Here is a 138,069-nt window from a genome sequence, read left to right on the forward strand (position 1 = left end):
GTACATGACTGCCCCCTGCTGCCTGGCAGCACCCGATCTCTTACAGGGGGCCGTGATCAGCACAATTAAGCCCTCAGGTGCCTGCACCTGAAGGGGTTAATTGTGCGTATCATAGCCCCCTGTAAGAGATCCGGGGCTGCCAGGCAGCAGGGGGCAGATTCCCCCCCCTCCCCAGTTTGAATATCATTGGTGGCCAGTGCGGCCCCCTCCCTCCCTCTATTGTATTAATAACATTGGTGGCAGTGTGCGGCCTCCCCCGGCCCCACCGCCCTATTGTAATAAGAACATTGGTGGCAGTGTGCGGCCTCCCCCGGCCCCCCTCCCTCCCTCCCTCTATTGTAATTAGAACATTGGTGGCAGTGTGCGGCCCCCCCTCGGCCCCCCCCTCTATTGTAATAAGAACATTGGTGGCAGTGTGCGGCTTCCCCCGGACCCCCCTCCCTCCCTCTATTGCAATAATTCCGATCGGAGTCCCAGTTTAATCGCTGGGGCTCCGATCGGTAACCATGGCAACCAGGACGCCACTGCAGTCCTGGTTGCCATGGTTACTTAGCAATAGTAGAAGCATCATACTTACCTGCTGGCTGCTGCGATGTCTGTGTCCGGCCGGGAGCTCCTTCTACTGGTAAGTGACAGGTCTGTGCGGCACATTGCTAAATGAACTGTCACTTACCAGTAGGCCGGACACAGACATCGCAGCAGCCAGCAGGTAAGTATGATGCTTCTACTATTGCTAAGTAACCATGGCAACCAGGACTGCAGTATCGTCCTGGTTGCCATGGTTACCGATCGGAGCCCCAGCGATTAAACTGGGACTCCGATCGGAACTCCGCTGCCACCAATGATCGGGGGGGGGCCGGGGGAGGCCGCACACTGCCACCAATGTTCTAATTACAATAGAGGGAGGAGGGGGGGCCGGGGGAGGCCGCACACTGCCACCAATGTTCTTATTACAATAGAGGGAGGGAGGGGGCCGGGGAGGCCGCACACTGCCACCAATGTTCTAATTACAATAGGGGGAGGGAGGGGGGCCGGGGGAGGCCGCACACTGCCACCAATGTCTTATTACAATAGAGAAAGGGAGGGGGGGCGCACACTGTTGCTCCAATGTTAATATTACAATAGAGGGAGGGAGGGGGGGCCGCACTGGCCACCAATGAAATTTAAACTGGGGAGGGAGGGGGGTCTTCCCCCTGCTACCTGGCAGCCCCCGATCTCTTACAGGGGGCTATGATACGCACAATTAACCCCTTCAGGTGCGGCACCTGAGGGGTTAATTGTACGGATCACAGCCCCCTGTAAGAGATCGGGTGCTGCCAGGCAGCAGGGGGCGTCATGTACACAGTTCATTGTATATTCTAACTAGAAGCATCCCCATCACTATGGGAACGCCTCTATGTTAGAATATACTGTCGGATCTGAGTTTTCACAAAGTGAAAACCCAGCTCTGAAAAATCTTTTATGCAGACGGATCTTCGGATCCGTCTGTATGAAAGTAACCTACGGCCACGGATCACGGACACGGGTGCCAAACTTGTGTGCATCTGTGTTCTTTCACTGACCCATTGACTTGAATGGGTCCGTGAACCGTTGTCCGTCAAAAAAATAGGACAGGTCATATCTTTTTGACAGACAGGATACACTGATCACGGAGGCGGATGACAAACGGTGCATTTTCCGAGTTTTTAACGGACCCATTGAAAGTCAATGGGTCCGCAGAAAATCACGGAAAACGGAACAACGGCCACAGGTGCACACAACGGTCGTGTGCATGAGGCCTAAGGGTCGGTTCGCACTAGAGTTTTGGTATTCCGTTATAGGTTCTGTTTATAACGGAATTCACAGACCGAATGCAAAACGGAAGCCTTTAAGAAGCATTCTATTTGGATCAGTCCTAATAAAAGTCTATGGGCAAGCATAACGGATCTCTGTCTGGTTTCCGTTATATAGGATGACAGGACTTTGTTTCCATCCTGTATAACAGAAACCAGACGGATGCGTTAATCTTGGCCCTACACTTCTATTAGGGCAGATCAAAACAGAATGCCTCTTAAAGGCTTCCGTTTTGCATTCTGTCTGTGCATTCCATTGTATTCCGTTATAAACGGAACCTATAATGGAATGTCATAACGCTAGTGCGAACCCACCCTAACTGATGCAACAGGATCCGTTTTTTACAGGATCTTAATTATTTTTCTCTTCTTCTGAAAGCTAAACAGTGATGTGAACCTGGCCTTACTGTGAGGGGACACCCTGGCACAGTATTAGCACAATTATTTTGGGGGGACATTATGTTTACACTACTAGTGTCAGGGACACTATTTGTTTGGCACAGTTTTTTATTTATTTTTTTATTTTATTTTTACGGCACTGTGATCCAATATATATTGAAGGATGCACTGTGTGATCTGTGTGGTACTAGTATTTTCATGGGGACTGTTTCTGCAGTATAGTATTGGAGAGCACAGTGTGTACAGTATTAGGGGTGGCAGGAAGGGGTGTTGAGAAAATTTGAGGATGGAAAAGTATGAAACTAAGATGTCTGTTCGTCAAACTCTGCAGGGATGAGAGATGGCTGAAAGATATCATCATGGTGGTCTGGTCTGAAAGGAGAAGATGAGGAAAGAGAATATCTACATCTGAGGAGATGTCACTGGATGTATATGCACTGTATTAACCTGTATGTTTGTAGCGCTGTATGCAATGTTTTCCAAGTATGTTTTTAAGGCCTCTTGCACACGGACGATACGGATTAGGTCCGGATGCGTTCAGGGTGTGTTCAGGAAAACTCACACCATTTCGCAAGCAAGTTTAGTCAGTTTTGTCCGCGATTGCGTTCAGTGGTTCAGTTTTTTTGCGCAGGTGAAATGCTCATTGATGCATTTTTCAAGCACGTGATAAACTGAAGGTTTACAAACATCTATTAGCAACCATCAGTGAAAAACGCATCGCATCCGCACTTGCTTGCGGATGTGATGCGCTTTTCAAGCAGCCATATTCACTTCTATGGGGCCAGGGCTGAGTGAAAAGCCCAGAATATAGAACATGCTGCGATTTTCACGCAGTGCACAAATGACGCGTGAAAAACAACATGTACACAGACCCATTGAAATAAATGGGTCCGGATTCATTGCGGGTGCAATGCATTCGCATCACGCATTGCATCCGCGCGGAAAATTCGCTCGTGTGAAGGGGCCTAACAGTAAGGCTGGAGGGAAGGGGGTTAGGTTGAGAATTTGGCATTGGCGGGGCTTGCCATTTCCAGTTTTACCTCAGGCAGCACAAAGGCTAGGAGCACCCCTGCCCCTTGCCACAAAGCATTGAGGGAAGGGGGTCCCAAGCTGAACTCTTGCACCAGGGCCCATGAGCCTTTAGCTATGCCCCTGACTCCACGGCTTCACAGCAAACTGATTAACACTAATTGTCAGATTGCACCTGTACAGCACTTGACCTGGTTTCTATGTTAGCGTGTCATCCTTGCGCAGGGGCCATGCTAATCTTCTCTGTATCTTTCCAATTTTAGTATATGTGCTGCCGAATCGAGCACCTGGTTTCCATGTTAGTACTGGTCCAGCACGACAATATTCAGTTGTGCACTGTATAGTATATTTTTTTTTTATATGCTTTCACTGCCATCTGTTGGTCGAGAGAGATATTTCAGATAAATATAGCAGATAATAAAACTACAAAGTTGCATAAAGAGATCATCTTAAGGGTGTTTTAAGCTGCTTAAAGGGGCTGTGGCACTAGTCCTAGAGCTGTGTTCTCTTCAATGTTTAGCTGTACGTTGTCTATATTGTAAAGGTGATGCAGGTAGACATTATAGACGGCATTCAAGTAAACATTGAAGAGGATGCTTCTCTCGCCCTAGCGCCGCAGCCACTAAAAGCAGCTGATCGGCTAGGATGGTGGGAGTTCGATCTCCACCAATAACTAATTACCTATTTTGAGGATAGGTTATATGAAACTGGAATACCTTTTTAACCGCCTCCCGACCATGTAACGCATGGATGCGTCAATTCATTCCTCCTGGACGCATCCGTGCGTCATCTCGCGAGACGCGAGATTTCGGACTGAGCCGGCCCGCGCATGCACATCGCGGACCGGCAAATGAACTAGCACAATTTCGTCAACAGCCTGCCAGCCAATGATCGTGGCTGGCAGGCTGGCAATTTTTAAAATGACAAATCACAAGCCATCTAACACATCATATTAGTAAATATGATGTGTTAAATGGCTTCCCTGCTCCTCACCTGGTCCTTTTGGTTCCAGCAGAGGATCAGGCTTCACAGTGAGTACCACCAAACACCACACATAGCCCCAGATCACCCCCCTGCACCCCAATTAACCCCTTGATCACCCCTTCTTGCCCCTGTCAATCACTAGTGAAAGGGGGAAAAAAGTGATCAGTGTAAACTGTCACTTTTTTTTTTTTTTCACTGGTATTGGCTTTAGGTTTTAGGATAGTTTAGGCCCCTTGGTTAGGTAGTTTAGCGATCGTTTAGCGCCCAGCCCACCGCACCGCAGTCACTTATTCGCTGATTAGCATATCGCTAATCAGCATTTGTACTTTTATAGTATCTGTAAGTGATCAAAACTGATCAGTCAGATCTATAATGGTATTAGTGTCACCTTAGTTCGCCCTCCACCCAAAACGCAGTGTTTGCCCGATCAGGCCTGATCAGTCGCCCACACGTGCGTTCACCCACGCCCGCCCCGCCGCAGTGACATAAATTATTATTTTTTTGATCACTGCACATTCACTTCACAAGCGCTGCGGCGATAAAAAAAATCCGTTTTGATATTTTTTATCAACCGCAGCGGCCTCCGGTACTTCGCTAGCCTCCCCTTTGTAAGACAGGCTTGCTTTTTTTCTTGGGTAGTCTCAGGGAATACCCCTAAATTTAGTTCCCCAAATGTCAAACAGGGGGTATTCTTCTGAAGAGGCCTACAGGCTTCTGACCCAGTTGGATGAGGAATGGGAACCCTCATCTGATGAATCTAGCGGGTCAGAATATGAACCTGTAGAAAGCAGTGGCAGTCTGACTCTGATGAGGAGGTTGAGGTCCCTGATAGCACCAGGCGTACCCGGTCCCATGTTGCTAGACCACAGGTTGCGCAGGATCCGCTTCAAGGGCAGCAGAGTGGGGCTGGCGCTGTCGGATTATGTGGTGAGGCATACACCAGCAGCGCAGCCCATCCTGGACCTAGTACCAGCACTGCCATACAACATGGTAATGTGGTGAGCACCAGAAGGGCAGTTGAAGCTGGTACGGTGGCACGTGCAGTAGTTACCACGTCGCAGCCACGGCAAAGACGGGCCCGTAGAGCCCCTAGAATCCCTGAGGTGCTGGCAAACCCTGATTGGCAGTCCCCAACTTCAGCTGCACCTGTAGTTCCCTCTTTCACCGCCCAGTCTGGAGTTCGGGTTGAGACAGCTCAGATGGGTTCGGCCCTGGGATTTTTTGAGCTGTTCTTGACTGTGGAGCTCTTGGACTTAGTTGTGGCAAAAACAAATCGGTATGCCACACAATTTATAACCGCCAACCCGGGAAGCTTTTATGCCCAGCCTTTCCGGTGGAAACCAGTCCAAGTTTCCGAAATAAAATTTTTCTGGGCCTTCTCCTTAACATGGGTCTAACTAAAAATCATGAATTGCGGTCATATTGGTCCACGAACCCAATTCATCACATGCCCATGTTCTCTGCTGCTATGTCCAGGACACGATTTGAGACCATCCTGCGTTTCCTGCACTTTAGCGACAACACCACCTCCCGTCCCAGAGGCCACCCAGCTTTTGACCGGCTCCACAAAATTCGGCCCCTCATAGACCACTTCAACCAGAAATTTGCAGATTTGTATACCCCTGAGCAAAACATCTGCGTAGACGAGTCCCTAATACATTTTACCGGGCGCCTTGGCTTCAAACAATACATCCCAAGCAAGCGCGCCCGGTATGGGGTCAAATTGTATAAGCTCTGTGAAAGGGCCACAGGCTATACCCACAAATTTCGTATCTGAGGGAAAAGATCAGACCCTGGAGCCGGTCAGGTTGCCCTGACTACCTGGGGAGCAGTGGGAAGACAGTCTGGGACTTGGTGTCACCCTTATTTGGCAAGGGGTACCATCTTTATGTGGATAATTTCTACACAAGTGTGGCCCTCTTCAGGCATTTGTTTCTAGAACAGATTGGCTGCTGTGGCACCGCGCAAACTAGTCGCGCGGGCTTCACCCAATGGCTCGTTACCACCCGTCTTGCAAGGGGGGAGAGGGCTGCCTTGTGTAACGAAGAACTGCTCGCGGTGAAATGGAGAGACAAGCGTGACGTTTACATGCTCTCCTCTATTCACGCAGACACGACAATCCAAATTGAGCGAGCAACCTGTGTCATTGAAAAGCCCCTCTCAGTCCACGACTATAACCTTCACGTGGGAGAGGTGGACTTCAATGACCAGATGTTGTCTCCGTATTTAGTTTCCCGACGCACCAGACGCTGGTATAAGAAGGTGTCTGTAAATTTAATTCAATTGGCTCTGTATAAGGCCCCTTTCACACGGGCGAGTTTTCCGTGCGGGTGCGGTGAACGCACTGCACCCGCACTGAATCCTGACCCATTCATTTCTATGGGGCTGTGCACATGAGCGTTGATTTTCACGCATCACTTGTACGTTGAGTGAAAATAGCAGCATGTTCTATATTGTGCGATTTTTCACGCGACGCAGGCCCCATAGAAGTGAATGGGATGCGTGAAAATCGCATAGCATCCGCAAGCAAGTGCGGATGCGGTGCGATTTTCACGCATGGTTGCTAGGTGACAGTCTATTCACTGTATTATTTTCCCTTATAACATGGTTATAAGGGAAAATAATAGCATTCTGAATACAGAATGCAGAGTATAATAGCGCTGGAGGGGTTAAAAAATAAAAATAAAATTTAACTCACCTTAGTCCACTTGATCGCGAAGCCCGGCATCTCCTTCTGTATCCTTTGTTGAGCAGGACCTGTGGTGAGCATTAAATACAGGTAAAGGACCTTTGATGACGTCAGATCAAATGCTCCATCACCACGATGATGGACCATGTGATTGGAGCATGTGATCTGACATCACCACAGGTCATTTAGCCCACAGCTCATTCAAGAAGTAAAGAGACCGGGAACTACGTGATCAAGAGGAGAAGGTGAGTTAACTTTTTTTTTTTTCTTTTTTTTTTTTTTTTTTTTTTTATCCCCTCCAGCACTATTATACTATGCATTCTGTATTCAGAATGCTATTATTTTCCCTTATAACCATGTTATAAGGGAAAATAATACAATCTTCAGAACATCAATCCCAAGCCCGAACTTCTGTGAAGAAGTTCGGGTTTGGGTACCAAACATGCGCGATTTTTCTCACGCGAGTGCAAAACGCATTACAATGTTTTGCACTCGCGCAGAAAAATCGCGCATTTTCCCGCAACGCACACGCCTCTTATCCGGGCCAAAAATATGACGCCCATGTGAAAGAGGCTTAATAGTTTTGTTCTCTACAGTAAGGCTGGGAGAACACGATCCTTCCTCAAATTTCAGGAAGAGATCATCGAGAACCTCCTGTATCCAGGAGGTTCCGTGGCCCCATTCACCAGTGTAGTTAGCCGTCTACACGAGCGACATTTCCCCAATGTCGTTGCTGGTACCTCAACCCAACCGTCACAGCGAAAAAGATGTCGTGTCTGTAGCAGGAGTGGAATAAGGCGTGACACACGCTATTTCTGTCCTGACTGCCCTGACCACCCTGCCCTATGCTTAGGGGAGTGTTTCCGGAAGTACCACACACAGGTACACCTAGCATAGGGATCACATCTCACCAGGACAGGCACACAGGGCTATTAGGGCCCATTCACACACAGAGCTGCTGCAAACCTCTCCTTTCACCTGGGACAAAGTGCATAATGCACTTCGCCACATCTTTGGGCGATTTGCGCTTTGCACATTGTCCCATGGGGAAGGAGAGGTTTGTCCTATAAAGGTAAAAAAAACAAGCAAAAAAAAAAAAAAAACACCAGTAAGCAAAAAAGTTAACGTTCAGTTCCAAAACTTAAATAAAGTTTATATGTTCTGTTCAAAGGTTATTAGAAAGTTAATAAAATTATTGCGTTGCGGCCTGGTTTTTTCTTTTGTTTTTTTTACCTTCCAGGTGGACCAACCGATCGACTAGCTGCAGCACTGATGTGCATTCTGACAGAAGCATTGCGCTGCTGTCAGATTACACACAAGTTGGTGTATGCGGCGCTGCAAGACTAGATTTCTCCTCTGCAGTAAAAGATACGTTTGCCGAGGCATATGAGGTGAGGAGGTGGCGGTGTTCATATGCTTTGGCAAATACTTTGTATAAAAAAAATCAAAAAAAAAATCCCGGCAATGATTTATTCATCCACATCGATTGATGTGAATGGAAAATCTGGTTTGCCAGGGCATACGAGCGAAGTGGGTATGGATGTTGGGCGGAGCTCCTATGTCCTGGCAGACGCCTTTCCCCTCCTTTTTTTTTTTTTTGGGCAGAGATTTTTTCATCCACATTGATCGATGCAAATGAAGAAATCTGTGCCGTTCATTTTTTTTCTTTCAGCCCAGAGGCTGAACGGAAAAAAAAATCTCATTACCTGTATGCTCAATATAAGGAGAATAGCAGAAACTCCTAATGCTGGCCATACATGTAATGATTGCAGAGACACTCAAATGCCAGGGCAGTACAAACACCTCACAAATGACCCCATTTTGGAAAGAAGACACCCCAAGGTATTCGCTGAGGGGTATATTGAGTTCATGAAAGATTGAAATTTTTGTCCCAAGTTAGCGGAAAGTGAGACTTTGTGAGAAAAAAAAAAAAAAAAATTCCGCTAACTTATGCCAAAAAAAAATAATATTCTATGAACTCGCCAGGGCTCTCATTGAATACCTTGGGGTGTCTTCTTTCCAAATGGGGGTCACATATGGGGTATTTATACTGCCCTGGCTTTTTAGGGGCCCTAAAGCGTGAGACGAAGTCTGGGATCCAAATGTCTAAAAATGCCCTCCTAAAAGGAATTTTGGCACCTTTGCGCATCTAGGCTGCAAAAAAGTGTCACACATGTGGTATCGCCGTACTCAGGAGAAGTTGGGGAATGTGTTTTGGGGTGTCATTTTACATATACCCATGCCGGGTGAGAGAAATATCTTGGTCAAGTGCCAACTTTGTATAAAAAAAATGGGAAAAGTTGCCTTTTGCCGAGATATTTCTCTCACCCAGCATGGGTATATGTAAAATGACACCCCAAAACACATTCCCCAATTTCTCCTGAGTAAGGCGATACAACATGTGTGACACTTTTTTGCCGCCTAGGTGGGCAAATGGGCTCACATTCCAAAGAGCACCTTTCGGATTTCACAGGCCATTTTTTACAGATTTTGACTTCAAACTACTTCTCACGCATATGGGCCCCTAAATGCCAGGGCAGTATAACTACCCCACAAGTGACCCCATTTTGGAAAGAAGACACCCCAAGGTAATCCGTGAGGGGCATGGCGAGTTCCTAGAATTTTTTTTTTTTATTATTTCCTTTATTACAAAGTCTCATATTCCACTAACTTGCGACAAAAATTTTTAGGAACTCGCCATGCCCCTCACGGAATACCTTGGGGTGTCTTCTTTCCAAAATGGGGTCACTTGTGGGGTAGTTATACTGCCCTGGCATTTTAGGGGCCCAAATGCGTGAGAAGTAGTTTGCAATCAAAATGTGTAAAAAATGGCCGGTAAAATCCGAAAGGTGCTCTTTGGAATGTGGGCCCCTTTGCCCACCTAGGCTTCAAAAAATTGTCACACATGTGGTATCGCCGTACTCAGGAGAAGTTGGGGAATGTGTTTTGGGGTGTCTTTTTACATATACTCATGCTGGGCAAAAGACAACTTTCCCATTTTTTTTAATACAAAGTTGGCACTTGACCAAGATATTTCTCTCACCCAACATGGGTATATGTAAAATATAGGTGGGCAAATGGGCTCAAATTCCAAAGAGCACCTTTTGGATTTCACAGGCCATTTTTTACAGATTTTGATTTCAAACTACTTCCCACACATTTGGGCCCCTAAAATGCCAGGGCAGTATAACTACCCCACAAGTGACCCCATTTTGGAAAGAAGACACCCCACGGTATTTCATGATGGGCATAGTGAGTTCATGGAAGTTTTTATTTTTTGGCACAAGTTAGTGGAATATGAGACTTTGTAAGGAAAAAAATAAAAAATAAAAAAATCATAATTTTCCTCTAACTTGTGACAAAAAATAAAAAGTTCTATGAACTCACTATGCCCATCAGCGAATACCTTAGGGTGTCTACTTTCCGAAAAGGGGTCATTTGTGTTTTGTTTTTTTACTGTCTGGGCATTGTAGAACCTCAGGAAACATGACAGGTGCTCAGAAAGTCAGAGCTGCTTCAAAAAGTGGAAATTCACATTTTTGTACCATAGTTTGTAAACGCTATAACTTTTACCCAAACCATTTTTTTTTTTTTTTACCTAAACATTTATTTTCCCCTCCCCCACGACAGCACCACTGAGAGATGGCTCCGCCTCCATGGACAGGAAACCTGTAGCATAAAAAGGTGGAGCCACTCTCCCACCTCAGTGAGGTTTCCTGTCCCTGGAGCAGGAGACTTGTAGTGTTTTCTTTGCAGGGACCTATGGCTTGGAAATCCTAGGAAAGCCTAGAGAGCAATGGGTCACGCCAGCCCTTACCGGTGTTCCACTGAGGGACGGGAGTTGGTCCGGGCCAGCTGCTGCTCCTGGGGCTGAGGACACCGGTCCCTCAAAGGAGAGGCCCGAGTGTTGCCGCGATGCAGGCGGCGAGGGGGAACATGCCAAAGGGCAGACATCCCTGGCGCGCACCCAGCGGGGACTGCGGGCGGATGCCGGGCAGTGGAGCGTGTCGGAGCACCAAACCGGAAGTCGCAGGAATGACGTCAGCTAAGACGTGCGTTCCACTGACGACTTCCGGTTCCAGGCCGGATATTTAAGTTACCCATGCGTTCCAGCAGACCGGAACACAGCAGAGACGGATCGGAGGATAGCTGTGCTCTCACTCTGATTGAAGAGCCAGAACTTCTGCCAGACTCTTTTTTTTCCCTGCAGTATAGTGAGAAGGTTGGCGGCATCTTGAAGGCGCTCCCAGGGAACATGCGGAACTCTCAGAGGAGAGGTGCTGTTCAATGCAGCATATTGATTCTTGCATTCTCTATACCTCCAGGATTATTATGGAGGAGGAAAAGAGACCAGAGGAGACGGAATCAGAGAAACAGCCGGTGGCAGCTAAGAAAGCCGCATCTAAGAAAAAGAACAAAGAATGCACTTTATGTAGATGTCCCACTCCCTTGTCCACGTCCTATAGTAAGAAGTTATGCCAGGACTGCATTGAGAAAACCTTGGCGGAGGAATCCCCCAATCTTATGCGGGACATTAGAAGTCTCATTAAGGCGGAAGTTAAGGAGTCCCTTAAAACAGCGAAAAAATCGAAGAAGCCGGTAGATAGAACGGACTCAGAGCCGGAGTCTATTAGCGAAAATGATGGGGATGACAGGTCAGAAGATTCATCATTCGCAGAGGAGGAACAGGAGAAGAAATTCCTGTTTCCAGTATCTGATACAGAAAAATTGTTAAAAACAACTAGAGCTACATTAGAGCTGGAGGACGTCAGGGAAGATAGGTCCGTTGCAGATGTAGTCTTTGAGGGATTACGAGAAAAAAAGAGAAGATGTTTTCCCTTACATAAGAGCGTATCAGGCCTGATAGAAAGGGAGTGGAAGAAGCCTGATAAGAAGGCCTTCATTAGTAAAAATTTTAAAAGAAAATACCCCTTCGAGGAAGAGGCTTCTACTTCATGGGATAAAGCGCCAAAGTTGGACGTGGCCATTTCTAAAGTGTCTAGAAAATCTTCATTGCCATTTGACGATATGGGATTTTTGAAGGACCCGCTGGATAAGAAAATAGACTCTTGCCTGAGGAATACTTGGGAAGCATCCACTGCCTCCTTTAGGCCCAACATTGCAGCAACCGTTACTGCTAGGTCCTTAAGGGATAAATGCCCTAGAGACCAGATCTTAAATTCTCTTCCGACCCTACAGAAAGCCGTGGATTTCCTATCAGACGCCTCGGTGGAGGCAGTTCGTCTAGCAGCCAGGTCGGCTTCCACCTCTAATTCCGCCCATGGGGCCCTTTGGCTTAAGAACTGGAGAGGGGGCGACATAGCCTCTAAACAACGTTTATGTAGCATTCCCTGTCAGGGACAGTTTTTATTCAGACCTGAGTTAGATTCCCTTTTAGAGAAGGCAGCTGATAGAAAAAAGAGAATGCCTCAGGAGTCTTCCTTTTCACAGTTCAGACCTTATAGACGTCCCTTTCAGAATGTCCCCAGATCTCAGGGAAGAAGACAGCCGGGAGATAGAGATCAGTTTCCCAGGCCCAGGGGCTCAGGGGGTAGAGGTTTTATGTTTGGAGGTTCCTCTTCCTCTCAGAAGGACAAATCTTCAAAAAAAAATGACGCCAGACTACAGGTAGGGGGAAGACTAAGGTTCTTTCCCTCCGCCTGGAGAGAGGTCGCAGGAAGGTGGGTGTACAACATTATTACGGAGGGCTTAAGGTTGCAGTTTCGGGGTCATTGTCCGCAGAGGTTTGTAGTAACAAGAGTCCAAAAAATTATCGAAGGAGGTAGATCAACTAATAGAAAAAAGTGTGTTAGTCCCAGTACCAAGGGCAGAGCAGGGAGTGGGTTTCTACTCTACGCTGTTCTTGGTAAAAAAAAACTGACGGATCCTACCGAACAATTATAAATTTGAAACATTTGAACAAATACCTAAGGATAAAAAAGTTCAAGATGGAGACCATAAAATCTGCGATTCATTTAGTTTTCCAGGGTTGTTTTATGGCGGTAGTGGATCTAAAGGATGCATATCTACATATCCCGATGCATCCCCTTTTTCAGAAGTTCCTAAGAGTGGCGGTTACAGAGGGTATCAGTGTCAGACACCTTCAGTTCCAGGCCATGCCCTTCGGCCTATCTACGGCCCTGAGAACCTTTACCAAGGTGATGGCGGAGGTAGCGTCCTTCATTCGAAAGGAGAATATCTTATTCCTTCCTTATCTGGACGACCTCTTGATTATTGCAGGATCACGGGAAACATGTCAGAAATCAGTCCAGACAGTGATTCGGATCCTGGAACAGCTGGGATGGATGATCAATTCCAAAAAATCCAGGTTGGAACCCAGCACAAGTCAGATATTTCTGGGACTTCGGTTGGATTCTCTACAGCAAAGGACTTTTCTTCCAGCAGAGAAGATAGGGAAGATCCAGAACGAAGCCCGGAGGGCTCGGCAGAAACCAGAAATGTCAGTCCGGAAAGCAATGTCTTTGTTAGGGTTAATGACGGCCTGTATTCCAGCAGTCCGTTGGGCTCAGTTTCATTCAAGGATATTACAATGGGAAATTTTGAATTGGACAAAACAAAAGGAGATAACGTTAGACTCTCAGATATGTCTCAGCCAGAGGACTCTGATCTCCCTCAATTGGTGGTTGGAGGTAGAAAATTTAGACCAGGGCATTCCATGGAATTACCCCAATCCAGTGGTAATCACTACGGATGCCAGCCCTTGGGGATGGGGTGCACATTTCCAGGGTCAGTTGAGGCAGGGAATCTGGTCTCCGTTACAGAGACAGTTCTTGTCCAACAGGAAGGAATTAAGGGCAGTGTTGTTGGCTTTACGAACAGCCCTTCCAGAACTCCAGCACCAACATGTCAGAGTCATGTCAGACAACAGAACAGTAGTTTCGTATCTGAGCCGCCAGGGAGGTACCAGATTCCTAATTTTAATGAGGGAGGCAGAGATAATATTCTCAGAGTTCCAGGAAGAACTAACCCACATATCCGCCCTACATATAAGGGGGATAGAAAATGTCCAGGCCGACTTCCTGAGCCGTCATCGTTTAAAGCAGGGGGAGTGGTCCCTGAATCCGTACATATTTGCAAAGATTGTGGATCTATGGGGGGTACCAGGGATAGATCTATTGGCCACCAGGGAGAACAGACAGGTAGAAAGGTTTTGCTCCCTCAGTCCCTGCGAATCCCCTTATGGGGTAGATGCCTTTCTCCTGGAATGGAGATTCCGTCTGGGATTTGCTTCCCCCCCCCCTACAGCTCCTACCCATAGTTCTCAGGAAGATAAGGGAAGAGAGGTCAGACATGATAGTCATCGCCCCCTTTTGGCCAAGAAGAGCCTGGTTCTCTCTACTCAGATCCATGTCGATAGCGGAGCCATGGGTTCTTCCCGACATTCCGGAACTCCTGAGGCAGGGCCCAGTAATACATCCAGAGATAGGATCCTTACACCTTACGGCATGGAGATTGAGAGGGTGCACCTGATTAAGAAAGGCTTCTCTGAAGCCTTGACCTCCACCATTCTTAGTAGTAGGAAGAGGGTAACTAATACCATTTATGCAAGAATATGGAAGAGATTCCTTTCCTTTTCAGGTCTGGATACCGATGTTTGGCCTGAGAAAATTTTCACTAGGCAAGTCTTAGAATTTCTACAAAGGGGTCTGTCATTAGGTTTGGCCAAGAGCACTCTGAAGGTGCAGGTTTCGGCCCTCTCGGGCTTATGTGGTAGAAGTCTGGCTATGGATCCCTGGATAGTCAGGTTCTTTAAGGCAGTTGATAGGGTTGCACCTGTCAGGGGCCCCAGGTTTCCCCCCTGGGATTTACTGGGAACTTAGTCTTAAAATCTTTGACCAGTTCCCCCTTTGAGCCTATGGTGGAAAGTTCTATTAAAAATCTTACATTAAAATTAGTCATGCTAATAGCATTAACTTCAGCCCGTAGAGTTAGCGAGCTTCAGGCACTGTCCATCAACTCCCCGTTTATGTCCATACGTGAGGATAGAGTGATCCTTAGACCGGATCCAAAGTTCATCCCCAAGGTACCTTCTAAGACTAACAGGTTTCAGGAAATTGTCTTGCCAGTCTTTTTTCCAGACCCTAAAACTGAGGAAGAAGATAGATGGCACTTATTGGATGTAAGAAGATGCCTGATCCATTATCTGGAGAAATCAAAAGATTGGAGGAAAACCTCTTCCTTGTTTGTGTTATACGCTGGGGCTCGAAAAGGTAATACGGCCTCCAAGAGTACTATTGCTAGGTGGATACGAGAACTTATTTCCCTAGCCTACTCGTGTTCTGGTCTTTCTCCTCCACTGTCACTGAAAGCTCACTCTACCAGGGCAATGTCTACCTCCTGGGCAGAAAGGTCTAATGTCTCTATTGACCAGATCTGCAGGGCAGCCACATGGGCTTCTCCTTCTACCTTCTATAATCACTATAGGCTTCAACTCGACTCTGTCTCTGACCTCCTTTTTGGTACTAAGGTGTTAGAAGTAGTCACCCTCCTTTGAATTCTACGTAATCTCTCTCAGTGGTGCTGTCGTGGGGGAGGGGAAAAATGATGATTACGCTTACCGGTAATCGGATTTTCCTGACCCCACGACAGCACCCGTCTAATTCCCTCCCTAAGGTGGTGGTTGGTGAAGAAATTCACGTGGTGATGCAAAAAAAAAAATGTATATATATTGTATTAATCAAAAGGGGAGTCCCTCTCATGCTCTGTAAACCCACTGAGGTGGGAGAGTGGCTCCACCTTTTTATGCTACAGGTTTCCTGTCCATGGAGGCGGAGCCATCTCTCAGTGGTGCTGTCGTGGGGTCAGGAAAATCCGATTACCGGTAAGTGTAATCATCATTTTTTTTATCAAAGACATGTAGAACAATAAACTGAATAACTGAAAGTGAAAAATGACTTTTTTTTTGCAAAAAAATCATTAAATTTCGATTAATAACAAAAAAGTAAAAATGTCAGCAGCAATGAAATACCACCAAATAAAAGCTCTATTAGTGAGAAGAAAAGGAGGTAAAATTCATTTGGGTGTTAACCACTTCAACCCCGCTAGCTAAAACCCCCTTCATGAGCAGGCCACTTTTTACACTTCGGCACTACACTACTTTCACCGTTTATCGCTCGGTCATGCAACTTACCACCCAAATGAATTTTACCTCCTTTTCTTCTCACTAATAGAGCTTTCATTTGGTGGTATTTCATTGCTGCTGACATTTTTACTTTTTTTGTTATTAATCGAAATTTAACGATTTTTTTTGCAAAAAAATGACATTTTTCACTTTCAGCTGTAAAATTTTGCAAAAAAACCAACATCCATATATAAATTTTTCGCTAAATTTATTGTTCTACATGTCTTTAATAAAAAAATAATGTTTGGGCAAAAAAAAAATGGTTTGGGTAAAAGTTATAGCCTTTACAAAATGGTACAAAAATTTGAATTTCCGCTTTTTGAAGCAGCTCTGACTTTCTGAGCACCTGTCATGTTTCCTGAGGTTCTAAAATGCCCAGACAGTAGAAAACCCCCACAAATGACCCCATTTTTGAAAGTAGACACCCTAAGGTATTCGCTGATGGGCATAGTGAGTTCATAGAACTTTTTATTTTTTGTCACAAGTTAGCGGAAAATGATGATTTTTATTTTAATTTTTTTTTTCTTACAAAGTCTCATATTCCACTAACTTGCGACAAAAAATAAAAAATTCTAGGAACTCGCCATGCCCCTCACGGAATACCTTGGGGTGTCTTCTTTCCAAAACGGGGTCACTTGTGGGGTAGTTATACTGCCCTGGCAATTTAGGGGCCCAAATCTGTGAGAAGTACTTTGCAATCAAAATGTGTAAAAAATGGCCTGCGAAATCCGAAAGGTGCACTTTGGAATATGTGCCCCTTTGCCCACCTTGGCTGCAAAAAAGTGTCACACATCTGGTATCGCCGTACTCAGGAGAAGTTGGGGAATGTGTTTTGGGGTGTCATTTTACATATACCCATGCTGGGTGAGAGAAATATCTTGGCAAAAGACAACTTTTCCAATTTTTTTATACAAAGTTGGCATTTGACCAAGATATTTTTCTCACCCAGCATGGGTATATGTAAAATGACACCCCAAAACACATTCCCCAACTTATCCTGAGTACGGCGATACCAGATGCGTGACACTTTTTTGCAGCCTAAATGCGCAAAGGTGCCCAAATTCCTTTTAGGAGGGCATTTTTAGACATTTATATTCCAGACTTCTTCTCACACTTTCGGGCCCCTAAAAAGCCAGGGCAGTATAAATACCCCACATGTGACCCCACTTTGGAAAGAAGACACCCCAAGGTATTCCGTGAGGGGCATGGCGAGTTCCCTGAATTTTTTTTTTTGCATAAGTTAGCGCAAATTGATTTTTTTTTGTTTTTTTCTCACAAAGTCTCACTTTCCGCTAACTTATGACAAAAATTTCAATCTTTCATGGACTCAATATGCCCCTCAGCAAATACCTTGGGGTGTCTTCTTTCCGAAATGGGGTCACATGTGGGGTATTTATACTGCCCTGGCTTTTTAGGGGCCCTAAAGCGTGAGAAGAAGCCTGGAATATAAATGTCATTTGGATTCCGTGAGGGGTATGGTGAGTTCATGTGAGATTTTATTTTTTGACACAAGTTAGTGGAATATGAGACTTAGTAAGAAAAAACAAACAAAAAATATATATATTTCCGCTAACTTGGGCCAAATAAATGTCTGAATGGAGCTTTACAGGGGGGTGATCAATGACAGGGGGGTGATCACCCATATAGACTCCCTGATCACCCCCCTGTCATTGATCACCCCCTGTCATTGATCACCCCCCTGGTAAGGCTCCATTCAGACATCCGTATGATTTTTACGGATCCACTGATACATGGATCGGATCCGCAAAACACATGCGGACGTCTGAATGGAGCCTTACAGGGGGGTGATCAATGACAGGGGGTGATCAGGGAGTGTATATGGGTGATCAACCCCCTGTCATTGATCACCCCCCTGTAAGGCTCCATTCAGACGTCCGTATGATTTTTACGGATCCATGGATACATGGATCGGATCCGCAAAACACATGCGGACGTCTGAATGGAGCCTTACAGGGGGGTGATCAATGACAGGGGGTGATCAGGGAGTGTATATGGGTGATCACCCTCCTGTCATTGATCACCCCCTGTAAGGCTCCATTCAGACGTCCGCATGTGTTTTGCGGATCCGATCCATGTATCCATGGATCCGTAAAAATCATACGGACGTCTGAATGGAGCCTTACAGGGGGGTGATCAATGACAGGGGGGTGATCAATGACAGGGGGTGATCAGGGAATCCATATGGGTGATCACCCGCCTGTCATTGATCACCCCCCTGTAAGGCTCCATTCAGACGTCCGTATGTGTTTTGCGGATCCGATCCATGTATCCGTGGATCCGTAAAAATCATACGGATGTCTGAACGGAGCCTGACAGGGGGGTGATCAATGACAGGGGGGTGATCAATGACAGGGGGGTGATCAGGGAGTTTATATGGGGTGATCATGGGTGATCATGGGTGATCATGGGTTCATAAGGGGTTAATAGGTGACGGGGGGGGGGTGTAGTGTAGTGTGGTGTTTGGTGCGATTTTACTGAGCTACCTGTGTCCTCTGGTGGTCGATCCAAACAAAAGGGACTACCAGAGGACCAGGTAGCAGGTATATTAGACGCTGTTATCAAAACAGCGTCTAATATACCTTTAGGGGTTAAAAAAAATCACATCTCCAGCCTGCCAGCGAGCGATCGCCGCTGGCAGGCTGGAGATCCACTCGCTTACCTTCCGTTCCTTTGAGCGCGCGCGCCTGCGTGCGCGCGTTCACAGGAAATCTCGGGTATCGCGAGATGGCGCGCCGATGCGTCCAGGAGGAGTAAATCAACCACCTCCCGGACGCATCGGTGCGTTAGGCGGTCGGGAGGTGGTTAAGTTGCATGACCGAGCAATAAACTGTGAAAGTAGTGTAGTGCAGAAGTGTAAAAAGTGGCCTGGTCATGGGGGGGGGGGGGCGGAGCTTGCGCCGGTCTGAGATGGCCGCTTGAATCCGGGCTCCGTCATACTGATGGTCTTTAGCACCAGCAATCTTTTGCCCTTCACCCGAAAATGGTGAAAATAGGTAACCCCAAGGCAGGGGAACACCCCAGCTCTAACAAGAGTCATGTCCAAGGAGGTGACATGGACAGATTTGTCAACAAAGCAGCTGCAGCTTTCGTCGCTCGTGACTCCAAGATGGCGCCGACTCACCATCAGAAAGCTGGCCTGCAGGATAGATCGGATGAAGAAAGCGAAACGGAGGAGCTACAAGGCAGGGGGGCCCTTCCGATTACTAGGAATTATCTAAAGAACACTTTGAATAAAGCCCTGGAGCCCCTGCTCAGCGAATTTGCCGCACTGCGCCAAGACATGAGGCAGGTGGGTGAGCGAGTCGAGACGCTCGAGAATAACCAGGCCCTGATGCTGGACCACCAGAGGGCTACTACCAGCTCATTCCGTAGATGCGGTACTTACCTGAACGAGATGCAAAACGCTTTGGAGGACCAGGAGAATAGGGGACGCCGGAACAACCTGCGGATAAGAGGTATCCCTGAATCCGTTCTCCCTGGTGATATTCCTGCTGCTATCACCTCCCTCTGTGCCTCCCTCCTAGGCCCTGACTTCGCTCCAGAGATCATAATTGAGAGGGCTCACAGGGCCTTACGGCCTAAACCTAAAATAGATGAACCCCCAAGAGATATCATCTGCAAGTTTTTGAACTTTCAGGTCAAGTCTGCAGTACAGGAGGCTGCCAGAAATAGGTCCGAAATAGTGTTTGAAGGCGCACTAGTTTCGATATGCCAGGACTTGGCCCCTTCCACCTTAAAGAAGCGCAAGCATCTTAAGCCTCTGACGGAGTGGTTGCGAGCTAATAGAATCCTGTACAAGTGGAACTTTCCGTTTGGCCTTTCCTTTTCTCAAGGGGGCCGCCGCTTCAACATCACCTCGCATGCTGACCTGGATGCCGTCTACGATCACCTTCAAATCCCACCCATGCAGATAGAAAACTGGGATCAGTTTCAAGACCTTTTTGCCTTACCTGCAGTTCCAGAAGTGGCAGCCTTTTCCTTGCATCATGCTCCTAGGGCTCATAAATCGGGGAAGAGAGGCCGACAGCTGACGCCTAAGAGACTGGCTCAAGAATGATACTTCTGACCCTCCAGCTATAACCATGGACAGTGGTGAATTTCGTCAACAGGGCTGTAGTGGATCTATCCAGAGAAGTAGCTCCCTTTTGTCTAGTTCAGTTCATTCCTGCTAGTAGATCCACTATGTAGCCTCTTGTTAGTCATGTTTAAGATAGCTACGGTCAGATAATGTTTTCACATTACATGTCTATTGGCCATTTACCTCTGTTCATCTCTAGCAACCAGTGGGCCTTCCTCAATTCATATACCCCTTGGCTTATCTATTGAGGCTTCTCTAGGCCCCTATTCCTCTCCCCATTAGGGTTCCTGCCAGTTGCTTGTTCAATTTCTAACCCGTTTTCAGGTTGCTTCCAAACGTGCTAAACGTCATGTAAACTGGTCTTTGACCGATTTTCCCCCATGCTTTATACTAGTGGTTCTCATTCCACTCCATGTTATATTCTGTACTTTTCTTTTGTTCTCATTGTTTCCCTTGTCCCGTTGTTTTATTTTAGGTACCCGACACAGACTTCATTGACTCATCAGCAGTACACGCAGGTTGGCGAGATTCCAGCTTCTCCTCCGGGCGGGGTAGGACCTCTTCAGACCGTAAGTGTTCTTTCTTGGGGGACCAGCACACACTATGCTCCTATGTTCACAATAAAAATTAACCATGGCTGACATCCATATAGCTTCCTATAATGTGAAAGGTTTCAACTCGCCCTCTAAGAGAAGCCAGATTTTCTCCATATTGCGCAAGGAGGGAGCGGATGTGCTGCTCCTCCAAGAGACTCACTTTAGATTTAACCATTTTTCCAACATGGAATTTTCTCACTACCCCACTTGGTTCCATAGTGGAGGGGCCACTGCCTCGTCGGGAGGAGTAAGCATTGGTTTTAAGAGGAGAATACCTTTCAAACCTACCAGTCACCTACAAGACCCAGAGGGCAGATTTATTATGGTGCAAGGGCTACATAGGTTCCCAAATGTACTCCTTCGTCAACCTGTACGTTCCAAACAACAATCAGGCTAAATGGCTCTCTTCCATAGCCCAAACAATCTCCTCTTTTAAGGAAGGTATAGTCTTAGTGGGAGGAGATCTCAACACTGCAGTCGACCCGCAGATGGACTCTTCCTCACACAAAACTCCCCATTCTAGGCGTTCCCTAAAACTCATTAGGAATTTTTTCTGGGACCTCTATTTGGTGGATGTGTGGCGCACCTTACATCCTAGTACCCTGGACTATACATTCTATTCACATGCCCACGGCTCATATCACCGTATAGATTACATCTTCGTATCTAAAGAACATCTACAACTATGCCAAAAGGCTAACATTGGGTCTATACACCTATCAGACCATGCTCCTATTTATCTAATAATAGCCTCCCCAACACAACAATCTAAGAGTTTTAATTGGAGACTGAATGAGTCCATCCTAGGTAATTCTGAATCTGTAGAAAAAATAGCCACGTTACTGGATGAATACTTTAACCTTAACTCCCTTCCGGAATTATCTCCCCAAGTCACTTGGGACGCTCATAAACCCTTTATTAGAGGTGAATTTATTAGCATTAGCTCCCATTTAAAGAAGCAGCGGGAAGGTAAAATTAACAGCCTCCTTTCCATAATAAGAAAGTTGGAAGCGGGCCATAAAAAATCCATGACTGAGACCCAACTCCAGGAACTATCCAAATCCAGAGCAGAACTGAAAACCCTATTACAGAGTAGATCGGCAAAGTATTACCTCAACTCCCAATATAAGTTCTATGCACATGGTGACAAAGCCACCAAATTTCTAATTAGCAGAATCAAGGCCAGGAGGGCAGACAATTATATACACCAACTCACCTCTCCGAAAGGCGAGCCAATTTTCGCTTCACCAAAAATTGCTGCTCAATTTAGGGACTTTTATGAAGCCCTTTATAATATCCCTCCCTCTTTTTCCCCTTCTGCTCACTCCTCATTAATTGACACCTTTCTACAACCCTTGTCCTGCCCGACTCTATCAGTTGACCAGAAACATTCCCTGGAGGCTCCATTTACCATCGAGGAGCTATCCCTAGCTTTGGCCCAAATGCCCCAGGGTAAAAGTCCAGGTCCAGATGGCCTTCCCGCTTCCTACTACAAAACTTTCAAGAAACAGCTCCTGCCTCACCTACTCACTGTGTGCAATCAGTCCCTACAAAATATCTCCCTTTCTAGGGACATGACGATTGCGCATATTGCTCTGATTCCTAAGGAAGGGAAGGACTCCAAAGTGTGTGCTAATTATAGACCTATATCCTTACTCAACATCGATCTTAAGCTTTTAGCGAAACTTTTAGCTAACCGCTTGGCAGTCCTTCTCCCTCTTTTAGTACATATGGACCAGGTGGGTTTTGTTCGCGGTAGGGAAGGTAGAGACAATACGGCTAGAGTTATCAACGTATTTTGCCATGCTAAATGCACTTCTTCTCCACTATTACTTCTCAGTACTGACGCTGAAAAAGCGTTTGATCGCATAAATTGGAACTACTTAAGCCGCGTGTTAGAACTGTTCGGCCTGCCTGGTCCATATATCAAAGCAATATTCGCAATGTATGAGCAAGCCACAGCTCGGGTTATGGTCAATGGTGACCTTTCCATCCCCTTTCAAATACATAACGGTACGCTTCAGGGATGCCCTCTATCCCCTCTCCTTTTCATCTTAGCTATGGAACCCCTCTTAATAAAACTTCGAGCGGACACAAGGATTAAGGGTATGTTTTTGGGAGGTAGGAGCCATAAACTAGCCGCCTTTGCAGACGACGTCATGATAATGACCTCTAACCCTAGAGCTTCCCTCCCCTTAATTCAGGAGCATTTAAGAAACTATAGTGATGTCTCTGATTTTAGGATTAATGAAAGTAAATCCGTCATTGTCAGCACGGGCCTATCTCCTCAACTCAAACGCTCCTTAATGGAAAACTCACCATTTAACTGGTCGTCCCCAACCGTAACTTACTTAGGAGTAAAGATTGGCCCAAACATTTCTGATCTCTTCTCACTTAATTTTACCCCCTTGAAATCCTCCTTATTTGAAGCTGTAGATAAACTCAACAAGTCAGCCCCGACCCTCTCGTGGTTTGGCAGGAAAAACCTCCTCTCTTCACTTGTCATCCCCCGTCTCACTTACCTTCAACAGGTCCTACCAATCCCTATCCCTAAATCCTATTACGCAGCCCTCAGACAAAAATTTAGTGCATTCATATGGAATGGCCGTAGAGCTAGACTCTCTTATTCGTTTCTGTCCCGATCTAGAGCTACAGGTGGAATTGGCTTGCCAGATCCTGAACTTTATGGGAGGGCCATATCGATGACTAGAGTCATTGACTGGCTGAGAAACTCAAAAAACAAGTCTTGGGTTGCCCTAGAACAAGACATTATAGGCACGCCATCTCGTGCTGTTTGCTTAGGCTTTGACTCCCCCCCCCCCCCCTCCATTAGTCTACAGTCGTACCCTATAATCAAAGCCACCATCGAAACTTGGAAATGGTGGAACCAATCTCACTGCTCAATCCCTTTTCCTTCCCCCCTGACCACAATCGGTGACATTCTAGGTTTGGCCTCTTCTGGACCTCGCGATACCTTCTCGAATTCAGTTAGATCCTCAACAGTCCCTATACTACATCTTCTAGAGTCGCTGGGTTCACTACCCATGTCTGATACTATTGAATCGTTGCTTAAACCCCAACCCCGTGACCTTACACTTGTCCCACTTATTAAGACATTCATTCGGAGAAATAATGCAAATGGTGAGCTCCTACGGCCTCTTACCTGGTTTGAAGCCTTAATAATAAATCCAAACCCTCCAAAAAAAACAATCTCACTTATATACAACAAACTGAGGTCCCCTCCCCTAATTTCCAAACCGGCTTTCATTCGTTATTGGGAGAAGGATACGGGCTTGGATCTCCCTTTTCAATCCCTTCCTTTATTATTTGAAGCTCCTCACAAAATATCCAGGTGCGTTAGAGCCCAGGAAAATGGTTACAAGATATTGTCACAATGGTACATCACACCTGTTAAGTCTGCACGTTTCACCAGACCCTCCTCTAATATATGCTGGAGATGTCAGGAGGATGTAGGCACCTTCCTCCACATATGGTGGTTGTGTCCTCCCATTAAATGGTGGAAAGAGATCTTTCAGGAATGCAACCAAATTTGTTCCTCCGACGTGTCCATTTCACCATATGGAGCGTTGCTCACTTTTTTTGATAATGAGGCTTCTTCGGCTCCTTCATACCTCTTTAAGCAGCTCCTGCTTGCGGCCCGCTTATTGATTCCCAAACTATGGCTGCAAACAAATGTTCCCACAATGGAACAGTGGAGGCTCAAGGTTGATCAAATCCACCGATTTGAAGAGTTAGCCTCTTGGGAATCACGATCGCACTTGATATTTATGAAAAGATGGGCCCTATGGACAAAATATAGGTTCCCTTCCTCCTCCTTAAACCCAGCTTAAGTGAGAGGACCTAAACCCATTAGGCTACGTGAAAGACCCATCTACCCACCGGTCCTGTTTTATGGAGAGTCAGGGCCTAGAACCTAAATTATGTTTCGCCCCTTCATAGAGTTCCAGAGTGCTCACCCACCTATTTGGAAGCCTGAACTTCTCCTTTCTGCTAAGTATTGCTTGAGATATATTGAATAACTAGGCTGTGCTTTTTGCATCTTGTATTGTAACTGTCCTTTGTCCAATCCCTGCGCAGTCTGTATTATTAATGCTCTGTATGTGCTCGGTACCGTGTTACACCATTGTTGGTGTTGTTCACATTGTATTTTCTTAATTTAAAAATAAAGCATTTAAAAATAAATAAAAAAAAGTGGCTTGGTCATGAAGTGGTTAAAGGGATTCTGTCACCAAATGTAACCCTATAAGGCTAGCTGACATTAGTGATGTGCTAATGTCAGCTAAACCTAACTAGCCTATTTCTACTTTTATCTATGCCCCCGTTACGCCAGAAATCAAACTTTTATAATATGCTAATTAGCCTCTAGGAGCAGGGGGCGTTGTTCCTGCCCCTTGAGGCTCCGTTCTCCTACCTTTGTCGCTTTCCTTCAAGCGCTCGCATCTGTCTCCCAGCCCTATGCTCTGGTGAAATCTCGCGCCATTCAGCATTCGGCACAGGCGAGGTGAGGGAAAGACGCTCGCAGGGTGCCAGCTTCCTCACTGCGCCTGCGCCACCTGCACGAGATTTCACCAGAACACAGGGCTGGCAGACAGATGCGAGCAGTCCCTGGCCCTGTCAATCAGGACTTGGAGGGAGGCGACAAAGGTGGGAGAACGGAGCCTCTAGAAGCAGGAACAACGGCCCCCCCTCTCCTAGCGGCTAATTAGCATATTATAAAAGTTCGATTTCTGGCGTACTGGGGGAACAGATAAACGTAGGAATAGGTTAGTTAGATTTAGCTGACATTAGCACATCACTAATGTCAGCTAGCTTAATAGGGTTAAATCTGGTGACAGAATCTGTTTAAGGTCCTTTCAGGCCCGATCATTAAGAGGTTTGCTACACCCCTCACCCCGTTTTTACATCAAAATTCAAGAAAATACTGTAGCTTTATAAAATCTCTTATTGTATGTTCACTTGGAGCAGATTTGTTGCTGAAATGTACATGTGAACATACTCATACAGCTAATCTTCGTACAAACAAATTGACCTGGTTCACCTTTTGGACCTGGAAGACCATCTCTCCCATCTTTAGCATTACAATCTTGTACTCCTTGGATAACTAAACATACAGCTGTTTTATCTGAAACTTCACATGTTGACAGAAGGAATGATGTCACTATCACAATGGTAACATTGATACCAAAACACATACTTATATCAACATTTATTAAAGTATGGTTATAAAAAAAAATCATACGTACATGCATATAGTAAAATGTACAGATGTAGCAGAATGGAGTTTGTGATTTAGAACAGCCCTTTTAAAAACACTGTATTATTATCTGAGGCTTTTGCTGTGTGTAAACCTATTATACAGATACAGTAAATAGGAAGTAAGGTTGAAAAAGCTAATCTATCTTATTCAACCAATGTGTCTCCATGGTGACAGACAACAAACAACCCCTGTGTATTCAGATCTTGCAGTCATACTCCATTTGTGCTCTTCTTCATCCTAACACCTATTTGTTAGAACCAGATTAGAGATGAGCAAATCGAAGCTGATGAAGTGCAATTCGATTTAAATTTAAGGAAAAATTTAAATTTACAATGAATGAAATTTTCCTTGCGAATCATGGTAACGTATCGCAATTTTCCTAAAATGGCGGTTACACGTGTGAGGACTGAGGACATAGGGCAAAGAACTCTGGGAAGGTGGGATCACCCAGATTGATATGCCTGCATGCAGCCAATCAGCAGCCAGCCAACCCTGTGATGTCACAGCCCTATAAAAACATCAGCCATTTTAGATGCTGCCATTTTCCAGCGTTCAGAGTGCAGGGACAGATGTGTGAAGGCGCTAGGGATAGCAATTGGAAAAACCTCTATGTTTAAAAAAAAAAAAAGGGATTTAAAAGTGCATGGAAAGGATAGGGAGTAGGGTTGAGCGTTCGTACCGAACTTTAGGATTTTTGGACCCCATTTCAGTGAAAGTTCGGGTTCGGTGTTCGGCTATTTTATGGCGCTTTTTTAAAGCCTGCAGAGCAGCCAATCAACAAGCGTTTAACTCTGTGCCCTTAGAAGCCATCACAGCCATGCCTACTAATGGCATAGCTGTGATTGGCCAGTGTAGCATGTGACCCAGCCTCTATATAAGCTGGAGTCACGTAGCGCTGCACGTCACTCTGCTGTGCTTAGTGTAGGGAGAAGATGCTGCTGCTGTGAGGGAGAGAATAGGAAATAATCTTTAATCAGAAGTGCTTGTTAACTCAGCGATCTACCTAGATTTTGTTTTGTGGGTGCAGTGCACAATCTATTTACACTGCCCTGAGCCCAGTCACAGAGAGAAAAAAACTTTTATCCGTCTGTTAGTAAGGTAGGCGGTGGCAGTCGTTTTATGCAAGCTGAGTGCACCAGCACTGCATATGTGCTATTGTGACATTGAAATCCAAGCTTGAAATACTGCAATAATAATCTGGGTTTTAAAAAAACACAAATTTTTGGCAATATCCTACATCTGGTGCCTTTGCAGCATTTGTCAGTGTGCAATTGAAGCCAGAAATATAGCTATATTTTTCTGGGTTTTAAAAAACACCCTTTTTGGGCAAAATACTCAATTTTACAGCCCTTGCTGCATCTGTCAGTGTGAAATTCAAGCGTTATATACTGCTGTCATATTCTGTTATTAACCACCTCCCGACCGCCTAACGCACGGATGCGTCCGGAAGGTGGTAGATCTATTCCTCCTGGACGCATCCGTGCGTCATCTCGCGAGACGCGAGATTTCCTGTGAACGCACGCACACAGGCGCGTGCGCTCACAGGAACGGAAGGTAAGCGAGTGGATCTCCAGCCTGCCAGCGGCGATCGCTCGCTGGCAGGCTGGAGATGTGATTTTTTTTAACCCCTAACAGGTATATTAGACGCTGTTTTGATAACAGCGTCTAATATACCTGCTACCTGGTCCTCTGGTGGTCCCTTTTGTTTGGATAGACCACCAGAGGACACAGGCAGCTCTGTAAAGTACCACAAAACACTACACTACACCCCCCCGTCACTTATTAATCCTTTATGAACCACTGATCACCCCTGATCACCCCATATAGACTCCCTGATCACCCCCTGTCATTGATCACCCCCCCCTGTCATTGATCACCCCCCTGTAAGGCTCCATTCAGGGGGGTTATCATATAACCATGCTGGGTGAGAGAAATATCTTGGCAAAAGACAACTTTTCCATTTTTTTTTATACAAAGTTGGCATTTGACCAAGATATTTTTCTCACCCAGCATGGGTATATGTAAAATGACACCCCAAAACACATTCACATTCCCCAACTTCTCCTGAGTACGGCGATACCAGATGTGTGACACTTTTTTGCAGCCAAGGTGGGCAAAGAGGCACATATTCCAAAGTGCACCTTTCGGATTTTGCAGGCCATTTTTTACACATTTTGATTGCAAAGTACTTCTCACACATTTGGGCCCCTAAATTGCCAGGGCAGTATAACTACGCCACAAGTGACCCCAAAGTCAGAGCTGCTTCAAAAAGTGGAAATTCACATTTTTGTACCATAGTGTGTAAACGCTATAACTTTTACCCAAACCATTTTTTTTTATCCCAAACATTTTTTTTTTAATCAAAGACATGTAGAACAATAAATTTGGCGAAAAATGTATATATGGATGTCGTTTTTTTTGCGAAATTTTACAGCTGAAAGTGAAAAATGTCATTTTTTTGCAAAAAAATCGTTACATTTTGTAAGAAAAAAAAATTTAAATAAAAATCATCATTTTCCGCTAACTTGTGACAAAAAATAAAAAGTTCTATGAACTCACTATGCCCATCAGCGAATACCTTAGGGTGTCTACTTTCCAAAATGGGGTCATTTGTGGGGTTTTTCTACTGTCTGGGCATTTTAGAACCTCAGGAAACATGACAGGTGCTCAGAAAGTCAGAGCTGCTTCAAAAAGCGGAAATTCACATTTTTGTACCATTTTGTAAACGCTATAACTTTTACCCAAACCATTTTTTTTTTTTTTGCCCAAACATTTTTTTTTATCAAAGACATGTAGAACAATAAATTTTGCGAAAAATTTATATATGGATGTCGGTTTTTTTGCAAAATTTTACAGCTGAAAGTGAAAAATGTCATTTTTTTGCAAAAAAATCGTTAAATTTCGATTAATAACAAAAAAAGTTAAAATGTCAGCAGCAATGAAATACCACCAAATGAAAGCTCTATTAGTGAGAAGAAAAGGAGGTAAAATTCATTTGGGTGGTAAGTTGCATGACCGAGCGATAAACGGTGAAAGTAGTGTAGTGCTGAAGTGTAAAAAGTGGCCTGATCATGAAGGGGGTTTCAGCTAGCGGGGTTGAAGTGGTTAAAAAACACCCTTTTTGGGCAAAGTACTTAATTTTGCAGCCTTTGCTGCATCTGTTATTGTTAAAACAAGCTTGAAATACTTCAATCATTTTCTGGGTTTTAAAAAACACCCATTTTTGGCAATACCCTCCATCTTGGACCTCTGCCGCATTAGTCAGTGTGCAATTTAAGCTACAAATACAGCAATAGTTTTCTGGATTTTTCTAAAAAAAACACCCTTTTTGTGCAAAATACTCAATTTTACAGCCCTTGCTGCATCTGTACATGTGAAATTCAAGCGTTATATACTGCTGTCATATTCTGTTATTCAAAAAACTTTGTGCAAAATACTTAATTTGCGGACTTGTCTGCATCTGTCAGTGTGAGATACACATTTTAGATAGTGCTGTGCTATTCTAGTATTAAAAAAACACCCATTTTGGGCAAAATGTTTTATTTGCAGCCTTGTCTGCATCTGTACGTGTGAGATACACGGTTTAGATACTGCTGTGCTATTCTGGCATAAAAAAAACTGCCATTTTAGGCAAAATACTTAATTTCCGGCCTTGTCTGCATCTGTACGTGTGAGATACACCCTTTAGATATTGCTGTGCTATTCTGGTATTAAGAAAACAGCCATTTTGTGAAAAAATCTTAATTTGCGACCTTGTCTGCATCTGTACGTGTGAGATACACACTTTAGATACTGTTGTTCTATTCTGCTATTAAAAAACACCCAATTAGGGCAAAATCTTAATTTTGCAGTCTTTGATGCATCTGTACGTGTGAGATACACGCTTTAGATACTGCTGTGGTATTCTGGTATTTAAAAAAACACAGATTTTAGGCAAAAATCATAATTTTGTAGCCTTTGCTGCATCTGTCATTGTGAGATACACCCTTTAGATACTGTTGTTCTATTCTGCTATTAAAAAAACACCCATTTAGGGCAGAAATCTAATGTTTCAGCCTTTGCTGCATCTGTCATTGTGTGATACACCCTTTACATACTGCTGTGCTATTTTGGTATTAAATAATCACCTATTTTGGGCAAAAATATTAATTTGCGGCCTTGTCTGCATCTGTACGTGTGAGATGCATGCTTAAGATACTGCTGTGCTATTCTGGTATTAAAAAAACATCCATTTTGGGCAAAAATCTTAATTTGCGTCCTGTCTGCATCTGTACGTGTTAGATACATGCTTTAGACACTGCTCTGCTATTCTGGTATTTAAAAAAAAAACACATTTTTGGCAAAAATCTTAATTTGCGGCCTTGTCTGCATCTATACATGTGAGATGCACCCTTTAGATAGAGTTGTTCTATTCTGCTATTAAAAAAAACACCCATTTAGGGCAAACATTTTAATTTTGCAGCCTTGGCTGCATGTGTCATTGTGAGATACACCGTTTAGATACAATTGTTCTATTGCGCTATTTAAAATACACCTATTTAGGTCAAAGAACTTAATTTTGCAGTCTATGCTGCATCTGTCATTATAACATACACCCTTTAGATACTGCTGTGCTATTCTGCTATTAAATAAACACACATTTAGGGCAAAAATCTTAATTTGCCACCCTGTCTGCATCTGTAGGTATGAGATACACGCTTTATAAACTGCTGTGCTATTCTGGATTTTAAAAAACACCCATTTTGGGCAAAAATCTTAATTTTGCAGCCTTTGCTGCATTTGTCATTGTGAGATACAACCTTTACATACTGTTGTGCTATTCTGTGAGATACATGCTTTAGATACTGCTGTGTGTAACGATCGGCAGGGTGGTTCCATCTGCAGCACAGCGACTCCTCCCACTGGGCGGAGCTACCCCATATAAGCCCCGTGGCAGCTATGCACAGTGTTCCACTAATTTGGAGTGTGCACCGTGCATACTGCTACAGAAGCCTCCCCCATAGGCATTGGATCTGGACCCCGGAACCCCTGGGAACCTTATTCCTCACTCCGCTAACCTCCCTGGCAATCCGGGACGCTACTGAGGACTCTACCAAACCGCAAGTATAATGAATTCAGTGGCTGAATATAACCTGGACTATCAGTACCTTCCAACTAAGCAATAATATTCAAGGCACTCTGTTCTCTGTATAACTTATGCAAGTGAGGTGTGTGTTATGGAAAACAAGATTCATGGACTATAACTGTTGCCTACATCAAAATGAATTACTACATCCACCTGTAGGGCGTACGGCATCTCGCCGCTAATAATACATTCAGAGCAGGGAACAGGTGTATGATGTCAGGATCCCTAACTCTCCGCTCAGTTGTTTGAGAGAGCCGCCTGGGAATCCACTACTGAACCTGATCTATAACCTCACTTTCCTTCTGGGTCTTGGGCACTGGTTAATGCAACACGATTCTGCAGTTGAGATCCTCGCAAAACAGCTCGGTGCATTACACTGTGCTATTCTGATATAAAAAAAAAACACCCATTTTGGGCAAAAATCTTAATTTGCGGCCTTGTCTGCATCTGTACGTGTGAGATGCACCCTTTAAATGCTGTTGTTCTATTCTGCTAATTAAAAAAAAAAACTTTAGGGCAAAGAACGTAAATTGGAAGCCTTTGCTGCATCTGTCATTGTGAGATACACCCTTTTGAAAATCTTGTTCTATACTGTTATAAAAAAACACCCATTTTAGGCAAGATCCTAAATTTAAGAAATATGAGGAGAGCGTCAAATAAGGGACGTGGCCCTGCTCGTCATGCTGCTGGTAAAGCTACTGTAGCAGGGAGAGGACGTGGTCGATCTGTGACAGCTACACGCACAGGTGAAACACCTTCCTCAAGTGCGAGTAGGCGACAGAACCTTCAGCGGTATTTTCGGGCCTAATGCGGCTCTGCGAATGGTCAGGCTAGAACAAGTACAGGCGATAGTAGATTGGGTTGCTGACAGTGCCTCCAGTTCCTTTACATTGTCTCCCACCCAGTCTCATGCTGAAAGATCAGAGTTGGCACCTGCAGCCAATGTCCATCAGTCTTTCACCTCACCCGCTTGCAAAACAGCCAAGCAGTCTGAGCCTCGAGTCATGCAGCAGTCTCTTTTGCTTTTTTATGACTCTGCTAGCAGGGTTTCTCAGGGCCATGCACCTAGCCCTCCCCCAGAAGTGGAAGAGATTGAGTGCACCTATCCCCAATCACCTATGTTTCAAGATGAGTACATTGGAGGACCACTGCAGCACGTCTCGGATGATGATGAAACACAGGTGCCAACTGCTGTGACTTTTGAAAGTGTGCAGACCGACAAGGAGGGCAGGGTTGGAGACTGGGTGGAAGATGATGTGGAGGACGATGAGGTCCTCGACCCCACATGGAATCAAGGTCATGCGAGTGACCTGTGTAGTTCGGAGGAAGAGGTGGCGGTTGCATAGAGCCACCAGCACATCAGAAGAGGGAGCAGGGTGCAAAAGCGGAGCGGTCATCCCCTAGACAGTACGCCTGCTACTGCCCAGCACTGAGCAAACCAAAGCCAGCTCCAAGGAGTTCCCTAGCTTGGCAGTTCTTCAGACAATGTGCTGACGACAAGACACAAGTGATTTGCTAGTTGTGCAATCAGAGTCTGAAGCGAGGCATAAACGTTCTTAACCTGAGCACAACCTGCATGACCAGGCATTTAAGTGCAAAGCACGAGCTGCAGTGAAGTAGACACCTCAAAAACCAAAAAAGGTCTCTGGCTCCTCCTGCTTTCTCTTCTGCTGCAGTCTCGGCCTCTTCATAAACCTCTGGAGTGACAGTGCCACCTGCCACCCCGCAAACAGTGGATCTGCCAGCAACACCAACACCTGGGTCACCAAGCATCTCCACAATGTCCCACGGAAGCATTCAGCTCTCCATCTCCCAAACACTGGAGCGGAAGAGGAAGTACCCCCCTACCCACCTGCGATCCCTGGCCCTGAATGCCAGCATTTAAAATTTACTGTGCTTTGAATTGCTGTCATTCTGTCGGGTGTATACCTAACAGACAAGAACACACATACATATATATTAATAATACATTTTTATTGAATATCATCATAAAAGACAACAAAATGGACAATAGTTAATGTAATATAAATAGCAGTAATGCAGTACTGCTGCGAATCAGCGGCACACCAAGGATACACTGGATAAATGTATCCCCTTATACACCCCTCCTAATGGCTTGAGAATACTGTTAGTAATCTCATCAGAAAGCTAGAGGAGAGCGTGTATTATGATAATACAGGTGATATCTTACAAAGCGAGTTACAACAGTTGTTAAAAAAAATAATAATATGTCAATATAAATATACACTCACCTAAAGAATTATTAGGAACACCATACTAATACGGTGTTGGACCCCCTTTTGCCTCCAGAACTGCCTTAATTCTATGTGGCATTGATTCAACAAGGTGCTGATAGCATTCTTTAGAAATGTTTTATGTATGTTTATTAATATGGGCACATCCAGGGCACGAAGCTCCCGTTCCACCACATCCCAAAGATGCTCTATTGGGTTGAGATCTGGTGACTGTGGGGGCCATTTTAGTACAGTGAACTCATTGTCATGTTCAAGAAACCAATTTGAAATGATTCGAGCTTTGTGACATGGTGCATTATCCTGCTGGAAGTAGCCATCAGAGGATGGGTACATGGTGGTCATGAAGGGATGTACATGGTCAGAAACAATGCTTAGGTAGCCCGTGGCATTTAAACGATGCCCAATTGGCACTAAGGGGCCTAAAGTGTGCCCAGAAAACATCCCCCACACCATTACACCACCACCACCAGCCTGCACAGTGGTAACAAGGCATGATGGATACATGTTCTCATTCGGACTCTACCATTTCAATGTCTCAACAGAAATCGAGACTCATCAGACCAGGCAACATTTTTCCAGTCTTCAACAGTCCAATTTTGGTGGGCTTGTGCAAATTGTAGCCTCTTTTTCCTATTTGTAGTGGAGATGAGTGGTACCCGGTGGGATCTTCTGCTGTTGTAGCCCACCTTTCTTTCCCATTCTGACATTCAGTTTGGAGTTCAGGAGATTGTCTTGACCAGGACCCCCACCCTACATGCATTGAAGCAACTGCCATGTGATTGGTTGACTAGATAATCGCATTAATGAGAAATAGAACAGGTGTTCCTAATAATTCTTTAGGTGAGTGTATATAAAACACCTACATGCGCTAATCCATCTGGAGCCCATGTAACAACAACCCGCATGTAACCACCAGTTAAACATGCAATGGGGGACAAACCTTAGAGTCCTAGTGAGCGCCCCATGACACGTGTTTCGCTCGGCTTCTTCAAGGGGCGTGTCTGGTAGAGACGGAGAGTTTTTAAAGCCTTATGGCGGTGGCTGTCCCACAGTACATCGTACCCAGCCGCCTCTACTTTTCCAGGAGTGCCATCCCTTCCCTGCACAACCAAGTGGGGGACAAAATCAGTGCACTGCGCAAGGCCATCTGTGGCAAGGTCTACCTAACTACCTAACTACTGATACGTGGACCAGTAAGCACAGTCAGGGAAGTTATATCTCCATAACAGCACACTGTGTAAATGCAATGGCGGCTGTCCCTGAGGCGGATAGAAGTTTGGCACATGTCCTTCCACCACCGAGGATTGCAGGGAGCTTCAGTTTGCCTCCTGTTGTTCAGCGTAACACCTTCACCACCAACTTCAGCACAGCCAGGGGTAAACGACAGCAGGCAGTTTTAAAACGTATCTGTTTTGGGGACAAAACCCACACAGCGCAGGAGCTGTGGACGGGCCTTGAACAACAGACAGATGAGTGGTTGATGCCAGTGAGCCTCAAGCCCGGACTGGTGGTGTGTGATAATGGGCTAAATCTCGTAGCAGTTCTGGGACTAGCCGGTTTGACGCACATCCCTTGCCTGGCGCATGTGCTGAATTAGGTGGTGCAGAGGTTCCTTAAAAATTACCCTGATATGTCAGAGCTGCTGCATAAAGTGCTGCCCGTCTGTGAGTGCTTTCAGCTTTCTCACCCTGATGCTGCTCGCCTGTCAGTGCTGCAGCGTAACTTCGGCCTTCCCGCTCATCGCCTCATATGCGACGTGCCCACAAGTTGGAACTCCAACTTGCACATTCTGGCCAGACTATGCGAGCAGCAGCAGGCGATAGTGGAGTTTCAGCTGCAACACGCACGGGTAAGTCGCTCTGCGAGCAGCACCACTTCACCACCAATGACTGGGTCCTCCATGCGAGACCTGTGTTCCTTGTTGCGCTGTTTCAAGTACTCCACCAAATTGGCCAGTGCCGATAACGCTGTTCTCAGCGTTACTATCCCACTTCTATGCCTCCTTGAAAAAACGCTGCTGGCGAAGATGGAAGAGGATGTGGCACAGGAGGAGGAGGAGGAAGAGGGATAATTTCATAGGGTTTCTGGCCAGTCATTCACAAGTGGCTCCGAGGGTGGGTTCCTGCAACCACAAATGCCAGGTACACAATTGTCCAGCCAGGGCACAGTTCTGGACGATGAGGAGGAATTGTGTTCACAGCAGGGTGGCATCCAAATCAGCTAATGGCCATCACTGGTGCGTTGCTGGGGGGATACAGAGGACACTGATGATACACCTCCCACAGAGGACAGCTTTTCGTTGGCTCTGGGCAGCCTGCCACAAATGAGCCATTACATGCTGCAGTGTCTCCGCAATGACCGCCGAGTTGCCCACATTCCAACTTGTGCTGATTACTGGGTGGCCACGTAAGATGCGCGAGTACAAGCGCATGCTGGTAGACGCGCTGCTGGTGGCATTCCCACCTGACAGCGGGGGCACAGTGGAAGCATAAGGCGAAGGCAGAGGAGGAGGAAGAGGTTGCCGACGCAGCTGTGGCACCACCAGCACCTCAGATGGCAGGGTTAGCATGGCCAAAATGTGGAAAAGCTTTGTCAGCATGCCACAACAACCAGCACCACCAGCTGATATGGAACATCTTAGCAGGAGGCAGCATTTCACCAACATGGTGGAGCAGTATGTGTGCACACTCCTACACGTACTGAATGATGGGTCTGCTACCTTTAACTTCTGGCTCTCCAAATTGGGCACATGGCCTGAGCTTGCCCTTTACGCCTTGGAATTGCTGGCCTGCCCTGCAGCCAGTGCATTATCGGAACGTGTGTTTAGCACGGCAGGGGGTGTCATCACAGACAAGCGCAGCTGCCTATTTACAGCCAATGTGGACAAGCTCACGTTCATAAAAATGAACCATGCATGGATCCTACAGGACTTGCTTGTACCTTGTGCAGAATAGACATGTATACCGACCTTAACCAGCCATTGTTATATTACAGCACAATTGTTCATTGTTGTATTTTGGAATTTTACACTCTTTTAGAGTGTACCCTAATTTAAAAAATATAATTAAAACCAAAAACCAGTGTTGGCTACCTCGTCTTCCTCCACCTTCGCTTCCACCTACACCGCTACGCCCTCTGCCTACTCAAACTCCTACTCCATATGGACCTCCACCTCATAAATCAAGTTTTCTTTTTTTTATTTGTACGTTTTTTATTTTATGTCATTTCACTAATTTGTCTGTTACATTTTTGGGTCAAAATCACCAATTTTGGGGTGTGATATACCCCAGCTCTAACTAGTAGACAGGTAACAATTAACTAATTTGTCTGTTACATATTCGGGTGAAATTCACCAACTTTTGGGTGTGATATACCACTGCTATACCTAGTAGACAGATAAACAAATTTCATTAATTTGTCTGTTACATTCTTGGGTGACATTTGACCATTTTTGCCGTGATTAAAAACCCCTGCTCTGCATAGGTGATAGGGACCTAAATTTTAAAAAATCGTTTGTTACATTGTCAGGTGACATTTTAATCAATTTTGCCATATACAAATCCCTGCTCTGCATAGGTGACAGGCAATAAAATTTTAAAAATTCTTCTTTAATTGATGCACACCACCTCCTTTCATGCTTAAACTTTAACAATTTGTCCCACATTTGCGCTTTAATAATTTGTCCCACTTTTCAGCTCAATCATATTTAATTTAAAAAAATTAACCTCCCTTGGATGTGGTCTCTCTTTCTCACGCTCCCTCTCCTGCGTAGAACCCTGATTCACCCATAACCATGATCAACATGGTAGGTTTAGAAAAGAACATCGAAAGTTGATAGAGAAGATATCCAAATGGATCATGATGTTCGATTAGGCAGAAGTTATCTAGAGTCAACAAAGCGGCAGCAGGGCCTCTCCTGTCTAACGTTTCCAAATCCTAAATACCCCAGTGACATTCCCTATAATTTTTTATTAATCATTCCAATAACAGGGCATCTTAAGAGTCCTGTATTGTTATTTCTCGTCACTACCTCCCCAAGTCGGAAGTGAGTATTTGCCGCGCGCCCCATCTATTCCTTAGATTCTTCCTTTTTTAATAACTTCTCCCACATTTCAGCTCAATCACAATAAAATTTCATCCATTGATCTTCTTTGGATGTGCTATCCCTTTCTCACGCTCCCTCTCCGGCATGGAACCCTGATTCGCCGCTAAGCGTGATCAACATGGTAGGCGCAGAAAGGAACATCGAAAGTTGATAGAGCAGATATCAAATTGGATCGTGAACATCATGGGGACGTGCGACATGGTGGGGCAGTATATGTGCACACACCTATACAAACTGACTGATGGACCTGCCCCCTGCAACTTCTGGGTATCTAAATTGGGCACATGGCCTGAGCTTGCCCTTTACGCCTTGAAGGTGCTGTGATGGAACACACCTGCCGCTGGGCTGTCTAAAGGCGCCGCCCACTCACGCTCTGGCCAATAAATAGGAGTCAGGGGCTGTACAGGGTGTTCCACTAATGGAGTGCGCACCCTGTCAGCTCCATTTGCACAAGAGGACAGAATCGTTGATGCGGGTCTGGAACCCTGCAGCTCAGGGAGGACTCACCACCATCTGCTACGGACTTCCACACTGCTGCCTTCCTCTTGGAGGATTCACCACCATCTGCTACGAACTTCCACACTGCTGCCTTCCTCTTGGAGGACTCGTAAATCGCAAGTACATGCCTGCTAACAGGCTCCGCTGGTTATGTGGAAGTTACATACTAATCTGAAGAATTGCTGCCACACAGTGGTGAGAGTTGATATTGCAGTTACAAACTAATCTGAAGAATTGCTGCCACACAGTGGTGAGAGTTGATATTGCAGTTACATACTAATCTGAAGAATTGCTGCCACACAGTGGTGAGAGTTGATATTGCAGTTATATATATTCCTGAGGAATTGCTATAAAAATACCTCCTGACCTTTGCAACTAAGAGGAGATCTTCCTCCCCATTAATTAATCTGTTTATATGTATTGCGGTACATGATTTTGGTAACCCCAACCTCTCCGCCTAAGACTGAGAGAGCCGCCTGGGGTTCAAATTGAGCAGCCGCAAAACACACAGCCAGCACTTAGGCAGTGTGGTAAATAGTTGATGTCCATTGACTCTGCAGTTGAGATCCTAACTAATCAACTTGGTGCGTTACATATTAGTGGAACCATAATGGATCCAGCAGAGCTCGCTGGACACCTGGTCGCCCTCACAGAGAGAGTGGGGACCCTCAATGAGACCGTACAAACCCTCCAGTTGGAAAATCAGACCCTACGGGAACTCGTCACTCACGGCACGGGTCACCCCCGAGATGGACCAGAACCCAAGGTCAGCCCACCTGAAATATTCTCGGGAGACCGGAAGCAGTTCCGTGATTTCCTAAATGCGTGCAAACTAATGTTTGAATTACGGCCCCGGACCTATCCAACAGACAGAACAAAAGTACTTACAATGATCTCGTACCTCAGGGGGGAGCCCAGAGCATGGGCCAATACATATTTAGAAAAAGAAGACCCAGTCCTGGATTCCTTTCCCCTGTTCCTTGAAACAATGGCCCTCCTCTACGAGGACCATAGCAAACAGCTGACCGCAGAGACCGCCATCCGCAGTCTAAAGCAAGGAAGACGACCCGTAGAAGACTTCATTGCGGAATACACTCGTTGGGCCCGAGAGACTGAATGGAATGATCTCACTCTTAGGAATCAGTTTCGTCTCGGTCTCTCTGAGGTCCTGAAGGACGAATTAGCCCGAGGAGAGTTACCACATACTCTTGACGCCTTGATGCGTAAGGCTACCACCATTGACAGACGTTTGAGGGAACGCAGGGCCGAGAGACTCTCAGGGTTCATACCCACCCCGAGACAGTCCAGTCTGGGTCCTGCAGCAGAGATGATGGAGATCGGGGCGATTCGGGGTCCTCTGACTGAGAGGGAGAAAGCCAGGAGACGTAACCTCAACCTCTGTTTATACTGTGCGTCTGCCGACCATACAGTTGATGGATGTCCAAAGAGATTGAGGTATACGTTTCCACCTGCGAGACCTGTGCCTCATGCAAAAGTGACAGGAATCGACCATATGGTCTACTAATGAGTCTTCCCATCGCCAACAGACCCTGGGAATGGGTTTCGATGGACTTCATCGTAGAACTCCCCCTTTCCAGAGGAAACAACACCATCATGGTGGTAGTAGATATGCTGACTAAGATGGCACACTTCGTGGCCCTCAAAAAGTTACCCTCCTCCAGGGAAACAGCCGAGGCCTTCCTGTCCAATATCATAAAGTTACATGGAGTTCCTTGCCAGGTCATATCAGACAGGGGTTCGCAATTTATATCCAAATTCTGGAGAGCGCTCTGTTCCAGACTCCAAATTGACCACAGGATGTCTAGCGCCTATCTCCCCCAAACGAACGGGCAGACAGAAAGGGTGAATCAGTGCCTGGAACAGTTCCTCAGATGTCACTGCTCATTTCTCCAAGATGACTGGGAAGGCCTACTTCCCCTCGCCGAATTCGCCTATAACAATTCCATGAATTCCTCCACTTTACATAGTCCATTTTTTGCTAATTATGGATTCCACCCCAGGTCTTTTCCTCAAACCAGTCTTCCCACAAATGTTCCAGCCACAGACTATTATCTAACTACTCTGCAAACTACCCTCAAGACGCTGAAAGACAACCTCCAACAGGCAAAGGAAAGACAAAAGACCTACTACGACCGCCGCAGAAGAGGAAATCCTTCCTACCAGGTCGGGGACTCGGTATGGCTGTCGACGAGAAACCTTCGGTTGGGGATACCTTCCAAGAAATTGGGAAAACAATTCTTGGGTCCCTTTCCGATTGAAAGGGTTATCAACCCCAACACGGTGAGACTCACCCTTCCCCCTCGACTACAGGTACATCCCACATTTCATGTGTCACTGTTGAAGCCATTTAGACCTAGCCCGTTCCCATCACGGGATCCTCGACCCTCGCCCCCGATAGACGTCCAAGGTGAAGAGGAATTTGAAGTCGAACAGCTCCTCGATTCCAGGAGAAGACGGGGGAGGATCCAGTACCTCGTTAGATGGAAGGGGTATGGCTTCCAGGATGACTCTTGGGAAGATGTGCAAGACGTTCATGCTCCCAGGCTCCAAAAGTTGTTCCACCGGAGGTTCCCCGACCGACCCTCCCCTATTGGGGTACCCCGGAGGGGTCCCCTTAGGGGGGGGGTACTGTGATGGAACACACCTGCCGCTGGGCTGTCTAAAGGCGCCGCCCACTCACGCTCTGGCCAATAAATAGGAGTCAGGGGCTGTACAGGGTGTTCCACTAATGGAGTGCGCACCCTGTCAGCTCCATTTGCACAAGAGGACAGAATCGTTGATGCGGGTCTGGAACCCTGCAGCTCAGGGAGGACTCACCACCATCTGCTACGGACTTCCACACTGCTGCCTTCCTCTTGGAGGATTCACCACCATCTGCTACGAACTTCCACACTGCTGCCTTCCTCTTGGAGGACTCGTAAATCGCAAGTACATGCCTGCTAACAGGCTCCGCTGGTTATGTGGAAGTTACATACTAATCTGAAGAATTGCTGCCACACAGTGGTGAGAGTTGATATTGCAGTTACAAACTAATCTGAAGAATTGCTGCCACACAGTGGTGAGAGTTGATATTGCAGTTACAAACTAATCTGAAGAATTGCTGCCACACAGTGGTGAGAGTTGATATTGCAGTTACATACTAATCTGAAGAATTGCTGCCACACAGTGGTGAGAGTTGATATTGCAGTTACAAACTAATCTGAAGAATTGCTGCCACACAGTGGTGAGAGTTGATATTGCAGTTACATACTAATCTGAAGAATTGCTGCCACACAGTGGTGAGAGTTGATATTGCAGTTACAAACTAATCTGAAGAATTGCTGCCACACAGTGGTGAGAGTTGATATTGCAGTTACATACTAATCTGAAGAATTGCTGCCACACAGTGGTGAGAGTTGATATTGCAGTTATATATATTCCTGAGGAATTGCTATAAAAATACCTCCTGACCTTTGCAACTAAGAGGAGATCTTCCTCCCCATTAATTAATCTGTTTATGTGTATTGCGGTACATGATTTTGGTAACCCCAACCTCTCCGCCTAAGACTGAGAGAGCCGCCTGGGGTTCAAATTGAGCAGCCGCAAAACACACAGCCAGCACTTAGGCAGTGTGGTAAATAGTTGATGTCCATTGACTCTGCAGTTGAGATCCTAACTAATCAACTTGGTGCGTTACAGGTGCTGCCCTGCCCTGCAGCCAGTGTATTGTCTGAACGTTTGTTTAGCACGGCTGGAGTTTTTTTTTACAAGTTATATTTCCCAATATTTTGGGGTGTACCCTAATAAAAAAAATAAAAAATAAAATGTAAAACCAAAAAACAGTTTAGGCTACCTCCTCCTCCTCCACTGCCACTACCACCTACACCGCACCATCCCCTGCCTCCTCAATCTCCTACTCCATATGGACCTTGTCCTCCTAGATCAAGATTATTATTTTTTATTTTTACATATTTTATGTTATTTTAAGTTATTTCCCTATCCATATTTGTTTGCAGAGCACTTGCCATGCTATTAACCAGATTTTGCTGGCATTTGCAGTCCTCTAACCATTTCCATGACATTTTTAGAGTCATTTTAGTGCTCAAAAGTTCGAGTCCCCGTTGACTTCAATAGGGTTCGGGGTAAAGTTTGCGTGAAGTTCCGGTCCCGAACTTGAACTTTTTTGTAAAATTCAGCCGAACCCGTCAAACCCGAACATCCAAGTGTCCGCTCAACTCTAGTTATATTTTTTTTTTTTGGGGTGTAGAACTATGAAAAAAAAAGAGAAAATATATGTCATAATTGGCATTTAGCAGTGAAGTTACATTGTACTACAGCTATTTTCGTGGTGCAGAAAAAGAAAATATACGTTCCTCCCATCAACAGTTCTGCATGGGAATTGTGATTTTTATCTTTTTTTTGTGGTATAGAAATTTGGGGAAAAAAAGAGAAAATGTATGTCATAATTGCCATTCAGCGGTGAAGTTACATTCGTAGTGTCCCACTAGGTAAATGTGGGCACTACACAAGGATCAATTGGGCCACATTGTTCTCCTACTCCTGAGGAACAGTGGCATTGCATTTTACAGTCCATTTTAATGTATATTGCTATGCTTTTATGTGTATTTTTCCCTGTTGTGTATCAGGCCTATTAGGGTGTAGTAGACAGTAGGGGGAGCTAGTGAACCCCTAGTATAAATAGTCAGGTCCTGTTCAGGGAAAGGAGTTCTGTGTAGAGTCAGGAGACTGTGTAGAGCCAGACGAGAGTGTGTACTTTAGCCAGGGGGAGCTGAAGGGGAAGCTGAAGGCCACATCCTGACATGCAGCTAGACAGCCCAGGCTTCTAGTTGCCACCAGGAGAAGAAGTTGCCTCCTGAGAGAAACCTGAAGTTCCCATAACCAGAGCAGAGCCAAAGTGTTTCCAGCCAACCTGTGGGCTGAAGGGCAGAAGGATTTTACTTAAAGCAAGGAGATATATACCTGCGGAAGTTTCCCCTAACCAAGTATAAAGCTAGAAATAGGGCATGCAGGCCTTGGGATAAAGACAGACAGGATACTGAGGAAAAGTGCAGCCTGATCTGTAAGTGTGTAACCCTTTGAGTATCTTGCACGAACATTGTGCCTGCCATTTGTATAAGCCTGCTTGTGACTGCTACTGACCTATGGAACTTTGCCAAAAGAATGTAAATCGTTAACTGTTTCCAGTAAAAGGAAGTTTGGTTCACCACAACAACGTGTTCCTCAATTATTCCTATCATAAATCGGTGTGCCACCGTTAGTGGCACTGGCGTCACAAATGTAACCACTTCAGCCCCCCTAACTTAAACCCCCATAATGACCAGACCACTTTTTACAATTCTGCACTGCACTACTTTCACGGTTTATTGCTCGGTCATACAACTTGGCAAGTTCATAGAAGTTTCTTTTTTTGACACAAGTTAGCGGAAATTGATTTTTATTTTTATTTTTTCTCACAAAGTCTCCCTTTCCGCTAACTTGTGACATAAAAGTTCATTCTTTCATGGACTCAATATGCCCCTCAGCGAATACCTTGGCGTGCCTACTTTTCGAAATGGGGTCATTTGTGGGGTGTGTTTACTGTTCTTGCATTTTGGGCGGGGCTAAATTGTGAGCAACCCTGTAAAGCCTAAAGGTACTCATTGGACTTTCGGGTGTTGAAATAGGAAAAAAAATACATCTTACTCGCTGTTCTGCAGTTATTTGTGATTATTTTTTTTGGGCTGGGGGAGTTTATTAATCAGAAAAAAATATATATATATCTTAATTGCTGTTCAGCGGTGAAGTAACATTGTACTACAGATATTTACGTGTTGTAGAAAAAGAAAATATACGGACGTTCCATCATCCGTTCTGCGGTGTCTTGTGATCGTTATATTTCTTTATTTGGGCGGTAGAAATAGGAAAAAGAATACGTCTTAATTGTCATTCTGGGGTGAATTGTAATTTTTTTTTGGGGGGGTGGAAGTTTATTAATCATAAAAAAATATATTAAAAAAAGAATAAAATATATATATATATATATATATATATATATATATATATATATATATATATATATTGTGTGTGTGTCTTAATTGCCGTTCAGCTGTGATGTAACATTGTACTACAGCCTTTTTTGGGGGGTATTATCTTAATTTTTTTTATTTATTATGCAGTATGTCAGACAGACAGGTGACTGGCCCTTCAAAGGAAACGGGCAGTGGCCAATATGTTTCTATCGCAGGCAGCAGAAGGGGGGTGGCAGCAGGAGTCGCAGCGAGAGGCTTGAGCTCCCGATGTCAATCGGTCGCATCTTGACCAGCAACCCAGCATTGCTTGAATGGTTGACTCGGTCTTCGACTTCATTGCAAGTGACATCAGACACCCTCTAGACAAGAGTCTGTGGGTTCCTCTGACACAGCACTTAGTTGGCATGGCCAGGGAGCATGCCCTGTGCCCCCACCTGTCATTTTCAGTTCCCTCAGCGCGAGAAGTATTATATGCCATAGGTTCGGCTCCACTTATCAGCACAGACGAGGTACTAGAGGACAGTCAGCAGCTACTGCCCAGCCAAGATCTGGAAGAGACATCCGCTACTTTCTCCGGTAGGCGGGCAAGTATTAATGAGGAGAGTCGCGTGGGAGCAGGTGTTGCGAGCGGTCAGGCTCCTGTCCCTGAGACCATTGAGGAGGACATCAGTGATGTGCAGACAGTAGCGGATGATGATGTAGCCGATTGCACTTGGAAGCTGGGTGAATTAGGGGCTTCATCATCCTCATCAGGAGTAGAAGGTAACAGCTTGCGCGTGAGGCAGCGGCTGAGCCAGCAGGGTGGAAAATGGTTGGGAGTCAGCAGGGTGGCAGCAGTGGGAGGTCGGGAGCCAAACATGCCCAGGGTAGACCACCCACTTCGCTGGAGCCTACCGGTCTGCAAAGTAGTGGTGCAAGGGTTCACAGAGGCAGCGGTAGCAGGCAGTCAGCGCAGAGTGTTGGGGGGAAAATGGCATACTTGTCGGTACGTCAATTTTTTGTTAGGCCGCCGGAGGAGGTGAACATGGCCATTTGCTGAATTTGTGTTCAGAAGGTAAAGCGTGGCCAGGGTGCCAATGTTGGTATCACGGCCCTGCGTCAACAAATGCAGTGTCACCATAAAGTGGCCTGGGAAAACTATGACTCCGATGTGCTGGTCCTGCCTGTCGCAGCAACCGTTGCATCACCCAGTGACACGCACCCAATTTCATGCAGTCAAGGCTCCACCACCTCAGCCGAAGGGAGCTGTCTGTCCTTCCCATCATCTGCTGGTCCTGATGCTCCTGCTCCTCCTCCTCCTACTCCTCGTCAGTCATTCCATCAGCAATTGATGACCAAAGTGATTGCCAAGGGACAACAGTATGCCTGCACTCATCCAACGGCGCAGAAGCTGAACGTGCTCCTGGCCAAGTTGCTGGTGCTGCAGTCCCTCCCTTTCCAAGTGGTGAACTCTGAACCTTTCAGATAACTGATTGCTTGTGCCGAGCCAAGGTGGAGAATCCCAAGTTGTAATTTCTTTGCAAAAAATGCAGTACCAGCCCTTCACACATACATATGTAGAACAGAAGGTGGGCCAGTCCTTGAGCCTGTCGGTGGCTGCTAAAGTGCATGGCAGTGCCGACGTGTAGTGCTGTAAGTACAGGCAAAGACAATATATGGCCTTTACGGCCGACTGGGTAAATGTAGTTCCTGCCCAGCCACACCAGCAAGTTGGTCAGTTGACGCTACTTCCGCCTCCACGGTCTCACACTGTTGGTCCTGAGACAATTTCCGCCTCTGCCTTCTCATCCTCCACCGTGTCCTCAGCCTTCACTGCAGGGACGATTCCCAGTGCCCCTCCAACATACCACATGTACAGGGAATGGCGGTGTCACACTGTTCTGCACTTGGTTTGCCTGGGCGAACGGAGTCACACACTGCTCCGCGTCCTTCATCAAGAAATCGAATCCTGGCTTTCTATTCGACAACTGAAAATCTGAACTAGGGTGACCGACAACGGGAAGAAAATTGTGTCGGCACAGCATCAGGGAGGGCTAAGCCATGCGCCCTGCATGGCGCACGTGTTCAATCTGGTTATAAAGCCGTTCCTAAAGTCTTCCGCCCATCTGCAAGACATCCTGGAAATGGCCAGGAAACTTTGCATACACTTCAGTCACTCGTACACCGCAAAGCACACCCTCCTTGAGCTCTAGAGGCAGAACCGCTTTCCCCTGTTGGAATTCCACCCTCCATATGTTGGACCGACTGTACGGACAGAGAAAGGCAATAAACAATTTCTTCATGATCGCAGCAGACAGTAGTTTTGCCCTGTGTAACTTTGATGTTAGCCAGTGGCAGCTCATGCGTGACACCTGCCGTTTGCTCGGACCCTTTGAGGAGGCCACTTTATTTGTCAGTCACCAGTACTACGGGATGAACAACGTCACTCCACTAATTCATGTCCTGGACCAGATGCTGCTAATTCTGGCTGGCCAGGGAAAAGAAAATGTGGCAACTACATCTCATGGCCACATGAGCCCTGTGGGTGCTGAACTACAGGAGGAGGACATTCGAGCACAAGCAATGTGTAGAGAAAACGGTGGTTTTTCTAAACAGGTGACAGGAGAGGAGTTGCAGGAGGAGCAGTTGCAGCCAGAGGAGCTAAAGGGAATAAGAAGACAAGGCAGAGGACCCAGATACAAGGTGGCAGTATGTCATGAAGGCAGGGATTCCCTCTAAGTCACTTGTGCAAATGGCCCGACACATGCTCACTTGCTTGCGTAGTGACAGCTGAATTGTCACCATTCGGCAGAGGCATGACTACTGGCTCTTCACCATGTTAGACCATCGCTATCAGTCCAAAATGCGGGTCTTTTTTACACCCGCTGAGAGGCAGGACAAATGGAACTACTATCGAGACATCCTATGTAGTCAGTTGGCCGCTGCCTATGTGCACCATCGCCCATCCTTACGCAGGACTGCCTGGGGGTGCCCTCTGTGCTCACCTCCCACTGCCATGGCTGCTGGGGGGGATGGGGGGCAAGAGCAGTACCAGCTCCATCAGCAGCAACTTAAGTCTGGAATCACTTATGAGTAGTTTTCATCACCGGCCTACTGAAGAAACTACTCCCCAGCAGCAGCAGCTAGACATTGAGCAGAACCTGAACCAGCAGGTTGTGGCATACTTGGAGAGCACCCTGCTGGTACTGGTATTTCTCCCAACCTATCCATTATGTCACTGGGCCACTCCGTGGCCTCCTCATGCTGCTGCTGGAACCTCAACAGTATGTCAATGGGATACTCTGTGGTCTCCTCATGCTGCTTCCACTTCACCACTCTGTGGTCTCCTCCTGCTTCTTCCATTTCACCACTCTGTGGTCTCTTCATGCTGCTGCCACCTCAACACTATGTCACTGGGCCACTCTGTGGTCTCCTTATGCTGGTGCGACCTCACCACTCTGTGGTCTCATCATGCTGCTGCACAATCACTATTCTGTGGTCTCCTCATGCTGCTGCCACCTCCCAACTCTGTCACTGGGCTACTCTGTGGTCTCCTCATGCTGCTGCTGCTACCTCCACACTATATCACTGGGCCACTCTGTAGTCTCCTCATGCTGCTGCCACATCATTAATCTGTGGTCTCCTCATGCTGCTGCTACTTCAACACTCTGTGGTCTCCTCCTGCTTCTGCCATTTCACCACTCTGTGGTCTCTTCATGCTGCTGCCAGCTCAACACTATGTCAATGAGCCACTCTGTGGTCTCCTGATGCTGCTGCTGCTGCTACCTCAACACTATGTCACTGGGCCACTTTGTGGTCTCCTTATTCTGGTGCGACCTCACCACCCTGTGGTCTCCTCATGCTGCTGCACAATCACTACTCTGTGGTCTCCTCATGCTGCTGCCACCTCCCCACTCTTGTCACTGGGCTACTGTGTGGTCTCCTCATGCTGCTGCTGCTACCTCCACACTATGTCACTGGGCCACTCTGTAGTCTCCTCATGCTCCTTCCACATCATTAATCTGTGGTCTCCTCATGCTGCTGCTACTTCTATACCCTGTGGTCTCCTCCTGCTTCTGCAATTTCACCACTCTGTGGTCTCTTCATGCTGCTGCCACCTCAACACTATGTCAATGGGCCACTCTGTAGTCTCCTCATGCTGCTGCCACATTACCACTCTGTGGTCTCCTCATGCTGCTGCCACCTCCACACTATGTCACGAGGCCACTCTGTGGTCTCCTCATGCTGCCGCCACCTCAACACTATGTCACTTGGACACTCTGTGGTATCCTCATGCTGCTGCCACCTAAATACTATGTCAATGGGCCGCTCTGTTGTCTTCTCATGCTGCTGCCACTTCACCACTCTGTGGTCTCTTCATGCTGCTGCTGCTACCTCAACACTATGTCAATGGGCCACTCTGTAGTCTCCTCACGCTGCTGCCACATCACTACTCTGTGGTCTCCTCATGCTGCTGCTACATCACTACTCTGTGGTCTGCTCATGCCGCTGCCACATTACTACTCTGTGGTCTCCTCATGCTGCTGCCACCTCCACACTATGTCACGAGGCCAATCTGTGGTCTCCTCATGCTGCTGCCACATCACTACTCTGGTCTCCTCCTCCTGCTGCCACATAACCACTCTGTGGTCTCCTCATACTGCTGCCACCTCAACACTTTGTCACTGGGACACTGTGTGGTATCCTCATGCTGCTGCCACCTAAATACTATGTCAATGGGCCGCTCTGTTGTCTCCTCATGCTGCTGCCACATCACTACTCTGGTCTCCTTCTGCTGCTGCCACATAACCACTCCGTGGTCTCCTCATACTGCTGCCACTTCCTCACTCTGTGGTCTCTTCATACTACTGCCACCTCAACACTATGTCATTATGCCACTCTGTGTTCTCCTGATGCTGCTGTCACCTCATCACTATGTCACTGGGCCACTCTGTGGTATCCTCATGCTGCTTCAACCTCACCCCTATGTCATAGGGCAACTCTGTGGACTTCACATTCTGTTTCCACCCTCCCCACTCCATGACTGGGCCACTATTTTGCCTTTCTGGCATCATTTATTTGACCTTTTTTTTTATCTGTCAGAAGGAAGCACAACAGATCTTGTCTGTATATGTATGTCTATTCTTTGCATCAAAATTGGTTTATGATTTGTTAGCCAAAAGCAGGAGTGGGTACAAAACACAGAAGACATGCAAATATTCCATTCACGTGTCATCTCTGTTTTGGATCCACTCCTGTTTTTTTGGCTTTAGCAATACTGATGGATTACTGACCAAATGCTAACCGAGTGAAGGCAGATGCTCAACAGACAGGATCTGTTTTTGGGGGGTTATTGTTCTGATTGATCAGAGGAAAGGCAAAATAATCAGTGACATCAACACAAACTTACTGCTGACACCCTCTCCACACTGTCGGGGGGCTCTAATTGTATAAGTGTTTAATAGAACAGGTGTAGACATCTATGTGGAATCAGCTGACGATGGTGTAAAAGGAGTGCACTTCTTCTTGATGCTAACATCGACCTGTAAGGCTCAGTTCACACTTGAATTATTTGGTCAGTTCTGGCCCCATTACTGTGCAAATAAGTGAAGTGTGAATTGATTCTAAGAGCGACTCCTGTCATCTGCATGTCATACTGACTCACGGTATTGTTTCACTTCCACAGCAGACTCCCTAAGCGTGTTACTGCAAAGCACAGTGTTATACACCACTATACAGGCTCTCTGCAGCCAGGAAACAGCTGTTTTATAACGCTATTCACCACAAGTAAACTATGGATCAAAACTTTTTGGAAAGTTTGGTGAACTGGCCGAATGTAATTTTTGAGAAATTCCCTGATCTCTAGCCATTATCTGTACGTTCTAGATGCATAAGAGTTTGAAGTGATGTAACAAACATATTTATCTGCTGCTGTCAATTTCTCAGAGGTCACCTTATTCCCACATCCTTGACCCTTTGCTGTAGTACAAAAGTTTACCATGTATGCAGCAGTGCGACCCTTAGTAAAAATTAAGATATAACACCTTCCATTTCTGCAGTTTTATACTCCCATCAGTATTGCTACCAAATGGGTCACATGTCTGAGTTGAGTCCCCTCCCCTGGTCACCTGGGCTACCAAACTCATTACTGCAATCCCTATTATCCCCATTCTTAGATCCAGTCCCATTGCTCGAGGAGTGGGGAATGGAGTCTTCACCAGGTTTGAGAAAGACCTTTTATAGTAAAATATCTCCCTTTGTATCTGGGCTTCAGAGTAATGGGTCCGGATCCTATTCTGTCCCTAGCTGCCTGACCAATTTGCAATGAGTGAGGTGTACCCACAATGTTCTTTCAGCTATTTTAACTGCAGTAGGGGTCATGAGGAGAACTTGATAAGGTCCCTCCCACGTGGGATTTTATTTTCATAATTTTTATCCCTATAGGGATTGTGATGATCGACCCTTGGATCTGCTTTGTCAGTTGCTTCTTTTTCTGAGGCCTCTATTACCAATGAGGTGTCTCATCTGGGTGGATTACTGCTCTAGATGGCCCTGAGTCACACAAAAAAATTATATTCCCATCTTTTCTTAAACTTCATTTTTTTACTAAAATTATTCTTTACCCTTCTCATAACGTACTTGTCCATCCTAACTAGTCATGCTGTCACGTCTTCCTCATTTTAAGGTTCTGACCTGTTAAGCTATCTCTATCTTTTTACACACATAACAACTTTCATTATTCCTTTGTACTCAGACTCTACCTCGTCGGTTATTTTTACTTACATAATAAACCACATCTAGATTTACCACATAAATACAGTAGCTGAACTTTCATCAACAATGAAAGTCTGTTATTTTTTATTTTAGCATTTTTGGCATAGTCTCAAGTAAGGGGTGAAGTGTGATGATCAATCATGTGTTTTAGTTCTGAAGCTGCTTATTTTTGTAAACAGACTTTTAAGAAGGAAGAGGCTCCAGGTGTCCCCTTTCCACAATATCTTGCTATTCCTGAACATTGCCTCATTCACCATGGATTTCTAGGGAGAGAGGTTTTGCTGAATGGATGTCAAACCTGGAAATATACACTGTCTTAGAAAAGTGACCATGGACTACGCTAGGACTTCAGCTTATCTCTGGACACTTTGCTGCTCTTCACAAATAGAAATGATAAAAGACTAACAAATTCTTCAACTCTGCTGTTCAGAGTTACATACTGATGGAACATCAACATATTAGAGCAGATCATACATTATCTAATAAACCACAAGTCGTCTGTTCAGTGTCCTCCCTGCTACTGGAAATGAGGCATGTCTTACAGAGAAGTACATTTAGCTGGGCTCTAATGGCCTTTTCCTGGGTGTGGCCTAGGAAGTTTGCACTAGGGCTTATTCTAACATGGGCAGGTCAAGCAGACCTCCTGACAAACTACTTTACTGGTCACCCACAATGTATCAGGCACCAATGTTAATATAGCTTCTAACACAGGGTGTGGCGTGGTCTGAGGGTTCGCCATTGTAAGCTGTTATGTGTAAAGTCCCGTCCTCTTCAGTTAAGTGGCCTCACCCATTCTTCTAACTCCGTTTAGGAGTTCCTTAAGTCTCTCTCTACCAGGTCACAGACCATGGAGTTATTCTCCAGCTGCACCTTCTCACAATATGTTATATACTAAAGGGTTTTCTTTCACTAATTTTGAATATGATTCTACAGTCAATTTACCATTAAATCCAAACTTCTTACACAGTTTTTATATCTTTTCTAAATATTTAGGTCCTAATTTATGCATATTAGTCAAATTAGTCTTATATTATACTAGAAGGGGAACATCCTTTTCTGATATTCCAAACAACTTTAAGCATTAAACATATAGTAAACAATGAGACACAAAACTGAGACAAAGCCTTCAGCGCAGTGGGCGTCAACTCACCTGTAATTACTAAAACAGATATCAGTAATATTCATTTATAACATCAATAAGGATCTAAATAATCTTCTGAGATTATCATATGTCCAATTAGAAATCCTCTTGAACGTTCTATATTAATCCAATATCACTATTTACACATCTAGTAATTATTTAAAAATGTGTCAATAATCTACTCTTTCATGTAATATTCAATGATTTTTCAGTAAGATATATTTGGACGTTTGAACTTTCACAAGTCTTACGATGTCACAACAAAAACAGAAAACAGCAAAAAACAACAAAACATTTACCACAAGACGCTCAGAGCTCAGTACTATCTTTAACGTGCTGCACAGAGTTATTTATTCCTGTAGTCTTCTCATACAGACTATGGACTTACTTTGTCTCTTATCTTAAAGGATTCCTGGTTATACCGCCCCAGGAACTTAGCCCCCAAGAACTTGGTTATACCCCGTTCTGTTTTCGTTCAGTAGTTTTTTTTTGCGGACGTATACGGAACCATTCATTTCAATGGGTCCGCAAAAAAAATCGGAAGGTACTCTGTGGGCATTCCGTTTCCATATGTTCGCATTTCCGTTCCGCAAAAAAAAATAGAACATGTCTTATTATTGTCCAAATTACGGACAAGGATAGTACTGTTCTATGAAGGGCCAGCTGTTCCGTTCAGCAATATATGGAATGCACACGGACATCATCCGTATTTTTTCCAGATCCGTTTTTTGCGTACCGCAAAATACATACGTTCATGTGCATGAGCCCTAATTCAGATGAAAAGTCCCCTTTCTCCTCTGACTATTCAAAATCCGTCATCCGTTGCCTCAGTCCAGGTGGACCAGCCACTTTTAAATGGCAATTCAACTGGAGGTCTTCTGACCCTAGAAGTCCGAGACTTCTCCGTGCACGGTTTTCAGCCCACGTTTGGATGAAGACAGTGGATGTTGGATTCCGGCTCTCGAAGGACCAAGATGTTAGGATAATTTTCTAATTATCAATGATTGAAGAACATGGTCATCTTAATAAAAAAGTATGTCCAGTTTTTTTTCTGCCGGTAGAGAGACAATAAAAAACACCTCTGGTGTACTAAGATATTGTCTGCCAATTATCAGTACACTGGCTGTATTATAACTAGAGGTGGAAATCTACGAATCCCTCAAATTTTGCTGGATTCATGGGATTCGTGGACTCCAATTCTGACGTAATTCATGAAATTCGAATCCGACAAATCCCGCCGCAACGTCATGTCCCCGCACCTCCCGAGACCCCTGCTATTTCCCTACCCATGAACTTTCCCTAGTAAAACACTAAGGCTACTTTCACACTTGCGTTCGATCGGATCCGTTCTGAACGGATCCGCTCATATTAATGCAGACGGTGGCTCCGTCTGCATTAGAAGAAAATTTTCTAAGTCTGAAAGTAGCCTGAGCGGATCCGTTCCGACTTTACATTGAAAGTCAATGGGGGACGGATCCGCTTGAAGATTGAGCCATATGGTGTCATCTTCAAGCGGATCCGTCCCCATTGACTTACACGGCCAGACGGACACCCGAACGCTGCTTGCTGGCTGAGCGCTGGCAGGCGGATGCATTCTCAGTGGATCCGCCTCCACTGAGAATGCATTAGGGCCAGACGGCTGCTTTCAGGGCCGCTCGTGAGCCCCTTCAAACGGAGCTCACGAGCGGACACCTGAACGCAGGTGTGAAAGGAGCCTTAGCAAGCCACTGGCAGATCCAGGGGGAGGGGCAACGGGGCAATTGCCCCCCCCCCCGAGCTGCTCAGAAGTGGGGGGCGGCGGCCGCATGGCACAGGGAGATGAGCGCTTCCATTGTGGAAGTGCTCATCTCCATAGTCATCTGTATCGCCGTCCTCAGGACAGCAATACAGATGCTTGTGCTGCGGCTGGGCAAGGGAGAGAGGCGTGTCCCTTACCCTTCCTCTGATAGGCTGTAAGAGGGCGGCACAAGCGGCGCGATTACATCATCGCGCCGCCTGAGCCATACAGCGAGGGACACAGGCCGGAAGAGGCCTGCATGGCATCGCTGACATGGAGGTAAGTATAAGTGTTTTTTTTTTATATATGTACAATAGTTTTACTGGCACATTGGGGGGCTCTTGTTACTGGCACATGATGGGGGCTCTTATTACTGGCACATGATGGGGGCTTATTACTGGCACATGATGGGGGGGCTCTTATTACTGGCACCACATGATGGGGGGGCTCTTATTACTGGCACCACATGATGGGGGGGGTGCTCTTAATACTGGCACATGATAGGGGGTACTCTTGTTACTGGCACATGATTGGGGGCATCTATGGGGGCACATTTTACTCGCACATGATTGGGGACACTTATTATTGGCACATTATTGGGGCACTTATTACTGGCACATGATTGGGGCACTTATTACTGGCACATGATTGGGGGCTCTTATTACTGGCACGTGATGGGGGCTCTTATTACTGGCACATGATGGGGGCTCTTATTACTGGCACATGATGGGGGCTCTTATTACTGGCACATGATGGGGGCTCTTATTACTGGCACATGATGGGGGGCTCTTATTACTGGCACATAATAGGGGGCTTATTACTGGCACATGATGGGGGCTCTTATTACTGGCACGTGATGGGAAGGATCTTATTACTGGCACGTGATAGGAAGGATCTTATTACTGGCACGTGATGGGAAGGATCTTATTACTGGCACGTGATGGGAAGGATCTTATTACTGACATGTGATGGGGGGGCTCTTATTACTGGCACATGATGGAGGGCTCTTGTTACTGGCACATGATAGGGGGTACTCTTGTTACTGGCACATGATTGGGGGCACATTTTACTCGCACATGATTGGGGACACTTATTATTGGGGCACTTATTACTGGCACATGATTGGGGGCACTTATTACTGGCACATGATTGGGGGCACTTATTATACTTCACATTATTGGGGGCACTTCTTACTGGCACATTATTGGTGGGCACTATAGGGGTATCTACTGAGGCCACAAAGAAGGGGTATTTTATATGGGGGGGCTCTGTACAGTAGCATTCTATACTGGGACACATTATGGTGGGTACTAGGGGGGAGAGGAGTACTATGGGGTCATCTACGGGGGACTAAGAAGGGGTATTTTATACTTGCAAATTATGGGGGACACTGAGGGCATCTACTGGGGCACTATATATGGGGCATTTTATACTGGTACATTATGGGGAGCACTAGGAGTAAGGAGAGAAGCACTATGGGGCATTTACTGGGGGCACTATATAGGGGTATTTTATACTGGCACATTACGGGGGCACTATGGGGACATTAGCTCAACTGGGGGAATTACAAGGGGGTATTTTTCGGCAGCCTATAAGAGGCCGGCACAAGCAGCGCGATTACATCGCGCCACCTGAGCCATACAGCGAGGGACACAGGCCGGAAGAGGCCTGCATCGCATCGCTGATATGGAGGTAAGTATAAGTGTTTTTTTTTTATATATATGTACAATAGTTTTACTGGCACATTGGGGGGCTCTTGTTACTGGCACATAATGGGTGGGCTCTTATTACTGGCACATGATGGGGGCTTATTACTGGCACATGGTGCGGGGGCTTAATACTGGCATGATGGGGTGCTCTTGTTACTGGCACATGATTGGGGGCACATTTTACTGGCACATGATTGGGGGCACTTATTATTGGCACATGATTGGGGGCACTTATTACTGGCACATGATTGGGGGCACTTATTACTGGCACATGATTGGGGGCACTTATTATACTGGCACATGATTGGGGGCACTTATTATACTGGCACATGATTGGGGGCACTTCTTACTGGCACATGATTGGGGGCACTTCTTACTGGCACATTATTGGTGGGCACTATAGGGGTATCTACTGAGGCCAAAAAGAAGGTATTTTATATGGGGGGATCTGTACAGTAGCATTCTATACTGGGAAATATTATGGTGGGTACTAGGGGGGAGAGGAGTACTATGGGGTCATCTACGGGGGCACTAAGAAGGGGTATTTTATACTTGCAAATTATGGGGGACACTGAGGGCATCTACTGGGGCACTATATATGGGGCATTTTATACTGGTACATTATTGGGGGCACTAGGAGGAAGGGGGAGAGAAGCACTATGGAGGCATTTACTGGGGGCACTATATAGGGGTATTTTATACTGGCACATTATGGGGGCACTATGGGGACATTAGCTCAACTGGGGGAATTACAAGGGGGTATGTTTTGTACTGTCACATTATAAGGAGAATTATTTCTACTGGGGGGACATTATGGTGGGCTTTATTACTCCCCCATGGTATGACCCCTTAGCAGCAGCATCAGCCTCTCCCTGCTCTGCTATCCCTTTGCCCCTCCAATTTCTTATAATGAAATATTTCTCATTAGGATAAAACACATCAGCTCCACCGAGCCCCCCAGCCAAGTCTTGAAGTGGTGTCCGATATCCCCAAGGGCCAAGCCAAGTATTTGTAAGTTTTCATGTGAAATATGTTTGTTATACACATATAACATACACTGTGCCACACAATATACAGTATACCTCTACACTGTGTAGTCTGTTCTATAAGCACCATTGTTTTGTGGCGGCGGACAGAAAATAATTTGGAAGAGCCCCTCCCGAGACCAGGCTCTGAATCCGCCACTACAGCAAGCACCGCATAACAGCAGCCTGAGGAGCGCACTCACCTCAGGTCACGGGCGGTCGCCTCTGCCGTGCCCGGGCAGCAGTAAGACTGTCGACTTGTTTGCACAGCTCTCCTGCCAAGTTTTTTTTCTCCACCCACAAAAGAGGGAGAAGGAGGAGGTTCAGACAAACTGACGCGGTTTGAGCCTCTTCAACCGCCGTCCTTGAGGTTGTTGGTTCTCTGGCAGCTTATCTGCTGGCTGCTGCACTGCAGAGATGTTTGTGAGCTCCGGGGTAAGTTGTGTGTGCAGCTCTGTGTTCTCCTATGTTTCTCATTGCACTCACTGAACTGCTTTACGTCTCATAGCAAGTCTGTAGTTCAGCCTCTTGAAACTACAGCACCGAACATGCTGTCAGGAGAGGGTTGGAGTAGTAGTAGTGACTTCTTGTTAGTTGTGTTGCGCTGGTCTGCTGCTGTCTATTGATACAGTATGTGAGTGCAAGCTGATGATGGGGGTCATAGTACCAATGCACTTCCCAATAATCTTGTCACTTTTCTGTGGACACAAGAAGTCCCTCTCTTATGAGACATGCAGAGGGTGCAGTCTAACTGTGACTGCACACACCTCAGGCTGTCCTATAGACCAAGCCTGTGGTCCTCATCACAGACAGTTATTGGGAACTTTGGGAAGTAACTGCCTGCTCCTCCGAGGAGGTGAAAGCTGCATTTACATGTAGTGATCCTTTCCTCTGTATGGGGATGATTTTCTAGTACCATGTCTGTGATCATTCATCCCCATACAGATCCATTGTTTCTGGACAGCACATCCCTGGACAATTCTTATGTACAGGATTCGTAGGATTCGAGATTCGAAAGATTCAATATATTTGAGAACCTTTTTAGGATTCGGATTAGAAAAAAATTAGCTTCGTCCCACCTATAATTATAACGCTTCTGCCGTCAGCATATTCGAAAATAACTGATCTGTCTATTTGGCTTACATGCAGTTTTATATAGGGCATATAACAAATGTTTCTATAGACTAAAACAGGAAACTAAGACAAAATATTCTAAAGATCGCTAACCCTGATATCTTGCAGTTTGCGATCTCTTGCAAGAATTCATTCCTAATTAACTCCTAATATATAATATATATTTAAAGAAATATTTTTCCATCAATCACCATTTATTTTACCTTTCTGATCTGTCAGAAGGATGGAACAATTAGATATATGACGGATCCGCTCTTTGGAGCATCTGTAAGGTCTGTGTCACTCAGTCCCTATTTTGTAGCAGGATGTGCTCATGATTTGGAAGCCAAAAGCAGGAGTGGGTACAAAATACAGAATACATGCAAACTTTCCAATCATGTGTCATCTGTTTTGGATCCACTCCTGTTTTTTTTGGCCTTATCAATACTGATGGATTACTGACCAAATGCTGACCGTGGGAAGGGGGATACTAAAAAGACAGGATCCTTGTTTTTTTAGGTTGTTTTTATGACGGATGAGAAGAAGGTTAAAATAAACAGTGATGTTAACACAAACTTACTGCTGACACCCTCTCCACTCTGTCAGCATGTAACAGGTTCTGTAGAAATCTATATGGCATCAGCTGATGACAGTGTAAAAAGAATTGCACTCTTTCACTTTATAGTAGAATCTTGGGCCACTGCATGGTTATTTACACCTGGCGCTAACATTGACCTGTAAGGCTAAGTTCACACTTACTGGGGCCAAGTGATTCTAAGAGTGATGCCTGTCACCTGCTTGTCATACTGATTCACAGTATTGTATCACTAGCACAGCGGATTCCCTATGCCTGTTTCTGCAATGCACAGTGTTCTATACCACTATACAGTCTCTCTGCAGCCAGGAAATAGCTGTTTTTTTAACGCGATTGGTCACAAATAAATTCAGATCGAATCAAATCTTTTTGTGAAATTCGGCAAAAAGTGCAAATTGAATTTTTTAGATACTTGTTTCATCTCTAATTGTGACATACAGTGTATTGAATGTCTGAGATCATAATTTTCTCTAACCTCTACTGTTAGAGCGCAATTGTGACTGTGTATTGCAGCCAATGTTCCCCTTTTGATCACGTACAATATACTACACAATGCAGTCGGTCTGCCAGTCATGAAAATCATGCTTATATCATCAACCAGTTTATATCATCATCACACATAACCAAGTGTTTATTGCTTGTTACATATTATATTAATGGTATTAGAGTGAACGCAACTTTATTGGGTAAATACTTTGCTCAATTAAACAAAAAGAATGATTGCTGACTTTCTATCATCCCAACATTCATTTTGATGTTAAAATTCACATACATTCAGTCTCTTTTCCTCACACCGTCTGTCATTCCACTTCCCATCTAGTTGCATTTCAACACAGTCTTCTTCTCCTTTTTGATTGGGTTCTCTAATATTCCAATTTGAATAAGTAATTGAATTTCCATCTGAGTATCGAAAAGTACCTTCTGTTTGAATGTCAGTTATTCCCAGGAATGGAAACAAGTTGTAATTCTGTGCAATATTTAAAATAGCATTATTCTCTTCTGAATTTCTTGGTGTGGCTAACTGACCACCAGCTTTCAGGCATATTGCTTTTGTCTCATCATATGTTAGCTGTTTCCCACTTGTAACAAATATTTTTTCTCCAGCAATGGCCCCTCTAGCAAACAGTAGGGCTGAAAGAAATGGAACAATGAAATAAACATCAATTATCAACATAAACTTTTTTTGCTGTGAAATTCTAAATTGCAAAAATGTAAAAAAGGATAAATAAGGCAGCTCAGCATTGAAGGTTCAGGAATGGTAAGAGAAAGATGATAGTGATTAATAACTGTTACTGTTATGGGGTGTCTGTGGCTGTCATTGGTATATGGGTTATTTGTGATTATTGCTGTTATGTGAGCATTTGTGGCTGATGCTATTATCAGAGCATCTGAACCTCAGTGCCATTCTCTCAGGAAATTTACTATCAATAATGTGCTAATACCGGAACTTGGGGGTTCATTTTATCAGAGGTTAATTGATGACTTGGCATAAAACACATTATTTTTACTGCTATCTTTACCCTTTTCCTAAACCTTTAAGCTCAAGCCTAAGTTTAATATGTTAAAAAAATATATATACACATTCTAAATATATATCCTTTAAAGGGGCAAATGTAACAGCTTTCCAATTAACTCACTATCTCCAGTGGCTGGTTTCTCAGATTTCACTGAGGGTCACATGACCTGTGATGTCAGCTTCTCTCCCTGTGCTGATAATGTTTGTTTACAAGCCTGTAAACGAGACGTCACTGTGCTGGCCACGCCCCCCTTCACTGCTCTCTGCTAGGATTCTTAACCCCTTCAGCTGCACACATTGGGTATCTGCAACAGTGACAATCCTGGGCACAGGAGCTGAAGGACTAGAGAGAGCATTGCACAAGAAGGTAGGGGAAGATCCTGTGTGTATAGGCAGTGTCATTATACAGCTGGAACTTGTAGTTCTACACTTACAAGTTGCTGTTGATTCTCTCAGCACTCAGAGAAGTTCTTGTATCCACTCCCTTAGCAGTGTCATTGTAAAGCTGGGACTTATAGTCTTACACATACAACATGCTGCTAATTCTTCTTAGCACTCAGGGCAGCTCTTGTAGCCACTCCCTTAGCAGTGTCATTATACAGCTGGGACTTGTAGTCCTACACATATAACATGATGCAGAGTCTCCCAGCAGGCAGACATGTCACTCAGGGCAGCTCTTGTAGCCACTCTCTTAGCAGTGCAGGTGGAGGGGCAGAGATTGTTTTTATTGCACGTAAACAAAGGGCCAGAAAAGAACCAGGGAAATGAGGATATATATATATATATATATATATATATATATATATTTGTTTGTTTTTTGCATAAAACTTGCTTAGCTTAGTTATATATTGCTGTCCATCAGATTTTCTGTGCTATATTATTATTTTTTCATAACTCGGACAACCCCTTTAAATTCCCCATCCTTTCTTTATCTGACATTGGCTGTGATACCGGTGCCAAATTTTAAAAAAATGGAGCATTAAAACATATTGTAAAGTGATCATAGACCCCCTTAATTATAATAAAATTATCATTTTGTAGTATTGCAGAATATAGACAATATTTTATTATTACTTTCAAAGTCTGTGTTCGTTTAAATAAAGCTTGTTGGCTGGAACGCACAAGCTTTTAAGCTGTGGGCAGTGGGCACTTGGAAGCCATCACAGTCATGCCTAGTATTGGCATGGCTGTGTTTGGCCGGCGCACCATGTGATGTGCATGCATAAATGCCAGATCACATGGTGCACGCCATTCTGCTCCAACTAGTGAAGGGACAGGATGCTGCTGCATGAAGGGACAGTGTTAGGCCTCTTGCACATGACCGTATGTTTTTTCAGATTTATTGCGATCCGCAAAAAATTGATCCGCAAAAAATACGGATGACGTCCGCGTGCATTCCATTTTTTGCGGAACAGCTGGCCCCTGATAGAACAGTACTATCCTTGTCCGTTATGCGGACAATAATAGGACATGTTCTATCTTTGAACGGAAAAACTGAAATACAAAAAAGGAAGGCATATGGAGTACTTTCCATTTTAATTTTTGCGGATCCATTGAAATGAATAGTTCCGTATATGGTCCGTACACGGAATGCAAAAAAACTGAACGGACAAGGAAGAAAAAAAATGTTTGCATGAAAATTCTGCAAAAGATGCGGACAGCAGTCTGTGTGCTGTCCGCATCCATTGCTCCGTTACGTGGCCCCGCATGTCCTATTCTTGTTCGTTTTGCAGACAATAATAGGCATTTCTATAATGGGCCTCCTGTTCCGTTGCGCAAATTGCGGAAGGCACACGGGCAGCATCAGTTTTTTGCGGATCCGCAAATTTGCGGACCGCAAAAAACGGTACAGTCGTGTGAACGAGCCCTTAGGCTTTTTTTTGTTTTAAATAAGTCTGCTGCTTTATTGATCAGTGCAATATAACAGCTTTGCACCAGTGACACAGAAATACAATACGTAATCATGCTGTTCAGTCTAAGGGTTGTTTCACACGAGCGGATGCCGTGCGTGACATCCGCTCCGTGAAAGAGTGCCAAGACCCGATGCAGACTGCAGAGGCACGGAGCATTAACATGACTGATAATGCTCCGTGCCTCTCTGTGTCCTCTTTACTGCAAAATCACAGTGACAACTTTATCTCACAGAGAGGCACGGAGCATTATCAGCAATGTTAATGCTCCGTGCCTCTGCAGTCTGCATCGGGTTTTGGCACTCTTTCACAGAGCGGATGTCACGCACGGCATCCGCTCGTGTAAAACAGCCCTAAGGGTGACTTGTAGGCATTTTTTGTCAGTGCAATCCAACACCTTTGCACCAGTGACAGGGAAATATAATACTTAATCATGCTTTTCAGTCTGTGGGTGACCTGTAGTCATCTCTGGTCGGTGCAATACTACTCCTTTGCACCAGTGACACGGAAATACAATAATCTGTCTGTTAATTATGTCACTGACACATAGCAATTTATGGGCTCAATAAACCCTTTCCTTGCTGTTGTGACATGGAAATACAATAGTTAATCCGTCATTTAATTGTGTCGCTGAGACATAGCTATTTTAGTGGCCGTTAAACCCTTTCCTTGCTGTTGTGACACAAAAATACAATAGTTAATCCATGAGTTAATTGTGTCGCTGACACATAGCTATTTTTGGGCCTACTAAACCCATTCCTTGCCGTTGTCACATGGAAATACAATAGTTAATCCATCAGTTTATTGTATTGCTGACACATAGCTATTTTTGAGTCCGCAAAACCCGTTCCTTGCCATTGTCACACGGAAATACAATAGTTAATCCGTCAGTTCATTGTGACACATAGCTATTTATGTGGCGACAAAAACCTTTTCTTACTCTTGTGACACGGAAATACAATAGTTAATTAGTTTGATTGTGTCAGTGACACAAAGCAAATGGGTTTTCATTAACCCCTTCAGGACCCTGCCATTTTTCACCTTAAAGACCAGGCCATTTTTTGCAAATCTGACACTGTCACGTTATGTGGTGATAACTTTAAAACACTTACTTATCCAAGCCATTCTGAGAATGTTTTCTCATCATATATTGTACTTCATGACAGTGGTAAATTTGATTCAAAATATTTCATTTTTAATTTATAACAAAAATATAAAATTTACCAGAAATTTGGAAAAATTTGCAACTTTCCAAATTTAAATTTCTATACTTAGAATATAAAATAGGTAGTAATACCTCCTAAAATAGTTTAGTTTACATTTCCCATATGTCTACTTCATGTTTGTATCATTTTGTAAATGACATTTTCTTTTTTTGGGACGTTAGAAGGCTTAGAAGTTTAAAGGGAACCTGTCACCTGGATTTTGGGTATAGAGCTGAGGACATGGGTTGCTAGATCGCCGCTAGCACATCTGTAATATCCAGTCCCCATAGCTCTGTGTGCTTTTATTGTGTATAAAAACCGATTTGATATATATGCAAATTAACCTGAGATGAGTCAGAGCTTGAAAATATGACTCTTCTCTGGTCACACAAGTAAGATATGACTCTTTTATGTTAATTTGCATATGTATCAAATCGTTTTTTTTACACAATAAAAGGACACAGAGTTATAGGGACTGAATATTGCGGATGTGCTAGCGGCCATCTAGCAACCCATGTCCTCAGTTCTATACCCAAAATCCCGGTGACAGGTTCCCTTTAAAAGCAAATCTTAAAAATTTCCAAAACCCAATTTTTTCAAGACCAGTTCAGTTATAAAGTCACTTTGTGGGGCTTACATATTAGAAACCACCCATAAATCACCCCATTTTAGAAACCACACCCCTTAAGCTATTCATAACTAATTTTACAAACTCAGTTAACCCTTTAGGTGTCCCACAAGAATTAAAGGAAAATGGGAATGAAATTTTAAAATGTAACTTTTTTTAGAAGATTGTCCATTTTAATCAATTTTTCCTGCAACACATCAAGGGTTAACAGTCAAACAAAACTCAAAATCTATTAGGCCCCATGCACACGGCCGTTGTTCACGGCCGTGTGCGGGCCGTGGAACCGCGGCCTGGATCCCTTCCTGTGAGCTGGAGCGCACGGCGTCACTGGTTGCTATGACGCCGTGCGCTCCCTGCTGCCGGCACAGTACAGTAATACACTGGTATGATCTATGAACAACGGCCGTGTGCATGGGGCCTTACTCTGATTGTGGAGTTTGCAGAAACACCTCGTATGTGCTCAAAAGCGGATGTATAGGCGCACAGCAGGCATTAGAGTGGAAGGAGAAAATATGGCTTTAGGAGAGCGGATTTATCTGGAATGGTAATTGGAAGCTATGTCGCTTGTGAAGACACCCTGAGGTGGCCCTACAGTGGAAACCCAAAAAAGTGACCCCATTTTGGAAAGTGCACCACCCGTAAGAACATTTTAAGGAGTGGAAAGGATACTTTTCAGCAAACAGGTGTCTCACAGTGGGCAGAAACACGTGCTAAAGGATTTAAAAGCACACAGCGGGCAGACCCCAATTTTTCACTTTCACAAGGGGTTAAAGGAGAAAAATGCACCCCACATTTTGTTCCTTATTTTCTCCCCATTCAGGAATCACCCCATATGTGCTTGTAGCCTGCTGTATGGGCACAGCAGGCAAATAGTAAAATATGTACTTTTCTGGCAGGCCTAAATTGGCAGACATGGATTTTAGGTTCCATGTCACATTAAAAAAAATTCTTGAGGTCCACAGATTTTCTCCCCATTCAGGAATCACCCTATATGTGCTTGTAGCTTGCTTTATCGGCACACAGATGGGAAACAGCAAAATATGGATTTTGCTGGGCTGAATTGGCAGACATGGATTTTAGGTTCCATGTTGCATCAAAAAAAAAGGTTCCCAGAAAAAAACAAAAAACAAAAAGTGACCCCATTTTAGAAAGTGCACCACCGTAGGAACATTTTAAGGGGTTGAAAGGGAACTTTTCAGTAAACAGGTGTCTCACAGATGGCAGAAACACTTGTCAAAGAATTTAAAAGTGTCACGATGTGCTCTGTGGGTGGTTCCAGGAGGCGGGGACTACCGAGGCGTGCTCGCGTCATCAGCGCACCCCGCGTCGCCCGTTCCTGTGGCTGAGTGCCAAGCTGATTACTCGACGCTTGGCTGTATGGGCTCCATTAGAACTCAGAAGTCATGTGACGCTGGCCACGTCACATGACTCCACTAGTGCACTATTTAAACAGGCAAACTGCTGGCCACAGATTGCCTTTTATTGAGGTTCTTCCTGCATGATACTCACCTGGTTTGTTTGTTCCTGCTTGGCTTCCAATTTCCTGTCCGTCTCATCCTCTGGTCTTGGCGTGCTCTCCTGGTTTGACTTCGCTCTGTCCTGACGATTCTCTGCTTGCTCCTCCGGTACCTTTTCTGCTCTCTTGGTTTTGACATGGCTTGTTTGACCTTTCTGTTTATTTGTTGTTTGTCTCCCTTGCACTATCCTAGCTAAGAGTTTGTCGACCAGTTGTCCCTTGTCGCTAGGACTTGCGAGGCAAGTAGGCAGGGACAGGGGTGAGGGTGGAGCTCGTGGTGACTACCCCACCCCCTGTGTGTTACAAAAAGCACACGGCTGTGAAAATCATTAATTTCTAACGATAATTAGTTTTTTCTTAGTCCTAACAGCAGCACAGTTGGGTTTAACTACCCCCCGTGGACTGGTAGGACCGGCGGAAGTTTAATGAGCCCAAGTACCAATAATAAACTTTACTCCCTTACAAAAGGAGGGAACCGCCCCCCAGCCCACTGTGTTTATAGCAAAAATAACTTTACTAGGATGGGATATTTGTGTGCTGCTGTTAGGACTAAGGGAAAACAAATTATCGTTAGAAATTAATAATTCCCCTATATCCTATCAGCAGCACAGATTGGGAGATAGCAAGAAGAACCCCTAGGGAGGGCCCTCATGCCTGGCAGAACTAAGAATGGTCTGCCCAAAGGCCGAAAACTCAGCTACCCTGGCGTCCAGTCTGTAGTGGGAGATGAAGGTTGATTCAGAGCTCCGGGGGGCAGATTTACAGATTACATCCATAGGAAGGAGACTTCTATTAGCAAAAGTAGTAGAGACGGCCCTAGTGGAATGGGCCTTCACAAACTCTGGAGGATCGAATGCCTGAGAAACGAAGGACTCTCTTATGGCCTCCTTAATCCAGCGACTAATAGAAGTCTTGGACGCCTTACGGCCTTTAAACTTACCGGCAAACAGGATAAAGAGGTTCTCATCTATCCTGAACTCCCTAGATCTATCCACATAGATCTGGAGGCATCTCGAGATATCCAACAGATGTTTGACTGGATCTCTGGAGGAGGTAGAAAGAGAATACAAAACTGGCAATGAAATAACTTGGTTGAAGTTTTGAAATGATGGAACCTTGGGCCTGAAGTATGGAAGAAATCTTAGGAGAACCCGGTCTTGTAGAAAAATTGTATAGGGTTCGTGGACTGAGAAAGCTTGAAGCTCCAAGACCCTCTTGCCGAGGTTACCGCCAGTAGGAAGCCCAACTTCAAAGTCACAAATTTCAAATCTACCTCCTCCAAAGGCTGGAAAGGGAGAGATGCTAACCCCTTGAGTACAATTGATAAATCCCACTGAGGGATGGGCTTCAGTACTGTAGGCTTCAATCTTTCAGCTCCTTTGAGGAAGCGTTTGATGAGTGGGTCCCGAGAATAGGATCTGTTGAGGCAGGCCGAAATGGCAGAAATCTGGACCTTCGGAGTAGATGGAGTAAGGCGTTTGTCAAGGCCGTCCTGCAGGAATTGAAGTATCGCAGAGAGGGGGCAGATCTGAAAACGCCACGTATTTAGAGGCACACCAAGACGAGAATATCCTCATGATTCTGGAGTAGGCTTTTTTGGTACAGTCTGCTCTTGAATGTAACAATGTTCTCAGGACCGACTCTGAGAGCCCTTCTATTCTGGGAAGGGACTGATCAACCTTCAGGCTGTCATGTTGAATCTGTTTAAATCTGGGCAGAGATGAGTTTCCCAATACACCAGGATCTGCTCAGGGGGGAGCCTCCAATAATGCCCTTGACTCATCTGAATGATATCATCAATACCCTCGGTATCATGGAAAACGGAGGGAAGATGTAAGCCAGCCTGGACCTCCACGGTATTGACAGAGCATCTGTCGCCAGGGGGTTGTCCTCCCTGTAAAGGGAGCAGAACCTCTCCACCTTGGCATTGAACATCGTTGCCATGAGATCTACCTCTGGCAAACTCCACTTGAGAACTATCTGCCTGAACATCTCCGGATGCAAGGACCACTCCATCGTCGGTAGACCGCGTCTCAGGTGATCTGCGATCATATTGAGGGAACCTCGAATGTGGATGGCAGACAGGTGGGAAAGGTTTGACTCTGCCCACCGAAGAATCATCACGATCTCCAAAAGGAGGGGTAGAGATCTTGTGCCAGCCTGCTTGTTGATGTACAGAACCGCAGTCATATTGTCTGACTGTACTTTCATTGCCCTGCCCCAGATTCGGGGGCGAAGTGAAAGAGGGCTAGCCGGATGGCTCGAATCTCGTGGAGATTGGAAGAGAGTAGCCGCTCCTGAGGAGACCAAGTCCCCCGGACTGGGGAATCGTCTAGGTGAGCACCCCAGCCTACTTGGGACACGTCCATTGTCAATATGACTCAGGATGGCTGGGTTATAGACTTCCCGCCCGGGAGATGGAACCACCATCTCAGGAAGCTTTGAGTTTGACAAGACAGGGAGCACTGGGAATCTAGCCAATCTAGCAGGGCTTCCATCCCACTTGGAAAGGACCTCCGACTGTAGAGGGCGGAGGTGCCACAAAGCCCAAGGGACTGCATCCGCAGCCGCTGATCTGAGCCCCAACACCTCAGCAAACCTGGTGTTAAAGTGGTCAAGGACAGGCTTATCCTTGAACAGATGGTCAAATGTCGGATCATTATGGGGTGGGCACTGCAATGTCAAATCGCTTCCGGGTCATGGTGTTACTGTAAATTGGAGTCTGGTAGAAAATGTCCAAACTCCAATATTGTCTAACGTTTGGCTACTTAACAATGCCCATATGCAGCATGAGTCCCCAAAACTTCATCATCTCTGCTGCATTTACTGGGGTCCAACCTAGGGGTCTAGCATATGGCGATGTAGGAATATGAGCAATGACTTTTTTTGAATATAAATTGGTTTGGGCCACCATTAAACTTACAAAATCTTCAAAGAAGACTTTGAAAAAATCGAGTTCAGTGAATCCCGCACAATCTATCTGCATTCTGGATCTGCCCTCAAAATCCAGAATTTGGGGCTGATAATAGTCAGGGGGTAGGGTCCCTGGGGCGCCTTCTAGAGGGTCCCTCATCATGATGATGATGAAGAGGGGGTAAAGGAGTAGAGGAATGTGGCATCCTCTTCTTCCTCACTAGCAGATTCAGTATCAGAGGTAAAGGCATATGCCTCTTCGCACAGATAGTATATGCATGCAAAAATCTACACTAACACTACCTAACTAAAATTTATTTTTATATGTAACACTAAATATATTTAGTGTTACATATAAATAAATTTTATATGTAACACTAAATATATTTCTTTCACCTTCCCCCAAAAAAAGGAAAACTGAGCACAAAAGCGAGTGGTAAAAAATGTTTTACTTATTGGTACAGTGTGCTGACACTGCAGTATTTTTTTTTACTGCAGATACAAAAAAAAGAATACTAGATAAAAATTTACTTATATATACAGTGGATATAAAAAGTCTACACACCCCTGTTAAAATATCAGGTTTCTGTGATGTAAAAAGACAAAGATAAATAATATCAGAACTTTTTCCACCTTTAATGTGACCTATAAACAGTACCACTCAATTGAAAAATAAACTGTAATCTTTTAGATGGATGGAAGAAAAAAAAACTAAAATAATGTGGTTGCATAACTGGGGATGTAGCTGTGTTAAGAATTAAGCAATCACATTAAAAATCATGTTAAATAGGAGTCAGCATACTCCTGCCATCATTTAAAGTGCCTCTGATTAACCTAAAGGTCAGCTGCTCTAGTTGGTCTTTTCTGAAATTTTCTTCGTCGCATCCCACAGCAAAGCCATGGTCCACAGAGAGCTTCCAAAGCATCAGAGAGATCTCATTGTTAAAAGGTATCAGTCAGGAGAAGGGTACAAAAGAATTTCCAAGGCATTAGATATACCATAGAACACAGTGAAGACAGTGATCATCAAGTGGAGAAAATATGGCACAACAGTGACATTACCAAGAACTGGACGTCCCTCCAAAATTGATGAAAAGATGAGATAAAAACTGGTCTGGGAGGCTACCAAGAGGCCTACAGCAACATTAAAGGAGCTGCAGGAATATCTGGCAAGTACTGGCTGTGTGGTACATGTGACAGCAATCTAGAGTTGATGCGATACCAAATTTTTGATTTGATTTCGATACCATAAAAAAGTTTTGCGATACTCGATGGCATCCGATGCCACGCAAAAAAAATAAAACAAAAAAGCCACGTGCATTCCGATTTTTTTCTATTTTAATAGTTTGTACTTTTCGGACGTGGCGATATGTGATATGTTTATTTATTTTTTATATATTTTATATGTAATTTTTACTTAATATTTTGGTGGGTTAGGACTTTAGACTCTCCCTGCTGCTCTGTGCTTTGTGCACACAGCAGCAGGGAGCCGACTATGGTAGCGTCCTTGCTGCTATGGCAACCGATCGGAGCCCCAGGATTACACTGCTGGGGCTCTGATCGGAAGCTGCTACTGCACCACCAATAAGAGGAGGTGAGGGGACTCTGTGGCCACTGCCACCATTGATTTTAATACTGGGGTAGTTGAGGGGGGGAGGGGGAGCTGCGCCACCAATGATTCTAATACTGGGGGGGAGGAGGCGCACTGTGCCACCAATGATAATTAACCTTTATTACAGGAGGTGGGTACTGGCAGCAAATCAGCGGCTGTTAACCCCTCAGGTGCCACACCTGAGGGGTTAACTGCCACTGATCGCAGCTCCCTGTCAGAGGCAGGGTGCCGGCTATGTGATTCTGCTACCGGCACCTGCCTCCTGTATTATGTGTTAAAGACGACATTTCATGGGTCCGGACTTAGTTAAGTTACCAGGCTACATAGACAAATATTACATTGCCGATTTTTCGACATCAAGACAATAATCTTGAATTTGAGTATTTTTGAATATATGACGAATATTTGACGAAATATTTGTGAAATATTGCAAATTTGAATAATGCCCCTGCCGCTCATCACTATTCTAAACCTAAACATCAATTGCATAACTCGGCATCTAACTGCAATGCATGAGCTGCAGTGGAGTAGACACCTCAAGAACCACGGAATGTCAAAGGTTCCTTCTGCTCCCTTTTCTGCTGCAGTCTCGGCCTCTTCCTCCCCCTCTGGAAAAACAGGGGCACCTGCCACCCCTCAAAATGAGGATGTCACAGCAACACCATCACCACCACCATCGTCACAAGCATCTCCACACTGTCTCATGGAAGCTTTTTGCTGTCCATCCCCTAAACACTGGAGAGAAAGAGAAAGTACCCACCTACCCACCCATGAGCCCTAGTCCTTAATGCCAGCATTTAAAATTCCTGGCCTTTGAAATGATGTCATTCCATCCGGTGGAGACGGACAGTTTTACAAACATCATGACGGCAGCTGTACCACAGTACATGGTTCCCAGCCGCCACTGCTTTTCAGGTGGGCCATCCCTGCCCTGCACGAAAAAGTCAGGTGTGCACTGCGCAATGCCATGAGTGGCAAGGTCCATATAACCATTGATACATGGACCAGTAAGCATGGGCAGGGACGTTATATCTCCCTAACTGCCCACTGGATAAATGTAGTGGTGGCTGCACCTGAGGCGGAAATCGGTTTAGCGCACGTCCTAACACCACCGAAGATTGATGGATGTTTCTCAGTCCCCGTGTTTCCTACTCCTCCTCCTACTCCGCTTCATCCTCCAGTTCCTCCTCTACCACCTCCTCATCACATCAGCGCAACACCTGCACCATCAACTTCAGCATAACCAGGGGAAAACGACAGCAGGCTGTTCTAAAACGAATATGTTTGGGGGAAAGACCCAACACTGCACAGGAGCTGTGGGCGGGCATGGAACAACAGACCAATAAGTGGTTGCTGCTGCTGAGCCTCAAGACTGACCTGTTTGTGTGTGACAACAGGCGAAATCTCATAGCAGCTCTGTGCCTAGCCAGTTTGACGCTTAACCCTTGCCTGGCACATGTGCTGAATTTGGTGATGCAGAGGCTCCTTAAAAATTACCTTGATATATCATAGCTACTTTAGAAAGTGAGGGCCGTCTGTATGCTCTTTCTCACCCTGTTGCTGCTAGCCTGTCTGTGCTGCAGTGTAACTTTGGCCTTCCCGCTCACTGCCTTATATGCGACATTCCCACAAGGTAGAACTCCACCTTGCATATGCTGGAGAGATTGTGCGAGCAGCAGAAGCAAGCCTGTTCACTTTTTTTTTTTACAAAGTGAGCCCTGATAAGGCTTACTGAGGCTGGGCTTGATGCAGTGAGTGGGCCTATAGAGGTTCTGAGCAGGGGTGCTGCTAGGGTTGCCACCTTTCTAAATAAAAAATACTGGTTAAAGTTAAAAAGATTGGTGTGGATTAATATGGGTGTTATTTGATAATATTTTACATTTTGCTCCTTTTTTTTGAATAAAATCAAACTTTTTACTGTTCGGGACACCCTAAGAATTTTTATTTTTATTTAGCATCTATTTTTGAAATGCTTCTGTGGGGATTCAGAACTCACAACCATCTACATTAAAGACAAGAACCCTAACCAATTAGCTATAAAGAAACAAAAATACCAAACTTCAAAAAAACTAAATTTAGCCAACTAAGAGGGGCCATAGGCCTAACTAACTGGGACAAAGGCCTCACAAATAAAATACAGCCACAAAATGGGATATTTTTAAAAGCATCCTAAAATCTGATTGTGAGAGGTACATACCTTATGGGAATAAAAGGTTAAGGAACAAGAAAATAGAACTGTAAAGCAATAAATGACAAAAAGAAAGCATTGAAATCACTAAAAAAGAGGGTAGCGAGGCAGCACTGAAAAACTATAAGAAAAAAAAATTGAATATGTAAAAAACAAATAAAAGCAGCCAAATTAGAGACTTAAAGATTAATTGCCAAAGAGAGCAAAACTAACCCTAAAATTATATAAATAGTAAAAAGTATAACTCTAAAGGTGTCGGCCCTCTACAGAGTAATGAGGGGAAGTTGCAGAGAGTGATGAGGAGAAAGCAAAGCTATTAAATATTTTTTTCCACTGTATTCACTGAGGAAAATAAACTGCCAGATGAAATGCAGAATATAAATTCCCCATTAAAAGTGCCCTGTCTGACCCAGGAAGAAGTACAGCGGCGGCTTAAAAATATTAAAATAGACAAATCGCCAGGACCAGATGGCATACACCCCCAAGTCCTAGGAGAATTAAGTAATGTCATAGCCAGACCCTTATTTTTGATATTTAAGGACTCTATACTGAAAGAGAGAGTTCCACTGGATTGGCACATAGCAAATGCGGAGCCAATATTTTAAAAGGGTCCAAAAACAAAGCCTGGAAACTATATGCCGGTAAGTTTAACATCTGTCATGGGTAAGCTGTTTGAAGGTTTTCTAAGAGATGCTATCTTAGAGTACCTCAATAAAAAAAATATGCAAATAATGCCATATCAGCATGGCTTCATGAGGGATTGGTCATGTCAATCAGTTTCTATGAAGAGGTAAGTTCTAGACTTGACAGTAGTGAATCAATGGATGTTGTATATCTGGACTTCTCCAAAGCATTTGACACTATATCGCATGAAAGGTTAGTATATAAAATGAGAATGCTTGGAATCTGAGAAAATGTCTGTATGTGGGTAAGTAACTGGCTCGGTAATAAAAAAACAGAGGGTGGTTATTAATGGTACACACTCAGATTGGGTCACTGTCACTAATGGAATACCCCAGGGGTCAGTATTGGGCCCTATTCTCTGCAATATATTTATTAATGATCTTGTAGAAGGCTTGCAGATGGCAGCTGCTGCCAAGACCAATAAGATAATAGGTTGCATCAAAAGGGGCATAGATGTCTGTGATGAGAACACAGTCCTACCACTTTACAAATCACTAGACAGACCACACATGTGTACAGTTCTAGGCTCCTGTGAACAAGGCAGACGCAGCATAGCTGGAGAGGGTTCAGTGGAGGGCAACTAAAGTAATAACTGGAATGGGGGGACTACAGTACCCTGAAAGATTATCACAATTAGGGTTATTCACTTTAGAAAAAAGACAACTGAGGGGAGATCTAATAACTAAGGATGAGTGAACCCGTGGAAGTTCAGGTTCGCTTGGTTAAGCCGAACTTCAAGTCAAAGTTCGGGTTTGGGACCCGAACTTGCCCCCAAACCCAGACCCCATTAAAGTCACTAAGGACCCGAACTTCACTTTATTATTTTACGTTATAACATGGTTATAACGGAAAATAATAGCATTCTTAAGAAAGAATGATAAATAAAATGGTCATTGAGGGGTTAAAAATAATTTAAAAAAAAAAATCAAAAACTCAACTCATCTACTTGTTCCCACAGCCGGTATCCTCTTCTTTCTTTTTTCTGTTATGATGGAAAATAATAAAATCACCCGAACAACGAACCCAAACTTCAGGTACCCGAACTTGCAAAGTTACAGTTCGGGTTCGTTCAACCCTAATAATAACTATGTATAAATATATCAGGGCTCAGTACAGAGATCTCTCCCATCATCTATTTATCCCCAGGACTGTGACTGACAAGGGGACATCCTATGCGTCTGGAAAAAAGGTTTGTACACAAACATAGAAGAGGATTCTTTACTGTAAGAGCAGTGAGACTATGGAACTCTCAGCCTGAGGAGGTAGTGATAGTGAGTTCACTAAAAGAGTTCAAGAGGGACCTAAATGTATTTCTGGAGTGTAATAATATTCAGAATAACTTCACACACACGCTACTGTGCATTTCCAGGTCTAATTCTGTCACTAAATCCATACCGGTCACCCAGCGCCTAAATACTAGGCCTCAAATTTATATCCCGCTAAATCTGTCGTTACCGCTGTCCTGTTGTGGATGGGCAAGTTATTTAGTGTCCGCCAAAGCGCTTTTTTTGTTCTGGGTTGAAATACAATTCCCAATTTAGCAATTTCATAATTTAGTGGTTTCTGCTATATCAGAGCTATTTGAAATCTATCCCTAAAAGGGTATATAATATTCAAGGTGCACATAGGGTCATTCAGAATAACTTCACACACACACTACTGTGCATTTCCAAGTCTAATTCTGTTAGTAAATCCATACCGGTCACCCAGCGCCTAAATACTAGGCCTCAAAATTATATCCCGCTACATCTGTCGTTACCGCTGTACTGTTGTGGCTGGGCAAGTTATTTAGTGTCCGTCAAAGCACATTTTTTGTTCTGGGTTGAAATACAATTCCCAATTTAGCAATTTCATAATTTAGTGGTTTCTGCTATATCGGAGCTATTTGAAATCTATCCCTAAAAGGGTATATAATATTCAAGGTGCACATAGGGTCATTCAGAATAACTTCACACACACGCTACTGTGCATTTCCAAGTCTAATTCTGTCACTAAATCCATACCGGTCACCCAGCGCCTAAATACTAGGCCTCAAATTTATATCCCGCTGAATTTGAATACAATACATTGGGCCAAATAATATTTTTGTTGTTGTGGTGAACCATAACAATGAGGAAAACATCTAGTAAGGGACGCGGACGTGGACATGGTCGTGGTGGTGTTAGTGGACCCTCTGGTGCTGGGAGAGGACGTGGCCGTTCTGCCACATCCACACGTCCTAGTGTACCAAATACCTCAGGTCCCAGTAGCCGCCCAAATTTACAGCGATATATGGTGGGGCCCAATGCCGTTCTAAGGATGGTAAGGCCTGAGCAGGTACAGGCATTAGTCAATTGGGTGGCCGACAGTGGATCCAGCACGTTCACATTATCTCCCACCCAGTCTTCTGCAGAAAGCGTACAGATGGCGCCTGAAAACCAACCCCATCAGTCTGTCACATCACCCCCATGCATACCAGGGAAACTGTCTCAGCCTCAAGTTATGCAGCAGTCTCTTATGCTGTTTGAAGACTCTGCTGGCAGGGTTTCCCAAGGGCATCCACCTAGCCCTTCCCCAGCGGTGAAAGACATAGAATGCACTGACGCACAACCACTTATGTTTCCTGATGATGAGGACATGGGAATACCACCTCAGCGTGTCTCTGATGATGACGAAACACAGGTGCCAACTGCTGCATCTTTCTGCAGTGTGCAGACTGAACAGGAGGTCAGGGATCAAGACTGGGTGGAAGACGATGCAGGGGACGATGAGGTCCTAGACCCCACATGGAATGAAGGTCGTGCCACTGACTTTCACAGTTCGGAGGAAGAGGCAGTGGTGAGACCGAGCCAACAGCGTAGCAAAAGAGGGAGCAGTGGGCAAAAGCAGAACACCCGCCGCCAAGAGACTCCGCCTGCTACTGACCGCCGCCATCTGGGACCGAGCACCCCAAAGGCAGCTTCAAGGAGTTCCCTGGCATGGCACTTCTTCAAACAATGTGCTGACGACAAGACCCAAGTGGTTTGCACGCTGTGCCATCAGAGCCTGAAGCGAGGCATTAACGTTCTGAACCTGAGCACAACCTGCATGACCAGGCACCTGCATGCAAAGCATGAACTGCAGTGGAGTAAACACCTTAAAACCAAGGAAGTCACTCAGGCTCCCCCTTCTACCTCTTCTGCTGCTGCCGCCTCGGCCTCTTCTGCTGCTGCCGCCTCGGCCTCTTCCTCCGCCTCTGGAGGAACGTTGGCACCTGCCGCCCAGCAAACAGGGGATGTACCACCAACACCACCACCACCACCTCCGTCACCAAGCGTCTCAACCATGTCACACGGCAGCGTTCAGCTCTCCATCTCACAAACATTTGAGAGAAAGCGTAAATTCCCACCTAGCCACCCTCGATCCATTGCCCTGAATGCCAGCATTTCGAAACTACTGGCCTATGAAATGCTGTCATTTAGGCTGGTGGACACAGACAGCTTCAAACAGCTCATGTCGCTTGCTGTCCCACAGTATGTTGTTCCCAGCCGCCACTACTTCTCCAAGAGAGCCGTGCCTTCCCTGCACAACCAAGTATCCGATAAAATCAAGTGTGCACTGCGCAACGCCATCTGTAGCAAGGTCCACCTAACCACAGATACGTGGACCAGTAAGCACGGCCAGGGACGCTATATCTCCCTAACTGCACACTGGGTAAATGTAGTGGCAGCTGGGCCCCAGGCGGAGAGCTGTTTGGCGCACGTCCTTCCGCCGCCAAGGATCGCAGGGCAACATTCTTTGCCTCCTGTTGTCACCTCCTCCTTCTCGGCTTCCTCCTCCTCTTCTTCCACCTGCTCATCCAGTCAGCCACACACCTTCACCACCAACTTCAGCACAGCCCGGGGTAAACGTCAGCAGGCCATTCTGAAACTCATATGTTTGGGGGACAGGCCCCACACCGCACAGGAGTTGTGGCGGGGTATAGAACAACAGACCGACGAGTGGTTTCTGCCGGTGAGCCTCAAGCCCGGCCTGGTGGTGTGTGATAATGGGCGAAATCTCGTTGCAGCTCTGGGACTAGCCAATTTGACGGTGCAGAAGTTCATACACAACTACCCCGACATGTCAGAGCTGCTGCATAAAGTGCGGGCCGTCTGTTCGCGCTTCCGGCATTCACATCCTGCCGCTGCTCGCCTGTCTGCGCTACAGCGTAACTTCGGCCTTCCCGCTCACCGCCTCATATGCGACGTGCCCACCAGGTGGAACTCCACCTTGCACATGCTGGACAGACTGTGCGAGCAGCAGCAGGCCATAGTGGAGTTTCAGCTGCAGCACGCACGGGTCAGTCGCACTACAGAACAGCACCACTTCACCACCAATGACTGGGCCTCCATGCGAGACCTGTGTGCCCTGTTGCGCTGTTTCGAGTACTCCACCAACATGGCCAGTGGCGATGACGCCGTTATCAGCGTTACAATACCACTTCTATGTCTCCTTGAGAAAACACTTAGGGCGATGATGGAAGAGGAGGTGGCCCAGTAGGAGGAGGAGGAGGAGGAAGAGGGGTCATTTTTAGCACTTTCAGGCCAGTCTCTTCGAAGTGACTCAGAGGGAGGTTTTTGGCAACAGCAGAGGCCAGGTACAAATGTGGCCAGCCAGGGCCCACTACTGGAGGACGAGGATGAGGAGGAGGTGGAGGAGGATGAGGATGAAGCATGGTCACAGCGGGGTGGCACCCAACGCAGCTCGGGTCCATCACTGGTGCGTGGCTGGGGGGAAAGGCAGGACGATGACGATACGCCTCCCACAGAGGACAGCTTGTCCTTACCCCTGGGCAGCCTGGCACACATGAGCGACTACATGATGCAGTGCCTGCGCAACGACAGCAGAGTTGCCCACATTTTAATGTGTGCGGACTACTGGGTTGCCACCCTGCTGGATCCACGCTACAAAGACAATGTGCCCACCTTACTTCCTGCACTGGAGCGTGATAGGAAGATGCGCGAGTACAAGCATACGTTGGTAGACGCGCTACTGAGAGCATTCCCAAATGTCACAGGGGAACAAGTGGAAGGCCAAGGCAGAGGAGGAGCAAGAGGTCGCCAAGGCAGCTGTGTCACGGCCAGCTCCTCTGAGGGCAGGGTTAGCATGGCAGAGATGTGGAAAACTTTTGTCAACACGCCACAGCTAACTGCACCACCACCTGATACGCAACGTGTTAGCAGGAGGCAACATTTCACTAACATGGTGGAACAGTACGTGTGCACACCCCTCCACGTACTGACTGATGGTTCGGCCCCATTCAACTTCTGGGTCTCTAAATTGTCCACGTGGCCAGAGCTAGCCTTTTATGCCTTGGAGGTGCTGGCCTGCCCGGCGGCCAGCGTTTTGTCTGAACGTGTATTCAGCACGGCAGGGGGCGTCATTACAGACAAACGCAGCCGCCTGTCTACAGCCAATGTGGACAAGCTGACGTTCATAAAAATGAACCTGGCATGGATCCCATAGGACCTGTCCGTCCCTTGTCCAGATTAGACATTAACTACCTCCCCTTAACCATATATTATTGGACTCCAGGGCACTTCCTCATTCAATCCTATTTTTATTTTCATTTTGCCATTATATTGCGAGGCTACCCAAAGTTGAATGAACCTCTCCTCTGTCTGGGTGCCGGGGCCTAAATATATGCCAATGGACTGTTCCACTGTTGGGTGACGTGAAGCCTGATTCTCTGCTATGACATGCAGACTAATTCTCTGCTGACATGAAGACAGATCCTCTGTTACGGGACCTCTCTCCTCTGCCTGGGTGCTGGGCCTAAATATCTGACAATGGACTGTTGCAGTGGTGGCTGACGTGAAGCCTGATTTTCTGCTATGACATGCAGACTGATTCTCTGCTGACATGAAGCCAGATCCTCTGTTACGGGACCTCTCTCCTCTGCCTGGGTGCTGGGCCTAAATTTATGAAAATGGACTCTTACAGTGGTGGGTGACGTGAAGCCTGATTCTCTGCTATGACATGAAGACTGATTCTCTGCTGACATGAAGCCAGATTGTCTGTTACGGGACCTCTCTCCTCTGCCTGGGTGCTGGGCCTAAATTTATGAAAATGGACTGTTGCAGTGGTGGGTGACGTGAAGCCTGATTCTCTGCTATGATATGAAGACTGATTCTCTGCTGACATGAAGCCAGATCCTCTGTTACGGGACCTCTCTCCTCTGCCTGGGTGCTGGGCCTAAATATCTGACAATGGACTGTTGCATTGGTGGCTGACGTGAAGCCTGATTCTCTGCTATGATATGAAGACTGATTCTCTGCTGACATGAAGCCAGATTGTCTGTTACGGGACCTCTCTCCTCTGCCTGGGTGCTGGGCCTAAATTTATGAAAATGGACTGTTGCAGTGGTGGGTGACGTGAAGCCTGATTCTCTGCTATGACATGAAGACTGATTCTCTGCTGACATGAAGCCAGATTGTCTGTTACGGGACCTCTCTCCTCTGCCTGGGTGCCGGGGCCTAAATATCTGAGAATGGACTGTTCCAGTGGTGGGTGACGGGAAGCCAGATTCTCTGCTATGGGACCTCTCTCCAATTGATTTTGGTTAATTTTTATTTATTTAATTTTTATTTTTATTCATTTCCCTATCCACATTTGTTTGCAGGGGATTTACCTACATGTTGCTGCCTTTTGCAGCCCTCTAGCCCTTTCCTGGGCTGTTTTACAGCCGTTTTAGTGCCGAAAAGTTCGGGTCCCCATTGACTTCAATGGGGTTCGGGTTCGGGACGAAGTTCGGATCGGGTTCGGATCCCGAACCCGAACATTTTCGGGAAGTTCGGCCGAACTTCTCGAACCCGAACATCCAGGTGTTCGCTCAACTCTAGTAATGACATATTTATATGATTTTTTTTACAATTACTAAAAAAAATAAGAAATTAGATACTTATGCTGTATATGAATACCTAATGCAAGAGAAACTTCTATAAGTTTTTTCAAGAACAGTTAAGCATTTAGCTCTATGGCTCAGTGGTTAAGGTTCTTTCCTTCAATGTAGATGGTTGCGAGTTTGAATCCCCACAGAGGTGTTTAAAAAATAGATATCCTGACCCCCATAACTTTTTTATAGTTATTTTAACAGAGATGCTAATGTTTTGCGGGACGATCTGTCATTTTTGACAATAACATTTTGGGGTGTGTATGATCACTTTTTATTCAATTTTCTTGGGAGATAAAGTTATGAAAAAATGGCAAATCAGCCTTTTTAAAAAAAGAAAATTCTGCTACGCCATTCACCATATGGCCTAACTTTTTTAATATTTTAATAGTACGGGCGTTTTCGCATGCGGCAAAGCCCATAATGTTATTTTCCTTTTTGTTTATTTTTATTTTGGGGAAAGTGGGGTGATTTTACATTCTAAGTTGTTTTATTTTTTGTTTTTTTACTTATTTTTTTGTTTTTTACTTTTTTTTATTACTTTTTGTTAGGTTCCCAAGTGGACCACAACTTGCAATAATCAGATTGCAACTTATACAGAATAATGAAAATTGCTCCATTATTCTATATAGAAATAACTACATCACAGTTCAGTGTGGCCATCTGGTTGCCTGAACTGGAATATACTAACAATGAGCCTGGAAGCCAAGTACAGGCTGCGGCTCATTTTTAGAACAGGGTGATTTCCCCGATTTTCTGATGTGGGAAAGATCGCCTGAAGAGGAAGCCTGTGCTTTCGGTTTTTAATACACTCAGATGCCGTGAGTGAGGGAAACTCATGAGGGGGCATGTGGTGTATTCTGGGGCCATCAGGGTGCAGATCTGTGTGAAAAGCTTTATGGGGTGTAAATCTGTGAGGGAGGGCCGGAATCGACAGAATGTAACTGTGTTGTTAGTACATGAATACAAGATTTGGGGCCCTACTTTTGATTTTGCCCAGGGCCACATTTTGTGTAAAACCGACCCTTCCTCTGTGGAAGGGCACCTGGGGCAGTGGCAGGTTTTGCACAGGTTTCAGACATGCATGAATGACTGGATGGGTAAGCTTCCCTGGATGGCCATCCATGACAAGTTCTTTTGCCCATTGGTTAATCTGTCTGAAGGCATTAGTGAGACGAACATATTTTAATTTTTTTATAGAAAATGCCTTTATTACAATCAAATTATCAAACATACATACTTAGTACTTAATAAACAGATTTTTTTTAAGCCCAAGGAGCGTGCTTTCTACACCCGTGCAACAAAATTGCGCATCGTGCCCCAGAAAAATGTGCACAAGGTTATAGTCCATCACAGGCCCTCTCCATAAGAGAAGCGCCCCTATAAACCTTTCCCAGTCCCTCCGGGCCAGAAGGCTCCTGCAAGGGATCGAGACAAAACAGGCAACCCACAGCCGAAGCCGGGAGTACGCCAAGACAACCCTCAGCCGAAGCCGAGGGTATGCCTAGTCTGTGCTCCGGCTTTCGCCTAGGCTGCCACCCAAGGTGTCGAAATGGAGCTTCAACAACTAGGTCTGCGCAATTTTTTTTTTTTTTAGGTGGTTGTGGAACCTTATGGCCACACACACCCCTAGGCCTCTAGGGGGGTACCCGTAAAGGCACTGCAACCCAAGAAATCCTTGTGACAAACAAATGTGGAAAGTGAACACACAGTGAACAAAAAAAAAGTTTACGTTTATAAATAGTGAATGTATGCTGAGACTCAGCCCGGGCATCCGGCCGGAATTATAAAAATTCCTCCTCCTTACGCTAGGCCTGACGGCCGGGCAAAGAATAGAGGTGTGTGCGCTCAAAATGTGAGAAAGTGAAGTGTGTGCAAATGTGCAATTACTCATTGGGCTCTCACCACCAGTGTGTTCAGGCATCCCAGGGTCGCCACTCCTGGGGCACTTCTGCACCTTGGGATTTCAAACATCTTAGCTCCTGGCTTAGATCCAGCAGAGCTCTTGGTCACCTAGGATAGGGCATTAATGGCTGAAGCCATACACCTTAGGGATGCTGTGTGGTTCTCTGTTCTACATCCTGGCAGGGCTCTGTCCACCAGGAATTGGTAAGAACAGATACTACACTTGATCTTAGCCAAAAGGCCGAGAAGCAATCTCTGAAAGGGCACCTGGGGCAGTAGCGGGTTTTGCACAGGTTGCGGGCGTGCATGAATGACTGGATGGGTAAGCGTCTCTTGATGGCCATCCATGACAAGTGCTTGTGCCCATTGGTTACCTGTCTGAAGACACATTAGTACTGTGAGACAAACAGATTTTTTTGTTTAACTGAAAACACCTTTATTACAATCAAATCATCAAACATAATACTACTTGCTTACAAGTACTGTGACGCAGCGCAGGCCACGAGGCAGCACTTAATGAATACTTACAATCATCTGAGAGCCACAGAGTGACCGTTTTGTGCTTGTATGTCCTGGGTAAAGACTGCAGCTGCTATGCAAAGTTCATCGAGTGCAATAAAGGAAATTATGAAGCAGCTGGTGCAGGCCAATGAGCAGCAACAACAGGCCAATGCACAACAACAACAGGCTATGGAGCAGTTTACTTAATAAACAAACAGATACTACAGGTGATCTGAGTTACAAGGCCGAGAACCAATAATCCTGAAAAGGGTTCGGCGCCGAGGCCGCCGTTCGCCGAAGAAGAACACTTTTCAAGGCGACAGCTTCCAGGCCCCAGCCCCATTCCAGGAGGCATTTCGCTCTCACAAAACAGGGAGATCATCCGTCCGCCGCTCTGCTCTCATCAAAATGCTCTTCAGGTTTCCAATCTGCATAACACCACCCACCTGGTACACTTTCCCTTTTCCTCACACGTACGTCCTGTTGCCAAAGCTTCTCTACCCTCCTCCCCATCCATCACTCACTCACTCACTCGTAAAAGATAAAGAGGGAGAGTGGAAAAGGCATGAGTGACATGTATGTAACACCCCAGAGTTGTGTTACTGCACGTCCTCTACCCCGCTACTATCTTCTAAGAGCCTTTATACTGTCATCTGATAGGATTTTGCTCATGTCTTTCACAAATTTGCATATAAATCCATGTTAAATGCAATTGTTCATGTAATTTGCCTGGTTATCAGTAGGTGGCAGCAACACATTGGAAGGTACAAGTTTAGTGTTTAGTAAATCTGAGCTGGAAAGGATTATTCCAGCTTAGCTCCCCCTGTGTGTGGAGAAGTGGGCTGGTCCCAAATCCTGCAGCATGGGTGGAGAAGGAAGTTAGAAGGTAATTGTACTAGCCACCCCTGTTGAGAAGGCTGTGTGATAGTGTCCAGGAGACTCCCTGCATAGGATAGACTGCAAGGACAGTCATATATCCAGTCTGAGCACCTTCAGCTCAGCTGAATGAAGAAAAGCAGAAACTACTGACAACCTCCAGAGTTCCAGGAAGAAAGCATCCCCTGCAAACCCGTGAGATAAATCCAGCCCTAGAAGAAGCCAATTCCTCCTCAGCTAGTCTGTACCCAATCAGGAGAAGGTACAGATAAGTGCAGAAGCTAACCCTGCCACAGTTAAAGAGCTACCAAGAAGACTTTTTATCCCGCAAGGTCCACATTTAAAGCAGAAGTACTCATTCCTGCCAATTATTGCCAAAACCTGCTGAGACCAAGAGACCAAAGCTGTATACCTGCCTGGATGCAAGTTATTTCAAGTAAAGAAACGTTTGAACTTCATTTAAAGGTCTAGTCATAATTTATTCTGCCAAGTTCCTCTATTACTCCTACTATCACTACACTCAAACTCATTGCAAGTGAGCCTGGCTGTACCCAGGTAGGAGACACCGTGACACAATTATCACTATCCTACAGAGAAATTATAAGTCATTACACCACTCTGGCATTCCTAATCTGGGACATGTGTTATAACACCTTGGAAGGGCCCTGGGATAGTACCCTGCGCACGCTGCAATTGGCGTCATGACAAATACAGGATATATTATCCACCTGACCCGGCCACTGCATTAAAGTGGTGTCAGCGTACCCATTCCTGGTCACTGCATGTACATAACATCAAATGGGGGGCAAAAAGAGAGACAGGAGGAAGGAGAAGGAAGTAGAAAAAAAAAGAAGAAAAAAAAGCATTCTTGACTGTGATGTCAGGCCCCATTGTTCAGCCACTGACTAGCCCCTTGTGACACCTGGCGTCTATTGTCCAGACAGGGGGCCTGGCTGCTGATACATAGAAAATGCTGGACAACTTTATCGCTCCCAAATCCAGTTCAGAAGCTCCACAAGAGGGAGACACAGGCTGACTTCAGGAATGGAAAGGAGCCTCTTCTAGGGCCATGTTCATCCTCGAAGCCACACCTGGGACCCCTGTCCTTATCAAAGCCGCGGCTGGGCCTTCATGTAAGCCTGCTGTTGCTGTGCCATGGCCTGTTGTTGCTGCGCCAGGGCTGTTGTTGGACACATAAAACATATTTTTCTCTTTTTATCCTCTGCCTGTAATCTCCGCTGCTGCTCCATGGCCTGTTGTTGCTGCACATTGCTTCCTCCCCCTCCTCCTACCCCTATTCCACCTACACCTTCACTTTCCCTTCCTGCTCCACTCTTACCTCCACCTCCTGGCTTAAAATAATTGTCTTGTAAGTGACCTTTAACCATTTTCTGGGGTGTGGCGGGTATATTTCTCTACTCTCTAATCTAAGACAATAATTTGGAGCCAGGAGGTGGAGGTTCGAGTGGAGGAGGAAGGGGACGTGAAGGTGTAGGTGGAATAGGCGGAGGAGAAGGACCATTGCACTCGATGAACTTTGCATAGCAGCTGCAGTTTTTACCCAGGACATACAAGCACAAAACTGTCACTCCGTGGCCCTTAGCAACCTGACACAGAACTGACGTACAGATGGAAAAAAAAAAAAAAACAGTGTTGGCTTCCTCTCCCTCCTCCTCCGCCTATTCCACCTACACCTTCACGTCCCCTTCCTCCTCCACTCGGACCCCCACATTTGTTATGTATGTTATTTAAGTCATTTCCCTAGCTACATTTGTTTGCAGGGCAATTTTACTGCTCTTACCCCCATTTTGGATCCTTTTGCAGGCTTCTAGCCCTTTATATAACTATTTTGCAGGCCTTTTTCAGCCCCAAAGTTCCGGTCCCCATTTACATCGATGGGGTTCAATGTGCCGGAACCAAACTTTAAAACGAAGTTCGGTCGAACCAATCAAGCCCGAACATCCACCAGTCCGCTCATCACTCCCCAAGAGACTTTGGTGATAACGAATTTCACTGCTCCAGAGCCCATACATTTTAATGCTGCACAGTATTAAAACAAAGCTTTGAATGAATCGACTTTGGATCTTGGATCCGAAGCTCGATTCACTCAACACTATTGATGATCTATCCTCAGGATAGGTATCAATATCAGATTGGCGGTGGTGTCTGACACCCGGGCATCCCTGCCAATAAGCTGGTTGAAAAGAAGGCTGCCCTCATTGCAGCTGTGAGCATGTGTAATTAAAAGCCAGCCCTTCCACTTCAATGCGATGGCTCGTTCCTACACAAGTGTATAGGAACAAGGTAGTATAGTAATTTAGAATACAATGTAAACCAAATTCCAATACAATATATTTCTTGTAAAAATCCAAACAGAAAGAAAAAAAAACGTTTGGGAATTTTGGTCGGCAGAGTGTGGAATATTGGTAAATGCCTATAATGTATATAAAAAAGTACTGTACATGCCTGGAAGAAGGAGTAAAAAAATAATAGAGCAATAAAACTAAATGGGGGGGCGGAGCCAGCGTCTGAGCCGAGAGGACATGCTTTGCTGAGCTCCGTGCATTACCTTGCCAAGGGACTTGCCTACGTCCGAAACCAACTGCTGAAATGGTCAAGATTGGAGGGCAGAAGACCACGGACACAGGTGCGATGCCCAAATCCCATAACCAAGGCGTGGGGATGACAAAATACCTCAAAAAACAGACCAGCGCAGCTGTGGCAAAAGAATCCAAGATGGCGCAGGCGGACGAACGCACTCCCGCCGAGACTGAGGAAGGCCCCTCCGATGATGATAGCGATGGAGGTGAGTCGGTAAACTCACGTCAATTACCAGTCTCTAGACGCTTCATTAAACAAGCCCTAGCTGAAGCATTATCCCCCCTTAAGCAAGAAATCTCCAGCCTCACGCAGGAAATCCAGCATGTAGGCCATAGGGTGGAATCGCTAGAGGCCACACAAGCGGCAACCTTGGAGCATAGCACAGCCGTGGGGCGATCTCTCTCCTCATGCCAGCGCCACATTAACTCTCTCTATGCTGCAATGGAAGATCAAGAGAATCGCAGTCGGCGAAATAATCTCAGATTCAGGGGCATACCGGAAATGGTGCCTGCAGAGGAACTTGCGAATACTGTCAAGAAGATTGCTTCGTCTCTTCTGGACAGAGAAGAACCTCTAAATATGATCATAGAAAGAGCGCATAGGGCCCTGCGACAAAAACCAAAGGACTCTGATCCACCCAGGGACGTTATATGCCGCTTTTTGAACTTCCTTGACAAAGAACAGATACTTGCAGCGGCCAGAACAACTAATACCATCTCTCTAGGTGACGCGTCGATCTCTATATACCAAGACCTGGCGCCTGTAACCCTGCAAAAAAGAAGGATCCTTAAACCCCTTACGGAGTATCTTCGCAGCAATCGAATTCCATACAGATGGACCTTTCCTTTTGGCATCACTTTCTCACACGCGGGAAAGTTCATCAGAATATCGTCACACGAGGATCTACAAGCAGCCTTTGTCACCATGGACATTGATCCATTGGACATTGCCAATTGGGATACAGTATCCGACATCTCTTCTCTCCCAGATGTTCCGAGAATCACCCCATGGGAAAAGTCTCCGGCTACCAAACTCCAACGGTTCCGACGCAGGAGTGGACTGCTGACCCCAAGGAGAATTACCTAATCTTCGGGTGCTATAGATAACCTTTGATAACCTTTAATAGCATTCTTTATGTTTCTTGCCTATTATCTTGCCTCTCCCCACTACTTTCACATTTTTCCCTACCTCCTTGACTGTCCAAAACTCATAATATGCTATAATATTTACGTACTATTATATGCTATCTGATGTAATTGCCTTTTAGCTTGATATGTCCCATACAATGGCAAGACCTCATACTTGGGTGTACCCACACTACCCCCTTCTCACTACTTTGATGGACTTTTCCATCATCTTTCTGTTCTATCAGAGTTTGGTTAATTGTTATGTTTATAGATATGCTCCTTTTTTTATCCTATGTTTTTCTTTCCTCAGTCATGTCACTTTTTCAAGATCCTTTGTAAGCCACTTTGGGTTTGTGGAGCTGATGCTTGCTTTTCCCGGGGCCACTATGTACAATATCTTGCTCCCTCGCTCCGCAGGGTGCCGGTGTAATTGTTCCACCCTAATCCTGACCAAAACAATATGGCGGATCTAAAAATCGTTACCTATAATGTGAAGGGTCTGAGATCACCTTGGAGGTGCGGAGATGATAGGGGCACATTCCTTCACATTTGGTGGGATTGCTCCAAGATCTCTGAATGGTGGAAAGTCATCTTCCAAATCAGCAACGAGATCTGTAAATCCGACTTCCCATGTACGCCTGAGATTGCTTTACTTTCATTTGGCATCCGAGGCAGGGACAAACATACGTTGGCCTTATTTTCATCCCTATTATCAGCTGCTCGCCTACTCATTCCAACTCTATGGCGTTCCATTGAGACCCCAAAAATTGATCATTGGCTCAATAAAGTTGATCAGATCTACCGGCTGGAGGAACTTCCCACTGGGAGTTAAATTCTAGATCCTCCTTCCTCTCGATCTGGACCCGCTGGAAAGATTACAGACACTTCATTTGAACCACATTGAAATTATGCTATATTTGTGGCTTATCTGTCTCTCGCTTAACATGACTGACTTCCTTCTCCCTTTTCCCTTCCTTTTTTTTTTCTCCTACCCCTACCTTCTCCCCTTCCCCCCTCCCCCCTTCCCCTTCCCCTTCCCCCCTCCCCCCTTCCCCTTCCCCTTCCCCCTCCCCCCTTCCCCTTCCCCTTCCCCCTCCCCCTTCCTTTCCCTCAGAAGTTCCTTGTTAACTTTAATATTTTATATGTAATTTGCACTGTAAGACTACCATCTTCATGCCTTGTCATACTTTGTGCCATTGTAAAGTGATCTTTTGGCATGTTTGTATGCTATTCCTTCATAAAACAATAAAAAATTGTTTAAAAAAAACTAAAAACTAAATGGGAGGTATAAAAGCCAGATTGAAGCAAGGAGCAAGAAATGTGTATGGGGGTTGGAGGTTTTCCTGATGCTATTTAGGTTTTGTTACTGCATGGGACTGGAGCTGTTTGTTATTTGTATGGGGTTTTTGAGTGTTCTGTGCTTCATGCTGGCTTTGCTACCTTTTACTTTTCTCAGTTGTTATAAGCGGGCCAAATACTGGGCCCTGTGGGTCTAGGCATACAGTAGGTCGCCCAGCATATTTATTTTGATCTATACCAGGAAACTGCGGTAGATAATAACGGAAATCTAAGTATGCTCCCTTGCATGCATAGATTTCAGTTCTCAAACATAGACATGCACAGATGGATCACCATAATTGTGCGCCTCCTGATAATTGTGGTGCATAAGATGGCAGTGGTGAAGAGATGCATCAAAATACATTAGTATTGGAAATTGTTTTAATTGCAGAATAGAGAGTAGACCGTAATGTATTGGACACCCAGCAGAATTCCCATATGAATAGGCTATATGATGCAAATATGTCAACTAATACAGGGCAGGGAAGCTTCTTTGTAGTACATACAACTATATTCCTTTCCTTTTCAAATAATATTGAGAAGAAAACCTATTTATTATTTTGAGAAGTATATCCAATATAACATGTTGTTAATTAAAATTATGTGGGAAACAAAGAGTAAAATTGGTGGCAAATAAGCCTATTTGATGGTCTGACTTCAATTTATCCAATGGATAAAAACATTGAAAGAAAAGTGCATTACCTATAATGGTTGCTAATAAGTGTAAGACATTCCTGGATACAAAACAACATAAACAATGAAGTAACTCTAACCACAGCCGTTCAAACAGTGGGTCTGCTGAAGTACACTGAGAGTCTGATCCCAACCAGTTTAATATTGATGGTCCATCCTAAGATCATCAATATAGTTCTTGGGAAACCCCTTTATAATAGACCACTACCTGCAGTAGCAGCAATGGCAACTATTTCATACTGTCTATGAAGTTTCTCTTAAACATTTCTATAATTTGAATACTGAAGCTGATTGTTAACATGACAGAAGTATGCATTATAACTGGACAAACCTTTAGTCCTTGCTGATGTAATGAGCTGCATTTGATTCACCTGGGCTTCAAGAGAAGATAATTTGTTTTGTATATTTGTAAGCAATGCTGTAAAGGAAGAGACATTTATAAGAATAGTATTTTGTGTAAACTTTAATTTCAACTACATATGGTTTGCCAATAATAACATATTTATAAACCACTTAACATATCCCAGGACAAGTAGATTTACAATACACTTTATCTGATTCAACTCCTGACCCTGTGGGCATAGCTTCTGTGCCCATACAGTATCAGTGCTGTCATAGTACTGCTCTGTGTGTAAACTCACTTCACCTGGTGCCACACTATTAGGGAGCATGCACCAAGAGATTGAGTTGTGAGTAGGGATGAGCGAACCCGGACTGTATAGTTCGGGTTCGTACCGAATTTTGGGGTGTCCGTGACACGGACCCGAACCCGGACATTTTCGTAAAAGTCCGGGTTCGGGTTCGGTGTTCATCGCTTTCTTGGCGCTTTTTGAAAGGCTGCAAAGCAGCCAATCAACAAGCGTCATACTACTTGCCCCAAGAGGCCGTCACAGCCATGCCTACTATTGGCATGGCTGTGATTGGCCAGAGCACCATGTGACCCAGCCTCTATTTAAGCTGGAGTCACATAGCGCCGCCCGTCACTCTGCTCTGATTAGCGTAGGGAGAGGTTGCGGCTGCGACAGTAGGGCGAGATTAGGCTGATTAACTCCTCCAAAGCACTTGATTAATTGATCGATCTGCAGCTGTGGATCATTGAGCTGCTGATACTCAATTTTACCACATGACAGGAGGCTTCGTATTTTGCATTAAACTCTCTTTACTTACTCCACAGCAGTAAAGAAACAGTTAAAACAGTAACCAATCAAAATGCAATAGGAGGTAATATATTCTGAGCCGTGAGACTCCTCCTCCTCTTTCTTTACTGCTCCATCAGACAGACAGGTCAGAGTTTCTGCTCTCCCAATTATAAGGCTTTTGGGGTTACGTATTTCCATTTGAATGTTTTTCTATCTATCCTTGTGGTAATATTTAATGTCTACTACTACATTTTGGGGGGTTTGTGGCTCAAGCAAAAAATTTTCTCCTCAGTTTGGTCTCCCGTCCCTGTCTGGCCTTCTCACTCGGACGTGGAGGATAAGCTTTACTAGCCAATTTATTTATTTATTTATTTACTAGCACCCCCCCCCCCCAAAGGATTATGGTAAGGGGTAACGTTCACCCCATCTGCGAATATCGCGTCGCGATTTTTTTGCCGCGAATTTTCGGCAAAAAATTTTCGCCGCGCATTTTTCAGGCGAAAATTTTCGCCGCGCATTTTCGCTCGCGGCAACGGCGGGAATTATACTCGCATCTCGCGAGAACTGTGGCCGCCATTTTGGATAGAGACTCCATGTCCTCAGTGCTCGGTTTTTGCGGTAAGTCCATTACAACCATTTCCTCTTACTATTTGATATTGTGCTCCGTGTCAGAGCCCTCACTGTGTCTCTCCTCCTTCACAGCTCGGATTGCATAAGCCTGTCAGACGACCAGGCAGGGCTCTCAAATCTGTGGCCGTTTGTCCAGGCCTCACCACTGCAGGGTTCATTCCCTGGGCTTTGGGGTGTCGCCCCGAAATTGCTGCTGCTACAGAGGTGTCAGACATACATCCTCTATTCCTGGGTGCTGCCCAGTGTAAAAATCCCAATTTACCCTGCTGGGGTTATAGGTACTGCTGGTACCATCTCTATACATCCTCTATTCCTGGGTGCTGCCCAGTGTAAAAATCCCAATTTACCCTGCTGGGGTTATAGGTACTGCTGGTACCATCTCTATACATCCTCTATTCCTCGGTGCTGCCCAGTGTAAAAATCCCAATTTACCCTGCTGGGGTTATAGGTACTGCTGGTACCATCTCTATATACTTTATACTACCCTGTGCCAGGGTGTTGTTGGACAATGGACCAGAACGCTGCACAGCTTCAGGCCATGATTAATGAGGCAGTTGCTGCCTCGATGGAGAAGGCTTTCTCCAGAATTCTGACGGCGGCTGATGGGCCAGATGACCTCGCTGAGGTCCCGCAACAGGACTACGATTCCGAGGCTTCGGAGTCACAGGTTCGTGCCGACTCTCGGCCACAAAAACGCCATTGGAAAGGAGAGAAGGGCTCTGCTAATCCGGACAGGGGCAAGGCCCCCGCCAAGCGCGACAAACCGTCTCCTCTCGCTCCCTCGCCTGAACATCAATACTCCTCGGACGAGGAGGATAAGCTTTCTCCGTCCATGAATATTCTGGACTCGTGGCAGGCCGCGGACTCCGACGTTCCGGAGGACGCCTGGGGCTCAGATGAGGGCGCGTTTTCCGGTGACCAAAAGGGCACCTTTCTCGAAACCGCCCAGCTACCCGACGACTCGGCGCCACTGCTGGAGGATGAGGAAACCATCCTGGACCCCTCCGGCCAACGTCTCTTCGATCCGAGAAACATCCGTCATCCACGTTCTGGGAACTGGACGCCTCCGGATCACCTCGCAAAGTTTATGCACCTATGGCTACGCAAACCTATGGACAAAACGATTCGCAACCGTTTACGATCCGAATGCCCTCGCCCTCTGTTACCCGACTTCGTGGCGCAAACTCCGGAGTTCGACCAGATCATGACCACCTTTATGTCTAGGGGTGGTCAGGACCCTCGCAAAGGGGTTGAGAAGGCATTCCACGGCGTGCAGGATAAGCTGTTGGACTCCATTGGTCCACTTTCCCGCATTTTGTATTTGGCGGATGATGCCCTAGCGCGATCAGAGGAGTTTGACGCTAATATGGTTCGTGAATGGGCTCACGACATTAGAGAATGGGCTCAACGGTGCTTCTGCTTTGTAGGCAACGCCAACGTAGCCCTCTCTTCTGAGAGGAGGAAAGCAGCATTACTCCGTCTTGACGGAAAATTGGTGGAATTGGGCACCAAAGAACTAGGACCTCTGGCACAGGGCAAGCTATTTGGTGAGACTTTTCTGAAGGAGCTCAATAGACATGTGAATGTCTTTACCTCGCTTAACAAAGCACAGACCTCCATGAAGCGGGTCTTCCGAGCCAACTCCCAAAGGGGTGTTTTTGGAAGGGCTGGCCGCCACAGAGGCCGAGCAGCCAGCCGATTCTGGCCTTCGGGCCCCAGTTCTCAAAGGCCTCAACCGTTCTACCCAGAAACAGGCTATAGACAGCCTTTCTCCTTCACCAGAGGAGCCGACAGAGGTCGTGGATCACGTGCCCGGGGCAGGGCTCGCTTCAACTCCATCGGTAAGTCGTCACTGGTTGCAGGTACCTCTTCTCACTCATACAGCAGGTCGTATTTCCCTTTGTTTTCAGAACTGGGCGGCTATATCGTCGGACGCATGGATACTCCAGACGGTAGCAGGGTTACGTCATAGACTTCGTGGGACGTCCAGACCAGTCGATCCTGCCGCATCCTTTTCTCTGCTCCGCAGAGGACTACAGGTTGATAGCAAACGAGCTACTAGACCTCCACTCCAAGGGTGCGGTGGAGCCCGCACACGATCAGGGAGGCTTTTTCAGCAATCTTTTCTTGGTGAAGACAAAGACCGGGGATTTCAGACCAGTCTTAAACTTAAAAAAGCTCAACTCCTACGTGCGATACAGGCACTTCAAGATGGAGGGCATACACCTTCTGAGGGACCTCCTTCGAGACGGAGATTGGTTCACGAGACTGGACCTCAAAGACGCGTACTTGTCGGTACCGGTCCACTCGACCTGCCGACGTTTCCTCAGATTCCTGTGGCAAGGTCGACCATGGCAGTTCACGTGCCTCCCTTTCGGCCTCAGTTCAGCCCGTGGTGTTTCACCAAGTTGCTGAAGCCTGTGGTCGCACATCTTCGTGCTCAAGGGATTCGGTGCATTATATACCTGGACGACCTGCTTCTGTTTTGCGACGACAGGTCCGGACTGACTCGGCACACACGTTTTACCGTCGACTTCCTGACCTCCCTAGGGTTCGTGGTGAACTTCTTGAAGTCGGAGTTGTCCCCGACTCAGACTGTCCAGTTTCTGGGATTCGAGATAGACTCCAGGTCCAGCACACTACGCTTATCAGCGACGAAGATCGCGGCTATCAAGAAGGAATTGCGCAGAGTCATCCGCTGCTTCTCCATTCCACTCCGTACTCTGGCTCGGATCGTAGGTCTACTATCCGCTTCCATTCAGGCCATTTCTCCCGGGACCGTTGGAACGGCCGAGCCATCTTCGGGAGCTCTCCCGACGTCGTTTTGGAGTCGGACGCCAGCCTTTGGGGCTGGGGCGCGACGGGCGGAGGCAGATCAACAGGAGGCGCCTGGACCGCTCAAGAGAGTCTTCTCCACATCAACTGCCTGGAACTGTTGGCGGGGTCGTTCGCTATCCGCAGTCTGGCGAAGGACAAGTCACATTGCTGTATTCTCTTGCGGATGGACAACATCTCGGCGGTCCGCTAGATCAACCGCCTGGGCGGAGCCCGTTCCCGTCTACTGTCGGAGGTGACGAAGGAGATCTTCGACTTCTGCCTTCCCTGCAACATTTCACTCAAGGCGGAATACCTTTCAGCATGATCGCACGGACAATTCAATTCCTGAGGAATCAACGCATTTCTCTCCTGCTCGTCGCTCCGCTTTGGCGGAATCAACCGTGGTTCCCGGACCTTCTGGAGCTCTCCTACATCGATCCGTTGCTTCTACCGTCTTTCCCGATGCTCCTCACGGACCAGAAAGGGAATCCGCATCCCCTGGTACTCGAGGGCCGTCTCCTTCTGGTGGCTTGGGCTCTTTCCGGGGAGCCTGGCAGACCAGCGATTTATCGCAGGCAGCTAGAGACCTCATATGGGACTCCTGGGCTCCTGGAACTAGAAGATGTTACTTATCAGCTTGGGGTTCCTGGTCCTCTTGGTGCTGTGAACGGGACTTCGATCCATTTACGGCACCTGTGACCGCCATATGGAATTTTCTGTCACATTTGTTCTCTTTGGGCCGCTCCTATCGTTCTCTCAACGTGGTGCGCTCCGCTATTTCGGCGGCGCACGTTCCCTCTCTTGGTATCCCAATCGGTAGGGATCCACTTGTTTGCCGTTTACTTAGGGGTATAAGGTTGCAGAGACCTCCGGACCCCAGATATTCTCGGCTCTGGGATGTGGCCTTGGTTCTTCAGTTTCTGAGAGATTGGCCGACTAATACCTCCCTCTCTCTAAGACAACTGTCGGCCAAGTTGACTTTGTTACTTTGCCTCGTTTCCTTTCGTCGAGTTTCGGACGTACGGGCTTTCGACGTCGACGCCTTTTCGGTCTCTCCGGAGGGAGTTACCTTTCGGGTGTCTAGACGTACCAAGTCCAACTCTACGTCGGTCTTTTATCCCTTCTTTGCCTCAGAACCGCAACTTTGTGTCGTTTCTACCCTTACTCGGTACGTTGAGGTCACTTCCGCGCTTCGAACTTCTGCCTCGGGACAGCTTTTGATGTCCTACCGAACGTTCCCGTCTCAACTACTACACTCGCCAGGTGGATACGGTGGCTTCTGTCTCCGGCGGGCGTGGACCCCTGTTTTGGGGCACATTCAGTTCGTGGGGCGGCTGCTTCCTCGGCCTTCTCGGCAGGCGCTTCTCTGACAGACATCCTACATTCGGCGGACTGGTCGAGGGAGTCTACCTTCAGGACATTCTACTTTCGTCCAAGCACGGGGGCGGCTATGTGTCTTGTGAATCAGCGTTAAAAATGCAAAATACGAAGCCTCCTGTCATGTGGTAAAATTGAAGATTATGCTAGCGCTAGTGTACTTATAATCTTAATTTTAGTAATGACAGGAGGCGAGTATTTTCCCACCTCTTTCCCACCCTTGGTAAGTGCTCGTGGGTAAGTATATGGTTTCACTCCCTTTTGCGTTTTAGCAGCCAAGATCCTTTTAAGTGATGTCATTTACTGTCATTTTATGTGGGTCATGCCTGCAAGCAGGTTCAGTTTCGGTTCCTAACCCATTTCACATTGTTTTTCAGTATAAATGCTTGAGGTTTCCGGTCCAACTTCAGGGAGTTTCTTCGTGTCGATCGGACTTCGTCTCACGGAGATCTGAGTGCGGACAGAAGGTCTTTTGATTCCGGTTACAGTTCACTCCGGATTTTCTTCATGCTTTACAGTTACAGGACAAGGAGTTCGTTCGGTGGTTCGTGGTTTAAGAGACATTGACTTTAGTTTGTCCAGTTTTTCTGATGTCGCATGCGAAAGAGGAGGAGGAGTCTCACGGCTCAGAATATATTACCTCCTATTGCATTTTGATTGGTTACTGTTTTAACTGTTTCTTTACTGCTGTGGAGTAAGTAAAGAGAGTTTAATGCAAAATACTCGCCTCCTGTCATTACTAAAATTAAGATTATAAGTACACTAGCGCTAGCATAATCTTCAATTGCTCACTGTTTTTAGGCTGCCCAGACCGTTTGTCAGTCATTTTTTTCTGGGGTGATCAACGGCCATTTTGTGTCTTGTGGTGCGCCAGCACAAGCTGCGACCAAGTGCATTTAACCCTCAATGGTGTGGTTGTTTTTTGGCTAAAGCCTACATCAGGGTGAAGCTGTCACACCAAGTGCATTTAACCAGCAATAGTCTGTTTATTTTTTGGCCATATACTACATCAGGGGCAAGCTGTGCCTGTCACCAAGTGCATTTAACCCTCAATGGTGTGGTTGTTTTTTGGCTAAAGCCTACATCCGGGTAAAGCTGTCACATCAAGTGCATTTAACCCGCAATAGTCTGTTTATTTTTTGGCTATATACTACATCAGGGGCAAGCTGCGGCTGTCACCAAGTGCATTTAACCCTCAATGGTGTGGTTGTTTTTTGGCTAAAGCCTACATCCGGGTAAAGCTGTCACATCAAGTGCATTTAACCCGCAATAGTCTGTTTATTTTTTGGCTATATACTACATCAGGGGCAAGCTGCGGCTGTCACCAAGTGCATTTAACCCTCAATGGTGTGGTTGTTTTTTGGCTAAAGCCTACATCAGGGTGAAGCTGTCACACCAAGTGCATTTAACCAGCAATAGTCTGTTTATTTTTTGGCCATATACTACATCAGGGGCAAGCTGCGCCTGTCACCAAGTGCATTTAAGGCTACTTTCACACTAGCGTTCGGGCGGATCCGTTCTGAACGGATCCGCTCATAATAATGCAGACGGAGGCTCCGTTCAGAACGGATCCGTCTGCATTATTTTAGCATATAAAAGCTAAGTGTGAAAATAGCCTCGTACGGATCCGTCCAGACTTTCAATGTAAAGTCAATGGGGGACGGATCCGCCTGAAGATTGAGCCACAGGGTGACATCTTCAAACGGATCCGTCCCCATCGACTTAACATTGTAAGTCTGGACGGATCCGCACGGATCCGCACGCCTCCGCATGGCCAGGCGGACACCCGAACGCTGCAAGCAGCGTTCAGCTGTCCGCCTGTCCGTGCGGAGGCGAGCGGAGCGGAGGCTGAACGCCGCCAGACTGATGCAGTCTGAGCAGATCCGCATCCATTCAGACTGCATCAGGGCTGGACGGCTGCGTTCGGGTCCGCTCGTGAGCTCCTTCAAACGGAGCTCGCGAGCGGACCAGCGAACGCTAGTGTGAAAGGAGCCTAACCCTCAATGGTGTGGTTTGTCGAGCTGTCACACCAAGTGCATTTAACCATCAATAGTGTGGTTATTTTTTGGCCATATCCCAGTCTAATTCTGTCAGTAAACCTATACCTGTCACCCAGCGCCTAAATACTAGGCCTCAAATTTATATCCAGCTAAATCTGTCGTTACTGCTGTAGCTGGGCGAGTTATTTAGTGTCCGTTCAAGCACATTTTTTGTTCTGGGTTGAAATACAATTCCCAATTCAGCAATTTCATAATTTAGTGGTTTCTGCTGTATCAGAGCTATTTGAAATCTATCCCTAAAAGGGTATATCATATTGAAGGTGCACATAGGGTCATTCAGAATAACTTCACACACCCACTACTGTGCATTTCCAAGTCTAATTCTGTCAGTAAACCCATACCTGTCACCCAGCGCCTAAATACTAGGCCTCAAATTTATATCCAGCTAAATCTGTCGTTACTGCTGTAGCTGGACGAGTTATTTAGTGTCCGTTCAAGCACATTTTTTGTTCTGGGTTGAAATACAATTCCCAATTCAGCAATTTCATAATTTAGTGGTTTCTGCTGTATCAGAGCTATTTTAAATCTATCCCTAAAAGGGTATATCATATTGAAGGTGCACATAGGGTCATTCAGAATAACTTCACACACCCACTACTGTGCATTTCCAAGTCTAATTCTGTCAGCAAACCCATACCTGTCACCCAGCGCCTAAATACTAGGCCTCAAATTTATATCCAGCTAAATCTGTCGTTACTGCTGTAGCTGGGCGAGTTATTTAGTGTCCGTTCAAGCACATTTTTTGTTCTGGGTTGAAATACAATTCCCAATTCAGCAATTTCATAATTAATTGTTTTCTGCTGTATCAGAGCTATTTGAAATCTATCCCTAAAAGGGTATATCATATTGAAGGTGCACATAGGGTCATTCAGAATAACTTCACACACCCACTACTGTGCATTTCCAAGTCGAATTCTGTCAGTAAACCCATACCTGTCACCCAGCGCCTAAATACTAGGCCTCAAATTTATATTCAGCTGAATTTGAATACAATACATTGGGCCAAATAATATTTTTGTTGTTGTGGTGAACCATAACAATGAGGAAAACATCTAGTAAGGGACGCGGACGTGGACATGGTCGTGGTGGTGTTGGTGGACCCTCTGGTGCTGGGAGAGGACGTGGCCGTTCTGCCACATCCACACGTCCTAGTGTACCAACTACCCCAGGTCCCAGTAGCCGCCAGAATTTACAGCGATATATGGTGGGGCCCAATGCTGATCTAAGGATGGTAAGGCCTGAGCAGGTACAGGCATTAGTCAATTGGGTGGCCGACAGTGGATCCAGCACATTCACATTATCTCCCACCCAGTCTTCTGCAGAAAGCGCACAGATGGTGCCTGAAAACCAACCCCATCAGTCTGTCACATCACCCCCATGCATACCAGGGAAACTGTCTCAGCCTCAAGTTATGCAGCAGTCTCTTATGCTGTATGAAGACTCTGCTGGCAGGGTTTCCCAAGAGCATCCACCTAGCCCTTCCCCAGCGGTGAAAGACATAGAATGCACTTACGCACAACCACTTATGTTTCCTGATGATGAGGACATGGGAATACCACCTCAGCATGTCTCTGATTATGACGAAACACAGGTGCCAACTGCTGCGTCTTTCTGCAGTGTGCAGACTGAACAGGAGGTCAGGGATCAAGACTGGGTGGAAGACGATTCAGGGGACGATGAGGTCCTAGACCCCACATGGAATGAAGGTCGTGCCACTGACTTTCACAGTTCGGAGGAAGAGGCAGTGGTGAGACCGAGCCAACAGCGTAGCAAAAGAGGGAGCAGTGGGCAAAAGCAGAACACCCGCCGCCAAGAGACTCCGCCTGCTACTGACCGCCGCCATCTTGGACCGAGCACCCCAAAGGCAGCTTCAAGGAGTTCCCTGGCATGGCACTTCTTCAAACAATGTGCTGACGACAAGACTCGAGTGGTTTGCACGCTGTGCCATCAGAGCCTGAAGCGAGGCATTAACGTTCTGAACCTTAGCACAACCTGCATGACCAGGCACCTGCATGCAAAGCATGAACACCTTAAAAACAAGGATTTCGCTCAGGCTCCCCCTGCTACCTCTTCTTCTGCTGCCGCCTCGGCCTCTTCTGCTGCTGCCGCCTTGGCCTCTTCTGCTGCTCCCGCCTCGGCCTCTTCCTCCGCCTCTGGAGGAACATTGGCACCTGCCGCCCAGCAAACAGGGGATGTACCACCAACACCTCCGTCACCAAGCGTCTCAACCATGTCACACGGCAGCGTTCAGCTCTCCATCTCACAAACATTTGAGAGAAAGCGTAAATTCCCACCTAGCCACCCTCGATCCCTGGCCCTGAATGCCAGCATTTCTAAACTACTGGCCTATGAAATGCTGTCATTTAGGCTGGTGGACACAGACAGCTTCAAACAGCTCATGTTGCTTGCTGTCCCACAGTATGTTGTTACCAGCCGCCACTACTTCTCCAAGAGAGCCGTGCCTTCCCTGCACAACCAAGTATCCGATAAAATCAAGTGTGCACTGCGCAACGCCATCTGTAGCAAGGTCCACCTAACCACAGATACGTGGGCCAGTAAGCACGGCCAGGGACGCTATCATCTCCCTAACTGCACACTGGATAAATGTAGTGGCAGCTGGGCCCCAGGCGGAGAGCTGTTTGGCGCACGTCCTTCCGCCGCCAAGGATCGCAGGGCAACATTCTTTGCCTCCTGTTGCCACCTTCTCGGCTTCCTCCTCCTCTTCTTCCACCTGCTCATCCAGTCAGCCACACACCTTCACCACCAACTTCAGCACAGCCCAGGGTAAACGTCAGCAGGCCATTCTGAAACTCATATGTTTGGGGGACAGGCCCCACACCGCACAGGAGTTGTGGCAGGGTATAGAACAACAGACCGACGAGTGGTTGCTGCCGGTGAGCCTCAAGCCCGGCCTGGTGGTGTGCGATAATGGGCGAAATCTCGTTGCAGCTCTGGGACTAGCCGGTTTGACGCACATCCCTTGCCTGGCGCATGTGCTGAATTTGGTGGTGCAGAAGTTCATTCACAACTACCCCAACATGTCAGAGCTGCTGCATAAAGTGCGGGCCGTCTGTTCGCGCTTCCGGCGTTCACATCCTGCCGCTGCTCGCCTGTCTGCGCTACAGCGTAACTTCGGCCTTCCCGCTCACCGCCTCATATGCGACGTGCCCACCAGGTGGAACTCCACCTTGCACATGCTGGACAGACTGTGCGAGCAGTAGCAGGCCATAGTGGAGGTTCAGCTGCAGCACGCACAGGTCAGTCGCACTGCGGAACAGCACCACTTCACCACCAATGACTGGGCCTCCATGCGAGACCTGTGTGCCCTGTTGCGCTGTTTCGAGTACTCCACCAACATGGCCAGTGGTGATGACGCCGTTACAATACCACTTCTATGTCTCCTTGAGAAAACACTTAGGGTGACGATGGAAGAGGAGGTGGCCCAGGAAGAGGAAGAGGGGTCATTTTTAGAACTTTCAGGCCAGTCTCTTCGAAGTGACTCAGAGGGAGGTTTTTTGCAACAGCAGAGGCCAGGTACAAATGTGGCCAGCCAGGGCCCACTACTGGAGGACGAGGAGGACAAGGATGAGGAGGAGGTGGAGGAGGATGAAGATGAAGCATGGTCACAGCGGGGTGGCACCCAACGCAGCTCGGGTCCATCACTGGTGCGTGGCTGGGGGGAAAGGCAGGACGATGACGATACGCCTCCCACAGAGGACAGCTTGTCCTTACCCCTGGGCAGCCTGGCACGCATGAGCGACTACATGCTGCAGTGCCTGCGCAACGACAGCAGAGTTGCCCACATTTTAACGTGTGCGGACTACTTGGTTGCCACCCTGCTGGATCCACGGTACAAAGACAATGTGCCCACCTTACTTCCTGCACTGGAGCGTGATAGGAAGATGCGCGAGTACAAGCGCACGTTGGTAGACGCGCTACTGAGAGCATTCCCAAATGTCACAGGGGAACAAGTGGAAGCCCAAGGCCAAGGCAGAGGAGGAGCAAGAGGTCGCCCAAGCAGCTGTGTCACGGCCAGCTCCTCTGAGGGCAGGGTTAGCATGGCAGAGATGTGGAAAAGTTTTGTCAACACGCCACAGCTAACTGCACCACCACCTGATACGCAACGTGTTAGCAGGAGGCAACATTTCACTAACATGGTGGAACAATACGTGTGCACACCCCTCCACGTACTGACTGATGGTTCGGCCCCATTCAACTTCTGGGTCTCTAAATTGTCCACGTGGCCATAGCTAGCCTTTTATGCCTTGGAGGTGCTGGCCTGCCCGGCGGCCAGCGTTTTGTCTGAACGTGTATTCAGCACGGCAGGGGGCGTCATTACAGACAAACGCAGCCGCCTGTCTACAGCAAATGTGGACAAGCTGACGTTCATAATAATGAACCAGGCATGGATCCCACAGGACCTGTCCATCCCTTGTGCAGATTAGACATTAACTACCTCCCCTTAACCATATATTATTGGACTCCAGGGCACTTCCTCATTCAATCCTATTTTTATTTTCATTTTGCCATTATATTGCGAGGCTACCCAAAGTTGAATGAACCTCTCCTCTGTCTGGGTGCCGGGGCCTAAATATATGCCAATGGACTGTTCCAATGTTGGGTGACGTGAAGCCTGATTCTCTGCTATGACATGCAGACTGATTCTCTGCCGACATGAAGCCAGATTGTCTGTTACGGGACCTCTCTCCTCTGCCTGGGTGCTGGGCCTAAATATCTGACAATGGACTGTTGCAGTGGTGGCTGACGTGAAGCCTGATTTTCTGCTATGACATGCAGACTGATTCTCTGCCGACATGAAGCCAGATTGTCTGTTACGGGACCTCTCTCCTCTGCCTGGGTGCTGGGCCTAAATATCTGACAATGGACTGTAGCAGTGGTGGCTGACGTGAAGCCTGATTCTCTGCTAGGACATGCAGACTGATTCTCTGCCGACATGAAGCCAGATTGTCTGTTACGGGACCTCTCTCCTCTGCCTGGGTGCTGGGCCTAAATTTATGAAAATGGACTGTTGCAGTGGTGGGTGACGTGAAGCCTGATTCTCTGCTATGACATGAAGACTGATTCTCTGCTGACATGAAGCCAGATTGTCTGTTACGGGACCTCTCTCCTCTGCCTGGGTGCTGGGCCTAAATATATGACAATGGACTGTTGCATTGGTGGCTGACGTGAAGCCTGATTCTCTGCTATGATATGAAGACTGATTCTCTGTTACGGGACCTCTCTCCTCTGCCTGGGTGCCGGGGCCTAAATATCTGAGAATGGACTGTTCCAGTGGTGGGTGACGGGAAGCCAGATTCTCTGCTATGGGACCTCTCTCCAATTGATTTTGGTTAATTTTTATTTATTTAATTTTTATTTTAATTCATTTCCCTATCCACATTTGTTTGCAGGGGATTTACCTACATGTTGCTGCCTTTTGCAGCCCTCTATCCCTTTACTGGGCTGTTTTACAGCCTTTTTAGTGCCGAAAAGTTCGGGTCCCCATTGACTTCAATGGGGTTCGGGTTCGGGACGAAGTTCTCGAACCCGAACATCCAGGTGTTCGCTCAACTCTACTCTCTAGAAAAAATGAGTCATTATAACTAATGAAAGGTATTTGGGTATTTATTGATAATTATCTCACACTTTATACAGATACGTAGGTGGACGTTCCTTAATACCAATAGATTCACAGCCTGATAAACGTTTAAAAGAAAAAAAGAAAAACTTTATTAAAGTCCGTTTAAAAGGAGGGCAAAAAGCCTATATGTCACAGTCTGTGACCATCAGGCAACCAGACCCAAAAATTGTGCAGAGAAGTAGTATAAATAAATCCTCTGTACAATTATAGGTCTGGACTAGAGACCTGACTTGCTAGCAAGTAGTTGCTAATCAATTGCAAGCCGGATGTTAGGACACGGTTCACACTATGAATGGACACTAGTATGTTTGTTGCAAGTGACCCTATAGGATATATTGCTCAAGTGTGGTAAATCCAGCGAATTCCTGGCCGTGTGAGGCTATGTTTAGTTGATCGCACTGACTATACTGAGTGCTGCACCCTTGGTCTGCGATTGAGATCAGTGTATCCAGTACATATACGCTAGACCACTATGTCTGGAGCGACTATTTGATAGCCTCACTACTCCAGATGATTTTACAGCGTCCTGCGTTAATAAAGTCTCTGTGGACATATATACGCTCTCATATAGTGCAGTGTTCAGACCAGCCTCTCAGATAGCCTGCGGCCAGTATATTAAGCTATATCCATTCGCTTGCAGCCAGTATATTTTGGCTCCATCCACACACCTGCAGCCAGTATATTTGGGCTCCAGCCACACATTTGCAGCCAGTATATTTTGGCTGCATGCACACACTCAGGCTATCGGGTTAATACCGCATCTCGTGCAACCCTGGCTAAAGAGCCGTGTCCTAATGGTTAACAGCAGCTCTACGCGTTTCCACATGTTATATGTTCGTCACGTATCTTCAGAAAATGTCACATGGAAACGCGTAGAGCTGCTGTTAACCATTAGGACACGGCTCTTTAGGCAGGGTTGCATGAGATGCGGTATTAACCTGATAGCCTGAGTGTGTGCATGCAGCCAAAATATACTGGCTGCAAATGTGTGGCTGGAGCCAAAATATACTGGCTACAAGTGACTGTATACAGCCAAAACATACTGACTGCAAGCAAATGGATATAGCTTTATATACTGGCCGCAGGCTATCTGAGAGGCTGGTCTGAACACTGTACTACATGAGAGTGTATATATGTCCACAGAGACTTTATTAACGCAGGACGCTGTAAAATCATCTGGAGTAGTGAGGCTATCAAATAGTCGCTCCAGACATAGTGGTCTAGCGTATATGTACTGGATACACTGATCTCAATCGCAGACCAAGGGTGCAGCACTCAGTATAGTCAGTGCGATCAGCTAAACATAGCCTCACACGGCCAGGAATTAGCTGGATTTACCACACTTGAGCAATATATCCTATGGCATGGCTGGCCAACCTGTGGCTCTCCAGCTGTTGTAAAACTACAACTCCCACCATGCCCTGCTGTAGGCAGATAGCTGTAGGCAGTCTGGGCATGCTGGGAGTTGTAGTTTTACAACAGCTGGAGAGCCTCATGTTGGCCATCCCTGTCCTATAGGGTCACTTGCAACAAACATACTAGTGTCCATTCATAGTGTGAACCGTGTCCTAACATCCGGCTTGCAATTGATTAGCAACTACTTGCTAGCAAGTCAGGTCTCTAGTCCAGACCTATAATTGTACAGAGGATTTATTTATACTCCTTCTCTGCACAATTTTTGGGTCTGGTTGCCTGATGGTCACAGACTGTGACATATAGGCTTTTTGCCCTCCTTTTAAACGGACTTTAATAACGTTTTTTTTTTTTCTTTTAAACGTTTATCAGGCTGTGAATCTATTAATTTATTTATAATAAATGAATAATTAAGTATTTTCATTTTCTTAATTACTGGAGAACCCCTTTAAGAAAGATAGGGTCAATAGACAAGGCGGTAGCGTGTATGTGAAGAGGGATATGAAGTCAATTGTGAAGGAGGTAATTGTTGGTGAGGATGGTGAGAATGTTGAAACCTTATGGGTGGAATTGCAAAGGGATATAAACACTGAAAAAAATTATAATAATTGGTGTAATCTATAGACCCCCTAACATCACAAAGGTGATAGAAGTTCAGCTGGATAACCAAATAGAGCGGGCTGCACTAGCTGGTACAGTGGTCATAATGGGAGATTTTAACTTCCCAGATATTGACTAGGGTTATAGTTCTGCCTCAACTGCAAAGGGGAGAAAATTCCTTAACTTGCTGCAGGACCACTTTATGGGCCAGTTTGTGAAAGCTCCCACTAGGGGCGATGCTCTGTTGGTTCTGGTAATTTCTAACAATGCAGAGATTGTTCAAAATGTAACTGTATGTGAAACACTTGGTAATAGTGACCACAATATAATTATATTGCCCCTGAACTATAAGAAGCAAACTCTGGCTATGAAAGCAAAAACATTGAATTCTATAAAAGCATTTCCCTGGGACGAGGGCAGCATTTTAAGGCATAGACTGGGAGCAGCTACTGTCACATACAAATACTGAGGATAAATGGGAGAGCTTTAAATCCATATTGGGTGATTGCAGTGCAAACTTTATTTCTGCAAGTAACAAGTATAAACGGTTAAAATTAAAACCGACATGGCTTACAGCTGCTGTAAAAAGGGCAATCTGAGAGGTCAGGTATAGCCTTTGAAATTTACAAAGGGCTTAATAAAATCTGTAAAAAGAGAGATACAATCTTCAAAAACACCAAATGAATAGCAGGTGGCAAAAGAGAGCAAAACAAATTCCCCAAAATCCTTTAAATATATAAATGCTAAAAACCAAGGTCAGAGCAGGTTGGTCTCCTAAAAAACGGAAAAGGGGTGGCCACTGAAGATAAGGAAAAGGAAGAGTTGCTAAATGTTTTTTGTTTTTTTAGCTCTGTATATATAAAAGAAGAGAAAGGTGCTGATATTGGTGGCGCCAGGGCTGGTAGTAATATACTTAGTTTTCTAACTGTAGATATCATCCTAGATAAGTTAAATAAGGTAAATGTGAACAAGGCTCCAGGTTCAGATGAATTACACTCCAGGGTTCTCAAATAACTCAGTTCATTCATTGCTGTGTCCCTGTTTATAATTTTTTGAGATTCTCTAGGGACTGCTACAGTGTCAAGTGTCTGGTCCTTCACAGGTAATTATAGACCACTAAGTTTAACTTCTGTTGTGGGAAAAATGTTTAAAGAACTCTTAAGGGACTATATACAGGAGCATGTGACTGTAAATAATACCATAAGTTATAACCAGCATGGGTTTGCCAGGGACAGAAGTTGTCAGACTAACCTGAATTGTTTTTATGAGGAGGTGAGTAGAAAGAAGTCTGGACAGAGGGCCGGCTGTGCATGTAGTGTTCTTGGATTTTGCAAAGACATTTGATACTGTTCCTCATAGACATCTAATAGGTAAAATAAGGTGTATAGGCTTATAAGTATAGTCTGTAATTAAAGTTAAAACTGGCTGAAGGACCGTGCCCAGAGAGCCGTGATCAATGATTCCTATTCAGAATCGTCCCCAGTTATAAGTGCTTGGTTTCCCTTTTATTTAATTTATTTCACTGTCTCTATTGGAATATTTTTGCCAGAAACAAAAGTGGCATTACCTGGTCTACAAGACTGCGCACACATACTCGGCGTACCTTGGGATCTCCATAACGAAAAAGAGTTCCCCTTAGACAATGCATATATGACAATGCATATATATTTTGGAGAAACACACATTTGTGTACTACTAGGTTCAATATCTCTCACTCACTCACTCACTCACTCACTCACACACACACACACTCTCTCTCTCTCTCACTCTCTCACTCATCTGGCAGAAAATTTTGGGACTCTGTTACCAGTTAGCCCAAGATCTCCTTTAGGTCCTTGTTTTCCTGGTGGTCCGGTGCTGCCTCTCATTGCTGGTGCTCCTACTACTCCAGGAGGACCTAAAGAAAAGCAGACATGGATTCATAATCTTAATCACAGTATACCCTGTACCACAGGATAGGTCATCAATTTCAGATTAGTGGAAGACTGGAGGTCTGGCTCGCCTCACTCCCACCAACCAGCTGCCTAAATGGACTGCAGTGCTAGTGAGAGATCTGCATCCTCTTCTGTGTATATCTGCATGCAGTCAAAATTGTAGTGGTGGTGCAGAGTAAATTAAGCTGTTTGTCCCATTCCAGTAAATGGAGGTGAAATTACCCTGCCCAACCAGTACAATGCAGACAGCAGGCAGGTCAACATTGAAGAGTATGCAGCTCTCAGACTAGCAGCCCCTTCAAGCAGCTGATCAGCAGGGGTGCCGAGAGTCTTACCACCAGACATGCTTTGCTAGGAAGTAGGTGATAGTTCTTAGGTTAGCAGCCCCTTCAAACAGCTGATCAGTGGGTATGCCACCACCTGTCTGATATTGATGACCTATCCCAAGGATAGGTCAGCAGCACTCTTTAACCAGTGAAATAAAAACATTCTTGTTGAAACGTTGGTTCTTTCTGATTGCAGCATAGAAAGGATTTATTTTTTTACTGTATTACCTAGGGACTGTGCACATCTCATTTTTGTTGTACGTCAAGTGGATATGTTTGTAAACAGAAAAAACGTGAAGAAGTGTATGGCTTGATACACCCATAGATTATTGGGCAAACATAGTTCAAAAGTGCATTCTTTTCTTTTGCAGGATAGAATAGCTTAACATACCACACTTTTCTGTCCTGCAAAACAAAATGTATAGGGATAGAAACATAAGGCAATGCCTTTCCATCCGTTAAACATATCGTTTTTTATCCAGATTCTTCCTACTTCCTTTGATACACTTAAAAAAAAATGTTTAAGAAAAAAAGTATACGTTTTTATTTACAAAAAGGACACAAACGTATTGAAACGTATGCACATCCATTGCATGTATATGTTTAAAAAAAGGATTAATAACCACAAAATTGCATATGTTTGTATATGTTTTTTACTGTAAATGTATCTGCTTGATGTACAGCAAAAATGAGATGTGAACAGGCCCTTATATATGACATCCGCTCAAGGGGCTGACATTTCTCATTAGTACTAACACTCTGGAAGAAAGAATTTAAGTAATGTAGAATATTGCAGAAACATAATTTTTATATTGTTAATCAAGTATCTTAATTTTTTTTTTTAAATACTGTTAATTCCACATTTTCTCACAATAATATCTACTACAACTGCCACACATTCAGGTTTTTTTATTGCAGTTTTGAAGCCAAAATCAGGTGTGGATCATAACAGGAGAGAACGTATTTAGGGCAAATACAACATCTTCACTTTTTTCAATCCATTCCTGGTATTGGCTTCAATGACAGCATAAAAAAAAACCTGCACTTGTGGCAGCACCCTAAAGCCTCATGCACACAAACGTATTTTCATTCCGTGTCTGTTCCTTATTTTTTTTCAGACCGTATACAGAACCATTCATTTCAATGGGTCCGCAAAACAAACGGAAGGTATTCTGTGGGCATTCTGTTTCTGTATATGTCCATATTTTCGTTCCACATAAAATAGAGCATGTCCTATGATTGTCCGCATTATGGGCAAGGATAGTACTGTTCTATTAGGGGCCAGCTGTTCCGTTCCTGCAAAATACAGAATGCACACAGATGTAAAATACATACAGTCCTGTGCATGAGGCCTAATGGTGTGTATCACATGCTCAAGATTTATTGCATTGTAGGCTTAATTTTTTTTTTATCATGTGACTTAACTTACCAACCAATACATGTGAAACAATGAATTTCATTTATTTTCTGCTCTTTTTAAAAAAAAAACTGCTATTTTGGGAAAAAAATTATGACATGTAACTGTTTTAGTGAATACTAAAGTACTGTAGAAAGAGAAACAAAAAATAAAGATGACTACCTATCTCTAATTACCTGTACTAATATCTCTTATTTTATCTTTTCTATTAGTTTTAAAATATCTGACATTTAGTTTTAAGTAAACTAGGCAAATATGTTCAATTCCAGAGAGGAACCTTCTGTAACCTCCATTTGTCTTTATTCCTTACCTGTATCTCCTTTTAATCCATTAATGCCATCTCTTCCATCCCGTCCATTGAGACCTGGAAGCCCTTGTATTACAGAGCACGCTGGTAACGTGTCAGACAGAGTCCTGGTGAATAACATTAGAAATATTGCTGCTGTGAAGCTGAAGGTCCGGGCGCAGAAAATCATGGCTTACCTAAATAAAATAAAAATATCTAGTTTAGTAATTTCACAATACTTTGACCTCTGTGAATTACATTGAATATACCGTAACTACCAACAGCAAAGTATCTGCTCACGTGTTCACTAACCTATTTCAGCTACTGTAAACAAATTGCCCCAAATTAACAAAAAATTAATTGTTTAACAAAGTTTGTAACGAAGAATGCAGCCTGCAGTAGCTCAATTTTGACATGAATGCTATGTGTGCATTGCTTTTTATATGGAAGTTTATCGATTACTTGGAGGTATCTTGGTGAACTTTGAACTGGGAAGGTCAATAAAAGTATTTTTTGTTCTTTTTAGTAAAATTTTGTATGTAGTTGTGAAGTCAAATTGTTTTCTAAATAAGATTAACTGGGAAAATAGAAAAAATGCCTGTTTGTGAATATTCATTTTCATACTAGTTAATACTAGTCTATACTAATAAAAGCCCTGTGTACGTGGTGTCTGTGTGTGTGTGCCGATTTGTTAAGTGCGCAAGCGCGGCGCACAAACCAATCAGCACACACTCCACACACACACACACACAGCAGGGACCGCCTAAAGCACCCCGCCGCCAGCCAATAAAAACATGGCGCATCATATGCAGCCCAGACAGCCCACAGCAGCGCGGCCGTCCAATCAAAGTCGCCGCCCGGACCGCCTACAATTGCGCCAGCCAATAAACACACGGCGCACCATACGCTGTACGGACCGCCCACAGCATGGAGCCGTCCAATCACACCATCCCCACAATGTACGTGTGCGTCCGTGCGTGTGTGCCGATTTGTTAAGTGTGCATGCGCGGCGCACAAACCAATCAGCCCCCACTCTACACACACAGCAGGGACCGCCCAAAGCACCGCGCCGCCGGCCAATAAAAACGCGGCGCATCACATGCAGCCCGGACAGCCCACAGCAGCGCCACCGTCCAATCAAAGTCACCGCCCGGACTGCCCACAATTGCTCCAGCCAATAAACACACGGCGCACCACACGCTGTACAGATGGCCCACAGCATAGAGCCGTCCAATCACACCATCCCCACAACTGCACCGCTGGCCAATAACCGCCTCTTATGGTGTGTGGTGTCAGTTGGAGCCGAGTGCATAAGAAGCAGAGTGCATAAGAAGCGCCGCTAGTTCATGCACAGTGACAGAAATTGCTCTCAGATACACACTGCAGCTGCTGCCAGCAGTATTAAACAGCACCACCAATCAGTGCCAGCAATAATTGCCAGCCATCAATCATTGCCACCAGTCACTGTAACAGCAGTCAGTGCCAGCCCTATCAGCTACCAGTCACAGTGCCCGCTGTCTCAGCACCACCAGTGAGTGCCAGCCGTATCACCCACCAGTCACAGTGACAGCAGTCTCAGCATCAACAGTCAGTGCCAAGCGTATTAGCCACCAGTCACAGTGACAGTGGTTTCTGCACCACCAGTTAGTGCCAGCTCTATCAGCCACCAGTCACAGCGCCGTATTAGCACCACCAATCAGTGCCAGCTGTATCAGCCACCACTCACAGTGCCAGTGGTCTCAGCACCACGTGGCACTGCCAGTCATCTGAGCTACCAGTCAGTGCCAGCTGTTTCAGCCATCAGCTGCAGTCTCAGCACCACCAGTCAGTGCCAGCAGTTCGTGCCAGCCATCTCAGGCACAAGTCACAGTGCTCACAGTCTCAGCACCACCAGTCAGTCCTAGCAGTCAGTGCCAGCTGTATCAGCCACCAGTCACAGTGCCAGTGGTCTCAGCACCACCAGTCAGTGCCAGCCGTATCAGCCACCAGTCACAGTGACAGCAGTCTCAGCACCACCAGTCAGTGCCAAGCGTATTAGCCACCAGTCAGTGACAGTGGTTTCAGTACCACCAGTTGGTGCCAGCATTATCAGCCACCAGTAATAGTGCCCGCCGTCTCAGCACCTCCAGTCAGTGCCAGCAGTCAGTGCCAGCCGTATCACCCACCAGTCACAGTGACAGCAGTCTCAGCATCAACAGTCAGTGCCAAGCGTATTAGCCACCAGTCACAGTGACAGTGGTTTCTGCACACCCAGTTAGTGCCAGCTCTATCAGCCACCAGTCACAGCGCCGTATTAGCACCACCAATCAGTGCCAGCTGTATCAGCCACCACTCACAGTGCCAGTGGTCTCAGCACCACGTGGCACTGCCAGTCATCTGAGCTACCAGTCAGTGCCAGCTGTTTCAGCCATCAGCTGCAGTCTCAGCACCACCAGTCAGTGCCAGCAGTTCGTGCCAGCCATCTCAGGCACAAGTCACAGTGCTCACAGTCTCAGCACCACCAGTCAGTCCTAGCAGTCAGTGCCAGCTGTATCAGCCACCAGTCACAGTGCCAGTGGTCTCAGCACCACCAGTCAGTGCCAGCCGTATCAGCCACCAGTCACAGTGACAGCAGTCTCAACACCACCAGTCAGTGACAGTGGTTTCAGTACCACCAGTTGGTGCCAGATCTATCAGCCACCAGTCACAGTGCCCGCCATCTCAGCACCACCAGTCAGTGCCAGCAGTGAGTGCCAGCCATATCATCCACCAGTCACAGTGACAGCAGTCTCAGGATCAACAGTCAGTGTCAAGCGTATTAGCCACCAGTCACAGTGACAGTGGCTTCTGCACCACCAGTCAGTACCAGCAGTCAGTGCCAGCCATATCACCCACCAGTCACAGTGACAGCAGTCTCAGGATCAACAGTCAGTGCCAAGCGTATTAGCCACCAGTCACAGTGACAGTGGCTTCTGCACCACCAGTTAGTGCCAGCTCTGTCAGCCACCAGTCACAGTGCCGTATTAGCACCACCAACCAGTGTCAGCCGTATCACCCACCAGTCACAGTGACAGCAGTCTCAGCATCAACAGTCAGTGCCAAGTGTATTAGCCACCAGTCACAGTGACAGTGGTTTCTGCACCACCAGTTGGTGCCAGCTCTATCAGCCACCAGTCACAGCGCCATATTAGCACCACCAATCAGTGCCAGCTGTATCAGCCACCAGTCGCAGTGCCAGTGATCTCAGCACCACCAGTCAGTGCCAGCCGTATCAGCCACCAGTCACAGTGCCAGCAGTCTCAGCACCACGTGGCACTGCCAATCGTCTGAGCTACCAGTCAGCGCCAGCTGTTTCAGCCATCAGCTACAGTCTCAGCACCACCAGTCAGTGCCAGCAGTTTGTGCCAGCGATCTCAGGCACCAGTCACAGTGCCCACAGTCTCAGCACCACTAGTCAGTCCTAGCAGTCAGTACCAGCGGTATCAGCCACCAATCACAGTGCCAGTGGTCTCAGCACCACCAGTCAGTGCCAGCTGTATCAGCCACCAGTCACAGTGACAGCACTCTCACCACCACCAGTCAGTGCCAAGCGTATTAGCCACCAGTCACAGTGACAGTGGTTTCAGCACCACCAGTTAGTGCCAGCTCTGTCAGCCACCAGTCACAGTGCCAGTGGTCTCAGCACCACCAGTCAGTGCCAGCCTTATCAGCCACCAGTCACAATGCCCGCCGTCTCAGCACCACCAGTCAATGCAAGCAGTCAGTGCAAACTGTATCAGACACAGTGCCAGTGGTCTCAGCAGCACCAGTCAGTGCCAGCCATATCAGCCATCAGTCACAGTGCCAGCAGTCTCGGCACCACATGGCACTGCCAGTCGTCTCAGCCAGCAGTCAGCGCCAGCTATTTTAGCCATCAGCTGCAGTCTCAGCACCACCAGTCTGTACCAGCAGTTTGTGCCAGCCATCTCAGGCACCAGTCACAGTGCCCACAGTCTCAGCACCACCAGTCAATGCCAGGCCTATCAGCCACCAGTCAGTGCCAGGCTTATCAGCCACCAGTCAGTGCCAGGCCTATCATCCACCAGTCAGTGCCAGGCCTATCGGCCACCAGTCAGTGCCAGGCCTATCAGCCACCAGTCACAGTGCCAGTGGTCTCAGCACCACCAGTAAGTGCCAGCCGTATCAGCCACCAGTCACAGTGCCTGCCATCTCAGCACCACCAGTCAGTGCCAGCTGTATCAGCCACCAGTCAGTGCCAGCCCTATCAGGCACCAGTCACAGTGCCAGTGGTCTCAGCACCACCAGTCCGTGCCAGTCATCTCAGGCACCTGTCACAGTGCCCACAGTTTCAGCACCACCAGTCAGTGCCAGCAGTCAGTGAGAGCAATCAGTACCAGCAGTCTCAGCCACCAGTCACAGTGCCAGTGCTCTCAGCACTACCAGTCAGTGCCAGCCGTATCAGCCACCAGTCACAGTGCCAGTGGTCTCAGCACCACCAGTCAGTAACAGCTGTATCAGTCACCAGTCACAGTGCAAGTGGTCTCAGCACTACCAGTCAGTGGCAGTCATATCAGTCACCAGTCACAGTGCCTGCAGTCTCAGCCAAAAGTCAGTGCCAGTGACGCATATTACAGCTACATATAAGTCAGTATTACAGTAAGAGAAAATATTATAAAATTATAAAAGTACATGCCTATATTACTTGGACTTTTTACTAACAACATGCCACCCAAAAAAAAGGACACATCAAGTAGGACAAAAGACACAGACAATAAAACTCTACATAACCAAATTCTCCTGGAGAAACACTAAAGTCAGCAAGTAAAAATCAAAAAAAGAAAGGCTGAAAAACAAAGAAAAAAATGAGCAAATATATCAATTCAAGAAAAAGAAAATGAGTGTCACAAAAACGCTAAAAGAGAAAGATTCAGAAGAGCAAATAGATCTATAGAAGAACAGCAAAATCAGCGTAAAAAACAATCTCTAAGGCCTCTTTCACACTTGCATTGTCCGGATCCGGCGTGTACTCCACGGCCGTAATTACACGCCGGATCCGGAAAAACGCAAGTGTACTGAAAGCATTTGAAGACGGATCAAAATGCTTTCAGTGTTACTATGGCAGCCAGGACGCTATTAAAGACCTGGTTGCCATAGTAGGAGCGGGGAGCGGGGGAGCGGTATACTTACAGTCCGCGCGGCTCCCGGGGCGCTCCAGAGTGACGTCAGAGCGCCCCATGCGCATGGATGATGTGCCATGCGATCACGTGATCCATGCGCTTGGGGCGCCTTGACGTCACTCTGGAGCGCCCCGGGAGCCGCACGGACAGTAAGTATGCTGCTCCCCCGCTCCCCACTACACTTTACCATGGCTGCCAGGACTTTAGTGTCCCAGCAGCCATGGTAACCATTGAGAAAAAGCTAAACGTCGGATCCGGCAATGCGCCAAAACGACATTTAGCTTAAGGCTGGATCCGGATCAATGCCTTTCAATGGGCATTAATTCCGGATCCGGCCTTGCGGCAAGTCTTCAGGATTTTTGGCCGGAGCAAAAAGCGCAGCATGCTGCGGTATTTTCTCCGGCCAAAAAACGTTCCGTTCCGGAACTGAAGACATCCTGATGCATCCTGAACGGATTTCACTCCATTCAGAATGCATTAGGATAAAACTAATCAGGATTCTTCCGGCATAGAGCCCCGACGACGGAACTCTATGCCGGAAGACAATAACGCAGGTGTGAAAGAGCCCTTAGAGAAAAACAAAGACGAGCAAATAGATCTATTGAAGAAAAGGAAAATGAGCGTCAGAAAAATGTGAAAGTACACAGAGCTAGAAGAGCAACACTACGTCAGCAACTAGCAATAAAAAGAGGCAGGATAACAGATCTACAAACAGACACAACTCATTTATCAACAGCCACACAGGAGAGCATAAATGGTATAAGAGAAAGACAAAAACGTAAGAGAAATGCTGAAACAGAAAAAGCTAGAAGAGCAAGTCTTACATCAGAAGAACGACAATTGCAATGTTTGCGGCAAGCACAATTACAGAGACTGGCCCGGAGAAAACTAGTGGAAAATAACGAATCCCGGGCAACAATAGAAATAATGGCAATGATAAATGATATAGTTAATATTAATGAGGGTAACATTATACCCCACACATGTGGAGATTTAAATCAGATATGCAATTTTTGTCAAGCAAAACATTTTGAAGGAGAAAGACCATCTGATCAAAAATGTACACAGTGTTGCTCAAAAGGAAAAGTTAATCTATTCGAACAAATCCTTTTATACAGCAGCTCATGATGGGTCAGCATCATTACAGCAAAAATTTCATGCAAATTATAAGGTCAATAAATAGTGCTCTAGCATTTGCATCTATAGGAGCTAACATTAGTCCGCCTTCTGGCTATGGGCCATACTGTTTTCGAATCCATGGTTCGATTTGTCACAGAGCAGGAAAAAAATTATAGACAAAAAAATAATATGGCCAGGGACATCCGCACATTTGTATATCATATCGTGCAGGATGTTTTTATCTTAGTTTTTGCTGTGGATTTTTTTGTCTATGTAGTATTTGCTTGAAGGAGTGGCACCTTCAAGTGTGAATGCGCACCTATTTTATCTTGGACGTAGCATTCCTCTGCACTTTTGCCCTTCCTATCCAATAGAGCGCCTTGATTAGGTGGTACATATGGCTGTGCTTGCTCCTCCTACCATTGGTTGCTTGATGCACATGGAGGTGACTAGGAGCAGCACACCATATGTGCGGCATCTGCGCTCCTGCACATAGAAGCCCAACGGCTTAGGTAGGTTTAGCATAGGACCCGTCTGACCTGAGACCACCTTGGCGTACGGTAGGCGGGCTTAGATGTGTTTTGATCAAAATATATTGACTAAGTGTCTCAGATATTATCATATCAGAGTAAGGACTTTGTCCATATATAGTGCTTGCATCTACTTTACTAAGTGCATTATTATCTTATTTCTGTGGTTCTCTTCAGTTGTACCATATAATCCTTACTTAGCGTTGAAGTACAATTGCCACATTAATGTGGAAGTTTGTGCATCAGTGAAAAGTGTCAAAAACCTTTTCAAATATGTTTACAAAGGTCATGATTGTGCAAATGTTGTCATTTAAGAACAAGGTACTTTGAATCATGATGAAATAAACACCTTTATTAATTCTAGGTATGTCAGTGCTCCAGAAGCAGCATGGCGTTTGAATGGGTTTGAAATGCATTATCAATCCCATACCATCCATAGATTAGCTGTGCATCTGCCTGAAGAACAATCAGTTTTTTTTCAACCCAAATGACATTACCACAGTGGTACAGAGAGCTTTAAACAGTGATACTCAATTGACAGCTTGGTTCAAATTGAATCAACAAAAAGAGGAAGCAAAGAATATATTATATTCGGACATTCCTTTGCATTATGTGTTTGACTCTCAAAATTGTTGTTGGAAATTGCGTCAACGTGGTGCAGAAAAAATTATTGGACGAATGTATTCTGTCAACTTAATATCAGATGCAGAGCATTACTGTCTGCGTCTACTATTGCTGCATGTGGCTGGTGCAGTATCCTTTGAAGATCTGAGGACAGAACATGGTAATGTCTATCCCACTTTCCAAGAGGCTGCAAAAGCAAAAGGACTTATTACTGATGACGATGTGTGGGAGAACACTCTGGAAGATGCTGTCCACTTTACAATGCCTAAACAACTTAGGGAATTATTTGCATATGTCTGCGTTTTTGCATCATTACAGAATATGAATGCACGTTTTCTAAAATATGAGCAATATCTCATTGAAGATTTAGTTCACAAACATAAACAACACAATGATGATTGTACAATTTGTCGTAAGATCGAGCTTAAAGAAATAGCCAGCATTCTGGTACTACATGGCAAAAACTGTGAAGATTTTAGATTGCTTTCTACAATGCCAACTACTGATCAACTTTGGAATATGTATGACAAGGAATTGCAAAAATACACAGCTGAAGAAATGGAGAAAACATTAAACAGAGAACAAAAAAGAGCTCTGAAGCTTTTTTTTGTTCTCTGTTTAATGTTTTCTCAATTTCTTCAGCTGTGTATTTTTGTAATTCCTTGTCATACATATTCCAAAAATATTGTCTGCAAGCAAAAATGACAACCTTTGCAACCGTTTTCTTGGATGGTCCAGGAGGTAGTGGTAAAACGTATCTTTACAAAACCCTTCTCAACACAGTTCGTGGAGAAGGTGACATTGCACTCTCTGTAGCCTCAACAGGTATAGCAGCCAATCTTCTTGAGGGTGGAAGAACATACCACTCTCAGTTCAAATTACCTGTTCCGATAGTTGAGAACTCAATATCAAATATGCGTCTCAATTCTGCTGATGCTGAAAATTTGAGATCATCTACAGTGCTCATTTGGGATGAGTCTATTGCTCTTACAGTAGTTGACAAACTGCTAAAAGAAATAATGGATAACCAGAAACCCTTTGGAGGAAAAGTTTTATTACTTGGTGGAGATTTTCGGCAAACACTTCCAGTGGTTCCTCATGGTGACCGGACAAAAACTGTTGAAGCATGTATAAAGTATAATAACTATATATAAACTTCCAAATACTTAACCTTACAAACAATATCCGTTCAGTTGATACTGAATTCAGCAATTGGTTGATCCAAGTTGGCAATGGTGATACACCACACATTCACGGTTTTCCTGAAGACATAATTGAAATCCCTTCAAAAATTTTATGTACAGGAAATATTGTCGACAACTTTTTTCAAGAAAGAATTTTAGTTGCTGATGTCTCAAAGATAACAAAAAAAAAAATATTTGCCAAAGAATGCTGATGTTGATAGCATAAATGAAGAGGTGCTAAACATTTTGGAAGGAGATACTATGACATTCCTTAGCTCATACTCAATTGATGACTCGACTGAGGAAGATATGCAGAACTATCCTATTGAGTTTCTTAATGAGTTAACTCCAACAGGAATGCTGAGGCATAAACTGAACCTTAAAAAGGGAGCAATAATTATGCTCCTCAGAAATATAAACACTAAAAGATGATTGTGCAATGGAACCCGCTTCTTTGTTAAAGACTTGAAAAGAAACCTCATTATTGCTCAAGTAATAACAGGTTCAGCGGAAGGGGACATGGTCTTTATTCCACGTATTGATTTAGCTCCATCCTCTACTAATTTGCCATTTACCTTAAGAAGATGACCAGTTGCCATGACAATTAATAAAGCTCAGGGGCAAATCTTAGAAAAAGTTGGCATTTACTTGCCAGAACCAGTATTCTGCCACGGTCAGTTATATGTTGCATTATCTGAACTTTTTCAGATGTGGTTGTAAAGGTTGTAGATGGTCCTGAACAAGGCAAACTGTTGCCAAATTCAGATAGAATATTTACAAGAAATGTTGTGTATAAAGACATTTTATAGAAAAATTTCAAGAGGTTCAAAAATACCTTTTTACTGAATATCTGATTCAGGTATCACATATTGCAGATTGTTACAAACTATACTTACTGTATCGTGGTATATACGTTTCCATTTTATTTGTATTATTAATTTACTTTTGACTTCTTTCCAAAATATTTTTGACAAAAGAAAATAAAACAAGAAATACAATGTGGTTAAATTATCTTATTATTTAACATAGACTGTTTCTAATAATGTTTATACACTACTGTTCTAGCGCCCGTTATTATAACGGGCTTAATGTCTAGTTAATATATATTTTCATTAGATTTTGAGCTACTTTGACCGGGAGAAAAAATGATGATGATAATAATAATAATAATAGAAAATAGATAATAATAGAAAAAGGAGAGGGAGGGGTATTTTAATACCAGTAAAACTGTGGAGAAAATACGTTTTTAAAGGGGTTGTCCAGCATTGGAGCATACAATACAGTGGGATGCAAAAGCTTGGGCAACCTTGTTCATTGTCATGTTTTTTCTGTATAAATCGTTGGTTGTTATGATAAAAAATGTCAGTTAAATATATCATATAGGAGACACACACCGTGATATTTGAGAAGTGAAATGAAGTTTATTGGATTTTCAGAAAGTGTGCTAGAATTGTTTAAACAAAATTAGGCAGGTGCATAAATTTGGGCACTGTTGTCCTTTTATTGATTCCAAAACCTTTAGAACTAATTATTGGAACTCAAATTGGCTTGGTAAGCTCAGTGACCCCTGACCTACATACACAGGTGAATCCAATTATGAAAAAGAGTATTTAAGGGGGTCAATTGTAAGTGTCCCTTCTCTTTTCATTTTCTCTGAAGAGTAGCAACATGGGGGTCTCAAAACAACTCTCAAATGACCTGAAGACATAGATTGTTCACCATCTGTCATGACCCTTGGATATGGTCGTGACTCTTAGAGCCACATGCGGTTGCCAGCGGCCAGGTTGGTTGTTTACCACAGGTGAGGGCTGTTAGTTGGTAGTCTCACGTGCGGTTGCCGCTGGCAACGTGGTGTTGTTGGCAGTGTTGCAGCCTGAGCTTGTTGCTAGGCGGCTCACTGTCAATGCATGTGGTTGCCTTTGGCAACGTGTTTATATGTGTGCACATTCCCTGTTTGGTGTCCACAGGGTTTGAGTTGTATGCACTTCCCCTTTTAGTTGCTGTCTTCCCTTCCACTGGTGTTGGAAGGGTTAATTCCCTTCTGTGTGTGTGTGAACATTGGGTGTGTCTCTATGTGGGTGTGACCTCAGGCCTCCTTATATGCTGGTGTGTTGGAGTCTGAAGGTTCAGTTTGGATTTGGCTCAGCTTGGTGTGGAGCTCTGCTCCCGGGCTGTTTGTGATCCTGTCTGTGTGAGTCACCCTTATTTATTATTCTGTTTCCCTTGCTGTGTCTGTTGTCCCCTCCGGTGTGTTTGTCATTCCTCCCCCCACCTGGTGTATGTAGTTGTGGTGTGGGTTTTGTCTGAGAGGTCTAATTGTGGTGTGTGATAGCTCCGGAAGGGGCATGCTTACCCGGAGGGGTTAAGCGAAGGCAAGACCGTGGGTTTCCCAGCCCGGAGCCTCTTTCCATCTTGGCTGCGGCAGGTAAGAGTAGATAACATTGTTATTGTGCTTTGTGACTTACCTGCCGTACGGCTTCCCCCATAGCCTTGCATCCTGTCAGCTACTTAGCCTCTGGAGACGCCTGTCATCCGTGTCGTGGATGCACAGGCATTCTCTGCCCTGTCATCAGGCCTAGGGTGTAGCAGGCATAGCAGGGTCCGAGGTTGGTGAGTATGAGCCCCCTTACCTTATGAGGCGGCTCATGCGCTAGTAGTCCAGGGAGAGTGTTTAGGGTTACGTTAGGAGGTGACCTGCTCCCTGTTCCCTGCTATCTGGCGTTGCAGCATCAGCTATCGCACGGTGGGGGGTTTTCCCCACTCTCCACCGTGACACCATCATGGTTTAGGGGAAGGATACAGAAAGCTGTCTCAGAGATTTCAGCTGTCTCTTTCCACAGTTAGGAACATATTGAGGAAATGGAAGACCACAGGCTCAGTTCAAGTTAAGGCTCGAAGTGGCAGACCAAGAAAAATCTCGGATAGACAGAAGCGACGAATGGTGAGAACAGTCAGGGTCAACCCACAGACCAGTACCAAAGACCTACAACATCATCTTGCTGCAGATGGAGTCACTGTGCATCGTCCAACCATTCGGCGAACTTTACACAAGGAGATGCTGCATGCGAGAGTGATGCAGAGGAAGCCTTTTCTCCGCCCACAGCACAAAAAGTGCCGCTTGAGGTGGGCTAAAGTACATTTGGACAAGCCAGCTTCATTTTGGAATAAGGTGCTGTGGACTGATGAAACTAAAATTGAGTTATTTGGCCATAACAAGGGGCGTTATACATGGAGGAAAAAGAACACAGCATTCCAAGAAAAAGACCTGCTACCTACAGTAAAATATGGTGGTGGTTCCATCATGCTTTGGGGCTGTGTGGCCAGTGCAGGTTCTGGGAATCTTGTAAAAGTTGAGGGACGCATGGATTCCACTCAGTATCAGCAGATTCCGGAGACAAATGTCCAGGAATTAGTGACAAAGCTGAAGCTGTGCCGGGGCTGGATCTTTCAACAAGACAACGACCCTAAACACTGCTCAAAATCCACTAAGGCATTTATGCAGAGGAACAAGTACAACATTCTGAAATGTCCATCTCCGTCCCCAGACCTGAATATAATAAAAAAAATCTGTGGTGTGACTTAAAGAGAGCTGTCCATGCTCGGAAGCCATCAAACCTGAATGAACTAAAGATGTTTTGTAAAGAGGAATGGTCCAAAATACCTTCAACTAGAATCCAGACTCTCATTGGAACCTACAAGAAGCATTTAGAGGCTGTAATTTCTGCAAAAGGAGGATCTACTAAATATTGATTTCATTTCTTTTTTGTGGTGCCCAAATTTATGCACCTGCCTAATTTTGTTTAAACAATTATAGCACACTTTCTGTAAATCCAATAAACTTCATTTCACATCTCAAATATCACTGTGTGTGTCTCCTATATGATATATTTAACTGACATTTTTTATTGCAACAACCAACGATTTATACAGGAAAATCATGACGATTAACATCCAAACTTTTGCATCCCACTGTATCTATTGAATGGACCTGTGCTCCAAACATAAAAAAGCAGACTCATTTGCCCAAAGTCCAGATGCAGCTCCATTCTTGGATGCTTCCAGTCCCTATGGGACCAGGAGGTAGCTGGGAACTGTGACCCTCACTAGCTAATAATAGGCTAGTGAGGTACTCTACATGCTGATCTGATCGTTGAGGCTTGTGATTGGCTGTAGTAGTCATGGGACACAGCCACTTCATGGTCTTATGGGGACCAGAAGTGGCCAGGAGCAGAACAGCAGTGGGATCTCGAATAAGTGAGTCTGCTTTTTTATGTTCATAGGCACTGGTCCAGAAGATAGGGCTTGTCGACTCCAAGGAGGAAGAACTTTAAAGCCTGCAATCTGGACTACACAATCGACTATGCTATAGTCAACTGTTCTCTATAGTTTGGACTTTCTCCTGAAATGTCTTTTGGTAAAAAAAAAGTATGTGGAAGAGGAGTAAATAGAATGAAATTCAATTACTTTATAAATATATTCAAAACAGTCACATGTAATGTAAACGGCATTATCATACATATTTAAAAAGACATAATTTTAAGGCACCTATACAAGTTAAAGAAAATCTGTCACCTAGTTTGAGCATATTGAGCTGTTACTAGAGTTGAGCAGACACCTGGATGTTTGGGGTCGACGGGTTCGGCCAAACTTCGGAAAAAAGTTCGAGTTCGGGACCCAAACTTGACCCGAACTTGACCCCGAACCCCATTGAAGTCAATGGGGACTGAACTTTTGAGCACTAAAATGGCTGTAAAAATGTAATGGAAAGGGCTAGAGGGCTGCAAATGGCATCAAAATGTGGTTAAGAGCATGGCAAGTGCTCTGCAAACAAATGTGGATAGGGAAATGACTTAAAATAACATCAAATACGTAAAAATAATAATCTTGATCTAGGAGGACGAGGTCCATATGGAGTAGGGGGTTGAGGAGGCGGTGGATGTGGCGGTGTAGGTGGAAGTGGCAGTGGAGGAGGAGGTAGCCCACACCGCTTTTTGGTTTTCAATTTTATTTTTAAAATTAGGGTACACCCAAAACCATTGGGAAATATAACCTGTGATAACCCCCTCCAGTCATGCTAAACACACGTTCAGACAATACACTGGCTGCAGGGCAGGCCAGCACCTCCAAGGGGTAAAGGGCAAGCTCAGGCCATGTGCCCAATTTGGAGACCCAGAAGTTGCAGGGGCTGACCCCTGTCAGTCAGTTCATGTAGGCGTGTACACACTTACTGCCCCACCATGTCGCACGTCCCCGTGATGTTCACGATCCAATTTGGTATCTGCTCTATCAACTTTCAATGTTCTTTTATGCGCCTACCATGGTGATCACGGGTGGCGGGGAATCAGGGTTCCAGGTCAGAGAGGGAGCGTGAGAAAGAGAGACCCCATCCAAGGGAGGATTAATTTTTTATTTAAATTTAAAATTATAGAGTTGAAATATGGGAGAAATTATTAAAGCATAAAAGTGTGACAACTTTTCAAAGTTTAAGCATTGAATGAAAGGATGTCACCTATGCATAGCAGATGTTTATTCACGTCTAAAATTGTATAATGTCAATCCAAGAATGTAACAGAAAAATGATTGAAATTTATTAAGCTGTCAACTAGGTAGAGGAGGGGTATATTACACCCAAAAATTTGTGAATTTCACCCAAAAATGTAACTGACAAATTATTATTTATTTTTCGGTCTACTAGGTATAGCAGTGGTACTATACACCCAAAAATTGGTTAATTTCACCCGAAAAAGTAAATGACAATTTTATTTTATTTTTTTGTTTAACCTGTCTACTAGGTAAAGCAGTGGTACTATACACCCAAAAATGTGTTAATTTCACCATAAAATGTTACTGACAATCATTTTTTTTTGTTAACGGTCTACTAGGTATAGCAGTGGTACTATACACCCAAAAATTGGTCAATTTCACCTGAAAAAGTAAATGACAATTATTATTTTTTGTTTAACCTGTCTACTAGGTATAGCAGTGGTACTATACACCCACAAATTTGTTAATTTCACCATAAAATATAACTGACAATTTTGTATTTATTTTTTTACCGGTCTAAGAGGTATAGCAGTGGTGGTACTATACACCCAAAAATTGGTTAATTTCACCCGAAAAAGTAAATGACAATTATTTTTTGGGGGTCTAACCTGTCTACTAGGTAAAGCAGTGGTACTATACACCCAAATATTGGTTTATTTAACCCTAAAATGTAAATGACAATTGGTACTATACACCCCAAAATTCACCATAAAATGTAACTGCCAATTATTATTATTATTATTTTTTACCAGTTTACTAGGTATAGCAGTGGTACTATACACAACAAAATTGGTGAATTTCAACCTAAAATGTAAATTACATTTTTTTATCTTTTTTTAACGGTCTACTAGGTATAGCATTGGTACTATACACACCAAAATTGGTGAATTTCACCCTAAAATGTAAATGACAATTTATTTATTTTTTAACCGGCCTGCTAGTTATAGCAGTGATACTATACACCCAAAAATTGGTGAATTTCTCCTGAAAAAGTAAATGACAATTATATATTTTTGTTTAACCTGTCTACTAGGTATAGCAGTGGTACTATACACCCCAAAATTAGTTAATTTCACCATAAAATGTAACTGACAATTTATTTTTTATTTTTTTACCGGTCTAATAGGTATAGCAGTGGTACTATAAACACCAAAATTGGTTAATTTCACCCTAAAATGTAAATGACAATTTATTTATTTTTTAACCGGCCTACTAGGTATAGCAGTGGAACTATACACGCAAAAATTGGTTCATTTCACTAGAAAATGTTAATGACAAAGTAGTGAAATGATATAGAATAAAACACGTACAAAAAAAAGGATTTATGAGGTGGAGTTCCATATTGAGTAGAAGTTTGAGGTGGACATAGCGGAGTAGGTGGAAGCGGCGATGGAGTAGGACAAGATAGCCAACACAGGTTTTTGGTTTTATTTTAATTTTGTAAAATTAAGGTACACTCCAAAAGAGTGTGAAATATCCTAAATACTAACATAAGCAATTGCGCTGCAGTATAACAATGGCCGCTTAGTGCCGATATACATGTCTATTCTGCACAAGGTATGGACAAGTCCTGAGGGATCCATGCCTGGTTCATCTTAATGAACGTGAGCTTGTCTACATTGGCTGTGGACAGGTGGCTGCACTTGTCTGTGATGACGCCCCCTGCCATGCTAAACACACGTTCAGATAATACACTGGCTGCAGGGCAGACCAGCACCTCCAAGGGCAAGCTCAGGCCATGTGCCCAATTTGGAGACCCAGAAGTTGAAGGGGGCAGACCCGTCATTTAGTACGTGTAGGCGTGTGCACACATACTGCTCCACCATGTTGGTGAAATGCTGCCTCCTGCTAAGAGGTTCCATATCAGCTGTTGGTGCTGGTTGTTGTGGCGTGCTGACAAAGCTTTTCCACATTTCGGCCATGCTAACCCTTCCTTCTGAGGTGCTGGTGGTGCCCCAGCAGGGTTGGTGACCTCTTCCTTGTCCTGTGCCTTCGCATTGTGCTTCCACTGTGCCCCCGCTGTCGGGTGGGAATGCCATCTGCAGCATATCTACCAGCGTGCGCTTGTACTCGCGCATCTTACGATCACGCTCCAGTGACGGAATTAAGGACGGTTCGTTGTCCTTGTAATGGGGCTCCAGCAGCGTGGCCACCCAGTAATCAGCACAAGTTAGAATGTGGGCAACTTGGCTGTCGTTGCGGAGACACTGCAGCATGTAATCGCTCATGTGTGCCAGGCTGCCCAGAGGCAATGAAAAGCTTTCCTCTGTGGGAGGTGTATCGTCTGGGTCCTCTGTATCCCCCATCCACGCACCAGTGATGGCCATGAGCTGGTCTGGGTGCCACCCTGCTGTGAACATGGTTCCTCCTCCTCCATCTCCTCATCCTCCACCTCGTCATCCTCCTGAACTATGCCCTGGCTTGACAATTGTGTACCTTGGGTTTGTGGGTGCAGGAACCCACCCTCTGAGCCACTTGGGAATGACTGGCCGGAAACCCTAAGAAATGATCCCACTTCCTCCTCCTCCTGTGCCACATCCTCTTCCATCATCGCCAGGAGCGTTTTTTCAAGGAGGCATAGAAGTGGGATAGTAACGCTGAGAATGGAATATCGGCACTGGCCTTGTTGGTGGAGTACTCAAAACAGCGCAACAAGGAACACAGGTCTCGCATGGAGGCCCAGTCATTGGTGGTGAAGTTGTGTTCTTCCGCCGAGCGACTCACCCATGTGTCCTGCAGCTAAAACTCCACTATCGCCTGCTGCTGCTTGCACAGTCTGGCCAGCATGTGCTGACAGGCGAGCAGCAGCAGGGTTAGAACGCCGAAAGCGCGGACAGACGGCCCGCACTTTATGCAACAGCTCTGACAAATCGGGGTAATGTTTAAGGAATATCTGCACCACCAAATTCTGCGCATGCGCCAGGCAAGGGATGTGCATCAAACTGGCTAGTCCCAGAGCTGCTACGAGATTTCGCCCATTATCGCACACTACCAGGCCGGGCTTGAGGCTCACTGGCAGAAATAACTCATCGGTCTGTTGTTCAAAGCCCATCCACAGGTCCTGCACCCGTCCCCCAAACAGATAAGTTTTAAAACTGCCTGCTTTCATTTATCCCTGGCTGTGCTAAAGTTGGTGGTGAAGGTGTTATGCTGATCGGATGAGGAGCTGGTAGAGGATGAGGAAGCAGAGTAGGAGGAGGAAGCAACAGGAGGCAAACTGAAGCGCCCTGCAATCCTCGGTGGTGGAAGGACATGCGCCAAACTGCTATGCGCCTCAGGCCCAGATGCCACTGCATTTATTCAGTGTGTTGTTATGGAGATATAACGGCCCTGACCGTGCTTACTGGTCCATGTATCCGTAGTAAGGTGCACCTTGCCACAGATGGCGTTGCGCAGTGCACACCGGATTTTGTCCCCTACTTGGTTGTGAAGGCAAGGGATGGCTCGCCTTGAAAAGTAGTGGCGGCTGGGCACGATGTACTGTGGGGCAGCCACCACCATAAGACCTCTAAAACTATCCATTTACACCAGACGGAATGACAGCATTTCAAAGGCCAGTAATTTAGAAATGCTGGCATTCAGGGCTAGGGATCGTGGGTGGGTAGGGGGGTACTTCCTCTTCCTCTCCAGTGTTTGGGATATGGAGAGCTGAACGCTTCCGTTGGACATTGTGGAGATGCTTGGTGACAAAGGTGTTGGTGTTGCTGGCAGATGCTCTGCTTGCGGGGTGCCAGGTGGCACTGTCACTCCAGAGGTGGATAAAGAGGCCACGACTGCAGCAGAAGAGGAAGCAGGAGGTTTTTGAGGTGTCTACTCCACTGCAGCTCGTGCTTTGCACTTAAATGCATGGTCATGCAGGTTGTGCTCAGGTTTAGAACGTTAATGTAATTCAATTAAATACGTAACGGGTAGTTGTATATAGAAAAGTGTATCACTGAGGCCAACTACCTAAAATATAACTTTTAATGAAACTAATTAAAAAATTGTTACAACGACATCCCTCACCTGGGGACTGATAGACATACAACACTTACAGACAGACAATCAGAGCCTATTGATGGAAACAGACAGGATGGCTGGTCATGCTAGTGCATCCGGGAGACAACCATATGGGTCCCTGTTGTATCCCTATGGTGTCCCTGACCTTGTCTCAGCCCAGAGATGCACCCTGATGGTGGGAGCACTCCGTCCCCGTGCCTAACCTGTCTGTCCTTATGAGGCCCTTGTAACACAAAGACCCATATGGATGTCCGGGTCATATATAAATGATAGCACCTAGATTGAAAAAACACCGCGCGGGAGTCTCGGTTTCTCCACAGCAACCAACGATGGATATAATTACAGCAGTGTAGTTCGTTTACCAATCATAATGGTGAGTACTAGTGAATGTCGAAGGGAGGACGGTCCAGTACAATATCTGAATCCCACAATGTAACAACGATATTTACAGTGATATGGAATAAAACACCTTCCTCCACAATACACGAAATATTGCACTCAGCATAGAGAGTAGATTACACTCTTCAGAAATTAACGAGATCTTGTATTCAATATACCAAGATAGACGTACAGGATTGTGATGCAGTCGCAATCTCAAAGGGATAATTACAGCGATGTAGTACACCCACCAAACGTGTTAATAGGTAACTGATACCGTCATAGTAATATGGACTGACAGAGTGATTGGATCCACAGTGTAACAACGATAATTATGACACTAAGGAAAAAGGTCTCCAACTTACATATAAGACAAAGTATTGCCCCCAATATGGCGGAGTGGTTTACAGCGCTGTAAAACAGTCTCAGTCTCGACGCGTTTCCCCTTAATCAAAAGGTTCATCAGGAGACCATAAAGGAGTATAGAAAAATGAAATACCGAAGTTGCTGCTAGGATAAAGCGGCTACATCAAAAGTTGCTGCTAGGATAAAGCGGCTACATAACAACCATTCAAGACTTAGAGGACCAAAAATAAAAGAAAAGAACCAAGGTTGCTGGATCACCCTGAGGCGGGTTTTCACTGTTAGAGACCATACAGATAATGAATGAGCAGACAAGATATGAGAAATATAAAGTGATAATATACTTATCCGGTCATGGGGGTCTCGCCAACCAGTGATCCGCAATCAGGGGTGCTCCAGGGGGCTGAAAAAATGATGCTCCAATTTGCAGGTCAACACACTAACGACTTATACCCTACAGGTGGGGACGGTCCTCCCTCGTCCTGCACGAATCACCTACACCTAAAAGCTCATGTGACCCCACACCCAGAAGGAATTGTATTATGAGTGTCCCACTATAGGACAGGTGGCAAACTAAACATGCTGTTATTATGGTGCTGTCAACATACACTAAAGGCTCTCCTGACCGCTCCTGTGGTAGTTACCTGTTCCAGATCGTGGTTGGAACGCATGCCAAGAACACCAAGATGGCCGTGCTTTCCACCCACGGCAGCCAGACGCCGCCCGCCTGTGTCATCAATGCGCTGCGGGCCCAGGAAATTGCGTTCCACAGCGGCTCAAAAGGGGCGTGTCTATGCGTAACCACAATCCGGAACAGGTAACTACCACAGGAGCGGTCAGGAGAGCCTTTAGTGTATGTTGACAGCACCATAATCACAGCATGTTTAGTTTGCCACCTGTCCTATAGTGGGACACTCATAATACAATTCCTTCTGGGTGTGGGGTCACATGAGCTTTTGGGGGTAGGTGATTGGTGCAGGACGAGGGAGGACTGTCCCCACCTGTAGGGTATAAGTAGTTAGTGTGTTGACCTGCAAATTGGAGCATCATTTTTTCAGCCCCCTGGAGCACCCCTGATTGCGGATCACTGGTTGGCGAGACCCCCATGACCGGATAAGTATATTATTGTCATGGTCTTACCTTCTTGCTGTTCTCCTTCGTTTGACATGTGCTGGCGGCCATCTTGGTTTCTGGGTTTCTTGTAGCCTCCCACCCGGCGGCTTCTCCTTCCCACTGGGAGGAGCTGGATGCCTAGCTCATATATATAGGAGGTCTGTGGCTTCAGTTCCTTGCTTGGTCCTCCTGTGTTCACATGCTTCTAAGACTGCTGCTGCTTCTGGTTCCTGATCCTGGCTTTGTCTGACTACCCTGCTGGTTCCTGATCCAGGCTTCGTCTGATTACCCTTCTGGTTCCTGACCTCTGGCTTCGCAAGACCCTGCTTCGGTTTAGCCATCCGTTTGGACTTTTGCCTTACAGCTTGATTTTCAATAAAGCCTTCTTATTTCCACTTATCTCTTGTTGTACGTCTGGTTCATGGTTCCTTGACATTAGGACCAAGCCATGAATCCTGACGGTACAGGGCCATCCTCGCTACCTATGCTGGTTGCCAGACTTGATCAGCAGGATCACCTGTTGGGTCGGTTCGCTGTGGCGTTGCAAACCCTGCTTGAACGCACGGCTCATTTAGCTTCCGTTGCCGATGGGTCGGTTGTCGCTCCTGGGCCCGCTCCTACTGCCGCTCCGGTTGTTGCGCCAGAGTCTACCCCGACACCTGTTGCTGCGCCTGCGGTGTTTCGGGGTATGACCGGTTCTGCCCCCCTTCCACAGCGCTTTGGGGGAGAGCCAACTCAGTGCTGAGGTTTCCTTAACCAGGTGGGCATTTATTTCGAGTTGCTGCCACATGCCTTTCCTACTGAGAGATCAAAGGTGGGCTTCTTGATCTCGCTGCTCTCGGACAAGGCCTTGGCCTGGGCCAGCCCTTTATGGGAGAACAATAGGGATGAGCGAACTCGAACTGTATAGTTCGGGTTCGTACCGAATTTTGGGGTGTCCGTGACACGGACCCGAACCCGGACATTTTCGTAAAAGTCCGGGTTCGGGTTCGGTGTTCGTCGCTTTCTTCGCGCTTTTGTGACGCTTTCTTGGCGCTTTTTGAAAGGCTGCAAAGCAGCCAATCAACAAGCGTCATACTACTTGCCCCAAGAGGCCATCACAGCCATGCCTACTATTGGCATGGCTGTGATTGGCCAGAGCACCATGTGACCCAGCCTCTATTTAAGCTGGAGTCACATAGCGCCGCCCGTCACTCTGCTCTGATTAGCGTAGGGAGAGGTTGCGGCTGCGACAGTAGGGCGAGATTAGGCAGATTAACTCCTCCAAAGGACTTGATTAACTGATCGATCTGCAGCTGTGGATCATTGAGCTGCTGATCCTCAATTGCTCACTGTTTTTAGGCTGCACAGACCGTTTGTCAGTCTCATTTTTCTGGGGTGATCGGCGGCCATTTTGTGTCTTGTGGTGCGCCAGCACAAGCTGCGACCAAGTGCATTTAACCCTCAATGGTGTGGTTGTTTTTTGGCTAAAGCCTACATCAGGGTGAAGCTGTCACACCAAGTGCATTTATCCAGCAATAGTCTGTTCATTTTTTGGCCATATACAAAATCAGGGGCAAGCTGCGCCTGTCACCAAGTGCATTTAACCCTCAATGGTGTGGTTGTTTTTTGGCTAAAGCCTACATCAGGGTGAAGCTGTGACACCAAGTGCATTTAACCAGCAATAGTCTGTTCATTTTTTGGCCATATACAAAATCAGGGGCAAGCTGCGCCTGTCACCAAGTGCATTTAACCCTCAATGGTGTGGTTGTTTTTTGGCTAAAGCCTACATCAGGGTGAAGCTGTCACACCAAGTGCATTTAACCAGCAATAGTCTGTTCATTTTTTGGCCATATACAAAATCAGGGGCAAGCTGCGCCTGTCACCAAGTGCATTTAACCCTCAATGGTGTGGTTGTTTTTTGGCTAAAGCCTACATCAGGGTGAAGCTGTCACACCAAGTGCATTTAACCAGCAATAGTCTGTTTATTTTTTGGCCATATCCCAGTCTAATTCTGTCACTAAATCCATACCGGTCACCCAGCGCCTAAATACTAGGCCTCAAATTTATATCCAGCTAAATCTGTCCCTAGTGCTGTAGCTGGGCGAGTTATTTAGTGTCCGTTCAAGCACATTTCTTGTTCTGGGTTGAAATACAATTCCCAATTTAGCAATTTCATAATTTAGTGGTTCCTGCTATATCAGAGCTATTTGAAATCTATCCCAAAAAGGGTATATAATATTGAAGGTGCACATTGGGTCATTCAGAATAACTTCACACACACCCGCTACTGTGTATTTCCAAGTCTAATTCTGTCACTAAACCCATACCTGTCACCCAGCGCCTAAATACTAGGCCTCAAATTTAAATCCCTCTAAATCTCTCGTTACCCACTGCTGTACTGTTGTTGCTGGGCAAGATATTTAGTGTCCGTCAAAGCACATTTTTTGTTCTGGGTTGAAGTACAATTCCCAATTTAGCAATTTCATAATTTAGTGGTTTCTGCTATATCAGAGCTATTTGAAATCTATCCCTAAAAGGGTATATAATATTGAAGGTGCACATAGGGTCATTCAGAATAACTTCACACACACGCTTCTGTGCATTTCCAAGTCTAATTCTGTCACTAAATCCATACCGGTGACCCAGCGCCTAAATACTAGGCCTCAAATTTAAATCCCTCTAAATCTCTCGTTACCCACCGCTGTACTGTTGTTGCTGGGCAAGATATTTAGTGTCCGTCAAAGCACATTTTTTGTTCTGGGTTGAAGTACAATTCCCAATTTAGCAATTTCATAATTTAGTGGTTTCTGCTATATCAGAGCTATTTGAAATCTATCCCTAAAAGGGTATATAATATTGAAGGTGCACATAGGGTCATTCAGAATAACTTCACACACACGCTTCTGTGCATTTCCAAGTCTAATTCTGTCACTAAATCCATACCGGTGACCCAGCGCCTAAATACTAGGCCTCAAATTTAAATCCCTCTAAATCTCTCGTTACCCACCGCTGTACTGTTGTTGCTGGGCAAGATATTTAGTGTCCGTCAAAGCACATTTTTTGTTCTGGGTTGAAGTACAATTCCCAATTTAGCAATTTCATAATTTAGTGGTTTCTGCTATATCAGAGCTATTTGAAATCTATCCCTAAAAGGGTATATAATATTGAAGGTGCACATAGGGTCATTCAGAATAACTTCACACACACGCTTCTGTGCATTTCCAAGTCTAATTCTGTCACTAAATCCATACCGGTGACCCAGCGCCTAAATACTAGGCCTCAAATTTAAATCCCTCTAAATCTCTCGTTACCCACCGCTGTACTGTTGTTGCTGGGCAAGATATTTAGTGTCCGTCAAAGCACATTTTTTGTTCTGGGTTGAAGTACAATTCCCAATTTAGCAATTTCATAATTTAGTGGTTTCTGCTATATCAGAGCTATTTGAAATCTATCCCTAAAAGGGTATATAATATTGAAGGTGCACATAGGGTCATTCAGAATAACTTCACACACACGCTTCTGTGCATTTCCAAGTCTAATTCTGTCACTAAATCCATACCGGTGACCCAGCGCCTAAATACTAGGCCTCAAATTTAAATCCCTCTAAATCTCTCGTTACCCACCGCTGTACTGTTGTTGCTGGGCAAGATATTTAGTGTCCGTCAAAGCACATTTTTTGTTCTGGGTTGAAGTACAATTCCCAATTTAGCAATTTCATAATTTAGTGGTTTCTGCTATATCAGAGCTATTTGAAATCTATCCCTAAAAGGGTATATAATATTGAAGGTGCACATAGGGTCATTCAGAATAACTTCACACACACGCTTCTGTGCATTTCCAAGTCTAATTCTGTCACTAAATCCATACCGGTGACCCAGCGCCTAAATACTAGGCCTCAAATTTAAATCCCTCTAAATCTCTCGTTACCCACCGCTGTACTGTTGTTGCTGGGCAAGATATTTAGTGTCCGTCAAAGCACATTTTTTGTTCTGGGTTGAAGTACAATTCCCAATTTAGCAATTTCATAATTTAGTGGTTTCTGCTATATCAGAGCTATTTGAAATCTATCCCTAAAAGGGTATATAATATTGAAGGTGCACATAGGGTCATTCAGAATAACTTCACACACACGCTTCTGTGCATTTCCAAGTCTAATTCTGTCACTAAATCCATACCGGTCACCCAGCGCCTAAATACTAGGCCTCAAATTTATATCCCGCTGAATTTGAATACAATACATTGGGCCAAATAATATATTTGTTGTTGTGGTGAACCATAACAATGAGAAAAACATCTAGTAAGGGACGCGGACGTGGACATGGTCGTGGTGGTGTTAGTGGACCCTCTGGTGCTGGGAGAGGACGTGGCCGTTCTGCCACATCCACACGTCCTAGTGTACCAACTACCTCAGGTCCCAGTAGCCGCCAGAATTTACAGCGATATATGGTGGGGCCCAATGCCGTTCTAAGGATGGTAAGGCCTGAGCAGGTACAGGCATTAGTCAATTGGGTGGCCGACAGTGGATCCAGCACGTTCACATTATCTCCCACCCAGTCTTCTGCAGAAAGCGCACAGATGGCGCCTGAAAACCAACCCCATCAGTCTGTCACATCACCCCCATGCATACCAGGGAAACTGTCTCAGCCTCAAGTTATGCAGCAGTCTCTTATGCTGTTTGAAGACTCCGCTGGCAGGGTTTCCCAAGGGCATCCACCTAGCCCTTCCCCAGCGGTGAAAGACATAGAATGCACTGACGCACAACCACTTATGTTTCCTGATGATGAGGACATGGGAATACCACCTCAGCATGTCTCTGATGATGACGAAACACAGGTGCCAACTGCTGCGTCTTTCTGCAGTGTGCAGACTGAACAGGAGGTCAGGGATCAAGACTGGGTGGAAGACGATGCAGGGGACGATGAGGTCCTAGACCCCACATGGAATGAAGGTCGTGCCACTGACTTTCACAGTTCGGAGGAAGAGGCAGTGGTGAGACCGAGCCAACAGCGTAGCAAAAGAGGGAGCAGTGGGCAAAAGCAGAACACCCGCCGCCAAGAGACTCCGCCTGCTACTGACCGCCGCCATCTGGGACCGAGCACCCCAAAGGCAGCTTCAAGGAGTTCCCTGGCATGGCACTTCTTCAAACAATGTGCTGACGACAAGACCCGAGTGGTTTGCACGCTGTGCCATCAGAGCCTGAAGCGAGGCATTAACGTTCTGAACCTGAGCACAACCTGCATGACCAGGCACCTGCATGCAAAGCATGAACTGCAGTGGAGTAAACACCTTAAAACCAAGGAAGTCACTCAGGCTCCCCCTGCTACCTCTTCTGCTGCTGCCGCCTCGGCCTATTCTGCTGCTGCCGCCTCGGCCTCTTCCTCCGCCTCTGGAGGAACGTTGGCACCTGCCGCCCAGCAAACAGGGGATGTACCACCAACACCACCACCACCACCTCCGTCACCAAGCGTCTCAACCATGTCACACGCCAGCGTTCAGCTCTCCATCTCACAAACATTTGATAGAAAGCGTAAATTCCCACCTAGCCACCCTCGATCCCTGGCCCTGAATGCCAGCATTTCTAAACTACTGGCCTATGAAATGCTGTCATTTAGGCTGGTGGACACAGACAGCTTCAAACAGCTCATGTCGCTTGCTGTCCCACAGTATGTTGTTCCCAGCCGGCACTACTTCTCCAAGAGAGCCGTGCCTTCCCTGCACAACCAAGTATCCGATAAAATCAAGTGTGCACTGCGCAACGCCATCTGTGGCAAGGTCCACCTAACCACAGATACGTGGACCAGTAAGCACGGCCAGGGACGCTATATCTCCCTAACTGCACACTGGGTAAATGTAGTGGCAGCTGGGCCCCAGGCGGAGAGCTGTTTGGCGCACGTCCTTCCGCCGCCAAGGATCGCAGGGCAACATTCTTTGCCTCCTGTTGCCACCTCCTCCTTCTCGGCTTCCTCCTCCTCTTCTTCCACCTGCTCATCCAGTCAGCCACACACCTTCACCACCAACTTCAGCACAGCCCGGGGTAAACGTCAGCAGGCCATTCTGAAACTCATATGTTTGGGGGACAGGCCCCACACCGCACAGGAGTTGTGGCGGGGTATAGAACAACAGACCGACGAGTGGTTGCTGCCGGTGAGCCTCAAGCCCGGCCTGGTGGTGTGTGATAATGGGCGAAATCTCGTTGCAGCTCTGGGACTAGCCAATTTGACGCACATCCCTTGCTTGGCGCATGTGCTGAATTTGGTGGTGCAGAAGTTCATTCACAACTACCCCGACATGTCAGAGCTGCTGCATAAAGTGCGGGCCGTCTGTTCGCGCTTCCGGCGTTCACATCCTGCCGCTGCTCGCCTGTCTGCGCTACAGCGTAACTTCGGCCTTCCCGCTCACCGCCTCATATGCGACGTGCCCACCAGGTGGAACTCCACCTTGCACATGCTGGACAGACTGTGCGAGCAGCAGCAGGCCATAGTGGAGTTTCAGCTGCAGCACGCACGGGTCAGTCGCACTACAGAACAGCACCACTTCACCACCAATGACTGGGCCTCCATGCGAGACCTGTGTGCCCTGTTGCGCTGTTTCGAGTACTCCACCAACATGGCCAGTGGCGATGACACCGTTATCAGCGTTACAATACCACTTCTATGTCTCCTTGAGAAAACACTTAGGGCGATGATGGAACAGGAGGTGGCCCAGGAGGAGGAGGAGGAGGATGAGGAAGAGGGGTCATTTTTAGCACTTTCAGGCCAGTCTCTTCGAAGTGACTCAGAGGGAGGTTTTTTGCAACAGCAGAGGCCAGGTACAAATGTGGCCAGCCAGGGCCCACTACTGGAGGACGAGGAGGACGAGGATGAGGAGGAGGTGGAGGAGGATGAGGATGAAGCATGGTCACAGCGGGGTGGCACCCAACGCAGCTCGGGTCCATCACTGGTGCGTGGCTGGGGGGAAAGGCAGGACGATGACGATACGCCTCCCACAGAGGACAGCTTGTCCTTACCCCTGGGCAGCCTGGCACACATGAGCGACTACATGCTGCAGTGCCTGCGCAACGACAGCAGAGTTGCCCACATTTTAACCTGTGCGGACTACTGGGTTGCCACCCTGCTGGATCCACGCTACAAAGACAATGTGCCCACCTTACTTCCTGCACTGGAGCGTGATAGGAAGATGCGCGAGTACAAGCGCACGTTGGTAGACGCGCTACTGAGAGCATTCCCAAATGTCACAGGGGAACAAGTGGAAGCCCAAGGCCAAGGCAGAGGAGGAGCAAGAGGTCGCCAAGGCAGCTGTGTCACGGCCAGCTCCTCTGAGGGCAGGGTTAGCATGGCAGAGATGTGGAAAACTTTTGTCAACACGCCACAGCTAACTGCACCACCACCTGATACGCAACGTGTTAGCAGGAGGCAACATTTCACTAACATGGTGGAACAGTACGTGTGCACACCCCTCCACGTACTGACTGATGGTTCGGCCCCATTCAACTTCTGGGTCTCTAAATTGTCCACGTGGCCAGAGCTAGCCTTTTATGCCTTGGAGGTGCTGGCCTGCCCGGCAGCCAGCGTTTTGTCTGAACGTGTATTCAGCACGGCAGGGGGCGTCATTACAGACAAACGCAGCCGCCTGTCTACAGCCAATGTGGACAAGCTGACGTTCATAAAAATGAACCAGGCATGGATCCCACAGGACCTGTCCGTCCCTTGTCCAGATTAGACATTAACTACCTCCCCATAACCATATATTATTGGACTCCAGGGCACTTCCTCATTCAATCCTATTTTTATTTTCATTTTACCATTATATTGCGATGCTACCCAAAGTTGAATGAACCTCTCCTCTGCCTGTGTGCTAGGCCTAAATATATGCCAATGGACTGTTGCAGTGGTGGCTGACATGAAGCCTGATTCTCTGCTATGACATGCAGACTAATTCTCTGCTGACATGAAGCCAGATTGTCTGTTACGGGACCTTTCTCCTCTGCCTGGGTTCTGGGCCTAAATTTATGAAAATTGACTCTTACAGTGGTGGGTGACGTGAAGCCTGATTCTCTGCTATGATATGAAGACTGATTCTCTGCTGACATGAAGCCAGATTGTCTGTTACGGGACCTTTCTCCTCTGCCTGGGTTCTGGGCCTAAATTTATGAAAATTGACTCTTACAGTGGTGGGTGACGTGAAGCCTGATTCTCTGCTATGATATGAAGACTGATTCTCTGCTGACATGAAGCCAGATTGTCTGTTACGGGACCTTTCTCCTCTGCCTGGGTTCTGGGCCTAAATTTATGAAAATTGACTCTTACAGTGGTGGGTGACGTGAAGCCTGATTCTCTGCTATGATATGAAGACTGATTCTCTGCTGACATGAAGCCAGATTGTCTGTTACGGGACCTTTCTCCTCTGCCTGGGTTCTGGGCCTAAATTTATGAAAATTGACTCTTACAGTGGTGGGTGACGTGAAGCCTGATTCTCTGCTATGATATGAAGACTGATTCTCTGCTGACATGAAGCCAGATTGTCTGTTACGGGACCTTTCTCCTCTGCCTGGGTTCTGGGCCTAAATTTATGAAAATTGACTCTTACAGTGGTGGGTGACGTGAAGCCTGATTCTCTGCTATGATATGAAGACTGATTCTCTGCTGACATGAAGCCAGATTGTCTGTTACGGGACCTTTCTCCTCTGCCTGGGTTCTGGGCCTAAATTTATGAAAATTGACTCTTACAGTGGTGGGTGACGTGAAGCCTGATTCTCTGCTATGATATGAAGACTGATTCTCTGCTGACATGAAGCCAGATTGTCTGTTACGGGACCTTTCTCCTCTGCCTGGGTTCTGGGCCTAAATTTATGAAAATTGACTCTTACAGTGGTGGGTGACGTGAAGCCTGATTCTCTGCTATGATATGAAGACTGATTCTCTGCTGACATGAAGCCAGATTGTCTGTTACGGGACCTTTCTCCTCTGCCTGGGTTCTGGGCCTAAATTTATGAAAATTGACTCTTACAGTGGTGGGTGACGTGAAGCCTGATTCTCTGCTATGATATGAAGACTGATTCTCTGCTGACATGAAGCCAGATTGTCTGTTACGGGACCTTTCTCCTCTGCCTGGGTTCTGGGCCTAAATTTATGAAAATTGACTCTTACAGTGGTGGGTGACGTGAAGCCTGATTCTCTGCTATGATATGAAGACTGATTCTCTGCTGACATGAAGACAGATTCTCTGTTACGGGACCTCTCTCCTCTGCCTGTGTGTGTGCTGGGCCTAAATATATGCCAATGGACTGTTGCAGTGGTGGCTGACGTGAAGCCTCATTCTCTGCTATGACATGCAGACTAATTCTCTGCTGACATGAAGACAGATTCTCTGTTACGGGACCTCTCTCCTCTGCCTGTGTGTGTGCTGGGCCTAAATATATGCCAATGGACTGTTGCAGTGGTGGCTGACGTGAAGCCTCATTCTCTGCTATGACATGCAGACTAATTCTCTGCTGACATGAAGCCAGATTGTCTGTTACGGGACCTCTCTCCTCTGCCTGTGTGTGTGCTGGGCCTAAATATATGCCAATGGACTGTTGCAGTGGTGGCTGACGTGAAGCCTCATTCTCTGCTATGACATGCAGACTAATTCTCTGCTGACATGAAGACAGATTCTCTGTTACGGGACCTCCCTCCTCTGCCTGGGTGCTGGGCCTAAATATATGCCAATGGACTGTTGCAGTGGTGGCTGACGTGAAGCCTCATTCTCTGCTATGACATGCAGACTAATTCTCTGCTGACATGAAGACAGATTCTCTGTTACGGGACCTCTCTCCTCTGCCTGGGTGCCGGGGCCTAAATATCTGAGAATGGACTGTTCCAGTGGTGGGTGACGGGAAGCCAGATTCTCTGCTATGGAACCTCTCTCCAATTGATTTTGGTTAATTTTTATTTATTTAATTTTTATTTTAATTCATTTCCCTATCCACATTTGTTTGCAGGGGATTTACCTACATGTTGCTGCCTTTTGCAGCCCTCTAGCTCTTTCCTGGGCTGTTTTACAGCCTTTTTAGTGCCGAAAATGTTCGGGTCCCCATTGACTTCAATGGGGTTCGGGTTCGGGACGAAGTTCGGATCGGGTTCGGATCCCGAACCCGAACATTTCCGGGATGTTCGGCCGA

General features: G+C 45.8%; 1 protein-coding gene, 1 non-coding gene and 1 pseudogene across 5 annotated transcripts; all 3 read right to left on the minus strand.

Moving 5' to 3' along the window:
* Positions 1–3,439: 3,439 nt before the first annotated feature.
* LOC122924245 lies at positions 3,440–3,547 on the minus strand. The gene has a single exon (XR_006387381.1). It is a non-coding gene; the product is annotated as a U6 spliceosomal RNA (small nuclear RNA).
* Positions 3,548–58,774: 55,227 nt separating this feature from the next.
* LOC122924242 (pulmonary surfactant-associated protein A-like) lies at positions 58,775–116,554 on the minus strand. 4 transcript variants are annotated; one of them, XM_044275174.1, is made up of 5 exons: positions 116,519–116,554; positions 107,943–108,115; positions 105,763–105,852; positions 88,610–88,696; positions 58,775–59,304 (listed from the first exon to the last, which is right to left on the minus strand). In XM_044275174.1, exons 2-5 carry the CDS (start codon positions 108,106–108,108, stop codon positions 58,931–58,933), a joined length of 717 nt encoding a protein of 238 aa, XP_044131109.1. In that variant the 5' UTR covers positions 108,109–108,115; positions 116,519–116,554; the 3' UTR covers positions 58,775–58,930. The 4 variants fall into 4 exon arrangements, with proteins under 4 accessions (XP_044131109.1, XP_044131106.1, XP_044131107.1 ...); XM_044275171.1 differs by lacking the exon at positions 116,519–116,554 and adding an exon at positions 108,231–108,500; XM_044275172.1 differs by lacking the exon at positions 116,519–116,554 and adding an exon at positions 108,188–108,284.
* Positions 81,298–81,395, minus strand: LOC122924244 (annotated as a pseudogene).
* Positions 116,555–138,069: the final 21,515 nt, after the last annotated feature.

This window comes from Bufo gargarizans, unplaced genomic scaffold, assembly GCF_014858855.1.
Source record: "Bufo gargarizans isolate SCDJY-AF-19 unplaced genomic scaffold, ASM1485885v1 original_scaffold_926_pilon, whole genome shotgun sequence".
NCBI classification, from domain to species: domain Eukaryota; kingdom Metazoa; phylum Chordata; class Amphibia; order Anura; family Bufonidae; genus Bufo; species Bufo gargarizans.

Coding starts and splice junctions, on each gene's coding strand:
- LOC122924242 (XM_044275174.1), bottom strand. CDS start 108,108: ATGATTTTCTGCGCCCGGACCTTCAGCTTCACAGCAGCAATATTTCTA. Junction 105,853..107,942: donor TGGATTAAAAGGAGATACAG/GTAAGGAATAAA, acceptor GCTTTTCTTTAG/GTCCTCCTGGAGTAGTAGGA. Junction 59,305..88,609: donor TACATCAGCAAGGACTAAAG/GTTTGTCCAGTT, acceptor CATTTCTTTCAG/CCCTACTGTTTGCTAGAGGG.